General features: G+C 37.8%; 1 protein-coding gene and 1 pseudogene across 5 annotated transcripts; both read right to left on the bottom strand.

Annotated features, from left to right (window-relative positions):
• Positions 1-23,435: 23,435 nt before the first annotated feature.
• Positions 23,436-68,101, bottom strand: ADGRF1 (adhesion G protein-coupled receptor F1). 5 transcript variants are annotated; one of them, XM_016158950.2, is made up of 16 exons: positions 67,782-68,101; positions 59,126-59,204; positions 57,593-57,690; positions 56,220-56,277; positions 53,964-54,110; positions 53,171-53,344; positions 51,429-51,529; positions 50,539-50,597; positions 47,338-47,489; positions 46,042-46,205; positions 44,226-44,414; positions 40,177-41,550; positions 38,471-38,512; positions 37,415-37,474; positions 33,917-33,983; positions 31,938-32,157 (listed from the first exon to the last, which is right to left on the bottom strand). In XM_016158950.2, the coding sequence occupies exons 3-16, from the start codon at positions 57,659-57,661 to the stop codon at positions 32,084-32,086; spliced, it is 2,730 nt and encodes a 909-aa protein (XP_016014436.2). In that variant the 5' UTR covers positions 57,662-57,690; positions 59,126-59,204; positions 67,782-68,101; the 3' UTR covers positions 31,938-32,083. The 5 variants fall into 5 exon arrangements, with proteins under 5 accessions (XP_036074460.1, XP_016014436.2, XP_016014435.2 ...); XM_016158949.2 differs by having other exon boundaries at positions 57,593-57,749; XM_036218557.1 differs by lacking the exon at positions 67,782-68,101 and adding an exon at positions 59,381-59,568.
• Positions 34,063-34,171, bottom strand: LOC118605172 (annotated as a pseudogene).
• Positions 68,102-144,179: the final 76,078 nt, after the last annotated feature.

Consider the following 144,179-nt stretch of genomic DNA (forward strand, 5'->3'; position numbering starts at 1 on the left):
GGGAGATAAAAAAGTCTATAGAAGTGAAATTTGGAAAAAATGTATTCTATAAATATTCAGCATCTTAGGAAATGATGTGAGATATTCTCCCCCAACTCTTTTTTTTTTTTTTTTTTCTGGAAGGAGAAATGTAGAAAAAATGAGCTCCTATCAAAGTTTCCCTGGACCAAACCCTCACACCACAGTGTGGGCAGCTCTTGGCTGAAACTACTTCCTCTGGTTTAACATCTTTGAAATGGCCCTAAAGATAGTATTTCAGTGTATTCCCAGGGAATGATTTCCATTCTCTCTGCTTCAATAAGCTGTCATTTCTTCTCACAGAAATAGTCATATTCCCAGATATTAATTATTCAAATCAACCAGAATTTATAAAAACATGTTCTTTATTTTTCTCTAACAATCATAAAGTATCTTCTTAATTTAACATGCTTTATTCTTAATCATCCCCAGCTACCTTAGGGAGAAAATCTGTCATCATCACCAAAGATTTGACAGTCCTATTCCAGTCTCTGTGTCAGGCTTTGTTCCCAGCACTAGGGACCCAAGCATCTCAAGATCTGAGCACTTAAATAATTTCATAACTATTTAAGTTTAGAAACACTTAACTTCAGAATGTTAACCTCATTGAGTTTGAATATAACCCTAATGTAATTTGGAAAGAATTACTATCGACTATTATCTCAGCTGTCCTCCTCATAAGTCCATATCTGATAGAAATAAGATAGACATGAAGATAATAAGGTAGTTTAGAAGTCACAAAAAGGGTCTGGGACCCAAGCATCTCAAGGTCTGAGCACTTAAATAATTTCATATCTATTTAACTTTAGAAACACTTAACTTCAGAATGTTAACCTCATTGAGAGTTTGAATACAACCCTAATGTAATTTGGAAAGAATTACTATCGACTATTATCTCAGCTGTCCTCCCCATAAGTCCATATCTGATAGAAATAAGATAAACATGAGGATAAGGTAGTTTAGAAGTCACAAAAAGGCTCTATTCCAAAACATAGTCATTTATTTGGAAATGCAGAATATTCTTTAAGAAAAAAAATTCTTAAACAACAAAACTTTCTATCATTTACTGAGTACTTACCACATACGAGATACTATGCTCAGTACTGATAACAACTCCGAAAGGTGGATATGAGGACTTCCATCTTTGATAGGAAACTAAAGTTCAGAGAGGTCATGTAATTTAGTCATGATCACTTAGCAATGCTTTAAAAACATAGAGTTATGTTTTGGCTCTAATAATAAATACTGAATAAATGAATGAGGGAAAAAATAACTAAATATATGAACCAGTGACTTCCTGAACAATCCACACTGCCTATGTAACTATCCATATATATATATAAAAAAATTACAATCTTAGATAAAATTATGTATAAGATCAATAGTTTTGGATAAAAAAATGTTTTTATACTGAAGTCTGATGTTTGAGAGAAACCAGTTTAAATAGAGGGGAGATGTGAATATTTCTGGGAAACAGTCACTTTGGAATTTTACTTGAAAATTTGGCTTCACTTTTTCTTGATACTAGTATTTCTCTTCACTATTTTTATTTTACCATCATGTTAAATTTCTTTTCAGCTGTCATATGGAACAAAATGAAGCATCCCTAATTACAGATAACAGAAATTCAGCGACAGTGACTCTTCACACTTTATATCTTACGATCCTTTGTCATTATTAGAGGATCTGATAGGAATAAAAATCCTAGCCATCCTCCTTCACCTACCCTCTATATCCACTAAAGACATTGGTATGTTCATAGATATTGATCTTAATTGATCTTTCATTTTAAGGGTACAAAAATTTCAGTAACATTATAGTTGATAAACATCATTGCAATGACTCAAAAAAATAAACTTAGAAAAATAAATTTATTAGTCGAAATAATAATTCTATTTTTAAAGTATAGTAGTATTATTTGGAAGAAAGCACACTATTTTGACTGAAACACAAGCAAAATTTCCTTTAAGTTATCAAAAAAATTTGGACTGATGATATTTTAAGAATACATGGAGTTTGAGGAAATATTAATTTATTAATGTTACTGACTAGGTTTTATCTGACCCAGATTCTGCAATCCTTTCACCACGCAGTTCTCAGGGAGCACATGAAAAATCAAGACTTGGAAGCTGGAGGCACAGTGTGGTTGGGGCAGAAACAGGTAAAGATAGGAATCATAAGAACATAGATATGAAAAGCAGGTCCAAGATCTATCAAGCATTCAGAAAGTGATGAGGTGGATAGAGATAGGTGAGAGGTCAAAGATCTGGCAAAGACTCAATTCTAGAAGAGTCGCCTGAACTAAAGGAGCATGAGGGGCAAAACGAGGAGAACAGGCACCCAGCACTAATCCCAGAGCCCTGCACTCCTGGGGCCCTTTAAGCTTTAGCAACGTTACTTGCTTTGCCCACTTCCATATGCAAATGGCCTAAGGGGGCTCAGAGGAAGGCTGCTAACACCTAAGAAAGGAGAAAAACCCATTCTTCTCGGGTAATTGGAAAAGAATTGCTGGAGAGGAAGGCAAAATAGCATTAGAAGGTGAATGGTTATGGGTGAAAAAGAGGAGCTTAAAAAGTACCTAATTCATAAGCAGGGGATAAAAATATATTAGCTTATGAGCTGGCTTGTTGTGCACACATCTTTTATCTCTGAGGCGCATTTGTCCGGGACCACCAGGGTCTAATCTCGTGGGAGTCCTGGGTAAAGCTAGAGAATGGTAAGAGTTCAAAGAAGAGCTTGAGGTATATTAATTTCCAGTGGAATGATCAAAATTCTACTAGTGGGCGAAAAATAATAAATACAGAAAAGAGAAGGTAAGGAAAGAAAGAGAAAAGGTACACATTTCAGATCAAATCTGGGGAGGACATTTTGGGAAGAAGTGCCATGCCTGCAGGCCTGTCCTTATATCTGAAGACCTGAGCAAGAGTACATGTGGAAAGTCATGAACTCTATGTCACAATATCTGAAAATAATAAATTAAGTTAACTATATCAGTTAGAGTTTTACCAGAGAACCAAAACCAGTAAGAGATATGTATTAAGAGATTTATTGCAAAGAATTGGTTTATGTGATTGTGGGAGCTGGCCAGGCAAGTCTGAGACCTTTAGAGCAGGCAATCAGGAAGAACCGGATGAACTCTCAGACACAACTCGAAGCTTCAGTCCACAGGCGGAATTTCTTCTTCCTCAGGAAATCCCAGTTCTGCTCCAAAGGCCTTTTAATTTATAGAATCAGTCTCATCCAGATTATCTAGGATAATCTCTCCTACTTAAAGTCAACTGGTTATAGATGTAAATCACATCTACAAGATACATTCAGGACAACACCTAAATTAGTATTTGATTGAATAACTGTGGACTATAATCTAGCCAAGTTGATGTACAAACTGATATCACACTGACAAAATGTTAAGCAAAATTAAAATATGTAACAGCTATCTACCCTGACAAATATACCATTGTGATGATAGTATTTTTAAATATGTATTAAGCAGTGGTTTCTAAACAACTGACAAATCAGCAAATATCAAAAATAACTTAAAGTAATTATTATTGTGCATTTCTGGGTGTTCTCTTAACCAATCGATAAAGTTTAGATGATTAAACAAATAATTTTAAAATTCTGTATATCTTTATTTTATTTTATTGGAATGTCACTTTGCTGTACAGGTCACATGCAGTTGCTTTTGATTTATAAAAACGCTTTTCCTCTTTTTAACTTTAAAGAATTTAAATACAAAAAAAAAAAAAACCTTTTTAAAAAAATTGTTGGAAACATTTGTAACCCTTTGATAAATGAAATGGCCAAACTCTGATCTTTACCTTTCATAAGATTTAATAAGCCTAACTGTTTGTACCAGATAAACAAAGTTCATTCCAAATCACTTGGGCAGCTCATGTTCAAAGTTAATTTAATTCTCTGCTGAAGAGCACAGTTGCTGTTTATTTGAAGTTCTTTTGTTGTTTTATTTCACTCGGCGATACCCCTAACATCTTGTCTAAATTAAATCTTAATGCTTTAAACAGTACTCAGTCATCATTGACATGACATGCCTAAAGGTGGTCACATGACCACATTTGTTATTGGTTTCTCCAATTTTTCATCTTTCCTTAGATACAGATGATAGCATACATAGTCTTTAAATTGTTAAGCATAAAATGCCATTGTTATCCACAAGTTGATGCCTTGTCTCCTGGTACCAAATCCAACCTATGTTGAATATTCTGGTTTATGTGTCTGTTTGTTTGTGTGTTTGCTCATCTGAGCACAATTCTCAACAAACTTTGAAATCAATGTCTAAAGTTGAAAGTTATTTTTTCAGCTTTTCATATAAATCAAAACTCTTACTTTTTACAAAAGATGTAGAAACCAACTAACTATTTGTAAATTTTGACATTATTTCTTCATACAGCGGTTTTTAATAATTTGTATAAGTGTAGATATACAAGGAGATGTATAACTAGTATAATCGAATTAATTATAATTAACATGAAATTTTTATATATTAATTATTTTTATTTTATTACTCATGATCAAAAATCTCTTTAAAAAGTTTTCATTCTAGATGGTGTTCATTTGTTTCATTATTTTTTATCTGTGTTTTTTATCTACTTGGACATTTTAGCATCGAATTTCAAAATCCTAGAAATTTTTCATTATTTTCTATAAATAGTGTTCTATTATTGCCATAAACAGCATAATTATGCCTAGGTAGATATTGGACACAATATTATTCTTTCAAAAATGCCTATTGGTCTATTTCAGTGATTAAATACTATTAAGTGTTTTCTGTTTAGTCAGCCTTTATTTTTTATGTAGTTCTAACAATTGTTATTTTTCTGGTTCATCATTTATGTTCTTTTTGTTGAGAGCCTGAGAGTTTCCAATCACAAATATCTTTATTAGTCAAAGTTGAGCTTGCATATGGATTGTAAAACATGTACCAGTAGTATCAAAATACTTTATCTTTGAGCTTAGAATATAAAAACTCATTAGTTAGAAGGCAGAGGTTTTATCTGTTTTTTTTTTTTTCAAATATCCAGAAACTTTCATGCATAGTTGGCATAAATAAAAATTTAAAGGACATCTCTAATCTGGTACATTAGGATCCAGCCCAATGTTTGTATCTGTAAATAAATATATTCGTAAGGCAAAAGCCATTCAAATTACCAAGAAGGACTAAGACAAAAGTTATAAGTTTTTGCAGTGATAGTTCTATTTATTTGCAAAAACCTAATGTCCTCCTTTATATTTTTTGCCCTGCTATGCTAGAATTTCAGCCTATTCCAAATGTGTTAATGAATCCACCTCCTCCTGGTTTTGCCCTCCTAAGATCATGGCCATTCCTTCAGTCTGTTGGCTGGACACAGTGCAGTCTTTGACTCATTCCTCTCCTTCACCTCATGATGGTTGTCAGCTGCCAAACCCTAACAGTTTTACTTCTGCAAAGTCTCTCTTATTTGTCTTCTACTTTTTGGCTTCACTAACACTGCCCTAGTTTTTGTCATCATTATTTCATGCCTAAACTTTTAAACGATCTTCCAAATTAGGCACCTTTCTCCCAGGCTCTCTCCTGCTCAAGTTAAACCATCCACACTCATTCTTCAAAATTTCAGTCTGGTTTTCATTTGTGGATAGCCTAAACATTTTTCAAAGTCAAGCTCTGTTGCTTCCTCTTCCATGAACATTTACCTGACCCTCTCAATCAGAAGATACCTTCCTCTTTGAATCTCCTAGTCTCCTGAGAGAAGAACATTCTTCTTGCTTTGTTCTGTGATTCTTTCTCTCATTCCCCTTACTAAACTGCGAGTTACTTGTGAGCATAGTTTTGGTCTCTCTAGTCTTTATCTTTCCCATTTCGCTAACATAGTATCATATAAACAGACAGTGTCACTAATATTTTGCTGAATTAAATTAAATGAGGAATTTTTGGAAGCCTTCCCTTTTAGATAAGTCAATTTTAACTTTTATTCAGATTGACTTTTCATTAAAACTTTTTTCTTTGTCTTGAATAATCAGAAACTTATGGCTCTAATAGATCTTCCTCTGAGGGATTACTTTATAGCTCCCCATTGTATGAGTAATAGTTCAAACTCCGGATCTATAGACAAACTCTTTTTACCCTAATGTATTCTGGTAGTTGTAAGGATCAAGAAGCAGAAATAACTTGGAGTTGCTTTTCCTTCGGCATTACAATAAGATAAAATAAGTTAAAATAAAACATTACTGATTTATTCTAATAAGGCTTTTCAGTATTCCAAATTTGAGGACATTATTAAGGTGACAGTAATACCTTATAATTCTATCTCATTTAACAGCTCCCAAAGTATTTCCATAGACATAATGTTCAGAACATCTGCAAGTTAATTAAGTAAAGTACTATTAAGCTCATTTTCGAAGAGCAAAATAGATTAGAAAATGGAAAGGTAAGAATTCCACCCACCCATTCATTGAACTAGATTTTTTTGATTGCCTATACTTTGTGTACTATTTCTTAAAGAATACAATAAAAGTTTCATAGAATGCACTAAAAATTTTCCAAAACTTTATTCTGTTTAAAAAAAAATAAAGATTCTAGATAATAAAGGCCCTTAGATAATATCTAGCCTTGAAGAAATAAATGGGTTACATACTAACTCTACCCAGCTACTCAATTGGTAGCAGCTGCCTGTAGCATTTAATTGGGAGAGATTGTAATACTAATTCAGGGCTAAGTAGAAAAGAGATCAGTGGTGGATTAGCTGTATCTTCCAAGGATATGGAATAAGGAACATGTGTGCCCTAATCCAGTTCAATTCTCTTACTCTATAGGTGAAAAAACTGGACCTCAGAAAGTGGGAATGACTGGTTTTAAGACATGTTGCTCATTGAGTTCAGACACTGGACAGGAGTCCAGAATTTTGGATGTACAGAGAAGTTCCATGTCTACTTTGGGAGCTTATATTGATAAACACAGTTATGCCTGATGTCACTGACAATTAGAATCTTGAGTTTCTAGATTCTAATCTAGAAACTCCTAAAGAGAACGCACAAGGGTACAATCTAATTGCTGATTCAGGAAAAGATCTTTCAGTTTTCATGGGAGTGAAAAACACCTGTAGAAAAAAGAATGACTACTGATTTTCAGGGGTGGGAGATTGTGAAATACATTTGTTTTCAAAACTTTTGTTTGAAAAATCTCAACCGGAACCGTAACATCAAACAAGAGAAACTCTCTCTAAACATGTTTGTTCCTGTTTGTTTAAATGAGGGTATTCTAAGATATTTTGGCTACCTGGTCTGCTTGTTTCCATGCTGACGGACACTCTGTCCTCTGGAAGGAGAAAGGAAAGGACAACACTTGAGCCTGGGAAAAGTAGAAGTATCTCTTTCCCTAAAGCTAATCTTGCAAAGCTGTAAATATGACACCTTGTTAATAAAAGATAATGAATTTATTCCTCATAATTTCATTCTTATTTCATCAATGTGGATATTTTTCTCCAATGTTCTTATTCGCCCCAAAAGTACAGACATCTCCTGATAAGATGTGGATCACTTGACGAAACTGAGAAGTCCCCGCCTCAAGAAAGCAAACATTTTGAGATTTACTAGAGCAAGTCACATTGGACGTAAACGATACATTTATTTCAACACTTTGCTCCTATCCCTCTGAAACATTAAGGCAAATATTTGCTCAAGCCATCAGGAAATAAGGCTGTGATCAACACAAAATTTATTTTTCATGTATGTATCACTCAGAAAGGTAAATTATAAAAGAGTAAATTATGCGTACATTGGGGGCTTTGTAAAAATTTTGAAAGGAAAGTTATTTTTTCTTATACAACATTCTTAGTTTGAGAAAAGAGGACTTTCAAACAGCATGGTACACAACTTTACTCTAAAGCGAAAGATCTTAAATGTCTTTACTCAATTACAATCTTGCATGATTTACGCATGACTTCATCAACACAGTTCTGACATAATAGAAAATATTTGCAGAAACAACAGTATAACACACCTGTAAAAGGCAATGAGACAAAACAAGAGCATTGTGACCTTCAGTTGTTTTTCAATCCTTGACCATCTCAGGGACTACCAGTCACCACTAGACCTTGCTTTGAGAACCCTGGGCTGAAACTATGCCAGGCTTATACATTCATCTCCAGTGTTCTTCTCCAAACTAGAGAAAAGGAGGATGGAGCAGATGTGGGAAATATTACCAGGCCAAAAGAATTTGCTAGTGGATTGGTTGGGAGAAAGCACAGTGAGAAGAAGAAGGAGTTGAAGACAATAGCCCAGCAATCTAAAGGGACCAAGTGGGCTGATGAGGAGGATGTTTCCCGAGACAGGGAATATAATAGAAGGATCGGGTTTGGTGTTTAAGATCAGAAAAGAATCAAAGATGCCTGCATTACTACTAAGGGCTTCCTTCTCAGGGTATGAGGATGGAAGACAATAGCACAGAATCTGGAAGTAAGGAGAGATCTCACTCCTCCCAGTCAGGTCGTGGAAGGTTCCCTATACCTCAGGCTCCACCAGCACCACTTCTTGTGCCTTCAGCCTAGCCAGATGGGTATTCGCAACATATTTAACTGCTAAAGTTAAGCTAAGTCAACTATATACCATCAGCAGAAGAGTAAAAGAGAGAGAGAGATAATTTAAATAGTCGAGGGATTCTGCCTGCCACCCCACTCAATCAACACAGGCTTCCTACCAAGTCAGAGATGAGTGGGACACCCAGATCTGAGCAGGAGGCACCTTCTTCAACCTCACACATTACATGTGTCCATACCTGGCTGCCTCTTGCATTACAAGGGATCTCATGAACAGGGGTAGAACATCCCTATGAGTAGGGTCCTCGCATCTAAACTCTACCCACATGGCCTATAAACAACCACCTTTGGGTCACCCTTTGGGGATAGAGATGTGCATGCAACCAAAGGTTCAGTCTATTCCAAAGAAAAAGTCCACATGGGCTCAGAAAACTAAACTAGGATCTTTAGCAGGGAGTTTCTAGATAAAGTCTAGAAGTTGGGAGACATGGGCTCTGAATGGGCTTCTCCCTTCAGTCCTATGAGGAGAGATATAGCTAGAGGGTGACCCTTCTTGACAATGCCACATCCTAGCACTAAACTTCAAGGAATCTGAAAATTTTCCAATTTGAAACTATCTTTTTAGGCTGTCATGAAAGTCTGTTGGTCAAGGAAGGAGGATGAAATATACTTTAACAGTTTATTTGATTTATAACTTCAAAATATATAGACAATGTGAGCCTCAACTTGTATTCTTATCCCAATTTCCACAAATTTTAAAGGTTGGGTCAGTCTGGAGAAGGGAGATTGGAGTCAGTCATTTCCTCAGATGACTTCAGTGCCCATGTTCCTCTGACTCACGCCCCACTGTGTTTTTAGGATTGAGGTTTACATTACTCATTTCACATAGCCTGTAAATGCAAGTCAGCGACTTCATCTGATACCAACTAGGATATAACCACCATTTCTAACCCCAAGAAATCACTGGCCATGTTGGACTTACCAAGTGATGAAATAGGATGTCTGTCTCCAGTCTAACCTGTCGATGTGGGTATTTACATAGCTGTCTATATCTTATGAAGGGATTTTTTCAGGTTAATTTTGCCTATATTTTATTTCCACTCCATTCACATGCTGATCAAAATGACTACCAAGGGTTCTTGTGAAGGCAGTCCTTATGCTAATCTTACAGTGTGAAGGGAAAATATGCGAGATGATTTGGGTATGATTTCAACACCAAAAAACAAAAAACAAACCATGAGCTAATTTAGGCATTTTATCCTTTTGCCAGCCCAAAGACAAATAGGATGGTAACACACTCTCTTGAGAATGACGAAGGCATCCAATATCAACCCTCTCATTTACCTAATTCAAAATTGATTGATCAGAGCAGATAAGCAAGTGCTTGGCGCATAGAATAAATAATTCCATTTATAAAGGGGGGAAGAAAATACAACAAAAGGTTAAGTTCTAAAACCCCATTGTAAAAACTAGATTAAAAAGTCACAAAAGAACCTTCGTACCCAGTCTTAATCCCAGCAATACAGCCCCTGAGCCTTGAATAGAAGGCATCAGTAGAAGGCCATGTCACTTTCTGATGAAACTGGTTTATTCTGATGCTTTGTAGTCAGTCTCCTGGGAGCTAGCTGTTGGAGAGAAAGATGGAGTAACCGAACCTAGAAGGGCTAATTTTAAAGGACAAGGAAAAGCCAAGTTGCATTAAGAAGGAGGACACTGCCAGAAATTGAGATTTTTTTTGCAGGATATTTGAAAAAAAAAAAAATAGAGCAGCAAACACTCAAAGAGAACTAGGTCTTCCTTTTAAAACTAGTCATATGCACTTTAAAACATAAAGGCAGACTTTTTTTGTTTGAAGGATGGATTCTGATGTTTTATTTCTGAAGACATGTCAACTATTATTTGGGTGCTGTTGACTGTCTAGTTCGACAGATGTAGAAAAGCCAAAATCAACAGGAAATGAGACCATAAAAAAAATCATTTAAAAAGAGAAATGTGCTTTATGATGGTGAGTAAACGTCAGGGGTGAAATAAATTAGTATCATAATAGAATGAGGTTGAGGAAATATATGGACAAAATATTGGTGAAAAGTTTAAAGATATCAAACTGAGGCTTGATAATCACTTATTTGGAGCTACTCAATACATTTATTTGAAAATGGCCCATTTCTCTCTTGAACTAAAATCTGAATATAGCATCAAGATAAAGTTAATTATTCAAAAACAAATATTGTCTACTGTAACATAGATGTAAGGCACAGGTCCTGACTTTAGAAAGTTTTTTTTCTACCTGGGAAGAATGCAAAACCAAGACTGTAGACTGAATTGTGTAAACAGAAGGAAAGAGGGCTACCTATCAGGTGAACCTCGCCTCTGCTATTTATTGTACATGTGACATTGGACAAGTTTCTCAACCTCTCGGTGTCTCAGTTTCTTCATCTATAAGAAGGGGATAAGCATTGTATATTTCCGTTGTGAAGGTATTGTACAGATTAAATAAGTTAACATATATAAAGTTCTTAGATTAGTTTCTAGCACATAACAGGCACTTCATATTTTTAGCTATTGTTATCGCAGTTCTCATTTACTTTTTAAATAGACTTAGAGATGTAAATACTTAGTTTTTGTGGAACATACTGAGAATAGGTTTCCTGCAGTGTGGAATAGCATATTTATGGACACAAATTGAAAAATCATGCTCCATTTATTCTTTTGATATTAATCATTACAATTATAATGGTTATAATACATTGTGTACCGGGCACTGTGATAAGAACTTCACATACACTATATTTTCTTATTTCATGCTCATAACAACTTTTTAAGGTGAACACGAATACATATATTTTAATTAGGGCTTAAAGAAGTTAACTACCTGCTCAAAGACAGTCAGGTTAGTTAATGATGAAGCTGATATTTGAACCATGCTGTCACTCCTGTTTTATAAGATTATATCAAAAGAATTTTGGTAATCTCACTTCTCAAATCCTTTGAAACATAGTCAAGCGAAAGAGCTCAGCCTGAAAACAAGAGAGAAGACATAGCCTCTGTTGAAACTGAGATTTTGGTTATGGGATTCACATGCTTGGGAAAAGAATGTATTTCTCCCTGGTTATGTAAGACTTGACCTGGGTTCCAAATATGGTTCTTCCACTATCTTTTCCTGGATCTCAGGGTTGCAACTCCCAGGAAGAGTGCAGTCTGATGATATTTTTATTCTCTGTCTCACAAGTGAGGGAGTGTTTAGTAAGTTATTCTTCAGGAAAACTCAATTAAATGAGCTTTTCTTTCCTCCATAATGCTTAATAGTGGGGGAGGGGGGGAAGTCTATCTATCCAAATAAAACAATGTGATAAAATACATTTTTTTCCTAGTAAGTTTTGCTTAAAACATTTTGTTTGTTGAAACTAACATTTCTCAAACTTATTCATTTTAGGAACTCCTTACATTAAATTAAAGCTTTTGTTTAGGTTTATGTTATATTGTACTGTTGATATTTATTAAGCTAACCACATTAGGAGTTAAATAAAAAATTATTTAAATATTTATAAATTTAGTAATTACACATAACAAAAATAACTTTTCATGTGTGAAAAAATAATCATGCCTTCCAAAATAAAACAAATTGAATGATGAGAGTGGCATTGTTTCATATTCTTGCAAACCTCTTTAATGTCTTTAATACAAGATAACTGGATCTCTTATTTGCTTCTGAATTCAATCTCTGCTGATACCACAAGTCATGTAGCTTTAGGAAAAAGTCATTGTACACACCTGAGAAAGTGAGAATATAAAGGGAAAATTATATTTTAATATTATTTTGAAAATACTTCTCAAGGATTCTAATTACTGATCTGTGCTTTGAGTATCTCTGGCTTACGCTTACATTCTTTGTGCATCTGTCTCTGGAGTCCTTCTCTGAACTGGTTCTAGTCTAGCCATTGTTGCTGAATTCTAAGATGGCCACCATGATCGCCACTCCCTGGTGTTTCTCCTGTGCCTAGGTCATTTTACATGGAGAAAAAGATTTTGGCCTTCAGATAGGAAGGTTTTCTAATGTGCCTAACCTAGTGGCAGAAGTCCCTTAACACAGGGAGTTTTCTTCAACTGCGAACAAAAGAGGCAATCAGAGAGATATGAAATGTGAGATAAAAGGGACCCCCAAGAAAGGAACTGAAATAGCTTCTAGTAGTCCCCAGACAATAGTCAGCAGGAAAATGCCAACTATTTCTTAGAAAAGGATAAGAACACATCTAGTTCACACCTTGATTTTAGCCTGAGCAGAGAACCCAGCCATGACAAGCCAGACTTCTCACAAATATTGGTTTAAGCTGCTAAATTTGTGGTAATGTGTTATGCAGCAATATAACACTGATACTTATCTCTAATAACTTATTCTCTAAGTATCTTGTTTTTATAAAGAGATAAGATATATACCAATATAAAAAAGAAACAATATACATGTATTTCTTCTAAGAAATATACTCCTCTTGAAAAATCTGTATTTGGAGACCTAAAATGAAATATCTTTTTCAATAATTATGAAATTGTTTAGCTTCACTTAGAATGTTTATTGTTATTTCTATTTTTTTGTTTTGTTTTGTTTTGTTCGTGTTTGTGTGTGTGTGTGTGTGTGTGTGTGTGTGTGTTTTTTAGTTTAGGTCCTAAATTTAAAGAGCAAAAAATTTCATTGAGTACCATATGATAAAAAATACGTAATTGAAGTTTTTGTGGAATCATAGAAATATAGAATACTTACTTACCTATTTAAAAAATAAAATGAGAAACAGCAATATTTCTTTTAATAAATTTAGTTTTTAATATCATTTTCTTCCCTATAGTGAAGGCAAGAGTGAATTCTGAAAACAGAAAAGACCTCTGAAAAAGGAAAAGACAGAAAGATCTAAGAAGGAAGGAAAGAGAAGGCAAACCTAGGTAAGCACAGAGTAGAACTCATCCAGATATTAAGAGACAGGGTAGGAAAGAGACTGAAAAAAAAAATCTCTAGTAGGTTTTGAAGTATTAATGTAAGTAAAGAAAACTGCTTTTTAAGACCCTATTTCTTCAGATGGTTACATCAGCTTTGACATACTTGTTAACAGTTTAGCCGCTGTTGACAGCTTTTCAGTTGCTCTTATCAGCAAAGCCTTTGGAGGATCACCTCTCGCTAAGAACCAGAACCTAGTGCATAATTTGCAGAGCCCAGTGCAAAATGAAAATGTGGGCTTCTTGCTCAAAGAATTTGAAGAACATTAAACTAAGCATGGGTTCTTCTGATTGTAGGACTTTGTTCAACTCACAGCTCATGTACCTGTGAAGCTGGCCCTGAAAAGAACACTCAGAGAGAATTGTTTCCTGGGCTGCACTGGCAGTAAACAGGGCTGTATCATCCTTAAGGATGAACCGAATTGCTGGAAAGTCACACATCTTTTTCCTGTTCCTTTCTAGGCCCATCGAGCACTTCCTTTCAAATATTTTTGTAATTTCCATCAATCTTCCCAAGTTATCTAGAAAAGAATTTTGGTAATCTCACAATGTTTGAACACTTGGCTTTTGGAAGGTGATTATTTCCTCCCTGATACTAGGCCTATAATTTGGGTAATAGTTTCCATCCATCCATCCATCCACCCATCCATCCATTTATTATTTAATATAGCATTTATCAAGTAATCACTATGTGCAAAAGCCTATCCTGGAAGCTAAGGAGCTAGCTGGCAGCTTCCATTAAAGGTGTCAATGAGTCTCGCAATTTTAGAATCATTTCTTTACTATTATTTCTCAGAAGAAAGCCTGGCATTGTTTCAAAATTTGTATAAAAACTATAAAATTTTTGAGATCTTACTAAGTCTCCTTACATTAAGAAGCTTCTGAGTATAGACTCTGCCCATATGACATATGATCTGCTTGCCACCTGTTTCCTCTGGATGCTCTAAAATTACCAACTTTTAAATTTAAACTTCTATAGGAGTTTCAGCTCTCTCAAATCCATTGTGGAATGAAGGTTAATAGCAGTTAGCCTCATAGAGGACCTGAGAGTTTCAATACCTCCTACCCTGAAGGCCTCTAAGCCTCTTAGAGGATTTCACTGTTGTAATGGGATTTACCTTCTTAATCCTTTTCCTTAAATACTCATCTGTTCAAGATTTCACTTCATTCAGGCCAGATTATTCTCTCATTCACCTGCCAAAAATTTTATTTTCTCCTGCCTCCATACATTTACCTCTTTTCTTTGGCCTACCTGGAAGGCTGTTCCCTCCCTTCCCTTATCTCGTAGTACACATCCAAATGCTTCACATTCTTAAGCTTGGTGTGCAGGGCTTTTAATCAATTAATCCTACTTTCATGAATCTAATGAAAGGAAATGATCAAAGATACAGATAGATATGCATACTATATAATTTACATTATAAAAATTGAAACAATTTGCCTTTTTTTAACTCTAAGAGCCATAATTTAACACATTTAACCTTTATAATGCATATTACAAATGATTTAAACTTTATGTGATTTTCGTCTATTATATAAAATGCTATTTTAAACCCATATTTTATTTAAAAATCATTGACAACTTAGAATAAAGAGAAATATCAGTGTTCCTGTGATGTTAAGGAGTACGGTCCACAAAAACATTTACTTCTAAAGCCAATTGCAGAGTTTGGGGGTTTTCAAGGCCACCCTCAGTCTTGAGAATTCACTGGAAGTGTTCACAGAACTCAGTGAAAATTGTTATACTTTTGGTTATGGTTAATTAAGTGAAAGAATACAGGTTAAAATCAGCCAAGGGAAAATATGCATAGGTCAGAGTCCCAGAAAATTCCAAATTTGGAGCTTCCATTTGTCTTTCCCCAGTAGAATCAGAGACAGTGTGAAGTCCCCTGGCAACAATTTGTGACGATATGCATAGAATATGTTTAACTGGAGAAGGCCACCTGATTCTAGGGTATCTAGAGTTTCTATTGAGGTTCAATCACATAGGCATAATTGACTGCCAGTATGATTGTGTGGCATATCCTACTTAGTTTACAGCCTCTTCTGTGGTAAAGCAGATTCTGCATGGCATTGTTCCACTGTCCAGTGTGGCACAGGACTCTATGGTAAATAAAGACACTCTTATCAGGCAGGACATTCCAAAAGCCAAAAGAAAACTTCCCTCAATAGCCAAAGTCAAAGGCCAAACCTCTCTTTGGGTAAGGTTATTTACTACAGAGGCACCCCAAACAAGAGATCGATTAAATTAAATATGGAATAACAGCATGACGGAAGAGCACATAGCTCATTAAATTATGTTTGGATACTTACAACATGGAGAAATTAATAGAACATAGACTTATGTATATCTTTTAATGTGTGTGTGTGTGTGTGTGTGTGTGTAATGTCTTTCAGGTAACCAATGATGTATTCACGTTCTTTTGCTTTAATTATTTTTTCCTATTTTCTACATTTAGTTTCCATGAAGTGTATTTTTTTTATTCCGTCACTCAGGTTCTGCATTTTCTTACAGAACAGCAGAGGTTCCTCTTCCCATCCTATTACCTTTGTCCTTGAAGTTATTATGTTAAAATTGAAGAAAATTCATCTTGGAAAATCAGTTGTAGAGAGAAGAGAGTTTGTCAGTAAAAGATTCTTTCCATTTCTCTGCCTATTAAATTTATTCCTTCATTCTTTCACTCAATGAGCAAACCTGAAAGAATTTGTGCTAAGAATGGGGCTCTGCAGATGAATGAGGCATGTGGTCTTATATTCAAAGTACTAGGAATCTGGTGACAGAAAGAAACAGGTAAAGGATAAACAACCATATATGACAAAGGTGTTCTCTCACCCCATGAAAACCCAAAGAGTTCCAGCACCTGTCCTTGTCTAGAAACCTAATTAATCAGTGGAGAGTTTACTTTAGCTGGAGCCTTACGTGTAGGGCATTTACCATAGAATTTTCCTTTGTCCATAGGTCCTATACCTTTCAGGCCACTGATATGGGAAATGTAAAGAAATCTAAGATGGCTACCCTGTCCCGGAGGAATTTTCCTAAACTTCTCTCCCTGAAACACTACCTTTCCACGTGCAAAACAGAAGTATGCAGAAGTAACCAATGTGTAAATCTACCTGCTTGCCTTTGTTTGGGGCTCAGACTCTGGAGAGTGACTCCTCTGAGCCCCCCAGTATAAATAAACCTCCTTTGATTCTCAGTTCACTGAGTGCCGCTTGGTTCTTCCGGGTACACAGGCCAAAATCTGCAACACCACAAATAGATCCCAGGATGTGGTACTAGGATGGGAACTCAAGCATTTGCCAACTTATGGACTTAGAATCCCAATTATCTTTTTGTTTCCTCCTATTTACTTTGGAATTTGACCACTTGTTCCCCTTTCGACTCCCATACTCGAAAGGAACAGTACATTGCTATCCAAGACTTTAGAATCACAGGACTGACACCTAAAGAAGATGCCTTGAGCAATTCGTAGGTTTCCACACTTAATCTTTAGTGATTTCACAGTAATCTACCTAGAATCACTTTTGGCTTTGCCATTTGTTGTCGAGCAAAACAAAACAAAATAAGGACAAACGAGAATAGAAAACACAAGTTTATTTTCCATTAAAATAAATGATTGATTGAATGAAAGAATAAATTGTAAACATTTTTTATTATATGCAGGTATATGCACATACACACAAAATGGACACTACCATCACATTGGAAAAAAGACCATAGAAATACAGAAATAAAATCTGTATATTCCACTTAAGGAAACTAGATGTCACTCTCCATCTCCTCAAACCTTAAATCTGCCTCAACCCCCGATATTATTTGGTCTTTGGCTCTATTTCTAATGATAGTCACAGTTGCAATGTATAATATCTATGCCAGCTGTTTTTGATGCAACCTTAGGTATTTCCTCAAGGGCTCCATAAGTCAGCATTGTGTTTCTAAGTTAAAAAACTAAGCTCCACCTTTTTGGTTCATTCAAATCCCAGGAGTTTAGGGAAAACCTGTATATACCTTAAATGCAGACAGTGCACACACAAGCACACACATATAGGTCCACAAACAAATAAGCACCAAGAAGGAAATGCATTTCATTTGGCTTGTCCAGAACAGCTCAGCAAACAATGCAGAGGATTGAGATGAGGAAATACCATAAAGCTGCTTGAAGTGCTCAGTAGTGTGTTAAAAGAAAAACAAGGAAATGTGAGTGGTTCTGAATTATGGTATGTCAAGATAAGTATACAGAATCATATTAAATAAATGGGCCTTACTTTATTAATTTCCTCTAACCATTTTCTCTCTACCACATCCAAAGCCATTTTTTTCTTACATCAGATTTACAAATAAATAATATAGAAGGCAAAATTGTTTTGAGCAGAGTGTTGTCCATTTTTCAAATTCCACAAAGAAGAAAATGTCTATGAAAAACTGATTACTTAGAACTAATTCACAAATTAATTGGTAACCACTGAGAAAATACAGATCAATCTTCTGGTAGTTTATTCCCTACATTTTCAACATCTGAATGATCAACCGAATCTTTTTTAGCTTTTATCCAATCTTCTAGCTCTCCTTCAGACAATGTTAGCATAATATGAAAGTTCTCTAAAATAAACAATGCCGACCCTTCCTCTTATAAACTAAATGTAATACACACCACACACACTCATGAATGAACTCATACACAAACATATACACAATTTATGATAACGGAAGCCAAGAATTACAACATAGTGTTATTTTTTATTTCAAAATTGTTGAATCATTTCTCAGCTTTTCTTGGTTCACTTAGGAGAATACCAATCCCTCGAGGGTGTATATTTTGTTTTCAATTTCCTTTCTATCCCCCACAGTACCACATTGTTTTGGACATAATAGAAACTCAGAATATGTTCAATGAATGGATATATATGTGAATGACTCAGAACATCAGACAATTATTAAAAGCTTTTAAATTAGCATTGGAAAGGGTATATTTCAAATGTATACAATTCACATTCAAGTCTAATACCAATGATCTAGTTACTGTCAAAGAGTAAAGCACAATCCTGCTGTCAAGGAATGCATACTCTAGCAGGTTAAACAAGATTAATGGAGATAAGAAACAGCAAACAATAGAAAAAGTATTCAGTGAATACCCCTCTGCAACATCTTGGTGACTACTTAAGTACTCCAAAGTTCAGAGGAAAGGGGAATTGATGGAGGCAGGAGCAAGCAGGAATGTCTTTATGAAGGACATGGGATGCCACCTGAACCTTGAAGAGCCAGGAAGATTTGCAAAGGTGAAGGAGAGAGTGAGTGCGCTTTCTATGTGAGTGATGTTTTTTCTGTCTGTCTGTCTGTCTTTCATTAACAGGACCTAAGTATTCCAAAGCAATAAAAATTCCACCTTACAAGGTAGCATAGGTTAGGAGAGAGTAAGAAGAGACTAACCAGGAAAGCTAAAAGTTGTAGCCCTGTGATGATTTTGTAACCAAGTGAGAATGCAGGATGGATGAGATACACATAGGTTCCGAATGGGCAGAAACCTCATCTGCCTGTTTCATCTTTTTCACCACTGTATTCCCAATACCTAGACCAGTGCCTGGCCCATTAGCAGGCATCCAATAGATTCTTGTCGAGTAGATGAATGAATCTGAAAAGGCTCCAACTGAGACCCAGGCTTATATACTTCCCAATAAAACCATTTCGGAGACCGGCAGAGCTAATATTATGTTTGTTTTCCTGAATGAGTTGGTCTCCAGTGGTGTTTGCTAAAAATACAAGCCCATTTCCTCATCAGAGTAAAGGTGAAAGAACTCAAGGAATGTTCTCTTCCCTTCAGAAGTGTGTGAGGGTAAATGTTTTTTTCTAAGCTGATCTGCTACTTGCCCAGGCCTAGAAAAATGAAGTGGGATTGCTCATTCCAAAGTTTGCATGACTACCAACATTTGAAAAGGCCACAGAAGTGTTCAGCCTTTTACAAACAAGCCAGATATTTATTTTGCCTGTCTCATCTGTGCACTCTGAAGATTGAGTATGTGTGGTAGAGTGTATTGTGCGTAATGGCTTAAAATCTAGTCAAATCCCTTGATTTAGCTTCAACTAAATACAAAGAAAGGATCTGTCCCAGGATTTATAGTACATATTCAAGAGGAGGAAATGTTCTAAGAAAATATGGAATGAGTTAAGGATGTCATTTTATATGATGAAAATAAAAAGAAAAGTATGTTTTATTCCTTTTTCTATAACTAAGAGTAACAGTGATATTCACTTGTTTTTTGAAAATGGCACTTTCAAGCTTTCTACTTCTTCCACCTTGACCTTTTACTTCAGATAAATAGAAGAAATTAGAGAGATTCTCCCCAGTACACATGTCCTTTTTCTTATGTGGTCTCTCTAGCTCTTCAGGAGAAAAGGAAGGTCAATGTCTTCCATGCAGTAATCCTTAGTGTCTGTACTTTTTTTTCATTCTAGGAATATAAAATCCTTTTTAATTTCTTTATGAAATGTTCTCAGTAGCACTAGGAATATAAATGATTTCTTTTTCTCTCCTTTTTTCTTTATTTCTCCCCCTCATGTCTTTATGCTTTCCAAAAGCCAATAAATGTTTTTACTTATTTGTTTGGGGTGTGTGTGTGTGTGTGTGTGTGTGTGTGTGTGTGTGTGTGTGTTTGCTAGACAGGTCTCCCTTTCCCCATTTTCCCTGGAGATGGGTTGAGAATGAAAGTGAAGAAATTCCTAGGAGATTCTCCTGCGACCTGCATTTTGACTTCTCCATTGTGGGAGAAAGGACAACAGTTACCTTACCATTCAAAACATTCATCCTGGAAGCCTGGCTTCCTGAAAATTGTCCTCTCCCTCCTAGGAGGTTATTTAGCCTCTTTGACATTCTTGTCTGTCCATAGATGTGGGAGTTAAGGTTGAGGAAGCAGGAATTGTAGCCTCTGGCATCTGAAATAGCTGCATAGCCTTCAAAGAATGTAACCATTAACCATAAGCTCTGTGGCCAGTATTTTAGTAACTAAACAGTGACATTTCTTGCTAGGACTAAATTAATAGGCTGATAAGAAGACATTAACCAAAGTAGAATGTAGATACCAGAAAGCATCTTGGTAATCTCTCCCTCAGCAGCCTTTCAGTGATTGATTCTTGGGTCTTGAGTAGCTGTTGTAGCAGAAATAACATGGGCTTTAGAGTGGAGAGTCCTGGGCTTAAATCTCATTTTTGTCACTTTCTAGGTGATTTGACCTCTGTTCCTTAACCTATAGAACTGAGGGGGTAATTAGAAGGACTAGGTGATATTCTCTGTGTAAAAATCTAGTACCGAGATATGTAACTAGGGCACAGAAGATTTGTAATAGAAGGTTTGTTGAGTAAAGCATTGATTTGTAATAAGATGTGCCTTGAGTGGACTCTTTCTAGACAAGGAGAGATGATAAATGTGAACATTCAGTCAGTGGTAGCACAAGGAATATGTACCTGTACCTGTGCAAATGTTCAACCAGGAGCCAGCGCTATAGTTTACAGTGATATGTATGAACTCTACCTCTGGGAATCCTTGCTACCACTCCTCCACTTGGGACCATTATAAGAACCATATGTTATAATGTACTTTCATTTACAAGAAAGAAGCCTTTGCAAAAGAAAAGCTGGAATTCACGTTTCTTGTCTCTGACGAGGGACAGACAATGTCAGATCTTGAACCAAATTGCTCATTGTCCATGTCTGTGTCTTCTGTGTATTTTTGCACATGAAGCTGGGTTTATTGACTGCACTAGAAGGAGAATCTCAGAGTTAACACTTTGACTTCAGACTTTAAAGCACTACTGAGTTGGCAGAGAGATTGGAGGAGAGACAAGGAGGACTATGTGTGTGTGTGGAGTTAACACTTCTCTTGGGGTCACCTTCAAGGCCAACATCAGAATCTTCTAAATATCCGCTATAATGACAATATCAGCAGCTTCAAGAAGTGTGTAAATTTTTTGAGAAAATAAAATGCATACAGACCCCCCCTTTTTTCTTTTTTGTCTAGAAGTAGCCACATAGAACAAGGCAGTTTTTATTTTGAAAATTAGGTATTACTCCAAAGCTCTAAAGTTATGAGATCTTTTCCCTCTGCGTTTCATACCTGGTTCAGTCTCATGGAAGATTTGCAAATTTCTTTTGTGAAGTTTTTGAAATAAACATCAAATATAAGCTTACAAGGGAGAATACATATATATAAAGTGGGTCCCATTTGTGTGGCAGGATAAAGTCTTGAAAGGTATGTTTCGAGCGTTCAATGATTTTTTCTCAGTGGGGGTAGGCATAAGTGTAATAAAGGAAAAAATTCATTTTCTCTTATATATTTTTATATTCATAATAAAACAAAAGTAAAAAGTATTAATAGCTAACATATATTGAGCACATACTATGTTCCAGGAAATTTGCTCCATAACCTACTTCATTTAATTCTTGTAACAACTCTGTGGGCAGGTGCTATCACTGTCTCATTACTGCTGAGAAAATTGAGGCCTTGGAGGGACTCGATCACTTGCTGGAGGACATATGGCTCAGTTAGAACTCTAAGGCAGAAGTGGATTTTGGATTCTCTACTTCTGGCCACCATACTAAACTTCCTCAAATGCATAAATAAACATAAGCTAAAATTCCTTTTGGGAAATCTCACTAGCTCATCGTCACACCTCCTATACATCTAATGCTTATACTTGGAACTTAAACTTCGATTCATTTAAACACTCAATCAATTGCATATTATTGTACTTACATAACTTCTCCCAGCACCTACAAGTCCAGGAAGAGGAAATGGATACACACAAGTGGCGGGGCAGGGAAAAGGAAGAGAGGCCGGAAAAAGACATCTCAGGCTGGTGGGTGGTCTTCCGTAAGGTAAAAAAAGCAAAAGGCAGAGGAAGGGAGAGGTCGGAAAAGGATTGTAATTTACAAACCTGAGACTGCTGTGCATCTGGAAATGTCCAAAGTAGAAGTTATAGTAATGTTTTTTGATATGCTTCAAAGTTCATTTTATACTAACAAGGAAAAAATTATTAGAAATTTCTTTTGGTTGGTAACTGTTCAGTACTCTTTCTTTATTTATTTGTTTCTTTGTTTGTTTAAATTGGTATTCTTTTTAAAACACTTTTTTTGTCTGGGCTATTTTTCTTTCTACTTGTCTAAAGTCGTTAAACTTTTCTATAGGATAATGAACAAGAAAGAGAAACCGGAAATCAGGGGCCCCTCTCTCCTCCACAGCCACCTATAGTCCTTACCCTTCCCTTTACATGGGTATTTTCTAAGCCATCCAGATAAAATGTTCCAATACAAATTTGGTAATATAACCAACCTAAAACATTTAGTAAATGTTAGAGCTAGGCTTCAAACTCTTTCTTTCTTAACAGTTATGTATATTACTGCCATCCAGCTTTAAACATTTCTCTGCTCACTATTATATAGACTTTCTTGATTCCTAAGGCTCACAGAAGTGCTGGCAATAGAAAGTGAAACTGAAGAAAGTCCTCACTCCCACCCTTCTCCACCCTCCTGCATAAGGGGGGAGGGCGGGGGGGGGGGGGGCAGAGCCTGCTCTCCTGAATCTTCACCCTCAGTCTGGAACATTCCCTCTCTGAGTTTATCTAAGTCAGTGGTTCTCAAATTTGAGCATGTGTCAGAGTCACCTAGAGGACCTATGAAAATGGGAAGTCCTAGGGCCCCACTCCTGCATTTCTCATTTAGGAGGTCTGAGCTGGGACCCAAGAATTGGCCTATCAACAAGTTGCAGGTCAGGCTGATGCTTACAGTTGGGGAACAGATACACTTGGAGAATTGCTGCTCTAATCGAAAAGAAAGCAAGGCATGAGCACTTCATGTTGTGCAGACTTTAATGTGTAAACAATTATCAACATAAATTTTGGAAGCAACTCCATTAATGTGATTTCTTTTTTATTCCTTTTAAAATTGATGGAGAGGGAGGCTGTATAACATTTCCCACAATCAGGTGAAATAGAGGACAGGTGGGGCAGGCTCCCCTACCCAGCCTACTTTAGCCAAACAAAGTCACATTATCACCAGAGCCAGACGAAGCTCTCATACCTCAAAGAGTTGTCCTTGGCAATGACCATCTGTGTGTTGTCATAAAATTTACAGCTGCCTTGCCCATACCCTGTTGGGGGACATGGCTGAGATCTAAGAACCAGGAAACCTTATCCACAAAAGCAATGTGTCCCTTGGCAGCACATCACACTGGGGCATTCCTCTGCTCTGGTTTCACGCATCAGGTCAGAATTCCAAAAGGGTGTTGCCTCCCAGTTGGTTGGCATTAATGTAGCTGTTGGCAATGTTTTATCTATGATTCCTACCCAGCAAGATAAGGTCTTGCCAAATTCACTTGGGCTGGTACTCTTTGGTGATAAATTTCTCTTCTCTCAGGGTGTTACCTATGAAGAGACACAGAATCAGAGAAATTCAGAACTGGAAGGGATCTCTGAGTTTATCCAATGAATGCAGATCTGTGGTTTTACTGATGGGAAACTGAAATGCAAAGACAAGACTGAGGCAAGCCGGAGGCCAGGCCTCCCAAGAACTCCATCCTAGAAAGAACTCTCTACACCAGCCCCGTAGGAAGCTATCTGGGCCCACCAGGCCAGGATCAAGCCAAGTAAAATGCAGACCAATTCTGGGGGAATTTGTAGTAATCAATGAGCTCTGGGACTCTTCTCCTATCACTTATCATTTTTATTCTTTTCTCAAGTTCCAGCCCTTCCCCCCACCTTCCCAGGTTATCAGGAGAATCTGGAGTAAAATAACATGTTAGGAATGGCATCCCTTTAAAAGGCAGCATAGGGTCTAATATTTATCCCAAAGGGATAGATCTCTATTCATGGGGAGTGAGGCTGCAGCCTTTTTAGAACAAGGAAAATGAGGCAGAGTGGAGCACTTGGGAGCAGATGTTCCTCCCTCTTGTTCATTCTCACAATAGGCAGGTCACCCAAACTCTCTGAGCCCCGACTTCCTTATCTATAGATGGGGCAAATAATATGCAACTTGCTGTGTTGTTTCAAGGATCAAAGGGGGCAATCGACACTGAATCTCACACAGAAACTGCAACATTGAAGGAATCAATAATCTGTTTCCTCTCCTACTCTTCTCTTCAAAACACGCTGTGTGCTAAGGCAAGCCCTGGGCCACAGGGTGAGAGAGCTAAGGAGCAAAGTGCAAGCAGCCCTGATCTTTCCTGATGACCTTTGAGAGCATAGTAAGTCGTTGCTCTAAATGTAGTCACCATGTTATGTTTGTTTGTTTGTAGTTTGTTTGTTTTGTTTTGTTCCCTCTACCCTTAAGACCTTGGGTACAAAATGAAATCTGTAAAGAGTTTGGGTAACTCAGTCATTGAAATGTGGCTTGTGGATGATAAAACTGTGAAAAAATTTACCAAACTATTTCCTCCCAAAGTAAGAGATGAATCCAAAAAACCCAGAATGCTCCCAATCTATTTTGCACCATGTACTTGAATTAACCAAAGTACCCAAAGTATAGCCCGTTAATGCCACTGAAATGTAAATAGAACACTTTTTCTAGCAGGCAGAAATCCCACGGCTAATGCCCGCATTGCTTAGAAACAACCTTCACTGTTCACTAGCACCCCTGGGCAAAAACCCAGGAAACAGAGTTATTGTTTGCTGTCCCGAAACAGAGCCATTATGTTCTTCACTCTCTAATCTATTTTTTTCTTCTTCTTCACTATCCAAAACACAGCTGGAATTAGAATAGTTAGATTAAAACACGTTGCAAAACCCCAAATTTCAGAGTGGATCTCAGGTGTGTTTAAGCTTTGAGAAATATGTCCAAGATTGGTTTCTTGGTCAGAGTACGCCCCCTGAAGTTTGATAAAAGTAAGTACAACACAGTCCTGCTACCTTCTAACAAAAGATAAATTATCCTTCCATTTAAGAATTGGAAGGAAATAGATTTGGGGCTTTTACTGAAATCTGCATCAGTCTGAAAAACAATCTAGATGCTGTAGATTGATTATTAGCCTCTTTATTTGTTCTGGAAGCATGAGAAAAACTTGAAATTAATCTTTCTAAAATACTTAGTTACAGATCTGAAAGAGCTTATTGATACAAGGCCAGGCAAAGTCTAAACATGATTCCATTCTATTGTGAAACTTTCCAACAGCGAGATTTCTTGCTGAGTGCCTATTATATTCATACACCTATGATCTTCACGTTTCAAACTGAGATAGCAAGTTGAGAACTTTATCTTCCTTGGCTCTCAGCAGTATTCAACCCAGTTGCTATCCTTGAAATCCTTCTTAAAATGCTCTTCTTAGCTTCTGGGACACCACATTCTCTTGGTTTCCCACTTACTTCACAGGCTGCTCCTTTTCATTCTCCTTTACTGGATCCTCTTCTCTCCCTACCTCTAGATGATGGGGTTCCCTGGCTCAGTGCTTGGACCGCCTTACTTCCTCTTGGATTCAGTAGGTGATATCTGGTCCCATGGCTTTAAGTAGCACCTCTTTAATCTGGAAGCTGGACTGGGAAAGAATCCACTTCCAACTCATTTAGGTCGTTGGCAGAGTTCATTTCCTTGCAGTTGTGGGAATGAGAAACTTGGATTTGTGATGACTATTGGCTGGAGGCTACCTGAAATTCTAAGGCCACCTACACTTTCCTGTCACATGGGATTCTCCAACATGGCTACCTATATTATTAAGCCTGCAAGAAGAGTCTCTTATTCCAGTCTGCCTTTAAGACAGAGACGTATATAATACAAGGTAATCGGAGCAGGGACAGCCCATAACTTTTGTCATATTCTGTTGTTAAAAGCATAATGACCCTAAGAGTGTATCTCTAGACCAGGTCTTCTCTTGACCAATAATAGATTGTATACCCAGTTGCCAACTTAACATCTCAAATTGGAGGTCTCATAGGCATCTCAAAGACCTGAAGCAGCTGAAGGAAGCCATATATGCTTAGAGAGCAACGTGGTCTGCAATTTCAAGCAAATGAAATCAATGGGAGTTCCAACTTAAAAATACTCCATGTTCTCTCCAATCTACACACATATACATTTATTTATATTTAACCATAGTTACATAGATGTAGTTTCAAGAGCTGAGCAATAATAATTCCCTGTTTCTCAGAGACAATCTCTTTTAACTGATTTATTCTTTTGATAATTATTTCATATTTCTAAACATGATTATACTATTTCTTGACTTCTCAGTGTTACTAATTTCCAAAAACAAAGACTGAAAATTTAAATTTCTTTTGCCATCCTTCAAATTATACCTCCTATTCTCCACCTTCCCAATATACTTATATTGTTGTTATTTTCATTATGTCAAAATTATCTTATATTATTGTTATGCTGTATATGCTATTTATAGGTGAGCTATGTAGTATGTTAATTGTTTTTAATTTTCTACATAATATTTTGTTTCTATTCGATGTTAACACTTTTTTAACTTGGATTTCTGTATTCTTATCAAAAATGCATATCCAACCACCCCCAAGTATGTAAATGTCTTCAAGTAATACTTGAATACATTAGACAACCTATCGTTTTCATTTTCTTGAGCAAGCTCCCTGAGTATCCGTTTAGGACCTGCCCCACGGCTGTTGTCTGACTAGCAACTCCTTTACCTCCACTCTGGAGGTTCCCTCAGCTCTCTCTTCTAGTGTAGCTTTTGTTTTGGGGGTCCCAAGCCTCCTTCTTTCTGGGTTTATTACCATATTTGGTGAAGTTCATTTCCCAATGGCTTTTAGGAAAGAAAGCATTGCAAGAAAATTTACTTATAATATTTGTGTCTGAAAATATTTTTATTCTTCCTCATACTTAATTGCTTCTTGGATGTAATCATCTCTTCTCAACATTTTGAAGGCTTTCTCTACTGTTATCTAGCTTGCAATGTTGTTATAAAGAGTTCTGATAATATTCTGACTTCGGCCTTTATGTAAAACTTATTTTTTCTTCTCTGAAGGTTTTTGGATCTTCTTTTTTAATCTGTGACCTGAAATTTCACATTGATATTGTCTTAGTCTATCCAGGCCATTATAACAAAATACCATAGAATAGGTGTGTTATAAAAACAAACTGATTTTTCACAGTTCTGGAGGCTGCAAGTCTAAGATCAAGGTGCCAGCACCGTTAAGTTCTGGTAAAGGCTCTCTTCCAGGTGGCAGACTGCCAAATTCTCTTTGTGTCTCCGTGTGGTTGAAGGGACTAGGGAGCTCTGTGGGGCCTCTCTTATAAGAACACTAATCCCATTCACGAAGGCTCCACCCTCATGACCTAAGTACTTCCCATAGACCTTACCTCCTATTACTACCACCTTGGGGGGTAGATATTAACTAATGAATTTGGGGGAGACAGAAATATTCAGATCATAATTGAGAGTGTATTTTCATTTATAATATCTTTGAGTGTGACTGGGACCTGTGACTGACTTTTCGCAGTAGAATATGACAAATGTTACAAGATGTCTCTCCCCCAATTACCTTGTATTATATGTCTCTGTCTTAAAAGCAGACCAGAGTAAGAGACGCTTCTTGCAGACTTAATGACATAAGTGGCCATGTTGGAGAGTCCCATGTGACAGAAAAGTATAGGTGGTCTCAAGGGTCTCAGGTAGCCTCTAGCCAATAGTCATCACAAATCCAAGTTTCTCATTCCCACAACTGCAAGGAAATGAACTCTGCTAACAACCTAAATGAGTTGGAAGTGGATTCTTTCCCAGTCGAGTTCCAGATAAAAATGCATTCCAACTAACACATTGGTTACACTCTTGTGAGACCCTGAGCAAAGGACCCAGCTAGCTGTACCTGGGCTCCTGACCCGTGTAAACTGTGCAATCACAAATGTGTGTTGTTTTAAGCCACTAAGTTTGTGGCATCTTTTTTATGCAGCAATAGAAACTATTGCAACTTCTCTCAATATCTTTCTCTCTCTCTCTCTCTCTCTCTCTCTCTCATTATTTTCTTATTTTCTAGCAGCACTTTGGTAGGAAGTCAAGGTGAATATGTGTATAATCAGGTAAACATGGCATATGGTATGTGATCAAGCACATTTTTTTTTTTGTCTCTCATCATCCTTAAAATTTATTCAGTGTGAAAAGCTTTTCCTTCTCACCAGATCTATTCCAGCTATTACCCCAATATGTTCAGGTAATAGCAGCATTTTGGTCACTTTAAATAGCTAACGTGCTCTTAGTTTGGTAATTAGGATGTCCAGTCTCATATAATGATAAAAACTACAAGTAACGTAGCCTTAAATTTCTCTTCTTCCCCAACTGAGTCCTGCTTTGCCTTGGTTGCTCATAATAGTAGATCTTCCTTTGTTGGTTGATATTTTTGCTCAAATTTTTTCACTTTCCTTCTACCCCGGATTGGGTACTGAGGTTTCTGATTGCCCTTTCCCCAAGTCCAAGCAAGGGAGTTTTGTCTTTTGAGATGAGGTCTCTTTCATATGATGTTGGGCTCTCTGAGTAATACCTAGTTAATAAAAGAGAGTGCATTCAAAAATTCTTCAAAAATTCCCATATCTCTGACCTCTCCCACCTACAATTTCTTCACCCATGCACATTCTTTTGCATTCTAGGTGGCCACTTGTAACTCCTTCATTCCCTAATCTTGTTTCACCTAGAGCTTCTTGCTAAGATCTTCCATCACTTTGGACGGCCCAATTAGACAGTACCCAACACAGCTCCTTATTGTCTCTTTAGACTCTCTCTTGCTTGTCTCATCATGATCTATGGAAAACACACATATATGCTTCCCCTGATAAACTCTGAGCATGCAGACTTTTCTCAACACTGAGCCCATTTAGCGTTCCAGAGCTGTGGCCTTAGTTTCAGGCAAGCATCATGTACAGTCAGCCATGTACTTTAATTGTTGTGATCTGATGCAAGGCTAAGAAAATTTTACTCATTAGGTTTGAGGTCATGGTAAAAACATCCTTCCTTCTCTCACCTTTGGTGGTAGATGGAGTGAGAAGACGCATAGGGCAGTTTTCTCCAAGGAATTTCTCATAAAATTCTATTTTGACTTGTATATCTTTATGGAGTATGGAACCAACTTGTCCATAGTCATTTCTTTTGAACATTTCATTTTGGCATTTTATGTGTCCTGCTTCTTGGTGCCTTATGGAACCTTACATTTTAATTTGCTGTTTGCATGCTGCTTTAATCTGCCACCATTAAGTAGAAGTTCCCTCTCCTCTCTTTATTTGCATATTATGGAGGCTGTTCATGCCCAGAGGCTAACAGATACTTTTAAGACTCTGTAACTCTCAAAAAGCCTATTCAGAAATATGTTTTATATCCTACTTGAATATGTCTGCTGAACGTTCAGTGTTTCCATGGGACTGAATACAGTGCACTGCCTTGAGTAGGACATACTGCAGCAGAGAATGTGGCTTGATCACCACATGGTTGGCACAAAATCCACATGCTCTACTGCCTTCCTCTATCGGTGACTCCTATAAGGGCATCATGGAAATGCATTCATATCTTGTCTCTCTTGTCAGTAGAAGATTGATGAAAGTATGTGAGGCAAGGACACTCCAAACTCTCTGCGCTTACTCTTCACTAAGTGCTGGCACTCACATCTAGCCTGACAGACAGAACAGTTGACTATGGGTTTACCCAGATGAAATGAAGCAGAGACCAGAGGAAAGCTACTCAGAACCACTCCGATGCTATGAGGACCAGAAGTTTTAAAAACATCTGGAATCATAACTCATGGCACAGGCATTGACATTTCTATGATGGATAGGCACAGGAGTGAGGATTCACCAAAGTGATTTTGTAAGCAGCAATCATGGACATGTGAGAGCCAGATCAAGAGAAGGAGGCCAAGGTGGGTGGACCCAGTCGAGGTTGCCACAAATGACTGCAGATTACAGCCTAAGACACTTTAAGTGGCACTATTTAGGACATCAAGGCTTCATGTAAAATAATGAAGATGATGCCTGAGATCCCCTACAGACCAGACGGTCTAGGATTCTAATTACAATTAAATAAATAATGTCATTTTCTTCTAGTTTGACTTACATAACCCTTTTCTTAAAGTAATTAACATCCATAACTACTATCCCAGCATGGCCATTTGCCATCCACATGCCCTGTTCACATCATTTAACCCCTCTTGCCTTAGTTTCCGCAGCTGCAACACAGGGATAATAATATTCCCCACCTCCCAAGCTTATTGTGGAGATGCAATGAGTTAATATGTACAAAACACCTAGATTAATACATGGCACATAGTGAGAACTCTATAAATGTTGGTTCTTTTTCTTTGACTTCTTTCCATCATCATCACCATCACCATCACCACCACCTCCATCATCATCATCATCATCATCGTCATTGTCATCACAATTATCGTTGAAAGAAACTCTTGCATTAAAAACTGCCAATGCAAATTCCTAGGCGACTCTGGCAATAAGGAGGAACCAAAGGGCTTTGATTTCTGGGCACCGCAGTCTGGGCTGAAAATCAGGTGAGCCAAAAAGAGGGTGGAAATATGGAAGTAAAATGTTGCTTCACTTGCTCTTCTGTATCTCATCCAAGAGTAGCACCAGTTATACATGTAAATAACTTCCAGAAAGGTCTATAATATTATTACTTAAAAAGAGAATATTTTAGGGTATCTCCTTGGAAGTTGACAATCAAATTCTCTCTCAATTTGCTGCTTACGTAGAGAGAATTCTGAAAGTAATGAACCTCGTGTCTAATTTCAGAAAGCTTTCTTGTGGTTGCAGGTAATTTTCATCGCTGTTATGGGGCTCTAGAAAATTACTAGGAATCAAAAGTCTTAAAAATCCCCAATATTCCATAGATGGCTTCACAATCATTGGCAAGTCACTGCACCTCCCTAAGCCTTATTTCTTCCTTTCTATACTAGGTCTGCCTACACACCTCCCATCTCTAGATTGGAGACAAAAGTGCCTTGTAAACTGAAAAATACTATATTAGATATGAAATTACATCATTGTACTTTCTGACTAATGGCTACCAAGCTATCTGAAATGGAAGTTTTCATTTCATTTCTGATTGATTTTCAAAGTTATATAACTGAATCTAAAAAGCAAAAATAAGCATAAGATATATCTGGAAAATTTGGGAGGAAAATGACTTTTCTCTAGGAAATTTACACCAACGACTTTTTGATAAGAAGTAATCATGGTCCATCAATTTATCTGAGGCAATTTTATGAAATTGTCTTACTCCAATTCCAGATGATTGGAAATGCAACGTGAATAATGCTATTTTATGAAAAATGAAATCAGAGTTTGTAGCAGTGAGAGGCTGTTATAACTGACATAATTTTCAACAAAACCTAGTCTCCTACATTTATGTAGCTATTCCTTTGAATCAAACCACATGGAAATAAATACATTTAGTTGAAGATAAAGAGGGCAATAAGGAAGCCACTGACACTCCATTCTTTTATTCTAAGACTTTTAAATCAGAAAATTCCATCTACTATTGAGTTGATTTCTTTACTGGTATTTAGCTCTAAAATGTCGAGTTGCTCCAATTTTTTTTCCCTTGATTTTATGGTTCACAGCCTTATTCATTTGATAAAAACTGAGTTAGCATGATGTCATTTGAGGACTCTCCAGTATGAGAAAATGCGTAAGTGCCTAAGAGAAGAAAAAGAGGATAAGAGTTATTGCTACTGAGTTAGAATCAAGCATAAGACCAAAATAAAAATAAGCCTGTACAAGTCTACGTAACTCAGGTTAATTTTAGAAAGATAGTAGGGAAAGATCTAGAATGTAGTCTACAGAAACGGCATTTCATTAGTGCCATAGAAACTTGCATTTGTCAGACATTTCTTATTTGAGAAGAGAAGCACCATATTTTTCATATATTGCTGGGAAATGAAATAAAGTAGATTTGAGATCACGGAATGTTATTGCTGGATGGAAACCTTAGTGATCTCTTAGTTTTTAATTTTACTGATGAGGAACAAAATTCAGAAAGGTAAACGGGTTTATAAAAAGCGGTCAGGCTGGTTTGTGGAGATGATAACAGGACCCAGGGCTTCTGGATCAGCACGTTAAACATTTAGGGAGGGACATGTCTTTTCAAGTTTATGCACATGAACTTTATCTGGAATTCAAATAATTTTGATTGGAATCTAAAGTGAGTTGCCCATTTCTTTCCCTAAATAGGAATAAACGTAATTTAATCTAAAATGGGATGCAGGCACTTAAGTAGGACTTCAGCTTAACTTGTAATACAATATCACTTCCTCAACCTAGATGCTGCGTGCACCTTTCTCCTCCGGGAATATTTAAACTATTTACAGTACTTAAATATCAGTCTTCTAGGAGCTGAATATCACTGACTTTAGCAACAGCCAGCTTACAGCAAAGGAACAATGGATGTCATAGGCAGAGAGGGCAGTGCTCTCTCACCAGTAGCAGATGGTGGCTCCTCCATTTCCAAAAACCCTTTAGGGAGGAGGATATGTCCAACATTAGGTCACAAGCACCTGGCGCATGCCCACTGCTCAGAAGCTGGCACAAGAGGAGCCAATTTTTTTAAAAGGACACAATTGATATTAGTCTAATTGTTAGGCAGCTAGTCAGACATAAGCAATGGGGAACAAAGGACTAAAGGTCCAGCTCTGTAACCACAGAAATTTCCCTTGAATACTTTCCTTAAGGACCTCCCAGAAATACCTCCCTTTTAGGGTTATAAATTACCCCAAAACCTAGAGCACAAAGGCCATAAAAGCTGTTGGCCTAAACCAGCTACAAACGCATGTGCAGAAAGTACTGCCCGTAACTTCAGCCTCATTGTACCATCATTATAATATCATGACTATGTCTGGAAGTTCATGAATCTAATTATAACAGACTGAGTTCTGGGTACACACATGAGCACTAGGCAAAGTTATTGTCTAGTGTCAATCAGATGTCAGTCAAAATGACCTCACTTGCCAGTCACCTAAGAATGCCTTTGGAAACACTGATCACGGCCCAGATGTAAGGAAGATATTCGCACTTCTGGGCCTTTTTTTGCCCTTCTGGTCTCTCCCCTCCCTTTTTGCCCTTTTGTAGCCATTTTGGCCCCTTTGTCTTGGTTATAATGCTGGGACCATGTGCCTCCTTGGGACATGTTTTGTCTTTCTCCATGGGCCTCCTTGGGGCATTCTTTGTCTTTCCAAAATACACTTTTACTAAAACTATTAAATCTTAATGACCAGTGATTCTTCACTGCTGTCATTTGAGGAAGAATCAAGGAAAATGCTAACTACAGATCCACGACATCGTTACCCCTCTCCCTACCCACTACCATTGGGGCAACACCGAACTCCGATCAGCCCCAGTAGTGACGACAATGTGACATATTCATATTCTTTCTTCCTACCTTTGGTTTATTGTAACTCACCTTTGCATTGCAATGGATTGAAAGATTTTGGGAATTTGTATTTGGTAGATAAATCTGATGAATTTTGCTGCACAAAAGAAAACAAGTCATTTGGACATTAATAGTATCCTTCTGGTGATGGGCAACATTTCTTCTTCTTTTTTTACTGCCTATAGCACCTGGTATTCTTAAGTGGTCTCCCATCCAAGTACTAACCAGGCCCAACCCTGCTTAGCTTCCGAGATCAGACACGTTAAAGGTGGTATGGCCAAAAACTGCAGACTTCCTGATGTCATTAACAATCCTTTATTCCATCTATATAGTGCACTATTCTCCTTTCAATAAATTAAAGTACTCATTTTTTTATTCTTTCTTCTGTTTTAATCTATTTAAAAATGCCTAAGAACTCATTTCTAAGTGAATATTGTATTCCTGTATATTCCTACAACTTCTAACAACAAACTAGAAAATAGCTGTAAAGGAGATATTACCCTTTATTTCCATGCTTGTATTTCTTGGTTCACACATTTATCACTAGTAGAGGATAAATTGTTTTTCCCATGGAGGAAAGTCAATACTTCTAGTAAATATGGTTTCCAATAAAGCTTTGCTTTATTGTCACTCCTCGTAGTACTCAAATCTTTGTGAATAATCCTTTTGTCATTGGTACAGATGCTAAACAGAGTTAAAATTTAAAAAACTAATTGTCAAACCAAAGTAAAATATTTAAAGTAAAGAGTGTGCATTTACTGGGAAAGGTAAAAATGTTAAGATACATTATGTACTTTTCCCAATCATTAGTTGATTTATTTGTTAATTTAATGTCTACTGTTCAGTGTTGTTATATACCAGACACTATTTTAGGCACAAGAAATATTGAAAGGCATAAGCTTCATTTCTGGCTACAGCTCATGTCATGAAGAAGCTAAATCAAGATAGGAGAAATAGGTTCTGACTATATGTAGTAGACAGCCCAGTGATAATCTCCCAATTTTCACTGAAATATATAATGCCTACCCACATTGGGCTCAGGGGGATAAAAAGTGTCATAGACACAAGAATGAGAAATATCTGAAAGTTCTAGAGAAAAAGAATTGATTTTCCAGGATTCAGGGCTCAGTAGACATATTCTACTATAACCCTAAAGAAAAGTCCTAAGGTCATGATCATTGTGATTTAAACTACATCCTGTTCATTTGGAAGAAACAGATTTCGACACTCTCTAGGATTCTGCATGGTCTTGGAAAGAGCAGGATCTCTGGCATGCATGGTTATATGGGCTTGCACTGTTGCTTAAATAGCAGAACCTGAGTCATTGGAACTAAAAATAAGTAAGCCCCTTCTCTGTGGAGGGGGAGTCTGTAGAGGTCACCAGAACCTGCCTCCTGGTGATGTGTTACAGACAATGTGTCTAGAGACAATAGAAGAGCCAAGAAAGGGCCCTGAACCCTCTTCAAGGAGAAGATTTTGAAAGAGACCTCATTGTGGGTCCCCACAGTGTTATGGTGGTTTGAGGGGTGGTCCTTGCTGAGAACATTGTTGGCTTCAGTTTTCATTTCCTTCAGCAAACTATCCAAACTTCTACTGCTCTCTTCAAGATCTCTACTTCACCACTCCTTTGCCCATCTTTCAGTAAATCAATCACCTTGTCTCCTGCTTAAAAGGAAAAGTATCCACGTCTGAATTGTCACACATCATTCCCTAGTCTGTCCATGTTGCTTTATCTGTACGAGCCTGAAAGTTCCTGTGTCCAGGGAAGAAGCTAATTCCTCCATCTGCAGTCCAGCCTCTCAATATGACTTCTTGGGAATACTCTTCAGTCAATTATCTTCCCTTTCTCATTTGTTTTCAAACTTTCTCTTTGCTGGTTCATCCCTCTCAACATATGAACTTCTTCACATTTTGGCAACTCAGCTCCACCCTGTAACTCCTGTGTCTGCATCTGGTTACTATTCTTGCTCTTTCTATCACAAGAGAAAATCTTGGCAAAAGTATTCATCTCAAGTGCTATCTCTTCCTTTTTTTCTCATCCTTCCTCAACCACTATAATCTAGGTTTTTGCTTGTCCATTCAAACTCCCTCAGAAAATTACAAACACTCATCTTTTCTTCTGCCAAATGTACATTTGTTTTAAAGCAAATAAGCCATCTAACTAGAAAACAAAATCCCTTTTTGATCACTTGGTTTGAAAATGCAAATGGAGAAAAGGTTCAAATCCAAAAGGTGAAAAGCCCTCACTGACCACTGCCTTCTGAAAAGTGTCAACAGTTTGCATTAGAAACAGGGAGATAAAACACTGTTAAAATCTTTTTTTTTTTTTTTTTTTTTACTTTTAGGTGTTTTCCTCTCTCTGGTTTTCACATGAGAAAAATTCTGACTTCTTACATAATGTGACTTCATTTTTTTTTTAATGCAGTCACATATACTATAGCTCCTCCCTTTTCTTAAGAGTGGTGAATGATTTGGTAGTTTCACATTTTCTGATTCAAAAGATAGAAATTCAAAATCACAGAATATTAGTTCTGCTCTGGTCTGACACTTACTTCTAACAGTTAAGAAAATTGAAACCAAAAGGTACTAAGTGATTTCCCTACAATTGGTTACCTAATCAGAAATAAGGACAGGTCTGCAGACATATAAGCCACTGCTCCCCCAATTCATAGCAGAGTCCTCTACTGGGAAATGCAGACTCAGGATAATTTTTTAATGTCAGTGTTTAATTTCCTCACTGTTTTTCATTTCAGAAAGTAATATTGTCTCTTGTAAAAAATCTCTTAACATCCATGTTGGTTTTCATGCACTTAAGTCGGTCGACTTTTATCAAACACAGAAATCTCTGCTTTAGAATACTTTCTGAAAAGCCCTCAGTGTTTTGTTAAAAGACAAAAGTCTAAAGTAGCATCAAAGATACAAAATATGGATGCAAGTACTTTTGTTTCTAATTATACTCTCTTTATACGGATTGCACTTTTGTGGCAAAGAATGAAAAAGGAATCCTCTGTTTCCAGACAAACTTGTCAGCTAATAGACTTAAAAGTTAAAACTGCAGTTATAACAGCTTAAGAGAGAAAATTCGGAGAGCATTTTGTATATTAGAAGTTAGTCAAGATCTCAATTTTTACTTTTCTGGTGATGGAAAAATGGTCTACAGGAGATCCAAAAAGACAGACAGAGAAAGAGACATTACTGACTCTAGATATTGGGAGACGAGTCAGACTAAAACAAACAATATTATTCAAAGGTCTTCACTCACAAGAGCACCCACAGCCCTGGATGCTTGAGCATCCTTGAAGCTTCCCATGCCTTCTCATTCATTAATTCATTCATTAACTCCCTCACTCAACAGTTCTTTAATAAATATTGATCATGTACTGGGCACCACACGAGATACTAGAAATGGAATGGTGACAGAAACTCAAGGGGTTTACCCAAAAGTGATCTTTCTGTGAGGCTGTATAGAAAGAAAAAGGGAAAACTGGAACTCCATGCATTGGATCCATGGCAAAAGGAAATAATTACCTTTGATTGTTGCTTCAAAGAGCTTAAAGGAGACAACTTGTTGAACAGCAGTTGTCGCAGCTATAAGGGCAACCAAAAAAATATTGAGATACACATATACAATCACACATAAGCAAATCAAGAACAAAACTGCATACTGAAACTTATTTAACAGTAGTATTTCCTGGGAGCACTTAATAGACTATATCCATGGGCCTCTAATGAAAAGATTTATTTTGTTTTATTTGTTTTGTTTTCTTTACTGATAAGTAACTCTAGAATTAGAAAAAAACAAGGGTATCAAAAGCCATAATAATTCAGATACTAGACATTAGTAATTGGCAATAATTGCTAAATTGAAGTTATCTTTGAAGTGAAGAATTTCCTAACCATGTGAATTGTACAAATGAGAGAATTATTTAGGCCAATCGAGAGCAGCAAATTGCTTCTTTGCAATCAGGAGTTTTGTGCATGTGCAATAATTGTGCTAATTATAAAATATTCTTATGTTCTTATTAAAACAAACTCTACATCTATTAGCTTACTGGCTTTACTTCTCTCAACAGAATTGCTCAACGCTTGGGAAAAATAATAAAATGAGTTTATTTAAAATTTTTGTCTATTATCTTTTACTTAATTGGTCATCCATTTTAGGAATTTAATTTAATGTTAGAGGCTATATAACATTTACTATATAAAACTCTAGAAATATAGAAGTAGATATGTCTTTTAGCATATTCAAGTAAATAAATAAATTAAAAGAGCAAAAAGGAATTCACCCCTAAGAAAACTACTTTTGCTCTTGAATTATTGTCAAATCATAATTTAAGGTAGAAAAAGTAAAAACAATTTTCCTATTTTTCTGTAATGTCGTGATTAGTTCTATATAGCTTATTATAGGCAGTCAGAGTTTAGTTTCTTGGTCTCCTCACTGAGCCCGCCTTTTGTAAAATTATAGAATTTTATTATAAAAGTACCCATAATCTAACCTCTTATATATGAATAAGGGTCCCAGAACTGATGGGGAAGGGTTAGATTCCTGGGTTAGGAGGTAAAGAAAGAAATTAATACACATACCTTAGTATCCAAGAACATTCCAAAACATAGGATGAAAAAACCCTTTAAAAAAGGAATAGATCACATGTGTTATCTTTTCCAGAAAGGAAAGCATTTATATATAATATTATTCTATTCTACCACCCAACATTGAATTTGTTTTTTCGTGGTCTCCCTACTAGACTGTGGGCTCCTTGAAGGCAAGGATACCATGTGACCTCCACAATGCCTGGTGTAACACATAGTATTCAAAATTTTTTTCATCAAATGTATGAATAAATTATTGAGTGAATAAACTCATGCGGAGCTTCGTTTTCCCCTTTGTGTCATCCTAAACTCAAAACAAATAAATTCCATTTGCTTCTATATCTTAGCTTTTCTGTAGAATAGGCATTAAACAAGCATTTACTAAGGATCTGTAATGGCATCAGGCACTGAAGTCCAGCCCTAAAGCCAAGCAGAGGGATTTGTCCTATATCAACATCCTTACCATTAGGTCCAGACCTTGGGGAACTGTTGGCAAATGTTTCCTTGGACCTTGAAATTCTCCTCCCAGTCAGAACACCCTGTCAGTGCCTGTTCAGGCAGCATATCACCACCAGCCTATTCTCGACAGAGACTCCCTAAATCTGTCCCCATCATGTGCATGCTGTCCATGATTGCCATCTATACTACTACCTAAATGTTCCCTGGTATGCTGAAGTGGGTGGAGAACCAGCTGCTTTTAGAAGACACCTACTGAGCATTTATTACATGCCAGGCACTGTGCTAAGTGCTAAATTATCTCATTTAATCCTCATACTTACTCTATGATATAGGTAATAATATCCCCATCTAACAGATGAGAGAATTGAGGGACAGAGATTAAGTAATTTGTTAGAGATAAGTTGATAGCATAACATATTTGAACTATTTAATTCCTGAGCTCAAAGGTTTAACCACTGCTTCCTTAACTCATTGTTCATAGGTGACCCAGCAAATTGTCACTGAACCAGGATTTAAGGCTCTCCTTCAGATTCATCAAAACCTAAGGATTACTTTGTCCATCTAGTCTCTGAACGCTCCCTGACTGTGGCATGTAAAACCCATTCTTTGCAGCAGGAGTCAGCAAACTTTTTCTGTAAATGGCCAGATAGTAAATATTTTAGGTTTTGAGGGCCATATCATTTCTATTGCAACTGCTCAACTCTGCTGGTGTAAAATAAAAGCAGTCACAGACCATATGTAAATGAATAGGTGTGGCTCTGTCCTAATAAAACTTTATTTACAAAAACAGTGCTGGCCACAGTTTGCCAGCTTCTACTCTATTGCATTCTAGGGACTTTTTTTGCACTATTCAGAGTCAACAACTATTGTTGATGTATTTCCCTTTCCCTGTGTGCTTTCACAGAGGTCTACACAAGAGAAGGAGGACTGAGTCAGTAGCAAGAGGAATTAATGTTAGCTACGTGAACTCTAACAGATTTAAAATTCTGGGATGGATTACTGAAAAAGTCTAATATCTTGCTTCACTATAAGAATAACTGTTGGGAAAATATGTGTGTGTGTGTGTGTGTGTGTGTGTGTGTGTGTGTGTGTGTGCTCTCATTGTTGCCAGGAAGTTTTGGTTACAGTCCACCTTGAAGGCAGGGAGATGAGATAGCCGCTAGAGTAGTCATGCCAACATTAGTTCTCTATAATTATTCCAATTACCTGACAATATAATAGTTTATTCTTATTGTTCTCACCTGGAGTGCATTGAGCAATGCAAAAATAACATGCCATGCCAGATTCTGGCTGTCCACCATTGTTCCTATGCCAAAGCCCCAGGTGAGCCCCAGCAGAGGGGTCAGAATGAGGAGGCTCTTCCCCATGCGGACGACAGTAGCTTTGTTGTCCTGACTTAGGCTTTCTCCAACAGTGGGCCTCCAGAGCTTTGTGAGAACTAAGAGCACCACAACCATATTCACAGCCACAACAGTCAGTGCAGGAACAGCGAAGGCCAAGAGGGGTTTGCTCCCCTTGGACCAGTTAAGCCAACACACATCTTTCCTTTTGTAGTCGTTGCTAGGCTGTGTGGTCGCAATGGTGATGACAGATATTATGAGAGGACACCCATAGCCCAGGCAGAACCCGACGGCCATCATCAAAGGCATGGCCGTGTGATGAAACACGAGGACGATCCGATAAGCCAGCAGGATGCCAAGCGTGAGCATCCAAAAGAACAAGGAAAGGTAGAAAAAGTGTGTGAAGAACACTGCAGCTATGCAGACTCCAGAAGGGTTTACTGTGGTGTCCACAGTAGCAGCAACGATGAACCAAACATCAGCAATCAAGAGGCACAGAGCTATGTTCACCATACAAATATGACGTGTATGTGAGATTTGACTTTTCTTAACCTGCTTCCAAAACAAAGCCTCAATGATCAGGCATAAGATGAGACTTCCAATAGAGATGCCCAGTCCCACAAAGGTGATCCATTTCACAACAGGAATGATGGCAGGGGGGACAAAGGGTGACATCAGCATAGAGAAGGAGGTCAGGTGAGTACACCGGCACATCACCATGTCTGGAGTCTCATTCACTAGATGGCAGCCTGCATCGTTCCATTGCAAATGACTAAAATCCCAAAACACACAATGAGGTTGACTCAGGTTTAACTCTATCTTGGAAAAAATCAGAAAAATTTCATTTACAGAATTGTTCTGAATAACCATAGATATCACAGGCCCATTGACCTGAGCATTTCCATCCGAGGTAATAGGTAGAACATTCCCCAGGGTCAATGAGACCATGCTGATAATGGTTTCCGGAAGGGTCCCGTGGAATTGGTCTGACCCAATTAACACATGGCCTCTGATGGGAGTGACAATATTTGGGAGGAATGTTTCAGTCTGATAGCTATAACCTGTCTTATGTTGGCTATTGGACACTTGAATCCCTTTCCAGTTAATGAATTCCCGAGAAAAATTCAGAGGCAGATCTGTTGGAGATACCAGAGCACTGATGTTTTCCAGTGTCTTCAGTAACTGTGAGCCGGCATGCTTTTCTTCCTGTAGTAATAGTGTCCAACTGGTTACTGATGATGAATTAAGGATATGGTCAGCTATATCGATGACATCCTGAAATACAAGGATGAGAATCAGTTTGCATTTTAAGTAAGCTGGTAAGAGGAATAACAGTGGATCGTCATTGGTGCTAAGTATAGGAAAATTGCCCTGAGAACTGGCTCAATTGAGGATCACATTAAAACTGGTCAGCGAAATTCAGCTCAGTTGCTCTGCACAGTGGAAGCTTTGAATTAAGAACTCAGGTCAGCAGAATCATGGAAGATCCAGGGTGATTGCCTGAGAGCATCCATGTGTCCTCCAAGGTTTCAGCGTGGATGAGAAAGAATCCTGCAATTGGCCTGCAGCAGTGTGCATTTCCTTTCTCCTGAGATGGCAAACATGACTGCATTACTACTCAGTCGGCAGCTCAAAGAGCGTGACATTATTTTTGACTGCTTTCTCATGCTATGTTGGTTTTGCTAGCAACAGAAGTTCTAAATTGATGTCATGGACGTTCAACTTTTAATTTACGCATATTTATGGCTTTTGTTTACTAGAAGAGAATATAATTAAATCCATAAAAATTGGCCCCATGCAACAAGGAAATATTGAATTATTGTGGGTTTTAAGGGTCAGTCTTAATTTAAGAGATTCTTTTTCCAAATAAGTCCTTGAAAACTGTCACTTTCTCCCTCCTGAGGCTCTCTCTTGCTTAAGGCTCTGGTTCCCAGGCATTCTACTGCAAGTGGCTGTCACTCTGGCTGAGTCTTTCCCTACCAGCCCTCTGTAGCTTCTGGCCCAGGATCCCACAGCTCATTTCTTCTACTGCCTCCAGGAACCTCTGCCTTCTCTTGGTCTGTGTTTGCTCCATTATTGCTCTTTAATTTTCAGACTTTTTATGTCATTTTGTTTTAATCGTCTCTTGCAAACAACATGTGGTCAAACTTTAAAAAAAAATCTGAGCATCTTTTCTTTGATTCAGGGAATTTAACTTATTCATACTTAATGTCATTTCTGGCATAATGGTTACCTTATGTAGTTAGGTATAATTGTGCGATTATGTAACATTATATATTATATAATCTTATTTTGCAAAGTATTATATAATGTAATATAAAATGCATACATCTAAAATGTTCGAAAGATATTTAACACATACTTATTGAACACCTGCTACATGTGTCACATCTCATTTTTTCAGGCGCTGAGGTAATACCTAAAATATAAGCAGTGGCTATTCTAGGGTGACCAGATGACAAATTATTTATTTTTCTTTTTGCTTATTTGCATTTCTTTTAGTGACCTAGTCTTATTTGTGCAATTTTTAAATATCTAAATCAAAGCATAAATTTCCTAGCCACAAAAAGTGAATCCTTAAAATATACACTACCTAAGTCAGAGTTTATGGTCACAGGAAAGAACAACTGCAGATGGCAAACAGATATTAAAAAGCTGGCGCCTTTGCTATACAGTATCATCTGGTGCAGAGGCTCATGCCTGCCTCTCAGCCAGGTGCTACTGAGCCAGCCTGCCCAGAGGCCGCTTCCTGTTGTTTTGAACTCACATAATTGATCCCATGAGTCCCTTGTATACTGCAGAGGAAGCAATAAAGCTCACACACATCGTTACATAGCTCTTTGGTCTTTTTCAATAGTTCTCCATCAACTCAGCTTTTTGTCATTCTTCCTATGAGACAGAGCATTTAAAACCCTTGGGCAGTCTTGGTAGGATTATAAATTGGTGTAGCTGCTATAGAAAACAGTATGGAGGGTCCTCAAAAATTAAAAATAAAACTACTATATGACCCAGCAATCCCACATGTGGTGGGTATTTATCCAAAGAAATCCAAAATCTAATTTGAAAAGATATATACACCCCTATGTTTATTGCAGCATTATTTACAATAGCCAAGGTATGGAAACAACTAAAGTGTTCATTGACAATCAATTGGATAAAGAAGTTGTGAGATACATACATACATACATATACACACACACACACACACACACACACACACACACACACATACACACACATACACAATGGAATATGTCTTGGCCATAAAAAATGAAATCTTACTATTTACAACATGGATAAAACTCAAGGGTACTATGTTAAGTGAAAATAAGTCCCACAGAAAAAGAAAAATACCATATGATTTCACTTATATGTGGAATTTAAAAAACAAAATAAAACAGAAACAAACTCATAAATACAGAAAACAAACTGATGGTTGCTAGATGGGAGGGGGGTTGGGAAGCTAGGTGAAAAAGGTGAAGGGATTAAGAAGTACAAATTGATAGGGGTGCCAGGCCTGAGGGGTGCCAGGCCCCAGGTGCACCAGGCCCTGGGTGCACTGCACGAGCATGTAGGAAGAGATGCCCCACCTTCAGAGATCCAGTTCTTAAGAGGAAAACAACGACATCCATAGGTCAGGGGTGGAAGTGGGGTGGGTGGAGCGGAATTAAAGTGGGAAAAAAAAAAAAGAAGCGTAAATTGACAGTTATATTCATGGGGATGTAAAGTACAGCATAGAACATATAGAGAATATTATAATAATTATGTATGGTGCCAGGTGGGTACTAGACTTATCGGGAGGTCACTTCATAAATTATATCAATGTCTATCCACTATGCTGTATGCCTGAAACTAATATAACATTTAAGGTCAACTGTAATTGAAAATTGTTTTAAATAACAAAAAATAATAATAATAAAGTGGGCCCTTCCAGCACAGGTGGATCTTACCTCCATCATCGAATTGGATACCCTGAAATGGCTTGCCAGTGACAGGGATGAGGCATTGCCCAGAATTGACACCACTGAAGCCAGATTTCCAGCTGTAATTAATGGGTTTTGTTGAACGATGACTGAAAGATTTTGCACCAAAGAGGACACGGCTGCCTCGGTGGCATTGCCTGCGATCGCATTGAAATTCTAGGAATAAAAATGGTTTAGTTCTTCAAAAACAATGAAATGCTTGTGTTTCATCACATTTAAATCACATTTCTTGGCCACAAATCACTCGCATTTGTATGGTGCTTTATAATAGAGGATATTATATAATAATGATAACAACAGTGGCTGTTATTCAGTGCTTTCTGTATTCTAGAGCTGTTACTCTGTGCTAAATGCTTTACCAGGGATTCGTTGGTTTAATCTTTACGCTACCCTTTGAAGGAGGTGCCATATTATTTTTATTTTGTAACTAAGGAAATTGATACTTGGTGAGATTTATTAAAAGGCATTTTCATTTAAATTATCCTAATTATATAGAAACTGATGTTCAATGAGGTTCAGTGACTTTCCAAACAGTACCCAACTAGGAAGTGGTAAAGTAGAGTCTACTGGCACTAAACCTTGTTATATCCACTATACTATGCTGAAAAATTCTTGTAGGTAGAGGGACAGACCTGAAGATCTGGCTGTACTTTGACACTGAATTTAGAGTTTTACTTCTTTCTTGAAACTCCCATCTGCTTCCACTACTCTGGGCTAGCCTGAAAGGCGGCCAAGAAAAAATACTCCTTTCTGGTGAAAACAAGTCAACCCAGGAACCTGGATCTCAAGCGTTTTCCTTTTTGCTATTCTCAGCTAACAGTGGTGTTCCCTGCCTGGGGCACCTGGGATCTGCCTGCCCTCACCCTCATGCCTTCACATGGACATAGTCCATGTCCATAACCAAGGCAAAGAAGACAAAAGCAAGGATAAATCCCAGAAGCCATCTGGTCCAATCCTCTTCCCAGTTTACAGATGAGGAAATGGAAGTCCAGAGAAGGAGAACTGAACATTCCATTCTGAGTTTCCCTATTGTAATAGCAGAGTCTCTGGCTGGAACAGAAATTCTATTCAGTATGAAGATCTATTTGCAGAACAATGTCTGTGAACTAGTCTTAGAATCCTTTCCTGTGACTTGAGTTCTAATTCCTCACAATTTCCTTCCATCTATCTGCCTTGTCTTAAGTAATTGAATCTTGCAAAGAGAGCATTATGTGAAGGGAATTAAATGACCATATTTTTTGTTCAACATTATTGCTACCAGTGGGACCTACTATTAGTCCCTTAGTCTTTCATGTTCTAAACTATAAAAAGAGTTTGGTAAACCAGATGACACTTAAGATCCATTGCAGTTATGTCATTCTATATGGTTTACCTCTAACTGACCCATCCTTGCCCTAGTTTCTGACATATGTACATTCTCCTTTTACTAAGTCTATCACTTCTAATTAATACCTTCACCTGGAACTTTGAGTCTCAGGCTTTTTGGACTTCTGAGGCCAGCATAGTTGCCGTTTTACCATCTATCATAGCACTGATTCACTCTTCTGCAGCAGCTCTCCCATCAAAACCATCAAGTTTGACATTTTCTGACCTTCTCAGCTGTCACCTAGACTCTGCTGCTCATGCCCATACTCCCTGGGTTTACCAGGGTCTCATGTCACCCTCAGGTACTTACCAATAAGACAAATTGTTATATTTTACCCTCCACTTAGCCATGCTCACTGGGAAGTGCCCACTGTGAAACTCAAAACCAGGGCAAGTCTGCAAGGTAGAAATGCTTTACCTTCTTCAGTTCTTCCAGCTGAGAGAGCACACATGTTTCCCTGATGACTTGCCACCCAGAGGGCTGGCACCTGACTGTGATGTTTCCGATGTAGCCGCTGCTACAGGGAAGAGTATACTCATCATTCTTAAATCCAAATCCAAAAACAACATTGTTACACTGGACTGGAAAAGACAGGAAAAAGAGAGGGAAAATGTCTCTGAATATCCTGTCATTCTGTATAAATCATAGAGTAATGCTTAGAAATCATATTTTCAGAGACAATACCCAGGCAAAATTCAAGAGTAGGAGAAGTTTGTCTTTGATGCTCAACTTCATCTTATCAGCATCTTTTTCTCCTTCCTGATGCCCTGCCCATCCCCCGCCCCCCACCCCCTGAGAGTGGCCCTTTTCCCTGCAGGTGTCTGATCTGTGCCAAAAATTTTGTTTTTAGTGGGCTATCAACTAGTAAATATGAGGTGAAATATTTTCACTTTTTAAGGGAATGCTAGAAAACCAGAAAATCTTTAAGCCACTATGGAACAAAGCAGTAGTAATATGGTTAAAAGATGGGCAGTTGCCATTTGAGGATGACATAGCCTACTCTGTACCCTTTTGAAAGCTTCTTGTTTTGCGATCAGCTGCTAGTTGGCCCTTTATAATATAGTCTTACCATGACTGGGCCTTGAGAAAGAGCCTCGAATCAAAGATCCACAGAGCTGTGTTTTTTGTTTGTTTTCCTCATTGCTGTGTCCTAAGTACAGAGACACTTTAAAAACTTCATAAATATTCATTGATAAGTGTTGTTGAAAGTAGCACAAATCTTTATAGGAGAGGTTTAGGACTGAATGTAAAGAAGTAAAAGGGAAAAAATTACCTGAAGAAAAAAAGTGGTGTGTGTGCGTGTGTGTGTGTTTGTGTCTGTGTGTTATTTGTGTATCTGTGTGAGTATTAAAGACTTGCATATATACCTTCTTTTCTTGGTTCCTTGGATTATGACTTAGAAATATTATCAGCCCTAGAGATATTTCAACACATATACCAATAAATTATTGCTGAATCATTTCAATCACGGACTAAGTGAAATCGGTCTTCCATGATGTTTATAGTGGAGATCAGGTCACCGATTAGTAAAGATCTGAACTAGCCAGCTGAAATTGAGTTGCATCATAAACAGGTGCCTATTTCTGCTGAAAGTCAATCTTAGAATAATTCTGATGCAGAAACAGCTTCAATCTACCTCCTGGAGACACAAATGAGCTACTACTAATTAAAGGATTCATTTAACCTAAGCAGAGGATGGGAATCCAGTATTACCTTTCCTGAATACTTTGAAAGAGTTGTCTTCTAGCAGAAACAGCTTGTGAAGGCCTGCTTTAGCCTTCTCAGCCACCTGTTCAATGGCTGATAGCAGCTCAGATGTGCTGCTGGAGCCAACAACTTCATACCCAGCAGTGATGCTTCCATCTCTATGATGATCATGTGGGGAAAAAAAATGAGATTCATTTATTTAATCACTCAGGGACAACTCCATGTGTGCATGGCATTAGGTTCATAGGAATAAATCAAACAGATTGAGTCCTTGCTTTCACAGAGCTTACATACTAGTGGAGAAAGCATCACAAATAAATATCACATATAAGAATTTTATAATTATATAACATATATGTGTATATATATTTATATAGTTAAGTGTCACAAGAGACAGATACAGAGATAAGAATAGCAGAGAGGTATGGAGCCCACTTTAAATAAGACTGGTCAGGGAAGGCTTCTTTGTGCAGAGGGTCTCGGCAGCTGAGGTCTGAATAATAAGAAAAAAAAGACAGTGATGCAAAGACCATTGGTCATTGGTGTAGCATCCCAGCACATGTGAAGGGCCTGAGGCAGAAAAATGTCTATGAGCTTGACAAATTTAACAACTAGATGTCAGGTCAAGAATTGGGGTTGCTTCTCAATTCCTAAAGGTTTCAATGTGGGTTTTAAGTATCCCAGGTGAAAATAAAATCTATTTAAGTATAAAGACTGGCACTACTAAAGTTAAATGAACAAGAGGGAGATGGGTAGCAGATGATATTAGAGAAGCAGCCAGGAACCAGATCACAGAGGACCTTAGAGTATGAATTTTATTGTTTATTAAAAGGTTTTGTTCTTTCTTAAAAGTCAGTGGAGTGATCAGTTTCATTGTTTAAGATGATCACTCTGGCTCTGTGTAGAAAATAGACTGAAGGTAGGCAAACAGGGAAGGAGAAAAACTAGTTAGAAAAGAGATGGTGGTGGCTTGAATGAGTCGGGTAGTAGTGCATGTGGGAAAAGTGGTCAGATTCAGGTTGTATTTGAAGACTTAGCCATAGGAATTGTTAATGGAGCAGGTTTCAGGTATGGGAGAAAGAAACCAGTTAAGAATAATAGCAAGGAATTGGAAAACAAGTTGTAGTATATTCATACAAGGGACTTACACTGGGCAATAAAAAGAACCACTGATACTCAGAAAAACAAGAGTGAATCTCAAAGACATTATGCTGAGGGAAAGAAGCCAGACACACAAAAAGCTACACGTTTGATGATTCCATTTACATGGAGTTCTAGAATAGTCAAAACTAACCTATGGTGATAGGAATAAGATCAGTGTTTATGTCTGGTATGGGGGTAAAGGTAGGCATGGAGATTGGCTGTCTGAAAAGGGGCACAAGGGAATTTTGGGGGTGATGGAAATGTTCTGTCTTGATAGAAAATGGCTTGTATAAGCATTTGTCAGAGTTTTTAAAACTGTACACTTAAACTTTGAGCATAGCACTATGTGTAAATTATACCTCAATAAAGAGTTAAAAGATGACTTTAAGGTTTGGGTCTGTGCAGCTAAAAAAAAAAATGATACTGCTGTAAATGAGATGGGAAAGTAGATTTAAGGTTATAAGGAGGAGAGCTGGAAGACCCCCATTTTGGGCACATTACGTTGACATGCTTATGAGATAATCAAGTGGAGACATTAATATAGGCACTTAGATATTTGAGTCTGAAGTTTAGGAGAGAGGCCAATCTCAAGTAATACATTTAGAAACCATAAGCAAACAGATGGTGTCTGAAGACATGAAAGTGAGTAAAATTACATGTGTTATTAACTTAATTCTGCACTAAATCCATGAAATAAATACCGTACTATTCCCATTTTGTAGATAAGGGAGCTGAGTCCCCAAAAAAACGTTGGGTCAGAAAATTATTGTTTTTTAACTGATAAATTAGAATAATCTCTGATGCTCCAAAACTCAAATTCTTAATCACTACATTGAATTACCACTCATAATGTATAAATAAGTCCAAATACCCTTTTATGTCTTTGTGTCGATATGGCCCTTTTGCATTCTTTACAAAGTATCCTATCTATTATTTAATTTGGTTTAATGAGGCCAAATCAGGTTCCACAAGTATTAACTGTACTGGTCGACAGATAAGTAAATTGAGAAAGTGAGAGAGTAAGATTTACTATAAATCATATATAGAAAGAGTAAAACCTACATAGTTATATTTTATTTGTGATTTTATCTGCAAATTATTGGAGACAGCTTATAAGATATACACAATGGAATATATTTTAGAAATATAAATAGAAAATCAGGACCACGGAAAAGAAAAATATGAATATTGAATACAAAAATTATTGTGGCTGAGTTTCAATTTTGTCTCTGAATTCAATGATAGCAAAGTCAAAAAAGAAAATGATTAATTATATAGACCTTGATATAAGAAAAAAAAAGGTGATTTTTTAAAGAAAATTATACATGTGGGCCTTGATTATGAGATGACTAGAGGATAATGTCCAGGACAAAATATTTGTAGCAAATGCTGTTGAAAATTTTGTATAGCTGTTGTTCACATTAACTATGAAAAAATTATGTAAATCAAGTTCTCTGACCTCTAAGCCACTTCCCCTCTATTAAGCTAACTATAAATAGTTGGTAATCAATGCACACGTGGCTAACTCACTAAATAACTTTTGGAATTAAAGTATAAACAGAAGGATAATTTACTAAATATCTCCTTATTTGCTGTAGACAATGACTATGGGATTTTTAATTATGACACATACATGGTATCTACACAAAATATAATATTTTACCCTCCCTTCTGGCTCCCGATTAAGCAAAGTCATACCCCACTGTGATTATAAAAGAAGAAAACCCCCACCCTCGCTCCCCACCCTTTACCCCTCCCTGTATAGGACCTCCTGCTTCCTTCCAAGTTCTGCCCTACTACTGGGCATTTCCAATCCTAGCCTCTCTAGGGTTTTGGGAATGACATTCAATATTTAAGTTCCTAAACTCGTTTAAATGAGAATAAAGGCTTTCCTCTATAGACTTGAAAGCATCACAGATTTCTGTCCAGTTTTAGCAAGAATTCTACTACAAAGACCAGTTCTGACCTATTTTCTCTCAAAGGTACTTGGCAACAGCACTAGGCATTCTGCAAGACTGGTGTGCAAATCTGGAGATGCTCTTCTAAGGGCATTGTGTCACTTACCGAAATTGGGTGACATGAACTGACTCAAAACCTTGAATTCTTCTGTATGCTTCTTTAAGCTTACAGAAAAACAAAAACAAAAAACCACAGGGTAATATGTTGATCTTTGCTCTTGCGCCAAGATACATTTGAACAAAAACTGGATGCAGACAATAAATAAACAGAAACACTGAACAAAGGAAAAAGACACAGCATGAGGTAGTTGCACATTATAGAAATACAGTTGAAATGACAATTGATAATGTACACACACAACTTATTTTCGAGGTTGCTAATAAAGAATGAATAATCTACTGCTTGGAATAGAGCATAAATTCAGTGCCAGATAATATAATAAATTCACCCAAAGTCTATTTTCTCTTTTCCAAAAATAAGCCATTATTTTTTATAGAAATTTGAACTGAATCTGTCTGTAAAATATTTGTGCATGTCTTCAGTTAGAACCACACCTGAACCATCATCCTAGGCGGTAGCATACTGATCGAGTTTTATGTAACTTCATTACGAAGTCCAGAATTTTGCTCAGTGACACTCGTTAGCCTCTAACAAGAGAGGTTTCTTTATGAAACCAATTCTAGATGCTGACAATTGAGCTTAGATCATGAAAATTTCTTTTGGCAAATAAAAAACAGATTATAATCAAGAAGCTTTAGCATAACATTACCCAAATAAATGAGCAAAACTGAATACAAAAGAAATGAGGATTCAACTGCTAAACTCTCCTAGGAAGTAAATGTTCAAAGTACATCAGTTGTGGGCAGAGTGATTAACTATTATGTAATAACCACTGAAAATGAATAATTAAGAATATTTGTTAAATAACCATGTTGAATTAAAAACAACTTATGTTTAGCCAACAATTTCTTATATAATAAGGAAAAGTTGCTTACCTGAATTTCAATTCCAGTGGTATATTTGGAGTATACAGCAGAAGATGAATTCAAAAGGTCTTTTGTAAATCTTTCATTAATTTTGAAAGTGCCCCAAACTTCTATGGAAAATAAAATAAAAAAAAACACTTATAAATACAAAAATTACTCACTTGGCTTTATTATAGCATAAAATTACGCAAGTACAATTTGGAGCTCACCCATTCAATAGCAGTATTTCAACTTATCTTTATAATGAATGTTCATCTAAAGTAATATAAAAAGAATACAACCAGAATTTTCAATTGTGGTTTTCAAACACAAGGGAAAGTGCTGGTAATTAAGACATCCATATAAGTGGGTAAATGCCTGGCCACTCATATGTAGTTTTAAAAGGTAGTCACTTAATACTGAAATATGTCCCCATCTAGGCATTGATCTTAAACATCGTCCCCACTAAATTTTTTTCAAAACAAAAAAATTACTACTTGCTAACTCCAACATAACTTTCTGCTTACCTATCGCTGATGTTTTTCTGCGCTGCGACGGTTGGTTCCCAATCTCCATATAGTCAAATCCTATTTATCCATCATTTAGGGCCTAATCAAATGAGCTTCCTCTCCAAGGCCTTCTCTGATCCCCACATACAGAATAGAGTAATTGCCTCCTCTAAATTCCTGCAGAACTTTATCCAATTTTCCCTCAAAGCCTCTTGTACCTAAACATCTATTTGTGAACACATTATGTATGTATGTCTTTACTTTTGGAAGCCTCTTATGAATGTAATCCTTGTTAGATCCATCCCTGTATCTCTGAAGGATGATCAGACATGGACAGCCTTTCCAAAGGTAGGCTTTTATCAACACTGTTAAAGAAATTACATTGTCCTCTTTCCTGTATTAACATCCTTACCTCCCCACATAGCCTACTAATTCATTGATAGCAAAAGAAATGCTTCATTGTAACCGCCCAGAATTTGTCCCAGATCTGGGTGTAAAGATGGCGCTTAATAAATAAATGCATGTTGCCTTACCCCAAATTGTTGTAGTCCTGGAAAGGCAAGCCAAAGATATTCAAGAAAGCTTGGCTATTTCAGGTCCTCCCTCATTCTTTGCTCAGCTCTACCAAAATCCAGAGGTTGAGGCCCTGGAACCCATATCATTTCTCTCACATCATCATTTACTGAACATAAACCTAAGTCAACAGTAGTCCACTCAGCTTCCACCAGTTTCCTAACCCAGGCTTTCAGATTTTGTTCTGTTTTGGTATTGCATCAATACACATATTTATTGGCAACTTATGGCATTACTTTTCATATAATCACTATGCATTCCTCCTTGCTTTAATACCTCTAGACTTCTCTTTTGTGGAAATCGATGTTGGCAAAAGAGGTGAAAAGAAGATAGGAAGGAAAGTTGTATTTATTCAAGCAGTTATCCTTCTTGAGATATCAGTGAATCTTCCCTAACTGCAAAAGAAGTATAGGATTGCTGAGCTGAGCTGGATGCACCTCGAGGTTGAAGCGGTGGCCAAACATCAACTTGTACCTCTGAATTTTCTGTATTTGCAAAGCTCTCATTGTGTTTAGCAGAGTATACAGGAGTTTGTCATTACTGTCCTTCGATCTCCCTACAAACACTACCCCTGCCCAGGGAGGCATAAAGAAATACCTGGGCAAAGAGCTAGAGTCCTCTCTCTGTCACATGCTGGGGTGGGAGGGGCCCCAACTTAGAGCTCTCATCCTCGAATCCTTGTGTGCTTACTTGTTCTCTCACAGAAATTGACACTCTGGGTGAGGTTGTTGAGATAACAGTCACAGCTCTGGAGTGATCCAGTTGTGCGCAGGTAGCATTTCCGGGGATCAAGGCATGAGGGAGGAAACCAGGTATAGCCATCTTCACAGGCACACCGTAGAACACCATTCTCATTGTCACAGTCTGTATGAAAAGCAGAATTTGATCTTATGGGGTCTGGTTAATAAACCAACTACTGCTGAGTTCTAAGTTCTGATCCTTAGCTCTGACCTAGAATCTGAAGCAAGTATTTCTTACCGAAAACTAAAAAGATAAAAAACCCTGATGCTGCTGCTACTGCTGAACCGGGCACCACACTTTGAAAACCCTTGCTTTAGACGAATCATTTTTCTTTGAACCCTGCCATTGTGGTCATTGATGCTGTTGGCCAAATATTTCTTGCTCTCTTCCAGGATTGCATATCCTGGCCCCCCGAGGTTGAGTGGGGTCATGAAACCAGGTCTAATCAATAAGTGATGAGCAGAATTAGTGTGTGTTACCTCCGAGTTACATAATTCACCTACACATATCGAACCCTCCAGTGCTCTATTTTTTTGGGGGGGTGGGGAGAGTGGTGCTCAGAATGGGTACATTTATTAGACAGTGTCTGCTCCTCAGCTTTGGATTCCAAATGACCACCACAAACTCAGCCCCTCTGCAACCTGCAATGGATATGTAGCATGAAGAAGAAATAAAACATTTATTCTTTTAAATACGCCCACCTCTCCCATTTTCACTCCCAGTCTTCAGAGGGCTGACTTACATGTGGTCGCCTTTGCTCTGATAATCTTTGTTGGCCCGTGTAACCATGATGATAGAGGCTTCAAAAGCTTGAGAGATTTCAAGTCTCTTTTCTCCTTGGAATCCCTATAGGCCACCTGAAGCAGCAGCTCATATTCCTGCACTGGGCCTAAAGAGAGGAAGGCGGTCAGAGACTCCTTTCTCAGTGCTGGAGAGAACTACTGCCAAAGAAGTGGCTGGCAAGCAATTATCAGAGTCAGCCTGGGGGTCATGACCTTCATGACATGGCTTGTCATTGACTTTTGCTCATCCAGACATTGACTAAAAATGAGCGTCCAGGGCAAACACATGCGGACAGTCCCACATTGCCTGGTATATATCCATCCTGTAGCTTTTGTCAGGCCAGTGCTCCCCCCACACTTGCATCACCCTCCTGATTTTACACACTTCCTCACGACACATCCAGAGTCAAGTTTCAGGTGTCAAGGCTAGAGGGAGAAGAGGAGAGCAAATCTTAGTCACTTTTCCTTTCTCCTCCCCCTGCTTTGGTCTCCTCGAAGTACCTTCTATATAAAATCCTCAGTCTCACACTTTCTTTTCTAAAGAGTCCTTTCTTCTCCTGTAAAAATGTGGCATTAAGTAACTGTTTGAGTATTTACATCAAATGCAAAAGCAAAACAAATGAAACCTGCATGAGCCCTCACACAATTTCAACTCTGCCTTATCATTTCTTTTTTTTTTTTGGGGGGGGGGGTCTTTTTATTTAAAAAAAAATGTTTATTATAGCTGACATTTAATATTATATTAGTTTCATGTGTACAGCACAATAGTTCAACATTTCTATAACTTACATAGTGATCACCCCAAAAAGTCTTACATCCACCTGATGCCGTATATAGTTATTACAATATTATTGACTATATTCCCTAAGCTGTACTTTACATTCCCATGACCATTTTGTAACTGCCAGTTTGTACTTCTTAATTCCTTCCCTTTTTTCACTCTCCCCCGAGTCCCACTTCTAACTGGCAACCATTAATTTTTTCGCTGTATCTATGAGTTTGTTTTTGTTTTGTTGTTCATTTATTTTGTTTTTTAGATTCCCCATATAAGTGAAATCATATGGTATTTGTATTTCTCTGTCTGATTTATTTCACTTAGCATGATACCCTCTAGGACCACCTTATCATTTCTGAGCAGCACCTTTTGTTTCCATCAAGTGTTTTTGGCTGGAAGAAAAGATACATCTTATGAGTCTTTTCCCATCCAGAATTCACTTAGGCACATTCACATGAGACTTAGTATGAAATTCCATGGGATTTCAATATCCTCCAAAGCTCATCTGTGAACTCCAGATTAAGAATGTGAAGGATCTTAGAGAAAAAAAGGGCAAAAGGTGAACATCCTTTTTTCCTGAGTCTCATTTTGTTGTCATTGGCAGTGAAATCCCTTAGAAATCTCATATATTTCTCAGAACACCACTGAGCTTTCTGCAGGGAGAGATGACATGGAAAGCTTCTATGAGACTGGTTGCATAGGGGGCTTGCAGGGCTAGGTATAGGGGAGACTTATAGAAAAGAAAAGCATCTGGATAAATCCCTAGGCTTCGCAGAAGGCAATCAGGAGGATAACAGGAAGCTGGCAGAGGCTAAGACATGTCTCGTGACATTTACAAGAGAATCCTGTCTGCCATAGCTCCCACCATCTCACGCCGCAGAACCCATCCCTATCACTTACTCTTTCCATCTTCTTGCAGACTGGAGCCCCTGCCCCAGGATTTGGGAGTCACTCCAAGTGGTGGGAGCTAATGGGATTCCACTCCCACTGCCCAAACAGATAAGAAGTGGAAAATGGAAAAAGATTGACCCTGGCCACACTGTCAGGGGATGTTGTTACTGGTTCTGAAGCCAAACTGACTGGGTTTAAATCATGCTTCCTGTCCCCTAACTCTGTACCTTAATTTTGCTACCTATGAAACAAAGATGACCATTGTACCTAACTCAGGGGGTCAATGTGAGGATTTTAATTTATCTAATACACTTAAAATAGTACCAGGCACATAGTAAGAGCTCAATAAATATTAGCTTTATCTTTATATTATGTTATTTAACCCTCACGAATGTTTTGCTAGCAAGAATTACTATTAGTCTTAGTTTACAGATTTGGGATGTTTAACAATGTGCCAAAGATCATGTAACCAATCAGAAATACTGTTGGGGTTTGAACCCCATTCTGTTGGCACCAGTATTCGCTGTATCACACTATCTAACGGTCTTACCTGAATGCTTTTTCTTATCCACAATGAGTTCTCTTTTTGTTTTGAAGCCATTATTTCTCTGTTAAAAAGAGGGAAAAAAAGAATAATTCAGGCAAAGTTTTGTAGTGTTGTACTTCATAAGGCCTTTTTGAGTTTCTCAGACAAATTGAAATCATATATCTAAAATCCAAGCCAGGGATAGTGAGAAAGTAGCAAGAGAAGGCCTCATTGAGGCAACTTTTGCACACAGACCTGAAGGAGATGGGAAAGTGAAGGTCCCTGGAGAAAGAACTTTCCAGGCAGAGAGAACAGCACATGCAGAGTTCTTGGAATCAGAATATATCTAGCATATGAAGGCAGAGAGAGGAGGCCAGAGTAGCTAAATGGAGTGGGTGAATAAGAGGGGCAGGAAGTGTAGTCGGAAAGCATCTCAGGGAGGCAGGTTGCGTAGAGCTTTATAAGCTATAGCAAGGGTTTAGCTTTTACTTGAGTGAGATTGGAACCCACTGGAGAGTTCTGAACAGAGGAATGACGTGCTCCACTTTATTTTTTTAGAAGGCTCAGTGCCGCAGCTGTATAGGGAATTGATCAGCACAGAAGCAATGAGAACACTTTAGGAGTTATTGAAATTATACCAGTGAGAGATAACAAAAGTTTGGAACAAAGTAGTAGCCATGGAGGTGGTGAGAAGTGTTTGAGTTCTGGATATATTTTAAAGATAAAGTCAAAACAAACAAAAATAAAGAACCAATGGCTTAGATATGGATTTTGAGAAGAATCAAACATAAAAATAAGTTTAATGCCTATGCAGCTGGAGAGATAGTGATACCACTTGTTGAGACAGGAAAGGAGGAACAGCTGTGGTGAGGAAAAACAACTGAGTTTAATTTGGGACATATTAAATCGAGGGGCTTATTGGGCAAGTAGGTAGTAGATATGTGAATGTGGAGTCAAGGGAGTGGTCTGAGAGAGATATAAGTTTGAGAGTTTGGGGAGTCATCAGAGGGTAAAGAACATTAAAGCCATGATTCCAGATAGAAGTATCAAGAGGGCATTTATAGGGAAGAGGGAGTTCAAGGATTACTAAAGCCAATCCATATGCTTTTTCTCCATGAAAGGGGCCATAGGAGTGAACGTATTGAATTCGAAGAGATCTCTAAGACAGTTTAGTCCAAGATCCTTATTTTGCAATTAGGTCATCTAAATTCCAAGAGAGAAGTGACCCATCCAAGGCCACAGAGCTAATGATGGTAATGTTGAGACAAGAACCCAAAATTTCTGATTCTAAGTCTACTACATTAGTTTCAGTTACCTAGAGAGTGATGGGTTCTAAAAATGCCAGAAGGAGAAAGAAGAAGTGGTAGAGAGGAAAAACAGGACACACGCCAACTCACCCCCAGGAAGCCACCATGGCCCTCCGTGATCATGAAGAAAGAGATGAGCCAAAACACTGAAACTCTCATTTTCAGCTGGTCCCTCTTCTTTCCCTGGACTGAACATAAGCAGCTGGGTTCATATTCTGTGATTAGGCAAGTCATGTACCATATGAGGCTGAGACACAAAAACAAGTAATTTAAGCCTAAATTTTTTAATGCACAGAATGGTAGGGCTCAACTGAGCTGATCTGAAGCCCTGAGCATTTAGTTGTTTTTCTACTTCATGTTCCTAGCCTGAGACACTTTACTTCTATTCCTATTGCAAAAGTAATAAATTTCTGTCTACAAACTTACTGGAAAATTCCCTGAGAACTCTCTTCTGGGTGTTCATATTTGACTAAACACAGGCTATTTAAAAATCATGACTTGATTAACTTTGCAACTGAGTGCAATTTAACATCCAGCCTTTTATATTTCACTAAGGTTTCCTTTTCATCTCAATTAAAAACCAAGCATTAAAATAACCAAGGACCAAAAATAAATAAATAGCCAAGGCCCCTTAGAACCATTAACGTAAAGATAGAATCTGTTTAAGCATAAAAATAATAACCAATCCAGCAAATTTCCTTCTTTATAGTTGGTGTAATTAGCAACAAACTGTCCTCAAGATTATGGTTATCTCAGGATTATTCAAGCAAAACTTGGCACACAGTCATGATCAAAGAATTAATCACTTATACCCAGGTTATATCATCTCAATAAAAAAATTCAAGGTAAGTTAGAATGGCTATCTCCAATATAGCAGGCACTAGGCACATATGGCAATCTAAATTTTAATTTTAATAAAGTAAAATGAAAAATTCAATTTTTAAGTCACGCCAGCCACATTTCAAGTGCTCAATAGCCACATGTGGCTAGTGGGTACCAAATTAGGTGGCATAGACACAAAACTCTTCCATCATTGCCAAAAGTTTTATTAGGCATGGAAGATTATTGAGCCTTAAAAAAAAAAAAAAATCTTGTTATAAGCTTCTACACAGATCAGCCTCAAGGACATTATGTTAAATAAAATAAGCCAATCACAAAAGGAAAAAGACTGTATAATTCCACTTGTATGGAATATCTAAAGAAGTCAAACGCATAGAAGCAGAAAATAGAATGTTGGTTGCCAGGGGCCTGGGGGAGGGGTAATGGGGAGTTGTTATTCGATGAGTGTGAGTTTCGGTTTTGCCAGATGAAAAAGTTCAAGAAATCTATTGCACAACAACGTGAATATACTTAACACTACTGAACTCGAACACTTAAAAAATGGGTAAGATGGTACATTTTATGTTATGTGGTTGCTTTTTACCACAATTAAAAAATGATAGTTTTATTGGTCGGTGTTGACATGAAGAAATACTTCTCTATGGCCTCTCAATATTTCTTTCATATTACCACAAGAAAAGATGGAAAACTGTGATACTAAACTCAATGACCCAGCATTAGAACAGGTGCCCTTGATTAGTGGTACAGAAAACACAGCGTTGGACTTTCCCTTCCAGCACTTACCTTGTTTCCTGGGTGTGCTTTAAACTTCATACAAACCCTGCCATCCCCAACAGCACTGCCCAACACCTTGCTCTCTTATCTACCAGAAAAGAAAAAAAGACATTAGAGACAGGGTAATGACTACCAAAGACATGGCTTACATGTTAGCGAACATTTCCGGGACTTTCTAGGGAAGTATGGTAAATAGGAAATGGGACACGTACTGCTTTTGTGTTTACCTTCTCCCTTAAGTGAATGGTCCTCTCATGCCCTCACCTTCCTTCTTGCCGAGACTCCTCCTACATCTATTGCTTTAACACTCTTTGGGTGGCAGCCTGCGCTCCGGATCTCATTCTTCTAGACATTGCAACGCCAAACTTATCTGCTCTGAGTCCTATTCCTTCTGGCCTGTGCTTTCTGCTTTCCAAAAATGATGAATACTTGTCTCTAGAGCAGAAGTATTTTTCAATATTTTTGACCAGGTGCCATTGAAAGAAATATATATGCATAGGTATATATGTATGTATGTATATATACACACATAATAAAACATGTATACATGTATATTTACACACAAATAAAATACATATATAAAATAATTGAACAGCTCATTAAACAGAATTTAATTCTTTCTCTGAGACATGCCCTTGTATATTTTCTATTTCTTTCATTCGTTCTTTCTTTCTTTCTTTCTTTCTTTCTTTCTTTCTTTCTTTCTTTCTTTTTTCTTCCTTTTTTTTTTTTTTTGTAAATTATCACATCCAACTAAATTGATTTCCTGATACCTTCTTGGAGTACAGTCACATTACAGAGCAAACCTGAACTCTTTCCAGACCCTTTCCCACTTTTTCTCCTCTTCCAGGGTAATTTTGTTAATATGAATTCCCGGGTACTGTTTGGGTCATGGTCTGTAGTGCTGGAGCTTTCAAAGAGGATGACAGTCTCAGTGCATGTAGGTATTATCTGTCCTCTCTTATGCCAGGGCTTGTTTCCAAATTGGAGGCCTGTCTCTCATGTAGCTCTTGGTGTCAGTCTTCCCCCCCCCCCACCCCCCACCCCCAACCCCTACCCCACGTGGAGTCTTTCTTCCTTGTGGAGTCAGGCCTGGGGCTGCAAATCCAATTCAAAAAGGCTTGCGTGACAGCTCTGGGCATTGTGAGAAAACTCTCTCTCATACTCTGAGCTTCTTACCCCCTCTTCCTCCTCTGCTGGAGGGTATATTCTGGGCTTTCTCTTCGGACTGGCTAGAAATGGTAAACTTTAACTACAATCAGGGTTTCAGATCAGCAATTCCCAGTCACTGCCTATCATGAATATCTGGACTGTAAAAACTGAGAGAGGACAGAATGAGGAGGAGGAGGGAAAAGGGGGAGAAGAAGAAAAGAAGATATTTAGGAGCTCATTAGAAAATGTAGGTGCCCCCATCCCACACTGAACTTACTAAATCTTAGGCCAGGCTCAGCCATGTGCATTATTAAAGCTACCCAAGTGATGCTGGTTTCCAGGTAGCTTTGAAAGTTGTTATTCTAGACTGGTTCTAGGATAGGAAAAAAAAAAAAAAAAAAAGAGTTCTGCATCTAAGTTAATCTTGTGATTTGAATTCTCCTTTGGGGTTTGGGACCCAAGTTCGAACTAAGCAAAACTTTTTCTTTGCTTCCTTAATGTGAAGGGATACAGGTACTTCAGGGATAGGGTCAGAAGACTGATTTTCACATAAAATATTTTTTTAGTGCGACACTATTTATCATCCAGAAGTATTTGTCATTTTTCTGAAATTCATATAAAGTACCCGGAACAACACCTGAAAGATGGTAAGCCTCAATCATTGTTAGCTAGTAATATTAGCATTACTAACATTTTAATCTCTCCACCAGTTTTTATAGTTACTTGTTGGATTGTATCAGAATTTGACTTCAACTCTGAGTCAAATTAACTTATCAAATAACTTATCAAATTTTCAGCACTTCCCTTTCAAGCTGAAAGGGTCTTGATTATTAAAAAAATTCTCAAAATCTGTGTGTCCTTGTCACAGGTAAGGAGCCATCATTGTCACCAGAGTATGCATTTTTACGTCACATCTCACTCTAAGTCACGTGGGGGTCAGCGATGCCTGATATACAGCTGTGTTGGCACCCGGCTTCCATGGGAAAGCTTGACCATGGTAGGACCCCCCCCCCTCACTTCCTTGAATTCATTCAAATGATTCATTCCTGATAATCCCTGCCCTTCGATTTACAGAGAACAATCATTAGAATTTGCTACTAAGCCTCTGGAGACAGCTGTCCATTGTCTCCTCATTCTTCCAGTTATGTATTTATGGACTCCAAACATCACTTATTTATGTCAACAGCAATCTCCTTATCAACAGTGGTGCTTGCTTGGAACTGCTCATACCTATACTTTCCAGCATTTTTAACAACAATCTAATCTTAGGCACAGTTGAATTCTTGGGTGGATTCCCTGGCATCAATATTTATGGGATTATGTTTCCTCTTCTATAAATAGAATAAGTTCCAATACAGTTGTCTCTCTCCTCTCTGTCCTGGACTCACTTGTGCACACATACATAACACACACACACAGACACACACGCACACGCACACGCACACGCACTAATGGAAAGAGCAGATCTCTTTCTAGAATCTGAAAGAAATCATGACTCAAATGAAACTGTTTTACAGGCAGAGGACCTATAAAACCTTGGTTTTATTTTATCTCTTATTTTATAAGTTTTTGATAACATTTGCATCGGGATCTGTGTTTGTATAGAAATCCTTGGGCCGTTTGCCTTTAAGAGTTTCTTTATGTTCCTTTAAGTGAGCAGATATGGCAGAGAAAGCAGGTGGCAAGACAGGTGAATAGAAAAGATAACCAATTTTATATCTGAAAAAAATTTTGGAAGTTTGGTAAATTTTATGAGCTAGACAAACTTCTTCTGGAAGGACTATAATTTAAACTATTTAAAATCTCAGTGAGTGCATAAATAACTGTGCCTACAAAAATTTTAAATACATATTTTATATTTTAGCATGTTTTTAGTATGTTTATAGTACATAAACATAGTAGAGAGAGAGGAAAATTAATTAATAGACCCTAACTCTAAGTTTGTTCCTTATGTGCTAGAACTTGTAATAGTAAACAACAACAAAAAAAACCTCACTGGACTCAGTTTCCTTCCCTATAAAAAAGGTGAACTCAGATCAATTCACATTCAGATTCTATTATTATGTGCCCATCTCAGTTTTACTCAGCTTTACTACTGTTTTCTCCTCAAATTGGTTTTTATAATTCTCGAACATCTTTTTAGATAAGCTGAAACCCTACTAAGAATTAAGTTCTTGGGTTGAGAATAGAGGTATGACTTTTAAAAACTCTAGAATTATAAGGCTAGACGAGATCAAAGGAGTTACTTAGCTCAGTCACACCTTCCCTAGGACACTTTACCAATTTGCTAAACTTCAATTTGTTCAACCACTGTATGTTGACAGCTTTCAATTTCCAAGGCAGTATGGGGGCCACTGGCTGTTCATAACACAGTCATGAGGGGTGTCCATGCATCGTAGCTCCACCCATTAAGGGAAACCCCAAAAGCAGTGATCCAGATCTACTTTTGAAAACAACTGCTGGGTTGGTGGAGTCTCTGTTGTGTCCCTATTTAAACTCTCTGATGTTCGATTGAATGGATCGCCCTTCAGCATCCGGTTTGTGACCCTACCTCCTCGTCTGATACTTTCAGACCCAAAAATTGAGATACATTTTTTTTACAAGTCTGTGTGTCCTTTGCTACTCATTGGAACTTCAGCTCAAAAGCGTTTCTTCTGTTGCTGGTGCTGGCGGCCTAGCATAGATGTGTGTTTACTCCTAACAAGGATTTGGGTTTTTTAATCTATTTAGCCTGTGCTTTATATCTTAGAAGAGACACGGGGTGATTTTTTTTTTTTGTTCTTAGCTCATCTATCTATCAGTACTTTTTCTGGTGTCCTAGTAGAGTTAGTTTCCCACAGACAACAAGTCTAGCTCAATTCCTTTGTAAAAAGCCTGACTGCCAGCCTCACAGGTTGACTCTACTCCAATCCCTTGTAACTGAATATCTTCTCTTGTCACTCATGGCTCAGTAGAGAAGTTACCATCCAGCTCTAAAGGATGATGAATGGCATTGCAGCCAAGCCTTTAGTTTAGCAACGGAGACCCAGCCTTCCTGCAGTTCCCAGGTCAAGCTTATTTCTCATCTTTCCCACTCTACTTTCCTTACTTAGAGCAGGTAAAGCCCAGAGAATTCGAGCTTCCTCTTCAATTGCTTGCTTGAAAAAGTACCCAAACAGAAACTTAAGAGAGGCGATAGTTATATAATAAGAAAAAAGAATAATTCTTTCTAATTTACAAAATACTTTTACATGTATTGATTCTATTATTTTGGCAATCTTATAAATTAAGTGGGAATTATTTCTTTCTCATACTTGCAGAAAATGAGAAGGATAAACTGCAATTCTACTTTCCCAAATTTCTTTCCCAAAAGAATCTAATATTTCTCTTGGGCTATAGGCCAGTTCATTTGTTGCTTGGGAGATGATTTTAATAAAGTCATGATTGTTAATTTGATTTCCATCTAAGTTTCTTAAAATAAGCTCTCTGTTAAGGGAAAGGAAGAATGTATATTTATTTCAAAGCTATCCTAACAAATTTGAATTTTGTTACTCAGTTGTCTTAGGATAAAAACTACTGCAAAAAAACCTACAGAACAGGCTGTGTAGGGTCTTTTTATGTGAATGGTCAGCCTGAAGATGTTACAGACTATTCTTGGGTGATCTATTTTCAGTAAGAATAAAACAACTACCTGACTTTCATTCAATGTTTATACTGATAAACCATAATTGTTTCAAATCTACTCTCTCCCAAAAAACATTCTTTAAGTTTCCGTATGCATGTTAATGTATTTTCATCATAATTTCCTAATCAGTAAAAGCAAGTTCTTCAGTCATAGTTTCCAAATGATTCTTCTATGAAATGAACCCAATTACCTGGTGTTCCACTTATCCTGCAAATGTCATGTCAATCCATATTTAAAATCCTTCCAGGCTCCATACTATGTACAAATGAAGAGCAAATGAGTTATGATGGCAAATTTGTCTTTTGGACTCCTACAATCTTATCTCACATGTTTCTTCTTTCAAGCTTCTTATGTACCCTTAATTCTAGGCAAACTGGGATTTTTCTAAACTAGGCTGAAAGTCCTACTCTAAAAGATTTATAGGTTTTGAGATTTGATAGGCATGACCAAATTGCTCTCCTAACTTGTACCTGTTTACACTCCCTCGTAAGGTATAGAAATGCCTGTTTTAACACATTGTCCCCAATATCTTTTTAATGTTTATCAAACTAATAGGCAAATTTTTTTCTAATTGTTTTAATTTTAACATCTGATTATTAGTAAGATTAAGCATTTTTCAGACGTTTCATGGCCATTTATGTTTTTTTCCGGCTTGACTATATAAGTCATTGTTTTAAATTTTTCTATTAGAATGTTCATTTTTTTCTTAAGAACTGCTTCTTAAGAGCTCTTCATATAGCATGGATAGTAGCTCTTTGTCTGTCACTCATGTTATAAATATTTCCTCATCATTTGTCTTTAGTCTTTTAAGTTTTTATGTTGTCTTGTTCTGCATTAAAGTTTAAATTATTCATGAAATCACATGTTAATTTTTTTATATGATCTTAAACTTAGGGTCATGCTAAGAATTTTTATTTCATAAAAAGATTGTAAAACTATTTTCTTATATTTTCTTCTAACATTTATTTAAGGTTTTTAAAAATACATTTAATTTTTAATTCTTCTGGAGTTATTTCAGATTTTGAAAAAAGGATTAACTTTCATTTTCCCCCAAATGAATAACCAATTATCACAACTACCTTTCCTGACTAAATCATTCATTATCAAGATCACCACGATAACTTTTTATGTTAGAGACCACTTTGTAATAAAATAAAATTCCAACTTTAATATTTTTTAAAATTCTACTGCTATCTGTGTCATTTCTTTTACCAGTTACTTGTCTAACTTGTATCTTCGTCAACAACATAGAAGAGTGTTTTATGTCTAAGAATTATATTATTAATTTTCTTGCTAGAAATAATTAGCCTAATTCGCTAAGAGATTAAGTATTGGGAAGTCTTCAAGCAAAATTTGGCTTAAGTATAAACACAAGCATGAAAAGTTTTCCTGGAAAATATAATCTGTTTAATATAAAATCCCTTTATCCAAAACTTTGCAGGTGTGTATCTGTTCTGCTGTGACAAGCTGTCCTAATATCACAGATTTACAGTAAATGCTTACTTATCCCTAAACAATACAGGAACTCAGACTGTTAAAATTTTATCTCATGAGAAAGAAGCAAATAATAAAATTATCTTATAATTTTTAAAATCTTTATTTTAAAAGGCTTTATTTAAAACACCCCTCTACCCTCCGCCAAAAAAAAAAAAAAAAAAAAAACTTAGAGTTTGTGGGCCTCTGGAAATTAAAAACTGACATTTGTACCGAGGACCCAGAGACCCATAAAGACCCAATAACCCTCCTCAACAAGATTTGACTATTTTTTGCACAATTTTAGGACTACATACCTCATTTCTGTTTACTATTTCATATTTTATTTATTCAGCTGACTGTACCCAGGGAATTTAATATACTCTATGAAATGCTGGGGCACTTTTACACTTAATAATTCTTAAGGATTTTCATTCGTGGCATGACAGCACCCAAGTTTCCATCTGCCATTGAGCAGGAGTCTCTATAACCTGTGGTTTGCTTGTAGACACAGCTACTTAGTAGACATAGCTACTATCTATCCAGTCTAGAACTGTGAAGACCTTGATATCCCATGAGCGTTTTTCTGTTCAAACACAATCCAGGAGAAAGCCACAATCTGTTTGGGAACAGGGTTTTCCCTTCTCTGAGAATTTTGTGCCAAAGAACTTTAGAAACAGAACAAGGCAAGATGTTTTGAAGTTTCAAATACATATGTTTAGATTAGGTAGAACATTGTTTTATAAGGAGTGGACTTAAGTCAAACTGGGAATTCAGTGACATTTATCCAGGAGATACCACTCCGCTAATTTCAGAGTAATTCACCCCTGTAACACATACCCCAACAACTGCTAATGCCCTTCTATACCTAGTACCCTCTTATTTTTTTCCATTTACATCTGATCCAATCAAAGAGCTAAAGTCAGTCACTTATACATGTGTTTGAATGAATGTGTCCATTTATTTTTTTCTAGGAGGGTATTTGCATTTATTTAGTTGTGTAATGGATGACATCGGCGGGCATATGGGTGCAAAAGTACGGTTCTCCCCTTACACTTAGCACAGCAAGAGATAAACGCAGTGGTGGGGACCTTGTCCCCGTGTTTAAAAATATTAAAGAAATTTACCATCTTTTTAGAAAGCAAGACATAAATTCTTGTGAGCTGTATCCGCAACAATTCATATCAATGTGTGATTGTGCATGTAAAAAGTGTTTTCAAGTCAAGCTTTTAAGACTCAACATACGTACACTCTCATTTTGAATTTTAATGTTTGTTGCTATCATTTTTGCAAATAAATTAACTGGATCAAGAAAAGGAAAATAATTTTCTCAAAGTTATACTATTTATGAATGGTTGAATAAAGTATTATGCAGCTACTATTGTATAATTGGTTTTAATTTTTATTATGGTTATGAATAATTAGTAGTGTTTTTATTACAGAAAAATATAACAAAAGGCTTATATTAATATTCTGATAAATTATAGGATGTATATTTATCTATTTTTGTTATTTCTCTCATATCTATGGTCTCCAACCTATGTACATTATCATCAGGGTTAGTTTAATGAATTTCACCATGGAAAAGCCAAAGTCATCTTGACCTTCTTTCTATCCCTCCTTTGGTAACTTTCCATCATTTAGTCTCTAGCATGGGTGGATTACATAGATACCAGGCTTATATAAATGGATTTTTCATGATAAGGAATAAAAGGGAAAATAAAAATTATGAATTTTCAAATCCTGTCAGTCAGAAAATATAGTGTGTCACTTTATATTTATTTGTGGAGAGTAGCAGGGGAAATGGTTATAAGGATCAATTTGGGGGGTTTTAGAGTCCAGAAAAAGAAGTTGAGAAGTACTTCCCAGATGTATACAAGTTCAGCCAAATCTTAAACAAATTCATTTTAAAGTAAAAATAAACTTAATTCTCTCAAGCGTTGTTTTAGGAGATTGCTAAGGCTAACGTATTTCTAATTCGTGGAAGCCTTAAGATTGATATTTTTAACATTTATCCTTGGTGGAGCTTTCTTTATTCCAATCAATCTACCTCCCAGGAACCCTCGCCCCCACCAAAGAATAGGAGGTGACAGAGAATAGGAACTGACAGAGAGAAGGGTATGCTTCGAGTCAGGAAACCTAGAGTTCGAGACTTAGCAAATCACTTCAATTGTATAGCTGGCAAGAGACTGAACTCTGTTGTCTCTGCTTTTTGCTTTTCCCACTCTCTGTTCCTTTATTTACCCTTCCGCAGGAAAAGGGATGTTGAAATCAGAGTCTTCCCCAAGGTGAGGGAAAAATAATCTCAGATTAACAGTGAGTACTGGTGATAGCAATACGCATTCCAAGGAATCAAATCACAGTTATTGGGCTTACCTGGTGATTCCTCTCTTCACATCACAGCCCGAGGGAGCCTTTCCTCCAGGGTACTTGTGGCTCAATTACTTATTATGCAGTTTGGAAAGACAATCTTAATATCTAAACCACAGCTCTCTCTGGCATGCATACAGGTCCACTGATTCATGAACAACTCCTGATGCACAGTGCTGCCCTTGCAGGCCCAACAAGCCCAGGACACACCTCCTTGAAGAAGGAAAAGTAAAATACTTTTCTGCTGACTCGCCCTCTGTCTTCCAATCAGTATCAGCCTGGTTAGAGGAAGCTGCTCAGGCCCCACGACCTGGTGATTCTCCCAGCTGACATTGATGGATTTCTGAAACCACGAAAGGAAAATGCTCTAGGGGGATGTGGACCACTTCTGTCCCAGATCAGTTTTCTATAAAATGCCACTCTGTTGAGCTTTCTTGTCCAGTCTCCAGACACCTGGGGTCATACCCCATAAAGTAGAAGGAATGTAGCCCTTAACCTATAATTGCAATGAGGAGAGGTGAGTAATTCCAGTGGGATCAGGGTACAGGTAGATATTATTTTTCATTTTCTGACTTTCTCACTCAAAGCTGAAGAATCGACTTGCTACTCCCCCCCCTCACCCTCCCCCCAAAAAATGGAACCTTGAACTTCCTGATGGGATAATATGGAATGGAGGCTGGCAAAAGAACAAGGTTTCTTTCATTTCTAAGAAGTCATCCAATTTGAAAATTAACACCTCATGTTTGCAAATGACTTGAGGAGGCTTATATCTAAAGCCACTCCATATTTTACGAATGAATGACTTGAGGTAGCTTACAACACTGCTGCAAAAAATAAAATTATATTAGAATAGAAATAAAGAAACACAAACCATAAAAGTTCTATATAAACTATGGAAACTGTAAAAAGAGAAACTATGAAAGTAGAGATACCAACAGTGCTAACAAGATTGGAGTCCAAAATTTTGGGGCCAAGCAGCCTTAAACATAATGTGACCCTTTTGTTTCTAGCAACAGCTGGGCCACTTGGTCTATATCATAACTTCTCACCATCAGCCTTGGATCCGGCCCAGTGGGAAACTTATCAGGAGAACAAAGCCTGCTTGACGACCCCTAATTGTGTCAACTATATTGCACCTTTGTCCTCTACCAGCTTGGACAGAATAGAGTTGGTCTCATAATTTAGTCAAGTTAATTCCACTCTCCTCATGTGCCTTTTTTGCTGGATCTTGCTTGTTTTTAGGATCCGTCAACTATAAGTGGAGACCAAATTTTCATTCAGTAGAAAAGGTCAAGGGTTTCTAGAAATATATACTCTTATTTGGTCGATCAAATGTCTGAAGGGCTGGGATTAGATGCTGTGTTTTCAGTTCGGTGCTGCCCTTTTCCTATCAGCTCTATTAAAATGCAAGTTTATGTAGAAGCACAGAAGTTACAGACACCTTAATGGGAAGGTGTTTATAAAATGGGACTGATAATCTACTAATTACTTAGGGAGAAAAGTGGCTGTGGAATGGGATGGGAGCAAAAGAGAGGAATAAGGCCATAGTGGAAGGGCAGACAAAATGGCCAGTCAGTATGGAGCTTAACGTGGTCAGGACTTGAAGCTCAGATGGGAGCTCTGTTCCTCAGCCCCAGCTCCCTGTGTTGTGAGGCCCAGCAATGTCCCAGGGACCGGCATAGGGCCCTCAGAACCAAAAGAATCACTATAGTTTCTTATTGGACCAAATACATTTTAGCAGATACTAGAAAATTAGACAACCAGTAAACACAAATGTCTTCCTGAGCACATTGGTTGGGGGGATAATCCAAATCCAAACAAATGAATGCATTTTAATAGTTTGTTAATTCCATATTTAATAGAAGGGGATCATAATGTGCCCAATATTTATGTTATTTCACAAACAGGGTGTGCTTTTAAATTACTGGTGACTCACCAATAAGCCACTTACTCACCCCTCCTAGTTTCCTCGTAGGAATTTTTTAATACATGCGATGCTGAATTTCTTAATACTTCCTGGTGAGGTTATGGGGCTCCCCAGTTCCTGCAGAGGACAAAGAGCAAAGGGAATCAGCATGGGTTTGAGCACTGTGACAATATTGTGTGACATGCCACAGTTGTGAGCCCAAGAAGAGCAATTCTCTCTGAAGGCAGAGCTGTGGGAGCATTGCTCCTCTAGTGTGATTGTAATGCTCTTTCTGCCACAAAATCACATACACTAAGCTGTGAAGCAGGAATACGGTGTTTACCTGAGCATACGAAGGCAGCTAAACAAATGTCTTTTGGTCTTTTCCTTTACATCTCATTCTCTAGTAGTCTTGACCACAGAGCTTCCTTGGCAAGGCTCCTACAAAAGCCACAGAAGAACAAGAAGAAAGACCTAGGGCTGAGGGAGAGCTCTAAACCTTTCAACTTTATGTATATTGGGTTCCTCAACAGTCTGATCATTATTGATTTCCCAGCAAAAGAGCAGAGTCACAGGAATAAATAGTAACAAACCTGAGGCCCGGGAGAAAGGAAAAGGCAAATATAAATATGTTATTGGAATTGATTATCTAAATCTTATCATGTCAACCAACTTTCCCTGAGAGAATGCTGGGTCGTGAGGTGATATTGGAATTAGATCAGCAGGTAAACCTGGGGAGGAAATGCACCCACCCAGAGCAGATGGACCCTGGAGGACAGTGACTATCCATCAGAAGTACTAGACATTCTTTGAGCTTGGTCCAAGAGAGGTTCCATTCCAGGGGCTGCAAAAATTTATGGCCACCTTGAATTAGATGGCGATTCGAGAGTGTGATAGGCCCTGAACTATCTCTAGTGTCTTTATTCCATAACTGTGAAATGGTTAAATTCAATAAAAAATATATGAGGTATAATTTTTGGTAATCTGAAAGGAGAAGTGAGAGAGTTGAGGGGAAGAGGGAAAGAGTTAAATGTAAATATAAATTATAGTGAGATTTTTCTAACTAATAAAAGACTTAATCAAAGCCGATGTAGTCTCTTAACACTCAAAACTAGGACTTAAAGAGGGGTGGGTGGGGAATTATTAGACTATTTGAGGGCAAACTTCATCAATGTGACATAAGAAGCTCTTTTTGGGGGGTGCAGGGTAGCAATGGCATTGCGTAAGAATTATATCGCTATTTAGCATTAAAATAAAGGACATCCAAATAAAGGGGGAATTCACAAAACTGGAGGAAATCTTTTTCTATCCATATCAGATGCAAGTGTAACAATCTATAAACATGGGCCTGGACAGAAAATTGGAGGAAGAAATGAACTATCAAGCACTTAGTGTTGGCTCACATTTACTGAGCACATATTATGTTCCAAGTACTGTTCTGAGGAGTTTTTATATTCCCACGCGCTTTATAGAATGTGCTAATAGTGTAATGTACTAGAGCTACCTACTCTGTCCTGACCCGTCCAATGGGTCTCTCTCCAAAGCTAACTACACAGTAACATGAATAAACAGCCAGCTTAACTTAAGATAATTTACTTTTCCCATTATGAGACTGGGACTAGCAATAAAATTCTCTACTACACATTAGGACCAGGGTCTGGTGCAGAAAGTGCCTCTTCCCGGGAATCAAGGGCACAGCCAAAAAGGGAGCAGACCCCTTACCCATCACACAAAGCACATTTGTGGGGAACCTAAGGCTAGACCATTAGTAGACAACCCGCCTCTATCAGGGTTTCCTAAGAGCAGAGCGGCTCCCTCCCTAAGAGCTACTGAAAGTCAGCCCTCAAGGCCAATAGACAGGGCCTTAACAAGTTTTGTTAAGTTCCCCAACTGCTGTCAAATTACAAAGAATCAACAGCTAGGTATGTTTATCTCAAATTAAACCAGTTTCTTACGAGTCCTCACAGGTTCCTCCAGAAAATGAAACAAAGTGCGACCTATTCCTGTGAACCCGTAGAAAATCTTAAACTCTTGTTCCTAAAACTGGATAAGCCCACACATCCCAGGGAATCGGGGAACTTTTCTGAATATTCTTTTAGCCTGGTGTCTATGCCACTACTCCCTTCAAAATGATTCCATTTCCTTTAACTAGATATCTTCACGTTAAATTAACTGCCATGAAAAAGTAACTTCATTCTCAATTACCTCTACTATTAATTTTGACTTGCGTCTTTTCAATCTTTTTGCTAAATTTATATATTCCAGGCTGCAAGGCTTCCTACCACTTCTATGTGCTGGAACGATCTCATGGTCCCTGCTTCTGCTTCCAGAGCCCTCAGGATAGGCTTCCAGAGATTTTTATTCCCAGTAGGCAGGACTCCAGCCCTATCTCAGCTTGGAAGTTATAGAAGACAGACCTTCATTCCTCAACATCCTCTTAAGAATAAGGGGTGGGGTGGGGGGGAGGAAGATCTGAGGGGAAATAATGTAGGGAGGAAGCAAGAGAATTACAAATGTTAATGAAACTACATTCAGAGACTGAAATGCGCTGATCAGCCCTTCTGGCCAGGCCAGAGGGACACCTGCAGAACAAAGGAAGATTTCTACTGGGATTGCTTACAACTTATTTCTCACACCTGTGGAAGGGGAAACAGGAACAATAGAGTCTTTAAGTGGCTGCCTTACACAAAATCGTTCATTCCCTGTAGCTAAAACCATGAGAAATCTATGGATTAAAGGCTGGGAACTGCCAGCAGGCCTTTCACACTAAGTATTCTTACCTTTTCATGCCACACACTATTCCCTTTTCTCACTGTATGTCCCTTTCAAAGGAAATAGGAACTAAAGAAGGACATATATATAAACTGAATTCCCTGAAAACGCAGGGTCCCTCTCAGTGCTTTTACTCTGCCTCTCTCACTGTCTCTCTCACTCCTCTGCCTCCGATAGGAGACCACACTCTGTCTGTGGAGTGTTACCCCTTTTCTAACAATCCTTCCTTTTGACTCTTAACTCTGGTGAGTGTATTGAATTATTTATACGCTCTCTGCCATAGGACCCTCTTCTCTCCATACAGGGCTTCGTCTCCCCACCACTCAGGGAAATTACCTCGTTCTGCATCACTTTTATACTCCCAGAAACCTGTAAGACAGTTACTGCTAGTATCCCCATTTTATAGGTGAGAAATTAGAGGTATAAAGCAGCAAAGTAAATGATGTTGGGCCAGGGCGCCAACACAGCCTGACTTCAAAGTCCGGTTTCTTAACCTAAATTCTACTGCTTCTCAGACAGATGAGAAATACAAAGAGAAGTATCCAGTCCTTGCAAAGAAACCAAAGAAAAGGCAAAGACAATGCCACGTCTCAGGTACTAACAAGTCATAGCAATCTTATCTTCTGAACCTTGGAAAATAAATTCTGGAGAGCCATGGAAACCCTACAGAACCCACATTTCCATTTTTTGCAAAAAGTAAATTTCAAATATCAAGGCTCTGGGTAAATTTAACAGAGACAGGCAGGATTCCATCCATTGCCTTTAAACAATTCAGAACAAAAAGTAGGTAAATGTCAGTGATAACACCAACTGCTTCCCCCCTCCCTACCCTCACCCTGCCTATCTTTAAAATGAGAAGTATATAGCACCACATAGCCCACCTCTCCAAGCTCAGCAGACTCTCCTGGTGTGACATGAAAGTCACAACCACAGGCAGTGGAACACATCCCTCTTCTTTATATGATGCATAGAAATTCACACAGTGCCAGGGCAGCCTCAGTGGAGAAGTTCAGTCTGATATACCTTACAAGAATCTTGCTTTTACTACACAGGTTCCAGAGTCCCCCACCCTTAACAGTGAGATGCATTTCTCCACCGCAGGCCTAAAGCAGCAGAGAAAAGCAACACAAACAAGGATTCTGGAGAACAGTCATGGGCCTGCTGGTTTAGAGGCTAAAACCCAAGAGACTGTCACTCAGTGCACCAAGGGTGCATTCCTGTGGATGAGATGCACTCCCAGAACACAGTAAATCTGACTGTCCCTGGGCACCTTTCCTTTGACATTGTGGTTGTACTCCTAAAGACAAACATCTCAAGATGTGGCCTGAGATTAAGACATTCTTGTTATTTAAGTACTATTTCTTTTTAGCAAACCGCAAGTTAACCCCAAGGCTTCGAATGTCTTTCAAGCAAAGAGAGACATCTAGTGGCCAAAATTCACAAGTGGAAGAGGCTAAGTGTTTAGAAAACACTGTGGAGGACAGTGGTTTAGAACTAGGTGGCGTAAGGATACACTGGGGGACCGGCAGGGAGGAAGGAAAAAGGGGGAGTGGCCTTAACCAGGTAACCTCTGACCTTGAGCAACGTTGTTCGTATGTTTAGCAGAGATTCAACTTCAAATGAAGTTCATTCATTCATTCATTTACTCTTTCAGCATATGTTTATATTAAATGTCTGCTAGATGCAAGACATTGTGCTAGGCCCTGGGGAACCTCAAAATCTATAAATACTGCCTTCAAGGATCTTATAGCTTAATAAAAAGACTAGGCCACCAAAAATCAGCTAAAATGCACTGTGAGAAGGGCTGACCACACTATGGTATAGCAGGCTTGTAAATGAATCTTTGAGGGTGAGAAGAAGAAATCCCTAAACCACAGGTCTCAAACTAGTACCCTATGAGTCCCATCTGGCCTGCAGACGTGTTTTTCTTGGCCCATGCAGTGTTTTTAAAACTCTGAATTAGTTCCTAGCATTTATACATCAGGAGAGTTCACATAAAAATCCAAATTTCAGCTTCTTTTGGAAAATGGGAAGATTTGACAACACAGTTTCCATATTCCTGCAGGGTGATATTTAACAGGAGCTGAGTAGAGGCTATCTGCCTTCTTTTTTTCATAGCAGAAAACTTTGCTTCTTTCAATGAATTTTTGGTAGATTTCACATGAACAGGGTCCAATACTTAAAATTACAAAAATTTATTCATTGAAAAATTAGTCTCCTACTACTCTCGTTTTGAACTGATAAATCATTGTCTGAAAAAGCACCTGTTATTACCACTTAGAAATTGTATAAATATGTGTACCTCCCTCATAACTTACGGCAATATTAATTTCATCCGAATAAAAATTTTAAACAAATTATGTAACTATAGAGATACTAGAGGAAAACAAGGGCTTTGTTACTGTTGCATTAATAGAAAATAATTTGTTGATTTAATAACCAGAGCCTTTCTAAAGTAACACCATAACCCAGACATCGCAGAAAGAAAAATTGGTATTTGACTACATAAAAGGCGAGGGGAGATGATTCTTAAATAAATAATACTTCTTACAAATGAATAAGAAAAGGAGACAACTATTGAAATAACTTTCTAGGCTTAAGATGGAGCTGTTCCTGCCTGGGGTGCCATGTCAGCAAGCCAAAACTTTTTACATAATTTTAACAGCCCTGTAAATGTTCCACTTGACCAGAAAGGCAGTCTGTCCTGTCAGCCAATCCCCAAACACCAAGCCAACTCTGAGCTCTGCACTTATTTCCTTGTTCCTTCTCACCTCAAACGAGGTTGGCTATGTGGCCCCAATCATATCAGATAGTTCATATTTTTCTCTTCCTTGTTCTATATTTCTTATCTTGTAAAAGCTTCCTGCCCTCCACCTCATTTTGCAGGTCTCTGAATGTGGACTGTCCACTTCCTGATATATTAAATAAAGTCTGTTTGTATCACCTACATTGTCTTCTTTAATCATTTTTTTATAATAACCGAAGAGACAAATATATATAAACAAAAAAAGGATTAAAAAATCGTTTTGAAATCTATGAAAAACAAGGAAACATCTAGTATAACTTGAAGAATGAAGAATCAAACACTGATGAAATATTATTTTTCACCTCTCAGAAGGGCAAGGATCAAAAAAGTTGATAATGTTGTTACAGGTGGGAAGAAACAGGCAGTCTCATATATAGCTAGTGGGGGTATAAGGTAGTAGGTCTCTATAAAATTTTAAAATGTACATACCCTTTGACCTAGCAATTCTATTTTCTAAAAATATAACCTACATATATACTTGTTCACATGCAATATGATGTCTATACAAATATATCCAATGCAGAATTATTTGTAATATGTCAAGATTGGAAGCCATATAAAAGTTCATCGACAAATGTGGTAGATTTCATCTGTTTCAAATTGCAATTTTTTTTATATGTGCAGAAAAAAACATCTGTTTTAATTGAAGTTCTGAAATTGTTACTACCATGTAATTTAGTTTAAACCGACTAATACAGAAATAGGTACCAAGAAAGGGGCAAAAGCTCCCAGATAAGAAATCTGAAAATATGTAGCATTTGCTTCTGGTCTGTCCAATGGGCAGCAAGAAGTCTATTACAGGAGACTGGAAGGGAAGCAATCTATGTAATGTAGTGAAACATTTCTGAAAACTTGGATCACACATAATGTGTTAAACAAGCTTGTGGCTTTAGGCAAAGTTAGAATTCCTTTTAGTACAACTAGTGGCTTTCTTGACAGTACAACTGTCTTAAAAACATACTTGACTTTTTGTTTATTTTATTCTGGTTATCAATATGGGCCAATAGCTATGCCCCTAATTCTTTTCCAAGCAGGTACCTTGAGTGTATCAGGCTTTGACGGGAGAACCATGCCTCTGGTCTCTTTTCTCTGAGCAATTTTGTCAAACTTGACATGAGGCTTAGTTGAAATTGGCTTTAATCACTCAAAGGCCATCTCAATTTGTATTTTACTAGTTAGAGACAAGAATTAGTTACATCTTCTGTCTGGCAAGTCCTGAGATTTTTGTTCTTATTTTTTCCTTATGCTTGAGAACCAGCCACCTTTTTCTTGCAATACATAGTCTAAATCAGCCAATAGCAACAAAAGCATGCTAGTAATTGCTTTTTCAATTATCTACTCATCTGTTCCAACACCATTGATTGAATAAATATGTCTTTTTCTGATAGATTTGAGATGTCCTCTTTATTAAATATTAAATTACCATGTTTCTTTGGATCTGTTTACAGACTTTGTATTTTTTTTTTCATTTATCTGTGTCTACTCAAGAATGAGCTCAACACTATTTGCTATAGCTTTGTAATATATTTTCATTTCCAATTAAATAATTCTCTCTCATCATTCCTCCTTTTAAAAACATTTTTCTATTGTTGTTTAATTTTTTGTGTAAACTTTAAGATCAGCTTGTCTGGTTCTCCCTCATACCACACACACCAAAAATGTGTCGATATATTTTTTGAGATCGTGTTAAATGTATAGATAAATTTGGGGATGATTAATGTCTTTCAAATGTTGAGTTCCTCTAAGAATATGGAGTGATTTTCTACTTTTTATGAAAATAAAATAAAATATTACAGAATAATCTTAACAAATATACAAGATCAGTATGAAAAAAAAATCTTTCTAAATCTACTGAATAACACAAAAGAGAATTCCACAGTTATATTTAAAGGTTTGTGAGGCATGATTGCTTGCTCACACATATCATTGAAATATAACATAAAATTGAACCTGACATTGAGAAATATTTTTACTCACGATGATGTTCCATTGTAAGTTTACCATGAAATTGCAAAAAGGAGTTTCTGGACAAATGGTCAAAGGATATACTTTTAAAGAGGAATAAATTTTTTTCATAAAAAAAAAAAAGAGAGAGAGAGCAGATTGGGTGAAGGGAAGATAGGGAAATGAATAAAATAAACCATTTGTGCACTAATATTTCTGTTTTGACTACTATCTTTTTTTTCTGCCACTTCTGTTTGGCCTTGGGGTATGATATATATCTAGAGGCAAATTCCATTTTCCTGCACAGAGATGAAATTTAAACAGGGTCAGATTGTGCTCAATTATCAATCTATTTTTGTTACCCCCTTTCTTTTCCTCTCTTTTCTACCTCTTCCTCACCTTGGCAGTCCCTCTGCCTTGTAAGGACATAGTGAGGGGAAAGTACTGAAAAAGATGAGAAATAAGATCCTTTCCTTTGAAATATGTGTTCAGTGTCTGAGTAAGCACTGTTGCTGATTATTGATAAAGGAGGACAAACAACGACATGAGTAAAACTAAAAATATTTTTTTGAAGCAACACCCAAACTAGCATATGTGAATATAAACTTACAGTCTAACTTTTGTAAGGTATAATATTATTCATGTGTTATTAACACATATATATGGTGTTCTGATCAAGTAAAACTTTTAAAGACATACATGTATATATACACACTTAGTTTATAGATTTTTGATCATGTGGCACAGTCTTCTGCTTTTGTAGCCCAGAACTTCCAAACCAACAATATGGAATTCTGACGTGGATGCTGAGCAATTAGAACATGTATACATTGTTGGTAGAGATGGAAAATGGTATAATCACTTTAGAAAGCAGTTTGGCAATTTCTTAAAAAATGAATTGCCATGTGACCCAGCAACTACACGTCTAGATATTTTCTCAGAGGACATGAAATTAATACATCCACACTTAGAGGTGTATGCGATGTTCATAGCAGCTTTAGTCAGAGTGGCCAAAATCTGTAAATCCAAATATCCGTCAAAAGGGACAAGCAAATTGAAACCATATAGCCATACAATGGGTGACTACTCAGGGAGATACATAGCATTTTTAACAAGATACTTGGGCCTGTAAGTTATAAGGACATTGTGCTCTGTGGAAAGAATAATGCTGTACAAATAAAAGATATGACATTCCTTGCTTTTAATCTATACTCTTCCTCAGGTTCTCCATTGCTCATTGTCAACTTTGGATTTTTGTGCCTTAGTGCTGTTTTAGCAGATGATAACCTCAATTTTATCCAACAAGTATATACTAGCACTATGTTAAGTACTGTCAGAGACACAATAAGAAATACACCAGGAGTCAGGATGTAAAGAGCTGACAATTTTTTCATGGGAAACAGCAACGATACATAAAAAATCAAGAACGATATTAAATATCGCAATAAACATTTTCAATTCATGTTACCTAATTACATTCAATTATAGCAATAAGGAGAAAAATCACAATAACATAAGAATTTAACTAAAACCTTAAGTTATGCCGCACTTGCTGGTCCTCTCTCATGTTCATAACTGGCACAAAGGGACATGTAGCCAATTTGCCCTATGACATTAAATTCCAGAGATTGGGGCTCTACGCTTGGCTTTCCTGCTTATCTTAATAAACCATCATGATGCTATCATATATTAAATATTTCACCCTTTGCTGAATATATTTTGTCTTCAGCACATAGCAGCATTTCATGTAAGTTATCCTAACTTCTTAAAAGACTTCCGTTAATTTGTCTTGACTTTAATTTTCAGATTTCAGACAGACTCTTGTGTTCGATATTACAAAGTTTAGTGCTTCTTTCAAATATACACATTCCATAAGCCTCTACTCATAAATTTAATCAAACACATTCTCACACTTATATTTTGCAAACTGGGACCTCATTTGCAATTTGTCATACACAAACTTTTCAATGAAAACTTTTAAACAAAAATCCATGTAAATGTAGTGAATTTTAGGTGAGGTATACATTCATCATTATAAATTCATATTTTCTTTTCTGGTTTCCTCACACAACAGCTTACAGTTAGGCAACAGGCCAGGCTTGAGGATGCAGATACTTAAATGTTGGAAGGCAAATTAAATGGCCCAACAAATGCCTAAGCATACTAGTAAGGCCAGACAAAAGTATGTTTAATTTACCAAGCGGATTAGTCGGGGATCCCCAGAGAAACAGGGCCAATAAGATATATGTCTATATTTACATGGTTAGAAAGAGGTTTGTTATAAGGAATTGGCTCAAGTGACAAGCATCATTACTGTGTTTACCCAATATTCCATGAGGTCTCTAGGGGCAACATCTATTCAGCATGAACATTCAGGGATGGGGAACACACTGAGAGTTACTGATATCAGTTCGTCTGGTCATTGGAGAGTTTTGAAGTACTGGCTTGCATACTGGATACAAGAAATAAAATCCAAGGAAAAGAAAAGAAGATTTCACTAGTTGTAGATTATTTTGGATAGTCTTTGGGGAGGAGGTGTAATAATTCACAGAACAATTTTCTATTAAGACACAAGAACTGCCCTTCAGAGAATATCTGAGCATCCACATTTCTGTATGAGGAAAGGGGGGCAGTGAATTTTCTTCAGGCATAACAATACCTGTGCAATTCGACTGACTCACCGCACCTGTTGAAGCAGCTTTTCCATGCCGTTGTCTCACAACAAACACACCACAACTCTTCCTCCACCCACTCATCCCCTTTGCTATCTGCGACTTCCCAGGAGATACAAATAGCCTTTGAATGAAAAGAACTGAAACGGTTCCACTAATTTATTTCACCTCCTAATTTCACATTTATGGAACACATTGTAGTACCGGGAACTTCACATGTATTTTCTCAATTAAATTTTGCAACAGTGAACTATGGTGGGTTCTATTTTCCAGATGATGCAACCAAGGCTTTGAAAGGTTAGACAGCTCACCCAAGGTAACCCATTTAGTGAAAGAGCTGACTCTGGCAATCAGGTCTGCTCACCTTGGGTTCCTGAGCTTTTCACCATTTATCTTTAAATCATGCCTTAGTGCCTCTCTGTCCACATTTAGAAATCACAAGACCTTAAGCATATGGTTCAAAGAAAACCTTACAAGAAGTCTTGAAACACTTTAAAGGATGAAGTTCCCCCTGCTCTCCATATGCCCAATGCATAAAGTTTCTGAACCCGTTGATTAAAAGAAATGTCACTTTGAGGAGTTTACTTGAGTGTCAGAATATAAATTTAAATTGTTGCTTTAGAATTTTAAAAGTTTAGTCATTTGAGAAGGAGGCAATGGAGGCCTGGAGTCTAGCTTCTTTGTAATTCTATTCAAAATCATATGGCTGAAAATAAATTTTTCATTTTTTATTTTTCCAGCTTTATTGAGATATTATTGACATATAACATTGTGTGTTTAAAGTATACAGTGTGATGATTTGCTACACATTTTTATTGTGAAGTTATTACCACAAAATAATTTGATTTAATTAACTGAACTGAGAGCCAATGGAAAGAAGTGAGTTGGGGAGAATTTGTTTCTTCAATTGCTAAGGGACCTAATGGAGCTAATTACTAGCAATTTCCATCCTCAGGGGGTGTGCAGATTAAATAATAGCAAAACCACCTCACCTAGAATAACAGGAATATGGGTCTAATAAGACAGGTGATAAGCAAATTCATTCAGGTCATTTCATTAGTCTCTCAGTGACCTGACCCTGCATCATATAAAACTGAATTTCGGGGATCTCATTTACAGTATTATAGCAAAATTGTTCCCTAACATTGATATAATGATTAATTGTTAGATCAGCAGATGCCTAATTTCACCTCCTGATTTCACATTTATGAAACACCTAATCTATGTCTGACCACAGGAGATGTATACAAAATGCACCCACTCTGCCAAGCAAACTCCACCCTTCATTTCTTCTCAGAACACTCTCTTGGTCTCCTATTCTACCATGACAAGCAGTATGAAGAATAAGGACTGAAAGAACTAGTTAGGTTTGGATATAATCCCACTAAATCAGCTGATGATACCAAACAAGGTATTTCGCCCCCCAAGCCTCATCTCTAAACCTAGAATAATTCATACCTCTCATAGGGTTGCTATGAAATAAAATGGGAAATTGTATGTAGGGTGATTTGCTAATGACTAGTATGTAATAAATGCTTTAAATAACCCTATTATCCAAGACTTAAGTGTGTATTGTCGATTACTTAAGGGAAGTAATTCCCATAAGAGCTGGAATAGTCAGGGAGAAAGTAATCATGGGCAGCGAACTTGATTCCAGCTTTAAAGTCTTCCTAAGATTTGATGAGATAGAGCAGAAGGAAATTAATAGTAAAATGTCAATCAATAGTGAAATTGATCCCATTTTTCCTAGTTGAAGTCAGAGTGCTGAACCATACCCTAATGTAAGAACTCTTCCACCTCCAGCTCTGAGATTCTCTTGGCACATGTGGCCCTGGCAGTGGGAAGGTCCATTATCCTGAGGCCAGGTGACCTGTACATCTGAGCACTCTAGAAGCTTTCACATCCTCTGAGTGAACAGGACATGTTGTTCTTACTTCCCTCCAGTCCTTCTAAAATCTGGAATTTCTCTGCAATCAGGCCATGAGCCAACAGCTACTAGCACCCATGTTGCCAGCAGGGCAGTGCCCAGGGCTCTTTGATGTCAACACTGATGAGGAATGACTGAAGTTTGGCTCTGCCTGTCCCTTTCTGTGCTATCTTCAGCCAAAGGCCTGAAGGCTTTCATCTGCAAGTGGGCAGTGTTAAACAACAACAGTATTCTTTCTTCCTGTCTGGACTCTCCCCCTTCCCTCTGGCTGTTATCTCAAAGGAATTAACCAGCAAGGTCTGATAGCCCCTGCCATCTAGACTTCTTGTAAATGGGGAAGGTGCCAGCTTCTCTGCTTTTTTAATACTGACCTAGTAACTAATCTCAAGGAAAAATGAGAAACAGACAGAAGAGGGGACTGGAGACTGGTTTTGGCTGGAAAAGAGGTAGAGATTTTTGTTCAGAGTCCTGACTCCATCTTTAACCAAGCAAAGCCTGTCTTCCTCCGGGTCTCCCCTAGACATTAGAAGAAAAGATCTTTGGTGAGTGACCAGCAGCCCAAGGGCAACACTGCATTTATCTAACATACAGTGCAAAGGCAGCTGTCCATGAAGCCCATTATCAGGGTGCTACATGTAGCTCTGCAGATTGTGCCTTTCCAAGGACACCTGGCCCAGTCAGAGCTGATACCTAGCCTCTCCACTTCCCAGACCATTTGCAACATCTGCCCAGATTTTCAAAAAGTCTCCATAGAGCTTTGCATAGGTCCTGTGTGCAATCACGTGTCTGTGCCTCCTGGCAGCCATGCTAGGTAGTTTTGTAAACAGAAGATGAGTAGCACCCTTACAGCCAACTGCCCTCCCACATTCTTACCTTCTAGTGCCATAACTTAGTTCTCTTTCTTTCTCTATTCTTCCTTTTCATCCCCCTTCCTCAGATATTCTACATTTTCTCTTCCCTTTTCCCATCTTTTCCTTTTTATCCTTTCCTTTTCCTCCTTGCTCCCAATCTATTGTCACATGATGGATGGCGAGATTCTCTCTAAAGCCTCAGAAACACTCTGGAAGGAGGGGGACAGGTAAGAGGGGAAGAAATCCAGAGAGAGTAAAGTCTTGTATTCAGAATACAGCCTTTTTTTAATTTTTAACTTGTGGCATTGGGTTAATGGCAGGTCATTTTGCGAGATGGCGGAAAACATCAGAGGGGTGGATTTAAGAAACTTTGAGCAGGAAGAACTTGAAGAAGTTATTAAGCTCTGCCCACAGAAATTGATAGACACAAATGCTGAGAGCTAGAACACCTGAGTTCTATTTTCCTTTCTAGTAGACTGCTATGGCAGACAGAATAATGCCCCCTCCCATTGAGGAGAAATCCATGCCCTAATCTCCAGAACCTGTGAATATATTACCTTCCACATGGCCAAAGAAACTTTGCAAATGTAATTAAAATTAAGGCCAGCTTTGAATTTGATCTTAAAATAGAAAAATTATGCTGAATTATCTCAGTGGGCTCAATCTAAACACTTAAAACCTTAAAAGCATAGAACTTTCTCCAGCCAGAAGCAGCAGAGATATGTTACAGAAGAATCAAGAGAGGTGCAGCAAAAGGAGAAGTAAGAGAGATTTGAAGTGTGAGAGGGACTGACACGCCAGTAACTGGGTGATAGCCAGAAAGGAAATGTAAACCCCACTTCTACAACCACAACAACCTGAGTCCTGCCAACAGCCTGAATATGTTTGGAAGCAGATTCTTCCCCAGAGCCTCTATTAAGGACCACCGCTCTGTCAACACCTCAAATTTAACCTAATGAGACCTGTATCACACTTCTAACTTACAGAATTGTGAGATGATAAATGTGTGCTGTTTTAAGTCACTAGGTTTGCAGTAATTTATGATAGCAGCAATGGAAAACAACTGTCAAAGACCTTTAAGGAAGTCAAATAATAATAATAAGCTCTCTTATTTCAATTTCTTCTATAAAATAGTGTTCTGGCTACTATTGCAGTTCATTCAATTACCCCAAAACTTAGAGGCATAAAAAAAAATACAGTGATTTTACTCATGATTTTGTAAATGAGGATTTCAGAAATGATGCAGCTGAGTCGTTCTTGGGAGGCGGGGGCGGGGGCGAGGGCAGCGGCGTGGGGCGGAGTGGGGGGGGTCGGGAGTCTCTTTTTCACTTGTAATTAGATAGGTATCAGCTAGGGCTACAGGCATTGGAAGGCTGCCTAGGCTGGGCAGCCAAGAAAGCTAACTCACTTCCATGACTAGCATTTTTCATACTAAGAACTAAGAAGAAACAATCAGTAGATGTCAACATTGAGATGACAAAGATATTAGAATTGTCTAATAAATATTTCAAAGCAGGTATAATGAAAATATTTCAATGAGATGTTATAAACATGGCTCAAAACTGATTTTAAAAAAGTAAATTCTCAACAACAACAACAAACAACAGAAAGTCTCAGCAAAGAAATAGAAAATGTAAGGAAGAAGCAATTGGAAATCGTAGAATAAAAAAATAAAATGACCAAAATAAAAAATTCGGTGAATTAGTTCAACAATAAAATAGAAGGCACAGAGGAAAGAATCAATGAATGTAAAGATAAAATAAAAAATAAGATAATAGAAATTATTTAATCAGAACAACAGAGAAAAATTAGACAGGAAAAAAAATGAACAGAGCCTCAGGGACCTGTGGGACCACAACGAAAAATATAATATTCATTGGAGTCATTGTAGTCTCTGAAGGAGTGAAGAGGGAAGATAGTACCAAAAAGTACTCAAAATAATAATGACAGAAAACTTCCCAAATTTGACAATTTAACTTACATGTTAAAGAAGCTAAACAAAACTTAAACAAACTAAATCCAGAAAAATCTGCACCAAGACACATCAAAACTTCTGAAAACTAAGGACAAAAAAAAAAATCTTTAAAGCAGTGAGAGAAAAATTACATTATACCTATAGGAAGAAACAATGAAATGACAGTGGATTTTTCATTAGAAACTGATGAAGGACAAAAGGAAACCTTTTTCAAATGCTGAAAGAAAAAAAATCCTATATCCAACAAAAATATTCTTCAGGAATTAAGGGCAAATCAAGACAGTATAGGTAAAAAAGAAAAAGAGAGAGAGAGAGCTAGAGGGAGAATTTATTACTAGCAAATCCTAATAGAGTAGCTAAAATTAATTCTCTAAATAGAAAGAAAACAATAAAATAATGAACTTTAAAGTATCAAAACAGAAGAGCCTAGGAAGCAAAAGGATGAGTAAATGCAATTGATTTTTCGTCTATTGAGTTTTCTAAATTATATTTGAAGGTTGAAGCAAAAATTATACATTTTTTGCTGTGTTTCTAAATATAAATAGAAGAACTATTTAAGACAATTGTATTATAAATGGTGGAGAATAAAGAGACATAAAAAAAGGTAAAGTTTTCAGATTTCACACCAACTGATGAAATGACACCAGAATAGACTATGTTGAGTTGGGTATATGTAATACCTGACACAGCAACTGAAAAAGTTCTACAAATAGATACGCTCAAAAGCACTATAGATAACTCAAAATAGAACTACAAAAACAATTCAAATAACCTCTAAGAAGGCAGAAATAAAACAGAAACAAAAAAGCAAAGAGAGTAAACAGAAAAACAAAAATAAAATGGTAGATTTAAGCCCTACCATATTGATAATTACCTTAAATGTAATGATCTAAATACAGTAAATAAAAGACAGTTTGGCAGAATGTAGTGAAAATAATAATAAAATAAAATAACCCAACTATGTGCTATCTATGAAAAATTTATTTCAAAATACAGCATGAGCAGGTTGAAAGTTTAAAAATGAATATTATAGAAACATTAAGCAAAAAAGTAGGAGTGCCTAAACTAATATCAGATAAAGTAGAATTCATAACAAAAAAAATTATCGAGGACAGTGAAAGGCATTACGAGATGATAAAAAGTCAGTCTACCTAGAAGGTATAGAAATCGTAAATGTATACGAGCCAAAAAACAACTACAAATTGGTGCGAAGCAAGAGCTGAAAGAAAAAATGAACAAATCCACAAATATAGGTGGAAACTTCAACACCCTTCACTCAACAATTAATAAAAGTAGACAGAAAGTCAGCAGGATAAAGAAGATCTCAACACTATCAACCAACAGGATCTAATAAAAATTTATAGACTATTCCACAACAGTAGGATATACATTTTCAAGTATCCACAGAACATACACCAAGATAATCTAACTCCAGGACAATAAAGCAAATCTCAGAAAATTCAGAATAATTAAAATTATACAGAAAACATTCTCCAACTGCAATGTAGTCAAACTAGAAATCAATAACAGGAAACAAGAAAATCTCCAAATTTTTGGCAATCTAACTTTTTTTTTTTTTTGGCTTAAAACAAAAGAAATTTATTCTTTCACAGTTTTGAAGGTCAGAAATTGAAAAAAGGTGTCAGCAGGGCTGCACTCCCTCTGGAGGCTCTAGGAAGAACACTTCCTTGCCTCTTCCAGCTTCTGGTAGTTCCCAAAGTGTTGGTGGCATTGCTTCAATGTCTTTACATGCCTTTCCTCCCATGCATCAGTGTCTTCTTTTCAGTCTCTCATAAGGACTTTTGTCATTGGGTTTAGGATCCACCCAGGATAATCTCTTTTAAGACTCTTAATTTAATTATATCTGCAAGGAAATATAATTCAGAAGAATTCGAAAAAGATTACATTTGCAGGTTCTGGACATTAGGAAGTGGACATATATTTTTGAGGGCCACCACTCAACCTAGTATAATGTCTTAATTCCCAGAACATATGGTTTCTAGCAATACATCTTGAAATAATTCATGTTTCAAAGAGAAATTTATCAAGGGAATAAAAGAATACCTTAAACTAAGTGAAAGTAAAAATTAATATATCAGAACTTGTGGGATACACCCCAAGCAGTGTAGAGAGGAAATTTTATGACACTAAAGGCATATATTAGAAAAGTGGAAAACTCTCAAGCCAATCTAAGAAAATATTATTGTTTTCTATATGATTATTATCTACATAGAAGATCCCACAGAAGCTAACACCCACTCACGCACTCACACACACACACATATGCAACCCTCAGAAATCTCAGAAAAGAAGAGCAAAGTAAACCAAAGTAATCAGAAGGAAGAAAATAATAAAAACAGGAGCAGAAAATCAATGAAACTGAAAACAGAAAAATAATAGAGAATATCAATAAAACATCTGATAAGATCAATAAAATTGACAAACCTCTAACAAGACAATTTTCAAAAATAAGACACAAATTACAAGTTCAGTAATGAAACAGGGAATATCACTATAAACCCTGGAGACATCAAAAGAATAATAAAGCAATACTACAAACAATACTATACACATAAAGTGACAACTTAGATGAAATAAGCCAGTTCCCAAAAAACACAAAAGCTCCCAATATGAAATAGTTAATTTGAATAATCTTATAACTATTAAGGAAATTGAATTGAAGTTTTAAAATGCTCAAAAAAAAAAAAAACAGCTATAGATTCAGATGATTTCACTGGAGAATTCTACCAAACATTTAAAGAAGAATTAACATAAATTCTACACAGTCTCTTCCAGAATATGTAAGAGGAGTAAACACTTTCCAATTTATTTAACAAAGCTAGTATTATAGTGATATCAAAACTAGATAAATACAGTATATAAAAAAAACTACAGATCACAATTCCTCATGAATATAGACAAAAATGCTTAGCAAAATATTAGCAAATAGAATTCTGCAATATATAAAAAGAATTATACACCATGACCAAGTAGAGTTTATTCCAGAAACATGAGACTGGTTCAATACCGAAAAAAATCAATCAATGTAACCTGCTGTATTAACAAGCCAAAGAAAAAAAATCACACGATCATATCAATTGATGCAGAAAAAATCAAAATTCAACATCCTCAACATGATAAGGAACATCTACAAAATCCTACACTAATATTATGCTTAGCAGTGAAAACTGAATACTTCCTCTGAAGATCAGAAACAAGACAAGGATATTCATTCTTATTACTCTTATTCAACATTATGCTGAAACTTCTAGCCAATGCAAAAAGGCAAGAAAGGACATAAAAGGTATACAGATCAGAAATTAAGGAATAAATCAGTCCCTATTTCAGATTATTATTTTCTATGATTATCTATATAGAAAATCCCAAAGAAGCTAACACATGCACGATACACTTTCTTAAATAATAAGTGAGTTTAGCAAGGTTACAGGATCACCATGCAAAATCGATTGTATTTCTATGTATTGGCAGTTGCATTCCTGGGCACTTGTGTAAACATACATTTAGATAAAAAGCAGTACATGAATATGCACAGTAATTGTAGTCATAATAGCCAAAAAAAAAATGAAAACGACTCAGATGTTCTTCAACAGGTGAATAGTTACACAAATTGTTGTACATCTTTACCATGGAATACTACTCAGCAATAAAAAGGAACAAATTATTGATACATGCAACAACCTCTGGATGAATCTCTAGAGAATTATGCTACGTGAAATAAGCCAATTCTAAAAGACTGTATACTCTACTTATATAACATCCTTAAAATGGCACAGTTATAGAAATAGAGAACAGAGTAGTGGTTTCCAGGATTTAAGGAGGGTGTGTAGATGAGAAGAATGTAGATAAGAAGAAAGTAGATGTAACTATAAAAGAGCAACATTAGTGATCCATATAGTAATAGAAATGTTCTGTATTTTGACCATAAACATCAGTATCCTGGTGGTGATATTGAACTATAGTTTTGCAAGATGCTATCATTAGGAATAACGGTATATTGGCTCTTTCTGTAGTATTTCATACTACTGTGTGTGGTCCTACAATTATCTCAAAATAAAAAGATTAATTTAAGAAATTTAAATATATAAAATGTACAGAAATGCAAGGTAATGTAATATCCATTAAGTTTAAAAAATAAATAAATAAATAAATGTAATGCAAACTCACTTCACCTAGTTCCAAGTAAGTCATGATATTATTCCACTTTCAAGGAGAGTCATAAGAAGTTCACATTATAGAAAAGTATGTGAAATGGGAGATGTTGTGGCCATTTTGGGAAAATACAACCTGCCACAAAGAAAGTGTTATTAATCATCCTCTTTTTTTCTTCCAGGAAAGGGCCTGATAATAAATAAATGAGCCCATTTTCCTCATTTATTCTATATTTTTTCTCATATCTCTTCTCTTTCAGAACTAACTCTCCATCTCTCTTTATTATGACTGTTTTTCAAAGACTTCTTAATGCTGAGACAATTGACTGGAGTCTTCTGAAAGCTAATTCTAGGCTGTAGAGATACAAATAGGTGCTGTTAGTATGTGTAAGTCTACTCAAGGGCTGTGTTTTTTAAAAAGTAAATTATATTTTGTAAATCAGTTTATCTCCTAAAGTCCTTTAGGAGACTTTATCATTGAAAAGACTTTACTATCAGCTTTAATAAATACTTTCACACATCTTTCCCTAACTTACATGTTAAATAGTCCTGAATGCATTAATTTTGCAAAAAGCAAACGACATCTTCTACTTATTTGGCAATAGTTTGCCAACTACTTCCTGTAGGATAAGAGTCCACGTCCTTGCTGTTTCCAACTCTAAGGGTCCCTCCGTCTTTGTGTTCATCCTCATAATGTAAATTGTTTTTCCAGAGCAATAAAAAATTTGGACAAATTCATCCAAAGCTCTTGGTTGAGCTCCCACTGGTGGGCCTACTATAGCCTTGGGGTAGTGACCCTTTTACAATCTGTCAGCTACTGAATAAATAGATTTAAAAGGTCTAGATGAAGTGAAGAAAGAAGGTGTATTCTGCCCACTTAATTTGTCCCATTTGTTCAATCTATAAGACAAACCGAAGACCTAAACATGAGCTTTTACTTAAAATAAAGTATAGCTGAATTTCTACCAATGATTTCATGGATGAGAAAGTGTCCTGCCTTTCTGATACCTATAGGTATAATTATATCTATATTATATCTATAATTAGAGACGAGATAAGGTTTTAATCACAATTCTTCTTTGGAGAGAAATTCACTAACTTGAATTCACATTAATAAATGACTACTCGCTCTTTATTCTCTGAAAGGTTTTAGTGAAATGGGCTCTGTGCATGTGGATGGCATAGGGAGAGATTAAATGGTAGACCAGATAAATGGCTATAATGACCCCAAAAAGAAAAGTAGGGGGTTAAGAACAATAGCAAGGGATGCTGCATACATACACAGAAGCATCACAATTTTCCCTTTTAATTGGTTCTAAGTCCTATAACATTTAGATAGGAACACATGACTTATCAATTTACTTGCCTATTTCTTTCTTTGAAGTTTTTCACTTCTATTTTTTTTACAGAGTCTTTCTATTGACAATTTAATACTTGGAGCCACAAACATTTGAGCCAAAAAACACTAAAGAAAAAATTGTGTTCTACCTCCTCGGACTCTGGAAATCTTCCCCTTCATATAGAGAGCAGTTAAAAATGTTAGGAAAGTTTAGTCTGAACAGCAAACTAAGGGGTTACAAGGGTCTTCTTAAAGTTGTTGAAAGGTTCTCTTGTGAAATAAGTATTGTTTTCTCTAAACTTGGGGAGTCAGTGCCTAAAAACTCGCTAAAGATCAGAGCATCCCCACATTGGAAAGCAGTGTTTTCTGTTTCTAGGTGTGCTCACCTATAGGCAGAACAGCCACTTAGCCTGGTGCTCTCTAGGGGTTTCAGGCCCTCAAAGAGTTGTAGGATTTAATGATTTTGGGGTTTTCTTTCTACCCTAGGATTCCAGAGCTGCACTGTCCAATCGGGTAGGCAGTAACTATTGAGCATCTGAACTAGTTAGTCCAGTATGTAAAATACATACCAGATTTCAAAGACTTAGTACTGAGAAAAGGTAAAATGTCTCATAAATACTTTTTATATTGATTACATGTTAAAACAATAATATTTGGAATTGATGAGGCTAATTAAAGTATGTTATTAAAATTAAGGTTGCTCTTTTTTTTCTTTTTTTTTTTTACTGTTCTGCAATGTGGCACCTAGAAAATTTTTAATTATATATGTGACTATGTGGTCAACATTATATTTCTATTAGAGAACACTGTTCTAGCTCATTTGAGGCCTTTTCCCAACTCAAAGCTTCACACTTTCCTTAAAATAGCATATCTTTTGGCCAACTGTGACATGACCCTTTCGAACTTTATGCCTTGAAATTTACCCTAAGACTCATCCTTTGGGTAAACAACACTGGCAGTCTATGACATAGTTTTAAGGAAGCATTTAATATGAGTTTTTTACATGAACAGGAAAGAGAGAGGTTCTCTAACCTTCTCTCACTACACTTTAACATAGATTAGCTTATAGATCGAGAGATTAGTTTATCTGATTTTGAAAAGAATGTCTGGCTCAAGTTGAATTTTACAGGTATTGAATTTCAGAAAATGAAACGAAATGGCACAAAGATAGTCAGGGAGCATGGAAACTAGTTACGTAAGAAGCAGGGTAGAGTGGCACAACCAGGTCTTTACACTAGGTGGTTATAGAAGGATGAAGACCCAGGATGATTGGCGGGTACTAGAGGCCAGCAATTTGCAACAATTTACAGACAAGCATCTTTTCCTCCTTACCACACTCTCTCCAAAGACATTACCGAACGCAAAGCAAATTCTTAATGAAAGCCCTCAGTCAGATAGGAATCCTACTGAATGGCATGTGTAGAGCCTCAGTTCCCAGGGCTGTTATAAGGAGTAAATGAAATAGTATGTTTAAAATGCCTGGTACAGAGAAAATGTCCAGTAAATAGCAGCAGGTTTCCTCTGTCACCTTTAGGCAAGTATTCTACATATGTGGACCTGAGAATGTGGTCTTCAGAGCTACCAAGGAGTGAGCTCATGCATGTAAAAAAGTAAAATAGAAGACCACACAGTCAAATTAGTTGTATTGCTAGCACATGAAAGTCAAATACAAATCCAATTGCAAAACTTATAAATTCAAATTACTAAAGTATTCTCTAACCCAAAACTGTAATTTTATTTTCAACATATTAAAAAGCATTCAAAGCAATTACTCTGACAGGGAATGTTTTTGTGCTACCTAGCACTCAATAAATACTCCACAATGCTAAATAAGAGAAACTGTGTTCTCGATGGTTAAAGAGATTGGATAATTCCAACAATTTTATCTCCTTTCTCGTAGCAGACTTACCCTCTGGGGCAAAAAAAACTACCCTTGTCTGACTGGAAATTATGAGACTCCATTCATTTATTCATTCATTCAGTCAGTCAGAGAAACATTTTTTAGTCTGGCACTGTGAAAAGTGCTAAAACAAAAATGAGCAATATTGCTAATAAAGGACTATACATTTTATGTTTGGAGAATGTAGAGTGTCACAGGACTCAGTAGAAGGAACAAGGAACAGCTATACTCGGAGGTGAGGGATGAGATATTACTTGGGAAAAGCTTTCTAGTAGTTAGAGGTGAAATAACCCTGGAATTACATCTGAAAACAGATATGTAGGTAATGTGGCATAGAAGAAGTTTGAAGGTATAAGGAAATAAACCAATAATAAGCAAGGAAAGTCACAAAAGGAAAAGAATCATTCTGGGCAAGGTGAAAAAAGAGTGTATGTTTAACATGTGTCTGTATGGTGAGTGACATGCAAGAGGTTTAGGTCAGAGATAAAACTGGAGAACTGAGGGGTAGGCTGGGGCTATATGAGGTCAGGCTTTATTGGTCCCATTAAAGAACATGGACCTCATTCTAAAAGCAGTAGGAAGCCACTGAACTCCAGCTACTTTGTGAGAGAGAGACTGTAAACAAAATAACTGGAGGCAAGAAGGACATTTTCGTAATCCAGGAAAAAGTCAGGAGCAGGGGAAAAGGAGAGCAGTGGTCGGATACATACCAGAGATGCTAAGGAGGTTGTCTACAAGACTTGGTAACTGCTTGGCTTAGGAGGTGAGGGAAAAGGAGAAAGCTAGGAGGATCCCTCCACATCCAGGTTTCTGACTTAAGTGAGTAGATGGATGGTGGTTTCATTTCCTAGACTGAGATACAGAAGAGAAAAACGGTTTTTACAGGAAAGATAAGTACAATATTCAGTATTTCGAGTTTGAGTTGATCGTGTGACATCCAAGCAAAGAGATCTTGAAGGAAGCAGTTGGAACTCAAGGGAAAAGTCTTAGGTAGAGATATAAATATAGGGGTCATCAGTATTCAAGTAGAAGGTAGAACCGTGGACTTGAAAAAATTACCAGAAGAAAGTAAAGCAAGACCCAAAGACCCCAAGGAATATCGGCATTTGAATGTGGGGGTAGAGAGGACTCATCAGAGGAGAAAGAGAGTTATGTGGTAGTGTCATGAAAATCAAGAGTAGAATGTCAAGAAGGAAAGAGTTATCGATGGAGACAAGTGCTATATAAAGTCAAACAAGGTGAAGCTAAAATGAGTTATTTGCCTCTGGCAATTAGAAGATATTTAGGGTGCTATTCCAGACCATTTTATTAGAATTGTGGGTTGAGAGTGGGAAAGCTGTACTGGGATTTGAAGAGGAAACCACAGTCATGAAAAGTGTAGTGTGCAGGGTGTGAGTTGAAGTAGACATGTCAAATACATAATATCTTTTGAAAAATCTTATCTGGAAAGGAAAGGGAAGAGAAAGAGAAGTATTGGGGAAGAAAATCACAGGTTAAGGAAGAGTTTTTATAAAAGATTAGAGAGACCTGAGCATTTTTATAGAACATAGCAATTAGGCCAGTTGATAAAGGAAAGGACAATATAATACAGAGCAGAAATAAACTGGAACTCCTGAAGGAGTTATTTGAAAGAAGAACACAAAAGGAGAGACCAGCAGTAAATTGGAGAAAGGCTGCTTTTGTCTGAAACTAGAGGAAAAGAGAAAAGTGTGGGGTAGACAATAGCCTCAACCTTCTTTCACAGGTTGGAGTGCAGTAGGTCTGCTGGCAGAGAAAGACTCGAGGGGAGGGAAGAAGATTCAGGAGGGAAGATATGGAAGAAACGATACAACTGTTGGAATGATGATTGGAATTAAACTCTTTAAATGACTAAGAATATCCTGTTAGAAATAGAAAAAAATTTGTTTAAGCTGTAGCTCCTGGGGGTGATTTTCCTCTGAAGAGACAACCAACTTACTTGAAACTTCGTTTGCCCTTTATTTTTTCGCACTTTTGTGTTCATTTTAATTAAATTGGCCTTTATTTTTATAAATAAGCAAGGTATATGCTGGGATGAAGCATGCCACAACATGCCAAAAAGCTACACTCATTTCTCCCTGTGGATCAAATTAGCAGCCACCAAGGGCACATCACCACTCTGCCCATTCAAGTGACACAACTGCCCTTATGGTGGAGAATTGCAGTAACTCTGGTTTGGCAATCCGTAGAGGTCCTTAAGGATCCTTGTAAAGGGGACAAGTTTCCTGGTACTGAGGGGACAGGTCTGCTCTGTGTGACACTATTGTGGCAGAAAAGCTCTTACAAAAAGAGCACAGTGTCTCCCTTGGAGACCAGATCATGGGGCCCAGCAAGATGCTATCTGGACTTGTCAGCCTCAGGGAAAAAAGATGGTCTCAGAGACAATTTGGGCAGGAAGACAATAGTATTCTTTATTTCTTGGCACAGGAATGAATGAATCTTTATCCCAAATGCAAAGCAGACATTAAATCCAAGGACAATAAATGGTGAGACCAATATTCCAGGAACAATCACAGGCTTTCTTTGTGTGCTCACAGTGAAAACAGTCCCTCAGGACTTCAAAGAGACGTGTGGACTTCTTTTTCTCTTCTTAAGTAAACAAAATTAAGAAACAACAAGCACTTCCTACAACTTGACTTCCAAAATTTCTTCCTACCCTATCCCAATCCTGACCCTGACCCAGGAATCCTTTCTGACTCAAAGCAGCGTGTGCACATAACCACCTCAAGGTTGAACTTGAAGTTATCTGGGAATCCACTTTGATTGCAAATATTAAAATAAATATTAAAATACTCTTCAAAGCATAATGAACTTTCCTAAACCCTGGTGCCTCATTGCATTTTTCCTACTCTTTGATGATAAATATGTATTTCTTTGAACAAACCCCAATATTGATCATGTATGTTTACAAAATAGATAAATTTAGGAGAGGGGAGGTCAGGTAGTTCACACTGGAAAAGTGTGCATTTGGATACTTTGAATCGCAAGCTCCTTGATACATTTTAAACACTGGTTTTTATTTACAGAAATAAATGAATTTGGTGTTTCAGTGCAAAGGGGTATACCAGCATTCTTTTAGCTCTGCTTTCAACTCCTGAAGGAGAGGCTTCATGCTAAAAACTAGCCTGAAAAAAAGCTGAGGCTGGTCGGAATGGGGCCTGGAGTCCGCTGCCCCTTTGTTTTCCACTTCTCATCAGGCTGGCAGAGTGCCATCTCCATAAAAAGTTTTGTCTTTGTAGAAGCCGGCAAGGCTTTTGGGGGAGTCACCTCTTGCCATTTCCCAAAAATCACTCCTGAGTCAGGGAATTGCAAATAAAGTTTACTCCACATCACATGATCCCCTCCTCCCACACACATCCCTCCTTGAGTCTCGTGGTTTACATATTCCCACAAGGTCAAGTCAAGGACATTTGGTCACATGGAGAGTTATGGAAACAGCACACATAGAACCAACCACGCAACAAACTCAGAGGTTAAAATTTTCTCTAGCTTCATGGAGGATTTCTCATGAGACTGCTTCCTTTTGACGGAGAGCTGTCCTTTTCCCAGAGCAGGACCAAAGTATGGCCAATGACTTAGGGCAGACAATTCCAGTTTAGTTTCATGAACACTTCTGCCCTGGATCTTCCATTTGCTAAACATGAGGATCACAAAAGAAATTGAAAACCGGGTATGGGCCTCAAGGACTTTATAATCCAGACAGAAGACAGAAAACACACACATCCATGAAACAGTTTGTTGGTTCATTCATCCCATCAACATTTTTTTAAATATCCACTTTGAGCCAGGTATTATACAAGATCCTGAAAAAAAAAAAAAAAAAAGACATATAAATAAGGCTTGGATCTGTCTGTAAAGAGCTTGAAGTCTAGAAGATGTTTATCCATCAGTAAACATAAGGGAACATGTCAGGGCCAGTTCAGTTGTGGCAAGGAATTTAGGGGCAGAAATAATTTGGACATCCAATAAATGGTGTAGGAGTTCATTGCAAAAGAGATGAGCATGTGCAGCTGAGACCAGGAAAAACAACACAGAGAGATACCTTTGGTGTGACTCTTAAACAATGGTTAGAATTTGGATAATTAGAAGAAGAGGTGAAGCCATTCCAGGAAGATAGACCCATTCAAAATTATGAGCAGGACACTTCGTAGGATAGGGAAGAGACAGTCATACCCGGAGTGATTACTATGCATATTTACATTTCTTTAAAATGCAGCATACCAAAACATACCAAACAATTGGCCTCAAAGAGGTAATCAGTGAAATGACGATTAAACTTTAATGCAGACATATACATAACTCTTCCAGCTCTGTTGCTTATTTTCTCTGTGGAAAAAGGAAAAAATCCTCCCTTCAAAGATAAAAAGGAAAAATGAAGTATATGTGACATTCTGAGCTAAGGATGAAACAAAGCAGCCAGAGGGTTTTAGAAGGTCATTCCAGGACGATAAGATCAGATGTTCAGTAATTAGCCATTAGTAGTTTGCCCTGCCATTATAGAAAAGTCAAAAAGTTTATCTCTGATCATCTCTTTCTATGTACGAGGCCCCTAATTCAAAATTTTCTAGGTAGTTAAGCAGGGTTTCAGTAGCTTTTAACTCAAAATAATCTGCATACTACAGAGGTACATCTTGAGGTAACTAGTTCTAAACCCCTACAACTCTATATCCTGAGAATTGTTATTTAACCTCTCTGAACCTCAGTTGCCTCATTTGTAAATGATAGTGCCCACTAGACAGGATTGTTGTAAGGACTAAGTGCATTACACATGAAATATGTTAAAACAGTTCTAACACATAGTATGTGCTCAATAAATAGGTATGAATGCTAAATATAGAAAAAGTACTAGGACATAAGATAATAATGGCAAACATTTATGGAGCACTAACTATTTGCCAGGGAATATACTAAATGTTCTACAAATATTAGATAATTTCATGTACGCCAAAATATTTACAAAGGTATCTCTGGGCAGTGGAGGCACCAACAGATGACTTGGAAAGATTTCTCCCTACACTACCTAAAACTTTCATTAGTACCTGTTTCAGGTTAGCTGCCTAGATGCAGGACTTTAGATAGGGATTCCAGCACAGGGAGCTCTCGAGGGTGGGAGGTGGGGTGGGGGAGAGAGAAGGGAATGGAGCCAGGAAAGAGCTAGACAAGGATGTGATCTCACAGAGAATATAGCTAAGCCTACTGGACTGTGAATTGTACCAGAGTTGATTTTGCCTCAAAGAAAAGGAACCATTTTTTGGATCAATCAGTCACTGGTTGCAGGCTGCCCCTGGATCATGGATGGTGAACATAACCACTGTTGTGACTCCAGCCAACCCAAGGCAGTCCCCTGGAGAAGGGAGCAGCTATCAGCTGTTAGCGGCCCATACTCACAGCTACTAGAAGATAAATACACCGACTTGGTAAAAAGAATCTGGGCTCTGTCTAACAAGCCACCCCAAACCTAGAGACTAAAAATAATGACATTTATATTCCTCTAGAATCTACAATTTGAGCAATGTTTGTCTGGAACAGTTTACGTGTTATATGGTATGAGCTGGAGTAGCTTAAAAACTAGAGGAGCCTTAACTGGGGAACTGAAACTGTCTGAGAACGCGCAGCTGGCTGTCTACTGAAACATCTACACATGGCTTCTCCATGGTGTGGCCGGGCTTCCTTGTGGCTCTGGATTCCAAGACTGAGCATTTCAGGAAAAAAAAGAAGAAAGGTTTGGCATTTTTTATGACCTAGGCTCGGAAGTCACATAGTGTCACTTCTACCATACTGTATTCACTGAGTTGCTCATGAAGGTCCACCCAAATTTAAAGCAAGGTGTTATGGGCTGAATGTTTGTGTCCCACCAAAATTCATATATCGAATCTCTAATCCCCAATGTGATGGTGTTTGGAGGTAGGGGCTTTGGAAGGTAATTGGGTTCAGATGAGGACAAGAGGGTGAAGACTCATGATGGGATTTGTGCCCTCAAATAAGGTTACATTCAGAGGTACTGGGTGTGAGGATTTTAATATATGAATTGACAGGGGAGGTATGGGTCCTGCAATTCAACCCATAACAGGCAGGAGGGAATACAGAAACCGTCACTCAATGGGAGGAGGAACAATGTCATGTTGGAGGAGGGTCATGTGGGATGGGATATATTTTGTAAGCCATCTTTGGAAAACACTGTCTGCCTTAGGCACAGATATGCGTTAGTGCCCTACCCCCCTTGATCTTTAATAAGCACAAATCTCAATTTAAATAAAAAATTTGGCAAATGAAACTTTAACACAAGTCTTTCTGGTTATCACCTTTCAACTAGTTTGCCATCCTTAAGCTCTTCCTACACAAAAATTCTGAATCTACCACCATATCTGGTGATGGAATTATGGATGTTCTTTGATTTAAATACCAATATGTAATTTTACAGATAGATTATGTTATATGAAGTACATAGATGTATAAAAAGCATATTCTAAAAATATACACTGATGGAATGTGGCATTGATTAAGTACTACGTAAACTCTCAAGCAGAATCTGAATTGCAACAAATCAAAAAATTGCTCTATGCAGTGTTTCAGGAATAAAGTTCCTCCATGTTGGAAGAGGGCTATCTTGAAAAATATTTTTTTATTGTTCTTTATCTAATTAGAAATTAATTTATGCTATGACAGTAACTATGGCCTATACAAATTTCTCTATTTTTTCTTTTCAGACATACTTTCTCTTTTTTATTAAAAGTGTTTTAAAATTGGACTACATTTAAAAAATAAACAAAGTATAAAAATATATACAGTGAAAATCTTCTTTCCACCCCTGTCATCTGCCCAGTTCCTACTACTTTTCTGACCATATCTTCCCAGAATTTGTTGCATATCAAGCAAATATGAATATAGGTTTTCCTTTAGTCTTCCTTCTACAAAGAAAAAGGAAGCTTGTTTTCTATACTCTTCTACTCACCATGCCTTTATTACTTTATATCTTAGAGATCTTTCATATAAGTACATAGATATGGATATATCTGTGATACATGTAAACACATTAGATTGCTCTTCGTAGAATCTTGCCAACAGAATGTTTTAAATGTTAGAATTTTTGCAAATTTAATTGCTAAAAAATGGTATCTTTATGTAATTTAAATTTATATTTATCTTACTTGGAATGAAGAGCATTATTTTACATGTTTAAGAGTCATTTGCATTTCCTATTTTCTGACTGTCTATCATTTTCCTTTACTCATAGTTCTGTTGGAATGTTGGTCTTTTTATTAATTTCTAGGAGCCCTGTATATGTTAGGGAAATTGGTCCTTTGTTGAGGATATGAGTCCCATTCTGTTTCTAAACCCCAATTTTGTTCAGATATTATATTACTTCAAACATCCTATGTTTACTATAGAAAACTTGGAACAAAGAAAAAATAATAATGTAATCCCACACGAAAGAGCTCAATGTTGACTTAAGCAGAACACTTTTCTTGACCTATGTCTTTAAGGAAATGAGAGTTGCAGAAACAAGTAAGGAAGGAGACACTTACTAAGGGCCTCCCATTTGTAGTTCATTCACTTAGTCACATTTATAATTCTCACAACAGCTCTATCAGGCAATTTCCATTATACAGTTAAGAAACTTGAAGCCCAGACAAGTTTAAAAAGCAGACCAAGATCACATAGCTAGTAAGAGGTAGAACTGGGGTTCCAACTTGTATCTGTCAGACCCTGAAGTCCCTTCCCTTTTTATAGCTCCTATTGCTTCCCTGGCACCTGTGTTTTAAGAGTAGGCTATTGTATCCTTGAAGATCCATAACAGCCATCATAACTGAGAGGCTAATAATCCTAATAATCCATAGTAAAGATGAGGAAGGCCTTGTTTGGACTACCACTAGATTCATTCACTCCAGTCCTGGAATATTCGCATGTCCGGAATCATCACATTCATCAGGAAGTAAGGCTCATCTGGCTGCTACTGGCTTCTGGCCATGTACAGACAACCCCTGGTCATTTGTCAATGTTTCCCAGGGGTGCCTGCTTCATGTTAAAATCCTAGCAGTGTGCTTTATTCCATTGTGTAATCGCACTGGCCATAGCAAGGCTGACTAAGTCTTCTTGGTGTTTCTGCTAATTCCATGGGCCCTGCAGGCTAGAAGGGCCCAGAAACAGAACAGGGAACACCCAAAAGTGCAATCCAACGGCTGGAGTCTCCTCTGGTTTTTTGACATGCATAAACACTTCATTGTCAAATTGTCAACATGAAAATACAGGCAGGGTTTTCTTCTGGGTTAGAATAGAATGCCAGAAATAAAATAGACATCAGTGACTCCCTAATAGTTTTCAAACTGTATTCTGAGGAACCCTGTCATGGTGGAGGAGATTTCCGCAGGGATCCCTGACGAGGATCAGGAAAAGCTGAACAGATGAGGGTCTTGGTTTCACAATTCTAACCAATTCAACCGTACTTATGTCTATGGCTTTTACTTCAGATTTATTGCAAGAAAGGGCTTCCAGCTAAAACAAGTCCGAGAACAGCTTCATTTTACTGGGGTGAAACCTGAGGCTCAGAAAGTGTTTGATATAACTGAATCACATGGGAAGTTAGTGACAGGACTAGGATTGCTAGCCAACTCCTCAGCCAAATTTCTCTCCACTATCTGGGCTCCGTTATCACAGAGTCTTCCTGTTTTCTTTGTTCCAGGCATTTATTATTATGAATTACCAGTGAGCTATTCCCCAGACGTTCAGCTGTGAATCGGCTTATCCTGAATTCTCCAAAGCCCCTCTGTGAAGCAACTTTTCAATAAAAGTGTTCTTGGCTTTACTGTGCCCATTCATAGCACATCCTGTTCAGTTGATCGGAAGGCTGTCTTATTGGGGCCTGAGGCAAAGGAAAAATGTGTGCATCTATGTACTCATATCAAAATATCCTCTCAGATTTTGAACCAAAAGAAAACATTGATGAAAGCTCTATAGTTAAAAAAAAAAAAGAAAAAAAAAAAAAACCCCTCTATATAAAGCCCGGTGATGTCCATTTTGTTTGCTCACCATTATCAACCCTCATCCATTCACTCAAGTGGTCTGCAGTACAGACCCAAGAACCAAGGACTGATTGAAAATCAGCTGTCCCTTGGCACAATAACACAGGGTCAATAAGGCAGACAGAAATATCTTGCTTTTATGAAAAATTTTTGATATTTTGCTCATCATGAGTTTTTTACATGGATTTTGATTAAGCATTGCATTAAATGTTTATTTTTTGTTTAAAAAAATTTTTGATTGCTTGATTCTTGATTACTGAATTTTTTTGGCATTTCCTTAAATTTCATGCCTCACTCACCTGACCCTATTCTCAGGGCTGCTGCTCATTTGCATAGTCTGGCAGCTTCTCCTGCCACAGGGCTTCCCAGACCCTTGTCTAGTCATTTATAAAACCCAAGGATACAATAGCCCATATAGCCAGCCAGTGTTCTACATCTTGTGTCATCCTTAAAAATACTGAAGACCTATATTGTTATTTTATTATTTATCTCAGCCCTTTCCCTGTATCCAGCTACAAATTAGTTCTCCCTCAAATCATAATTCCTTTTGGAAAGGGATATGTTCTTATTCCTTCTAGCAGTTTCTCTTTCTGTGTGTGCTGAATCAGAATTGGGTTGGTTATCGTTAAGACCGAGGCAGATATGCAGTTTCCAGAAAACTACATGAAGAAGTTTCCATTATGTTCATATATGGTTTGAAGTTCCCAATTTATTATCAGTCTTAGCAAGTCCTTGTTTACAAAGAAATAATGTGGAATTTAGGACCAACTTAGTCTGAACTTCTCAGGCACCTTCATTCCCCCACAGCTATTGATTTTGAAATAGCCAACACTGGCTCCCTAAGGGAGATGCAGTATATGAATAAATTGGGGATTGATGGCAACTAGATTATGCAACTTCCCCTGCTTTGTGACATAGCAATACAGGTGCAAAAACATCGGGTTGAAGAAGGACAAGCATGTTGTTTTGCTCTTTTCCTTCCGTCTACAATATCTTGGAAGTGTAGTTAGCAACATGCTTGTTTACCCAAATTAGTGCAAAGTGCTGGATGTGGTTGGTTGTGGCTGGCACTCTTCTCCCTCGGCCTTACAGCCTGCTCTCAGTATTGGGTCATCCACCTGCAGGAAAATAGCTTAAGACATAAACACCCTGAGTTTCTCCTCATTTCCCACCCTTCAACTCTTGTGACTCTACCCTTTTCTGTTTGCATGCCCGTAGTCTTGCTCACATCCCTAAATCGGGGATGTCCCTTCTGAATTCTATTTCTTTGCTTTTTGTTCTCATTAAGGCTAGAGGAGTCAGGTCACTGGGGAGCACTTTTTGTTGCTCACATCTGGATTTGCTACCCATTTGTTCTGTGGTTATAATCTGAGCCTGCTGTGAGTGGGCCTGAAGATCTGAAGTGGGATTTGTATCTGAATCAAATGAAGATAGTTTAGAATTCTATTTTAATGAATTTATTAACTTTTTAGTCATACCTATTGCATTATGTTTTTAGTGTTCCCTCTAGGAATTACAATATCGATTCTTAATTATTTCATAGTCAATGTAATACTGTACTATTCATATAAAATATAGAAACCCGCATCATTTATTCTATAGTTCTAATATTATTAAATCTATATACACTATAAAGTTCATATTATATTGGTATAATTTTTTATCTTCCTTATGTATAGACGATGTCCTTCTGTTTCTTCACACATCAATTAATTTTGGGTTATATCCCAGGCATTATGAAAAGTATGTTATAGAAACTTAGGATACCATTATATATTGATTTTTTTTTTAAAAAAATCAATTCCTTGTTCATGCATGATTCAGAAATAAGTCAGAGATTTACGCAGAGTTTAGAAAGAATTGGGGGCTTTCTCTGTCTGATTCTTTCCTTTTTAGGATTTTCTCTTCACTTTCCAGCAGCTTTGCTTGCCCTGAATTCTGTCTTTTGGTTCTTCAAGCCAGTAAGATATCATTTTCCCCTAGCTTTATTCACTCCCACTGGCCACAGATTGGTGCCTACTCTCAGGCTGAAGCTGTTTAAAGAAAAGGGGAGGGGGAGGGAGGAAAGTGGGAGGATATACCCCGAGCCGTCCGCTTTGTCCATGAATCCACTCTCTTCTGGTATCCTCATGCTTTTATTTACTCTCCAGTGCCTTCAATTAATTGTGGTTTTTGTTTTTGTTTTTGTTTTCAATAGGTTTGGTCCAAAGTTTAAAGTTTTGTCTTTATGAGGGTTGTCTCAATAGGGGCTACTTGACCCAAATCAGAAGCAGAACTCTTTCAAAAATCTTGGTTTGATATGTCTTTTAATGTCAACATGGGATGAGGTAATGGAGGATGGGATTTGAAGTTTTATTAACAACATGGTGATATGTTCAACTTCATAAATATTTTGGAGTTCCTTCTAAGTTCTAGATGCTGTGACAGTTACTGAGAATACAAAGAAAAATAAAGCCCACCAGCCCTGCCTTTGAAGCAGGTTACACTTTCATTCTAGTTAAGAGGGAAATATAATCCTTCCTTCTGGTCTGCAAAATGTGACCTCTTTAGTAGCTTCAGCTGGGAAAAGAAGGGGTTAAATTCATCACCACATCTGACAGGGATGGGTAAAAAACATAATTCTGTACCAGGTGTACCCTTGCCTGTGCTATTTCACTTTCCCTTCATACAACCCCTATGACATTACTGAGGCTCTGTTCTTCACCCTCCTCTTTCTCAGATGAGAAAAATGAGACTCTGAACAGTTGCATTGAACTGAAGTCACATTGCTAGTGAAGGGAGGGATTGGCTCTAAACTCTGGTTTCGTTTCACTTCCATTAGCCAAATTTGGAAACATCTGTTCTCTACTGTCTGGCTCTGAACATATCAGGAAACTTAACTTTCCTTGTTTGTAAAGATCAAAACCTAACCTTGCCCTTCCAAGATAGACCACATGATTTTAGGAGCCTTTAAACATTTCAAGTCTATACTACAAATACTAAGAGGATGAATCATCTCCAGGGTCTTTTATTTTACTCCAGGAATCTTTGAGTTTCAGGCAACCTGCAAACATTACGCTGGGTGTGTCCTTCTCTGAACTCTGATGGCTCCTCTTGCTCTATCTAACCTTTACTCAGCACATCCTAAAGACTGCTTTCTCGTGTGCATGTGACCTTGCTGTCTTTTCTCTGCGAGAATTGTAGCACCTTAGATGCAGCAGCGGTGTTTAATAATAACAAATATATAATAATAAAGAATAAGAACCATGCCTTATACCTAAAGCATGTCTTATTTTCCAAGCTCATTTCTTAGTGATTACTTAATTTTATCTTCACAACACTTTAGGGTCACCAACCATTTTCCTTTCTCCTTCTCCAATGAAATACTAATTACATTTTTTAAGTGTCTTTTTTTTTTTTAACTAGAACATTATTTCTATTTTAGGAAGGCAATTTTTATGTGCCAAAGAACACAAGGTCCCTAAGAGATTCTCAGTCCTTCAATGTCAGAGATTGTTTCTTATTTTCTTTGTATCCCAATCATCTAGTCCTGTATTTATGACATAATCAGCACTTGACAAAAATAATAATAATAAACCTACTACTTATTAAGTTTTAATACAGTATCTCATTTTATAAATGGTATATAAAGAAATGTTGAAAAATCCAGGCTCAAATTTCAACCCAGCCACTCACTAGTGTCATGACATGGGCCAAGTTGCTTAACCTATCTGGGCTTCGGTTTCTTATATGTAAATCCTGAGCAACAATCCAGAGCTGTGAGAAGTCAAGAAAAACCTAGTACAGTAGTTCCCCTTATCCACGATTTCACTTTCCACGGTTTCAGTTACCTATGGTCAACCCAAGTCCAAAAACATTAATTGGGAAATTTCAGAAATAAACAATTTATAAGTTTTAAATTGCATGCCGTTCTGAGTGACAAAATTTCGAGCTGCCCTGCTCCATCCCACTTTGTCCTGCCCTGGATACGAATCATCTTTTTGTCCAGCATATCTACACTATAGAGATAGTGCAATAAACCATTTTGAGAAATGGGGAGAGAGACTATATTCACATAACTTTTATGACATTATACCATTATGTGTTCTATTTTATTTTCGTTGTTGTTAATCTCAGTGTGTCTAATTTATAAATTAAACTTTATCATAGATACGTGTATAAGAAAAAAAAACATAGTATATACAGGGTTTGGTACCATCCATGGTTTTGGTTGTCCACTGGGGGTCTTGGAACATATCCTCTGCAGATAAGGAGTGGGGGTCTACTGTACAGTGCCCAGACCAGCATGCTCTTCCAAATATTAATTGTTTTTTTCAAGTGAGGAGAATGGCATTTTTGCCTATTTTTCTGTGATATAAAAACTAAAATCCAGTCAGATAGACTCGTCCAAGGAACACAAAAATTGGCAATGACAGGAATTCCTCGGCTTCATCCCTAGGGCCCTTCGATTAGGCTGTGGCTTTCCTCATCTTAAATCACACAGTAGATGCTTAACAAATTAATAATAATAATAATATTCACTGCCATATATGAAGACCCCGCTATCTGTTGGGCATCATCAGCTTCAATGATCACAGTATTCAAACATTAACAACTCTGCTGAATAGGTGTTATTTATCATACCTGATTTATAGCTGAAACAAACAAATGAAAAGGATATTTTGAAAGGTTAGCCAACTCACTCAAGGGCTCACAGTCAGTAAACAGCAAACCTAGGATTTGAACCCATATTCCAAGATTCATGTTCCTTCCCTTGATTTTTTTTTCTTTTTTTTCCCCCCTATCTTTCAAAGGAAAAACTAAGATGGAAATATGACAAATTATTGGAAAAATTTGTACATCACTGGATGCGATTTATTGAGGGGACCAAAAAAAAAAAAAAAAGAAAGAAGTCCTCATTTATTTTCTGCTTAATTGCTGCAGTTCTCAAGTAGTTTATCAGGCAAGCTGATTCTGTCTTCCCCTGAGGCATAGAGCAGAGGGAAGACTTTGAAAGCAGTTCATTCCAGCAGTGGTGGACAAGGTGGGTCCAGTGTAACAAATCTACCAAATGAGTGTCAAAGGTTCATGGGCTCCAACACTGTTTTCAAGAGGAACACACTGAACTGAGTTGTTCGGGTATAAACATGTGTTTTTTCTCAATAGAATCAGACTCCTCCAACAAGCTGTTTCAGAGATATAAGCTGGACCAGTCTGTTTGCTTGTGAGGGTCAACTCCCAGCTGATGTATTTTGGTTGTTCTTGGCTCTACAAGCAAATGGCCATAAGGGAGTGATTGCTGTGGTTTCCCTAACTTGGCAACCAAAGCTCCTGGGTGTTTACTGGGCATGTTCGATCCTGACAGCTACTCATAGCTCTCAGGAGAGACAAAAGCAGAGAGGCCAGGAAGGAAGCCAGGTGGTAGGCGAAGAGGAAACCTAGGTAAAGCCAAGGATGGATAAGACATTGTCAAATGACCCTGACAATATATAAAGAAGACAAATGAGGTCTATTCTGAACTTCCATGGGACTTAATCCCTATACCAATTCAGATATTTTGCTCGGAAGTTTAGTCATAATCTCTTCCCATGTAGAAATTTAGATATATACATCTGAGCAGCCATGTATAACTGCTTTCAGGCTATTTCCATATAGGCCCTGTTGATAATAGCGGTGGAATGAGAATAGAAGCAGAATGTAATAAAATTGAGTTATACCCAAAGTGCATTTACAGACCCGTGAAGCAAGAAGCCGATTGCCACAGTGGAAAAAGCAAGAGAACAGTTTCTAACCTAAGCATTAATTTCATATACTGGGGCAAAATCCTTAGCTTGTCCTTGGCAGCAAAAGCAAGACTGCATAACTAAGTATCAGAAGACATGGGTTCTAGTGTGAGCTCTTCCATTATCCGGCTTTCCAACTTTGTGGCCTCAAATTCTGAAAATCTGTGCTTTTTGGCTCTTGATTCAGAAAACAGAAAGGCAGCACAACATGTTGAAAATTGCATCAGATATGGACTCAAAAGGCCTCCAGGAAGCTATTTAACCTCTCATAGCTGTCTCAATGCAAAAGTTACTTTTCATCAATTATTTGTGGTACATGTACTAGACTCTGGGAATGTGGCAAAGAGCAAAACAGACCAAATCTCTCTTCTCTTGGACCTTACCTTTTAGATGAGCAAAAGGATGATAAGAAAATAAACAAAATTAAATGAATATGTAGATAGAAGACATGAAGTCCTGTATGAAAAAATAAATAAATAAAGCAGGCTAAGGAAAGAGGGAGGGTTTGCCATTTTAGTTAGAATGGCTAGTGGCAAATAATATTTACTTCAGAAAGTTATTTGAGAAAGCTAAAGGATAATGTATTTTAACATTACATCATGAGGCAAAGTACCATAGCACTGTGTTATGTATGTATGTATGTATGTATGTATGTATGTATGTATGTATCTTTGAATGACTAAAAGGACTACTTCTCGTGAGATAAGAGTGGAGTTTTCAGTCTACGTCTATGATAGCAAATAAAGCTCAGCATGCCAGCTGCCACCATTTCATTTTCCCTGATTTCTTTCAATACTTCTTCCTCAGGTTTTTGGTTTATTTGTTTTGGTTTGGTTTTTTATTTTGTTTTGTTTTGTTTTTCCATCCTGCAGTAGGAACTTGACCTGTAGTAACAAGAACTTAATGAATGTAAAAACTTCTTAGAGCGCTGGTGTTGATGCCACTGACGATGAGTACAATGGTCCATCTCTGCTCTCCAGCACTCCAGGTTTAGCATTGGGCTCAAGGCATGAGGCCTATTTGTTTTGGGGAGATCTGTCCACCAGGTGGTAGAGACTTCCCGTTCAGGAAATGAGCCCTGAAGCCATCAGGCTGGTGGACTCCCTCTGCCCGGAGCACGACAAAGAGCTCTACTGTGCAGCCCACAGCCCACATCCCGGCCCAGAAAACATCCAGAGGTGGCAACACCCAGACCATGTCCCAGTCAGACTCGGGCTGACAGTCCTGACTTACATCTTAGAGCATTTATGGATTTTAGGGTTTTAGAAGAAGGCCAGGGATCTGAGATGTGACTCTGTCTCATCGGAAGCAAAACTCTGTTTTGCTCAAGTGTGACTCAACATACACATTTCTGAGATGTTTCCTCTTTGACACAGGGGAAAGCTTTACTGTGGGTTGTAAAATATTTTAATGTTTCTGGTTGTCCAGCTAATAGGCACTTTCCAATGTATTTTGAATCGCTTGTTTCTCGCCTAACACCTTAAAGGGAATGAACCTTTTTCTAAAAACCCAAGATGGCTTTTAGTGATTCTCACTTTTTGTTATTCATGCACTTTTACAGTCCCCCTTCACACTGAATCAGTACTGATTTGTGTCAGGACTGATTTGTGTTATGAATAGAATATAGGAGAAATGTGGTTTCAGAGGCTAGGTCACCATGCCATGAGGACACTCAAGCAGCTCTGCAGAGGATCAAGAGGCTCATGTGATGAGCAGTTAAGGCATCTCACCTATAACCATGCATGTACGTAAGAAACCTTGGTAGTGAATCTTCAGTCCCATCAAGCCTTCAAATGACTGCAGCCCAGACCAACATTTGACTACAACCTAAAGACAGACACTGAGCTACCACCCGGAGAAGCCACCCTTGAATTCCTGACCCATACTAGCTATGAGAGAATGATTATTGTTTTAAGCCACCAAGTTTGGGACAATCTGTTGCACAACAAGAAATAACTAATACAAAGCTTATTCTGAGGTATCAGGATCAAATGGAAGAGGCCGCATTCTGCTAAACCCACTGGATTTAAATTTCTTCAGACTGAGCACTAGAGTCCAATGAGTGCTATACCATCTTGCAGAACATCACATCAGTGATTTTTAGAGAATTATTGCCTTCAATTGGCACTGGATTTTGGAGCTAATAAAAACCCAATCTTTGCCTTTAAAACATTGCGGGCAATCTAAAGGACCAAATCTCCTAAGCATTGCCTCTGAGCTTAATCTTATGAATGTACTGGGTTTCACATTGTCATTACTTCTGTGGATAATATGTTGGATTTCCTATTGGTTATTGGTTGAAGACTGCTAGAGAGGTGGCACTTCTGGCTTACCATGCACATGTCCAGAGTGGGTTCCTGCCTCCAGAGAAAGCCAGCAGGCAAGTAGGCATCAGTGTTAGTGGTTGCAAGCTGAACCAATGAATTCAGAAATTATACAGGTTGAGAGAATATGGGTGAGGACACCAATTGTTTGCTTCAGTTACCAAGTCAAGGCCTCTGCCATAGGAGGGAGGCACAGATCTAGTCATCAGAATTGTGACTACAAGACGATGATGGAGACTTAGGAACAAAATCAAAGTGCAGCTATTCCAACAGGCATTGAAGCCAAGGCCAAATAGGTAATAGTGGTTTCCTGGACTTGATGGTAAGCCCGAACTTAGAGACTGGCATCCCTCTTCTGCCTCTCAGCCCTAACCAAAGGCACAGGATTCACCAGGCTTACTCGGTAGGGGCTGTGCTACCAATTCATTTCCTTGCTGCTGCCTCTCATGAAGCAATTAATTCTTCCTACTATGGGCCACTTTTTTTAAGTGACAAGTCAGACATGTAGAAATAAACTCATCCAAGGGCTTAAAGAGAACCAAAAGATAGTATTCCTCTTCTTAAGGAGATCAGTGAGTTAAAGTAGGGCCCAGCACACAGTAGGTGTTCAACGGATGTTAAGCCATTTGTCCCCAAGTCCAGCCACCATTCACTAGGGCTGCCAGGCAGCTGAAGATCCATAATGCTAACCTAGATCTGCTCCCTGTGCTTTCTTGTATCTTAATAAAGAAAACACAGATGGTGACAGTGAATCTTCCATGTATAGTGGTACTGCCTTGTCACTGGGAGTCCCTCCCACTTGGTGAAGAGTTATTATTGCTTAGGCTCCATTAGCTTGAGACAGACAAACAGGATAGAACATTTGAGAATATCCACCACGGGGCAAGAGCCAGCTCCTTGGGCATTACTCTAAGGAACCACTTGACTTCCTTATCACCAGCCCAGTGGTTTCATGATATTTCACACTCAGAGTCACACTAGAAAAAAAAAATAATAAAAACAGGTCCTCTAAAATCCCCCAGCCTTGATTCCAATGTACTTTGAGACAGGGACTTAGGTAAGAAGAAACAGAAGCAGAAATGTGTCCCCTTTTTCACCTGCATTTGCTTCTCTGACATTAACCTCCAGAGGGCGCTAATTTTCAAAAGACTGGGGCCACTGAGGCACATTGCCAGCTGTTCGCCCTGCAGAGAGGGGCAGATCCTCAGCAGTTGTTCATTCTATGTAAATAATCGATACTGGTGAAATTGAACGAGAGACTTTATTCGCACTTATTAATGGGATATCTTCCCACAAATAATATAAGGAAATTCCAAAGCCATGGTTTCTGCTGCTCTTCAGGTCTTCCTTTTAAGGAGGTCGCCGCACCTCCCCACCAAAAGCTTCATGTGTCTAGTAAGGTTTCTCGGGAAATAATTCAGCATTTTCTGGTCATATTTAGTATCTGGGCAACATTAGAAATTGTGGCTCAGCAGCCAGCCAGAGATTTTCAGGGCCACCAGGAGGCAGCTGTGGTACTTTAAGACTACGAGTAAGCACACAAGGATAGAGGTTTTAGAATTCAATCAACCTGATTTCAGATCCCACTTCTGCCTCTTACTAACTCTATAACTTTGGATAAGTTAAGCAAACTACTTCTCAGCCTTAAATGGAAATGGAAATGATAATCCTGTAATATTTTAGCATGGATAAATTAATTTGGGCATGTAAAAAAACTAGCACTGTGCCTGGCACAAAATAAGCATTAGTTTCTTTTCCACCATCTTTTCCTCTACCTTTAATAATATCATACAAGTGAATAATTTCCTGCAAATGTTCGTAGAAAAGCCTCTCAGTCACTTACTTGAATCTTTTCCCCCTTAAAAAAATAAACATATTTCATTTGTTTGGTAGCCCCCAAACAACCAAGAGTGAAAGCCACATGAGAGTCAGAAAGCCAGCTAACCTAGAGTCATTGGGCTGTCTTCATGTTTGTACCCTGACTCTGTGGAGTTGGGGGAAGTTGGCAGAGTCCCCAGGACAGATCAATCTTTGGGGAATGAGAATGGAAACATACTTAACAGGAAATTCTCCAATAATGTGTTGCACCTTGCTCCCCCTCCCCACCTCAAGTGCCTTATATGTTTCAAGAATGATACCAGAGCCAAGTTTCATCATGAGCAGATAAAGTTCAGAAACAAATCTTGAATAAATGTACCTCCCCCTTGCATCTGGATGCTCCCCAACAAGTCACTGAGCTGTTGCCATGGAGCAGGCCCAGCTCTAAATCCTGAGATTGCTAGGCCCTTGTCCTTAATGGATCTTTCTGTCTACCAAGGGAGACAAGTAACAAACAAGCAATGACAGCATCGCGCAATAAGCTTTACATGTCTGGAGCCAAGTATCACATGTCTAGGACTGAAATTGCAATAGGCGGGGATCTGGGCTATATTGAGGATGAACCACATCCTTCATCACTTGCCATATGTGGTCATGAAGATGATTTGTCTGAGCTGAACCTTCTTTGAATTCCTTGTCCCTGTCCTATCGTGTGACTTCTGTGCCTCAGCTTATGTGTCTTAAGGAAGGGGCAGAAACTAGACTTAGGATCCTATAGAAATAGATCTGACCAGAACCTAAACAGAGAAAAAATGCGGGGGGGAATTAGACTTTTTAATTTTTTAAAAATGAGTTTTTAGAATTTATTCTGAGGTTCTCATTACAAAACTGAAGCTCCTATTTTTAAAAAACTTAACATTTACCAACCATCCTGGTTTGTCTGGGGCGTCCAGTTTTAGCACTGAACGTTCTAGATCTTAGGAAACTCCTCAGTCCAAGACTCACTGGAAAAGCTGGTCATCCTAGCTGGAGGAACACAAAAGTACCAGCAGAGATCAGAGAAATGTGCCAATCTAGGGCTTAAGCCCTGAACCATGAATGCAGAAAATCATAGTTAGTCAATCCACAAAGCCAAAGTTGCTGAGTATGAATGGGGCGAAGGGTAATATTTAACAAACACAAAGATCAATATGTAATGAATAAATAGGAGACCATCTTTCAGAATATTCACAGATACAAGAAATTGTGGTTTCTTGTTCATTACAAAGTTGCCTAGAGCATAGCCTTGCAAGTTCCTGGGAGTTACTGGGATCTCCATTTTCCTGGAGAGGCTTAACAAAACAGCATAAAATAGCATGGGAATCGATATAAGACAGATTTAACCTCAAACTACGGCCTTACGCTCACACACTCTGTGACCCAAGTAAGTTTCTTAATTTCCTTGTATATTAATTTTGTTTTCTGTAAAATAATTTCTACTCCGAAGTGCTGTTTTATAAATTAAAATTATTGTAGTACATGGAATATAATAGTATTACTGAATAAATATGAACAGTTATTAAACAAAAGCAAGCACTTTATTGTCTTGGGCGGTACCAAGTAGAATTAATAAGGGTCTAAGTTAGACAGCTCATGAAAACAATTTTGCCATGAAATATTAGGAATATAGCTGTGGATGAATTTTGGATACCATTATATTTTCACATGTTCCCACAACTGAAAAAGACTTTGAGCTGAATATTTTCATTTGCTCCTCTAGTCTCTCCCTCCACCTTTTTCTCCATCCTTCTTTGTGCCCTTGGTGTCTGGCCTATGTGGTCTAAATCAGTGGACTTTCTAGCACTCTGGACTTCAGTGGGATTTGGCATAAACCGGCTGGGAGCTTCTCTCAACTGAAAGTCATAGCTCCTGTCAAGAGACCCTCTCCGCCCAGGCCTGTTGGTCTCCAGGTTTGGGGGCCCCACCCCTCTTACCCCTTTAGTCTTAGCAATGTTAACGGTTGCACCCTTTGACCAGCTCAGGGTCCCACATCATTTGGGGGTTCCCAACAGCCTGGCTGCACATTTTTAAATCATCCTTTCGTAAACCCCCCTCAGGTGATTCAAGTGAATATTCCTTTTGTTTCCTGATAGAATGCTGACATACAAACATCAAGAGAACATCTAGCTCAGTGATTTACATATGTATGTTTAGAGAGAGTTCTGGACTGGCCACAGCAGAATTAGTTAGGGAGCTTTTTGAAAATGCAGATCCCCAGACCTCCCACCTGGAGTACTAATTCAGAGGAGTCTTGGGTGAGGCCTCAGGCTCTGTATTTCTTACAGCTAATTGTGCTGCACAGTCAGACCTGGGAAGAGGTCACTGCTGGGACCCCTGTTGCATCTGGACCTTGTTTCCTCATCAGTGTTTGTTGTTCTACTTTTACATTCCACTCTTTTCATTTCAAAAAATACAGCATATACAAAAACTGTATATATCCTTCATAAGGGTGATCTCTGTAAGGGTAGAGATGTTGGCCTCTTTTTTTCAGGTCTAGAGCATTACCTGGCACATAGTTGGCACGCAGTAAATTTCTAAGTGAATGTTGAATGAATAATTTATTAAGTACATTTGCAGAACTTCCCAGGGCTTAGATTAGTTCCAGCCTACGACCTCCAGGAGGATATGACCTAAGCTCCATATTTGATTAAGATCCAAACAAACAAAAAGTGATCCTGATAAGGAAAGATGAATTCGTCATCAAAGCTGAGTAAGTTACTGAACATAGGTAGAATTTCACACTAGTGGCTTTTCTGGAATTTGTCCCTACCTGCCTGACCTTCATACCCAGCACTAGATAGAGTGGCTTATGCTAAAAGTCAGAAAGCTACTGTAGACATCTATCAAGGCCTTCGGGAGGTATGAAACCCCAGTGTTAACTTTCCCCTACTCCATGGTATCATACACATTCCAAGGAGTCATGGTGCCATTTTTATCCCAGAGGTTGCCATACATTTCAATGAGTGTTGAAAATAAATTTCCATGCAATATAAAAGTCCACAGTCAGGCAGGTTCTTTCTACGTCCTACCTCCTCAGCAATTCCTGATTGCCTAAGGAGACCTCTTTTTCCCCTTTGTTTCCCTCTGCCCTTATTTTTTTGAGTAACAAACAGAAAAACCTCTTGGCTTACATTTTTCTGACAGTATATCAGTAAAAGTTTCTATCTAATTGACTTTTTTCCATGTCAAGTCTAAATTTACTTGAATAAATTTGGTTGAAAAGCATTCTAAGGTAAGAAACACACTTCTCCAATTCTTTAAACAGACTGTACTGTTCATACCCTTTGTAAATAGCATCTTTTCTCAATAACTCCTAGTCATCATTATCAAAATCAGTTATCGATTTTACGGTATTTTAAACCCAGAGACTGCCTTGGGGCCAAGAAGGTGTATAAAGCAATTAGCTCCTTTTATAATTGGCCCCAACCTGATGCATTTAGCTGGTCCTTTGGCTGCTCTTTATAGCTTTCCCATCGCCTCCACAGTTGCTTATGGCTTTCTGCTATCAGGATGCTTGCTCCTGAAGGTGAAGTTGCCAAAAAAAAAAAAAAAAAAAAAAAACCTCTCTGGGTAAGTCAGGGGTCATTCAGGGCTTTTACACAAATGTATATTTTTGCCCTGAGTTATACAGGAGCTGATCTAAGAGGAATCTTCACAATTTGAGGGATGTTGTGGAATGAGAGCATTCTAGGAATGAGCAATAAACTGATTTCTAAAAATATTTTTAACGATTTGAAGAAAAGATTAAGAAATGTGTGCTATTGAATTTAGAAATAAGTTTGATGAATGATGAGATCTTGCTTTTCAAATTTGTTACTTTCTAGAGAATATATAACTCTGATTAGAGAAAAAGAGACTTAGAATGGATAAAGGAAAAAATGACTATGAAAGTTACTTGAAAAGCCCTTTTGAGGAAGTTATGGAATCACTAGGCTTTGCAATCTCTATAATTAGTATGACTTACTAAATTTACATATACTCCTGCCTGAGGACAGAGGGATGGACATTATGGGTTCTCAAATTTCTATCAAACCTCAGGATTCGGAAATATTATTTCCTCCTACAATCTTATATGTGTTTAAGGTATGTTGTCCATAGGTTCACAGTTAGGTCTAACCTCTTTCATAGCTTGATTTGGTTTCTGTTGTAGTGTTACAAAGAAGTGAAACCATCTACTGTCTAGGAGAAATAGAGAAATAAAGTAAATGGAATACAAGATTTTAAAAATATAGTATTATTTCTCATCTTTAGAAATATTTGCACACTGAATCATTTGACTCAGTTATCCTCGTACCTGTCTCTTGAAATTCTCATTTGCGTTGTACAATGAGAAAGTATGAAATATTAGGAGAAAAACCATGCTTAAAACCAGGGTTTGGCAGAAGAATCACCAGTATTTCTACAAGATACCAAATGCATACATTCACATGTGAAATCTGGCATCTTGAGTTACATTTGGGACCCTGAGGTTCTAATCTTATTTCTTTTATCATGAACTCGAAGATGTTACTGGCACATTACTTTACCTCCCAATGTTGTATTTTCCTGTGTGAAAAATGGGTCCATTGTTCTCTGATATCTCAAGAATCAAAATTTAAGCAGTGGAACATGGAATGACTGTCCCTTGGCTGCCTAGAGTTGGTCAAGCAAGGAGAACCTCTTTGAGGTTCAAAAAAAAAATGTCTTCCCATAACTAGCAAGAGGCCTTGCTTGCCCTGTAATGCCTTCTCTTAACTAAGTCATCACTCCGCCCAATTCTAGAGGAGGAGTCATCAAACAAATGATTCAAAACATTTTCATTAAAAAATAATAATAAAACTGACAAGGCCTTCCTTTCATGCCATAACAGGAAACTCTCCAGTGCCAGAGAAAAGAACAGCTTGTTACCTGCACAAATTGGCAAATGGGGCCTGATCTGCCATTGGAGAAGTTGTCTGTGGTGCCACAGTGGCTGAGAAAGGGCAAATATATCCTTAGAGCAACTGTTTGGTTTAATTGCCAAGAATCAATCGAGCCAAAACTGCATGCATTTAGCAATTTTTGTTGATTATAGTTCTCTGAGTAAAGATTAGGTAACAGAAGACAGCAGGGGAGAACACCAGCTTTAGGGCCAAAAGAGACAAAAAAGCACAAAAAAAACCAACTTGTCCCTCCATGCTCACAGATATACTACTTTCAGACCAATCTACCAATTTCACATTCAGGCCTCATATATCCTTGGTCTAAGCTCCAATTAGGACATAAAAATCATGGAATTGTGGAGCCTCAAGGAGCTTTAGAGATCATACAGTCTACCTATTTCATTCTACAAATGAAGGGAAAAAAAACTTAGAGTCTGTGTCATCGCAATATCTGTAAAGTAACTTGCTGAATATCTCAGCAAGTGAGTCAGTATGAGAACTCAGGTATCCTAATGGCTAATCCGCACTCTTACCGCATGTCATTCAAGAGGGCCTTCCTGACCTAATATCTCAAATTATAGAGCACAGTTTTTAAGCTAGATCCACTTTAGGCAAGGAGGGGAACAGTGAAATGCCAGCTTTTTCAGGAACCTCCCAAGGAAACCCCATATTATTCCATACCCACGGGGACCCCAGTATCTCCAGAGGTCATATTTGTCCTCTCTTGGATACCCAGCAGAATATTGAAAATATGTATATTTGGGGGAAACTAAATGGCTATGCTTTTGATGGCAGCCCAAACTTCCAGTCCTCCAATGACAACACACCTACCAGCCCTGGTATACTGGTTTTCCGCACTCTCACACAGTCCACTGTAGCCTTGGAGACAACCAGTGCCTTGAGTAGTAGTCACAGCCATTCTCGCTGGCCTAGTAGGAGAAGACAAAACACTATTTCTCTTTGGCCTCCAGAACTAGCTCCTGTGCACTGACCAGGCAGAAGGAGATAAGTGTACAAGGAGAACAAAATGGAGTAGGCCGCTTTTGCTTCTCTTTGTCATCGTTGCTGTCATCTCGGGGTTGTGAACACCTCAACGTTTCGACCATGCTCCTTTGGTGGTTGGTTTCCTCTCTAGATGTCCAGTCCTAACCCCTCTCTAATTCTTCAGTTCTATCGGTCTAGTGGTCTGCTACTGTTTCCATTTGGATGTCCTCTACCCCTCCTACTCACCAACCCCGAAATTGAATTCATATTTCTTCCTGAAAAATGGACTTTTCCATTTCTATGAAAACACGCACACATCAACAACAACAAACTATTCATTCGATCCAGTCTCCCTTTCCCACTCCCACCTGGCATGTCAGTTGGTCCCCAAGTCTCATCAAGTCCTTCTTCGTAGAGTCTTTTTTTTTTTTTTTTTTTTTTTTTTTTTATTGCCCATGTCTTAGACCTGGAATGCAAGAAGGACAAATCATTACCTCTGGTCTTTTTCTCAACTTTCCCATGCTGCATTGCACATGAGACAATAAATTTCTGTTGTGTAAGTCACCCAGTTTGTGGTATTTTGTTACTATAGTCCTAACTACACACTGCCTGCCCCTCCCTGCATAGCTCCAGGGTATACCTGACATTTCATACCTCTATGCCTTGGCCTTGGCTGATGTCTTTGATGGAATGCACCCTACCTCACCTCCTTTGTCTGATTTAGTGATCTCCAATTCAACCTTTAAGATTTAGCTTAAGTGTCACTTCTTTTGTGACTCTTTCATGAAACATCCTCTCCCAATGTAAAATACATCCTTTATTCCTCTGCCATGACGAGCTGGGACTTACACATTCCTCTCATAGCACACGGCACCTGGAGTTGCAACTACCTGCCTGCTCTGCCTTTGCTTTTAGACTATTGTTCTCAATCTTTGTTGCACACTAGAGTCACCTCATTTGATGCTTAGACCCTACTACCCCTGAGATCCTGATCTGGGTGGGGCATCAGTGGTTTTCAATAGGCTCCCACGTGATTTACACATGGTGCTAAAAATGAGAACCACTATATTAGACAGTGGTCCTAAAGGATAGGGTTTCCACATTAGTCTGATCTACCATCAACCCAGAGAGGAGGTGGCCTCAAGTACATACTTACCAAATGTTTGTTGAACTGTTTGAAGACCCCAGGCCTTCTGTCTGTCTTCTGCTTTTCTCATTTCTTCTCATTTTACATCTCCACCTCTCCTCAAAAACAACAACAACAACAACAACAACAAAAAGAAACATGAAACAAACCCTCTATAAAATACCAATTTGAGATTTAGAGAATTAGACTATCTGAAATCAACATAGGTTAGAGAACGTAATAGTATGTTTAATAGTATTTTAAAATAAGGTAAAACAAAAATGCAGAAGTAGCTTATTTTAAATATCTATTTCTCCACCTAATACATAGAGCACTCTCTTCTCCTTCCAAACACAGAATGTGGGAAAGAGTTCCATCAGGCTGACACTTCTCTTAATCCCGCTCCATAATTTTTCCTATGAGGGATTTCAGAAATGCAATGCAATGCTGTATTTATGCTTTTCTAATGTTCCTAACCAAATTTACCTCAGTAAAAAATAGAGTATGGGAAGATTTGGACCCACAGGTTCCCCTTCTAGCACCCCTATTTAGCTCTTCTTAAATACTCAATATCCTCAAAAGTCTTTCTTCCTTTCTTCTCCCTCTATATAAACACTAAGATGAAAATAACTGATAAAAGGCTATTTGCTCTAATTTTATTCTGGGGATGAAATTTATACTTTCTTATAGAATGTTTAGAAAACACAAAAAAAAGGCTTAAAAAATTTTTTTAAATCTTTCGTAATCTCACTATGAAGAATAAACAACTATTGAGATTTCTGTATGTTTTATCACCCATTACATATCTATATAAGGAAAATTTGTCCAAAAATATTTATAATGTACATATGAGTAAGTGTGTATGAGAGGGAGGAAGAGAGAGAAAAAGAGAGAGAGAGAGAATAAAGCACATATTGACTGTTTCTTGGTAGCAATAGCTGTCTTCACACTGTGCTAACTTGCTTCCTACATACTCAAAGGATAAAAACTCAACCCCACATGCATTAGACGGGAGGTGTTCCTAAAGATTTTAAAGAGGAGAGAGAAAAGGGTCCTCACCCTGTTCACCCATGACTCTTGTTGTCATTATCCCCACCTCACTATGTCTCCTCTCCTCAGTCTCTCTCTCAACACTCTACCCAACTTCGTTTTCCTTGGCACCTGCTCCCCATGCCCAGATCTTTCTGCCAGCTTCTCCATGTTTCCTTTCTTAGGCAGAGCAGTTTAACTTACTCTTCATTCCTTCAATTCTCTAATTAGGTAGGGAAAGGACCATCTGGTTCTTAGTGTAGATTGTCTTAGAAAGTAGTAGGAGATTCTTAATATATTAACAAGAAAGATAGAATGAAAGAAAGAAAGAGAAGAGGAGATGGAGGGAGAGAGAATGGGAGGAAATGAAGGAGGGAGGGGGTAAGTCCTGGAACAAATATAAATACATGTAATTTTAGGAAACATTAGGTCACATTACCTATAACTTTGCACCCTTATTTTTAAGAGCAACACAATATTAGGATAACCATCCTCTTTTTAATTAGAAGTTAAAATGAAAGTTAAAGGCATGAAATCACAGAGAGTGAAAATGTAAACAGCAGCCCTTCTGGTATTGGTGGGCTTTTGAGGTGCAGAAGACTTTCTCTTAGTCCAAGGAAACTTCCTAGGTGAGAACACAGGCTTCATGGAACATAGACTTCAGCAATGACGTATGTAGGTGGGGTCATTTTTACTTTATTATTAGTAGAAGATGTTAGTTCCATTTGGTGAGAGCTATTCTAAAGTCCTGTTCTTGAGTAAGTGAGGGGCAATCCTGAAGGACACAATGTCTCACAGAGGTCCCTCTTTTGAAATCAAAGGGGTAGACCTACCAACATACACCTATAACATGATCTGCTGACAGGTGAATCTACAAGAGATCATGAGGATCTCTTGAACAAAGTTCAGAAACTTCATACTCTGAAGATTACTAGGCATTTTTTGCAGAACTGTTAGTAGGAGACTGTTTGAATGTTGGAGGATGAAGACACACAGCGAAGAGTATTTCAGGCAAATATAAAACTAAAAAAAAGAGTAAAATTATACTCTCTTTTCCTGAGTTGACCATTAGAGAGGAGTCAGTTTTAGGCTATTAAATGGGGCTTAGCAAACCACAGCCCACAGGCCAAATCCAGCCACCCACATTTAAGTATCTTCCATGTTATGCTCCCACTACAATGGCTAAAATGAATAGTTGTGACAAAGACCATATGATTTGCAAAGCTTAAAATATTTAGTACCTCATTCTTTGAAAAAAAAAAAAAATGGCTGATCTCTGACCTAGAGAAATGCATTCTTGTTTCAGGGACTCCTGAATTTAGAATTCATAGTATGTTACTATTGTTTTCTGGTGGGGAGACAACTTCATTCTTGGTGGAAGGAAGGAATGAAGAGAAATTCTACCATTCAGCGAGGTAGGCAGGTTTGCTTCAGAATCTAAGACTTTGGACCTGTCTGGACAGAGTCTGTATGTAGGAGGAAGAGGGTACAGGTTCCTTAGAATCAGCTCAGGAATCGATTTCTCCAATATCACCCCACCCTCCACACCCATAACCAAAGAAACACCCCTTATCGATCTGTAGGGATCGGAGGGAGTTGATTAACCTAGTGCTAACTGAGGAACATTTCAAAAGAGTGAGACAGCCAGTCTTATTAATTTCTCTCTCTACCTACCCCCATATCACATTGCTGATGACAGTTGCTAAAGGGAAGGATGCCAATGACTTATCGTCAAGTCGTTTAAGATTTTCTGTTCTATCTTGACTCATCACTCTCTAACTATATATACTCTTTCAATCTTTCTAAATTATGATTCCCTCTGTCACTGAAACGCAACCAATATCTGTTTTTCCCTATGTGACTTAATCAGAACTGTAAGATCAGAAGGGATTCCAAGACTCCAATGCAAACTTCAATTCCAAGACTCTGCCTGCATTCCAGAGCCACATTTGTGTTTTCAGCACATTCGGTGTCTCACAGTCCTGAGCCAGATGAGACCAGCTTGCAGAATTCCAGGTCCCGAGTCTCGCTTTCCTTTCTATTTCACACATGTTTTCTAATCTTAGTCCCTGCAACCTGTTGAGCTTTGCCCCCACTGGAATTTCTAAACAAGCTACACACACTCAGCCAGGTTAGGGAAGCTATTTGATTTCAAGTGAAATTTCAGATTTTTAAATTTTTACTTGAATCTATCCTTCAAACAGTATGCTTTTAGATTAATACTACAGAAGAAAAACAAAATATTAGTGGTGTACTGTTGACACCTTATCTTTCTTTCCTTTCTTTCCTTCTTTCCTTCCTTTTTCCTCTTTATCTTTCTACTAATTGGCTAAATTTCTTACATTTTCTTCAATGAATTATGAGTGAAGGATATAAAAAATTTCTTAAGAAAAAATTAAACTGTCTCTTAAAATTTTAAGGAGTTTACATATTCATTGTAGCTGGTGTGTTCCTATCTGAGTATCAAAGGTAAGATCATGAGGACAGGACAGTTGTAGAGAGGTAATTAAAGGGAAGATAACCTATGTCAGATCCTTCCTCCCTTTGTTATTTTGTAGCTGTGTGACTCTAGAAAGATGCCTTACCCTACCTAAGCCTCATCTTTTGTATCAGAAAAATGAGATTAATAATAGTATCACAGCATCATTGTAAAGGATTTTGTAAGATAATCATGACAAACACTTAGCACACTCACTGGGTCCCAGGCAAGAACACAATAAATAAGATCGATAATAACAATTAATAATAATAACAACATTATAATGACGATATTATTATAATTATTATTGCCATAAGACTCCTCTTTCAAAGCCAGGGTCCTTACATGAAGAAACTTCTGGAGGTGATAAAAACGTTTATGGTCTTGATTGTGGTGATAGTTTCACTGGAGCATGTTTAAACCCATCAAATTGTATACGTTGAATTTGAGCAGTTTTTTTTAAAGTATCTGTTACATCTCAATAAAACTGTCTGAAAAAAAAAGCTGAGCTGGCATGCATGGAAACTGTCCCCATTAGAAACTAAACAATGCTATTAATAAATATGTTTAAAAGAATTTCTGATTAAATAGTAAAAATGGTAAAAAACAAACAAACGAAAAAATCCCCTTAAAGCCAGAGCCTCTAGTTCTGGGTGCAAAGAGGACTGCAGTAGCATAGCAGAGGCAAACTTCGCTTTCAGCCTCACCAAGAATTTCCCACCAATGAACAGCCAGTCTTGTGATCAGAAGCTATGGGAAGAACCTCTAAAAAAAAAAAAAAAGGTATGATTTAGTGAATGTTCCACTGCGGATGGTCAAAATCTTCAGACAGGATTGGCCTGCTGCTCCAAAAAAACTCTGTCGAGCCAAGGGGTCATAGGATTTCACCTGCCCTTCCTGGCAGTTCCTGAAAAGCACACTGTCAGCAGTGGAGTGGGACTAAATGGAGAAGCATCCGTGAAGATTCCTCACATCAGCTGGGGAAAGGTTCCCACAACACAGTTATCAAGAACAGATAATTCGAAGCAGGATGAGGAGGACGGGGCTACAGCTCGTGTTTTGCAACATTACACAGATTTCCCCAGACTCCACAACTTTGACCCTATGTCCTAGAACTACTAGTTGGAAGCACATGAACTGGGAACAGGGATTTACACATGTCCTCAGAATTTCCTGCCAGGCTTCTTAGTGAGTGGGAACTTTTTGCTGGCCCTTAAAAAGGTGTCAAAACCCAACCCCAAGTTCACCAGGCCTATTGAAAAGATAACTTCCTGGCTGGGATGCTCAAAGTCGATCACCTATAAAGGACAGGGAGAAATTTTTGTATATTCCTGTGGCTCTCTGCTTTTGAAAGCCCTGGGCTGCACCTCAGCCCTCAGAGGGAGAAATGAAGCAAATGGTGACCTCTGGCTACTCTCTAACCCCAACAGACTAGTGTAGGAAAAGTTTTCACAATATAGATGTTAGAAACTGATTATCTAAGCCTCGATCTGAAGAAACAGAGCTGCAGACACATATCATAACATTCCCCCTGCATTTCCCAGTCTCCAACATTTGGCCCTAAGCCCTGGAGACTCAGGAGTCTGAGAACAACAAAACAAGACATTTTTGCTTCGTGCTGAATTCCCATCTCCTACAATTTCCTGTCACATCTGCAGCTGTTCTCTATGCCAGGGCTTCACAAGGCACACAGTCGCATCTCTCATACTAGAAAGGACTCTAGGGATTATCCAGGCCATTCCCCTGCCTCCTAAAAACTACATTCAAATCATGAGATACGCTTGCAGATTTCTGGATTTGACTTCTCTTATGCCTATTCCAGACCATTTCCAGAATGAAGCTTTCATAGATAACAGGGTTTGGACATTCTGATGCAGAGTTAGAAGCGAGGAGCTCCCTGTCAAATTTTCCCCAGCCTCTCTCCCGTGCGCAGCATCTCTGATGTGCTCATAACAGGAGCCTTTGCTAATACATAAACCATTGCCACATATTACGGAAACAACAAGTTTCTGGTCACTGTCCTGGGTTGGGCTAGGCCGCTGTGCAATGAAACAAAATCTGCTTCCATCTATGGACTTGGAGCTTTATGAGATCTAAAGAATGAGAGAGAAGATGAGTTAAAAGGTGACTGTGGTTTTGAGCCTGAATGACTGAGACCAGATCTCTGATAGAATAAGCAAGTCAACAAGTTGAAGAATGTTGAGGGTGTAGGAATGACAACAGAGCAGATTTGTGGGTTCCTTCAGCACAAAGTCATTTTAAAGGGTATTTAGACCTATATTCAGAATTCAAATAGGATGAATTTCATTAGATACATGGAACTATTTATGAAGATGAAGAAGGGGAGATAGTTCAGCTATAGAAGCTCTTCGTCACAGGAGGTAGCTAGAAGAACAGGAAGGAGATAATGTAAGATGACACTAAAAATTACTTGACATTTACACATAAAATAAAATAACTTTCTTTCATTTCCAAGATAATCTCCAAGGAAAAGGGAAATTGTAGGGGTGATAATAGAGAAACTAATGATGACCCCGCTCCCAAAGTCAACGCTGAGTTCTCAACTAATCTCAATATCTCAAGTCACCCAACGCCTTATATTGTTTAGCAGAACAGCCCCAGTTTCAGCACACATGATTGTTCCCAAAATTCTCAACTCTCGATTTCTTCAAATAAACTTTAATTTGTCAATGCGCCTCTGAAAATGTAGCATCTAGAATTTTAGAGAGGTTTCTGAATGCACTAGCGAAAAATATTAACAGATCTGTCACCCACCTTGTGCTGACCACATTTCCCCTTAATGCCACCTAATACCACGTTGGATTTTAAGCAGTAACAAGGTGGTCACCATTGACTTGTATTGTCTTTTCATCAGTTAATTTTAGTTTTTTTCTTTTCAAACAAATTGCTTTTTTATACTTATTTATTTGTTTGAGCTGCTTTGTTTTATTTTGCTTTTATCCAAAGGCAAAAATTTACCCTTATTAAATTCTACTATATAAATTTTAGATGTTTGTCCATATAACTTATTGAGACCACTTTGAATCTGGATTCTGACTTCTTGTTAACCATCCTTCCCAGATTTTTATCATTCCCAAATTAATAATTAGGCCACTTAAGATTTCTCTCAAATGTTTAATAAGAACATAAAATTGGAGGGGGAGGGGAACCAATATCACTATGGATTATGGCATCATTTTCCTTCTTATCAACCAGGTTCTTCAGGATCATATTGTTAATATATGTTTCATTTACTTAGAAAATAAGCCATTGTATTACATAAGTAATTGAAAATTCAATAAACTGCTATCATAATGCTTGTTTAAGGAACTTCATTGCATTGAAGAAGTGTATAAATAGCTGTTTCATCATAAGAAAAAATATCTATATTAGTAAATTGGAATACAAAATTAATAAAGTATTCAACTCGAGACTCTCATTTGGGTTCACTACATAATAATTTTATAGCCCTAGATCAAAGATTAAGGCTAAGGGGAAAGCTGAGAATCCATAAAATGGATGTTGACAATGGACTAGGAGAGGTCACTACTCAAACTTCAGCAGTGTGGTGACATCATAATTACTTAATGACATTCTTGAATATTTTATAGTTGCATAGGCATGTGAATCACTCTGGGACTTGACATAAATAGAGTAATAAAAAGAGGCCATTTAAAATGCCATTTTTCTCTTCAAATGATGTTTCCCCTTGCGAATAAGCTAGGAAACATGAGAAATTGAGTGGCATATTTTGAGATGATTATAAAGGAGGTAGAAAGAAAACTTTGTGAATATGTTGATATTCACCAAATAAAATTTTCGAGTAAATTAAATTGAGTTTCTTCCTGGATATGGATTCACAGTTCCTCTGTGAAACAATCTCCAGCCTAATGCACACCCTTATCTCCTCTAGTCTTCATAGAAAAAATGGACTTACTTGCAATCACAAGATTTGACTTCCTGAGACGGCTGTGTACGCCAGCCCTTCCCAGGCCCGTGGGTTTATAGCAACATCCTCTCACAGGGGCCACCTGCCCTCAGAAGATTGGTGAGAAAGTTGAAAACAAGCACAGAAAGAGGGCATAGGGCTGGGTGGGGAACTCAGTACAGGTCAAGGATTCTTCTCCTCCCTTCTGGGGTCCACCTGGACTGGGTGTGATAGGAATGTTTCAGATTCACGCACGGAAACCTCACATTAGGATGACTAATCATCCCAATTGGTCAGTGACTGGGAGGACTTTCAGCGACTGAAAGTCCCATAATGTGGGACTTTCCATACTAAAACTGGGGAAGTCCCAGGCAAATGAGTTTGAGCTGGTCACTCTAACTCATACACACACTGGACAGTAGGATTATAGGGACTCATCCAAGTCATCAAATCTCTTCTTTTATTTCACCTTGAAATCCCAACTATTATGGGGGGGAAAAAAGACCTGTTTGTCAAAGCACAAGGTGCTGAATTCAACCCCTTTTACTAGAGTCCTGAGGGTGTGCAGGGTTTGTTATTTATTATGGCCTATTATCCTAGGAGCCATATAACACAGTGGGTGGGAACATAGACTCTGACCGCAAACGGCCTAAGTCCAAATGCCACGTCTCCCGAAGAATTTTTCTTAATGTTTCTGTTGTTTACTGTTATTAATAAAATAGGAATGAGAGTAGCACCCGCCTCATATGTTTGTTGTGAGAATTAAGTGAGTCATAATAGAAAATATAGAGGACTGGCCATGTAGTATATAACATCTGCTACCATTTCTATTTTTGGCAATCCAACAGATCTTTGCTTGATCTCTGCTTGAAAGATACCCCATATAATCATTCTTTGTCATCTCTAAGTACTACGCTGGGTGCTAGGAATACACTGGCGAATAAGACTAAGTTCCAGCTCTGATACAATTTACTAGTAAACAAGATGAACAAACAAGTGATAGCACTACAGTGAAGTAAGAGAGATATTTTGGGAGTTGTCATAAATGTTATGGGATGCCTTAGGAGGTAACAGTTTCAACCGTGCAAATGCCTACAATATCCCAGGAGATGGAAGAACAGGAAGGGAGGAATGGATCTTGAAATGGCCAGGTGAAGAATGGACTCCTTGCACTATTGCTTCTGGAGTAGTTCAATTAAGTGAAAAAAAAAAATTTTTTTTCTCCTTTTTTTAAGCTACAACATTTATGGGTTTTTTTAATAGCAGTTTATCATATAACCTAACTGAGAAAAAGATAGAGGGAGAAGGGGCATACGCTGAAAGGGAGAAAGGGAGTGGAAAAATGGAAAAGAAGAAAGAAGATGTATGAAAGCTGTGGAAAAAGAATTGAACTGAGAAGAAAATGAAAAAAGCTGCTTAAGCTTTCTAGTGCTTATGTGACTGAGGGTAGAACGGTTTCCAAGTAACCAAATCTGACGATGAGGAAAAGGTGGTCAGAATCAGTCAAGGCCGTAGGCAAGGGAAAAAGAGGCATATTAGTGAGCTGGCTCCAGGGCTGATCTCTATGCTCTCTGGCAGAACTGCTTCTACTCCAATGCTGGGGAAAAACAAAAACAAAAACAAAAAACCAAACACATAATAATGAGCATAACTTCTGTGGACACTTAGTATATGCTGAGTTCCCCTGCACCCGCACCCCATGTAATCCTACAATGACCCTATGGGTAGGTACAATTATCATTCTCATTTTATTTGCTAATCCTCACTTTAGACTTTAGGAGTAAGAAGTTAAATAATGTATCCAAGGTTACACACGTAGCAAATAACCAAGATAGGATTTAAATCCAATCGACTGTCTCCATAGCTTATTCATTTCACCAAATACTAAGAATACATAAGAGTTTCCAACAAAAGTGCAAATTTAATCACAATGGGGTAAATTCACAGCCCCTTAAAAAAAAAAAAAAAAAACTTAAGAGAAAGACATTTTGCACCAAGTGACCTGCTCTACCACCCACAGACAATGGGCTCAGAAGGGGCACCTTGCCCAAGGGCAGCTGATCCGCCCTGTCGCCAGTGAATATGCCATGACTGGCATAAAAATATGACAAATTAGAGTCCTTCCCTTATAAATTTGAACTTGAAAACATCAAGAGAATCCATGGTTATCCGCAGGAGCTTAAGCTAACATTCTTAATAATGAGAAGTAGAAGAAGGCTAGAGAACGTATGATTGATTAAGTTTGAAGTTGAGGGAGGAGAAAGTATGAGAAAGGAGAGAAAAGAATAGAGATGGTAAGGTGTCATGGGATAGAGAATAAAAGTGAGCCAGGGAGAATTGCACAGATCGAATTCAGGCCATTTATCCATAAAATGAAGCTGCCTTTTCTGCGATAACCTGAACAAGGCTATGCAACCACAAGAGATGAAATCGAAAAAAGGGAGAGGCGGAGTGAGAGATTATTTACCCAAAACAATGGTTCTCAAAACGTGTTCTAGGGACCCCTAAGACCTTTTCAAGGTGTCTTTGAAGCCAAAACTATTTTAAGAATAATAGTAATAATAATAATAATAATAATGAGGCGGAGGAGGACAAGAACGGGAACAGGAACAAGACGTCGCTTTCCCTGTTCACTCTCATTCTCCCACGTTTGTACAGAGTATAAAAAAATCATTGACAGAGTTTAAAATTTCACATTACAACTAATCTTTAAGAATCAAATACCTGTCAAATTTTGGTATGTTATTAAAAAAGAATATCCACAATTTCCTGAAAGGCTCTTATTTCCTTTTCTTTTTTCCCCACTAATGCATCTGTGTCGAGTTAGATTTCAAACAAAAGGATACATCACAACAGATTAAATGAAAATGCAGATATAAAAATCCAGCAATTTACTAAAAAAACAAATATTAAAGAAATTTGCAAAGATATAAAACAATGATACTCTTCTCACTAATTTTTTTGTTTTGGAAAATACAGTTATTTTCATCAAAAATGATGTTATTTATGCTATCATGAAATAGGTTTTTGTCATCTTGAAGTGAAATAACAAATATTTTTAAATGTTCTCAGCTTTAATATCCAATAAGGTAAATATGACGTAAACAGAAGCTCTTTGAGGTCCTCGATAATTTTTGAAGAGTGCATAGGGCTCCTGAAGCTTAGAAGTTTGAAAATGATTGCTCCAATGCTTTTAATCCCCTTTCGCTATTTTGCTTTTTATGCAATCTGCTTCATACACTGGCCACAAACTCCTGAGTCACTGTTTTTCCACCATTTTAACCCACTGCGCTCTCAGGTCACATTAAAGAAGATGAGAAGAAAAAGCTAGTGTGCATGGCGCTCTGCCAGGCCTCTCTGAACCACCTAACCTGCTGGCACTGTTTTTAATTTCCCCTTCAATTATAGCCTTAAGTTATAGCTCTCCAGCTGATCTCATTTAGCAGTAGCTTGTAGACAAATTCAAATGAACTCACTTCATAATTAAGATTCATGAAGAATGCCTCATATTGAAATATCCTCCCTCCTGTTAAATTATTTTTTTTGCTCCAAAGGCATGCCAATTTTACTATGCACCCTTTTTGGGGATACAAATACTATATGTAGTCTTGATTGAGTCTTAAGTTTGGACAGGCATAACCATAAGGGTTTTATGTGCATGGTTTAATTTACTTACATGGATAACCCTCCTGGGGTTGTTGTGGAAATTAAATGCTTAGAAACAGAAAGTCTTTGCTAAGCAGGACATGCTCAAGAAACAATGATTGTTATCAAAGCCTCTCAACTGCCTTGTGACTTAACTAATTGTTCTCATACCCAATTTACAGAGGAGAAAACAGACTTTAAGCAGTAACTCCAAGGTCACCAGAGCAGCACAGCCAGATTTGAAACCTCTACACACTGCCTTTAGAGCCCATGTTCTTATCCACTATACTTAGGAGTTTTATTTGCTAGGAACTTATAAAAGTTTCAGGTAAGACAGATGTTTTCAAAATTTTATTTTAGATACTCAATGGTTTCTAAAATAGTAGAAATAATATTCCATTTAAATTCCTTTATATGGTTCTTCACAATTATAAATAAATTTGCAGTTACTTAATATTGCTCTTATTAATATTGTAAAAAAAAGAGAGAGAGAGAGAGAGTAATAAGCTGACCATTACCTAACATGGAATATATATGGGTAATTTGCCACCAAATCTCTTCTCACAAAAGGTGACATTTTTCTAAGGGTAAAAGTCTCTTTCTCTCTTTTTAAATCTTTTTGTTGTTATTTTTTATTTTTCTTTCTTTCTGTCTTTCTTTTTTATCCTGGTTATCCAAATCACTAATAACTCCCTTATTTTGCTTTCTGAATTGTGAATCCTACAGCTTTCAAAATAAGAGCGATTAATTTGGCTGGCTTCACACATATTAGTGGCAAGGCCAGGACTCGAGGTAAATTCTACAGGGCTCTTTCCACTTGAGCATGAATTTAGTTGACAGAAAAACTATGCTGCAAAATGTTACTACAAACAAAAGTTAGAAGAATGGCAGGGAAACATTATGTATATTCATGTTGATGATATTAATTTCTGTTCTTATTAATTGTAATAACTAAGTGATACTGTTATTTCACCAGGCCCTTTGTCCTGAGGATTATAACACGTTTTACATTTCACAGCTATCTTTACATACCCACAATTCTTATTTTCCTCACTGGGATACTAAAAGGATTAACTATAGAGCTACGGTCAAAAACAGCAAGTTGAGGAAACCAGAGGAACGTGTGGTATAAGAGTTGGAGCAATAACAAATAAACTGTTTCGTAAGTAAACATTGGAGTCGAATCAATTACACCTAGTTCAAAGTTTATCAGTGGACAAACTAAGGCAATGTGAAAGGGTACATGAGCTCTCAAACTCTTTAAAAACAGATATTAACTTTATTTTAGTATAAAGGAAATACGCCCTCAGTTAGAATGGTTGGGAAAGGGAACCAGCCCTTTGGTTTCTCTTAATGTGTACAATTAACGAGAAAAATAAAAACAAAAGGAACATCAAAAGAGAACTGAGGGAAGGAATTAAGAGTTTCATCACACATAAGAGAAGTTGGGGAAACGTGGCTTCTAGAGATTTGGCAACAATTGAACTTGTATGTGTTGGGGGCAGGGAGGGCAACTAAGGTATTACTAGAGGTTTAACGGACAACTAAGGGCCTAGCCCTGTCAGTCTAAGTCTAAAGATACACAGCTCTGAGTACTTCCAAGACGCTTGCCTCAGAACCAGTAACTGGAACGTCTTTTGAAAAAGGCACACAAATATAAATAGAAGTCATTTACAATCATAGAAGGAAATGTTTTGAGTCATCACAAACTGAGTTTCTACTGTAGGAGAATACAATGGAATGAGGCACAGTACCAGCGTCCCCACGAGACCTCAGTGGGGAACCCTCAGCCAAGAGACTAGATTATTGACGTTGACAGTGGCACCTGGGAGGGTTTAGTAAATTTGATGGAGACCAGACAACTCTTGACAAGGGCAGTTGGAACTGCTCCCCGAGTATGATGTGCCCCCATGCCCAAAGAATCTTGGGGTTGTTGGGAAGTGATGTTGAGGGCTTCATTCAAGGATACATTTGGTAGAGTAGGTAGAACACAGCAAAATCTGATGTGAAAATGCAGAAAACAGACACCTTACTTAGCCTAGAAGACAAAGACCTTCACTTTCTAGAATTGCCGTTGGGACAGACAGGTGAAAGGAAGTCCCTCTTAAGCAGTCATTTCTGTGTTCTTTCCAAGGCTCTGTAGTAGGAGTGCGCAGGTTTCTCTGCGTGGGGGGCAAATATTTAGAAGCACTCTGAAGATATTTTTATGCAGAATGTGGATAGCAGCCTGCCCTTTCCTGACACCCCCCACCCCTACCACCGAGGAACAGGATAAACAAAGGCTTCAGAACTCCTTGCACTCTAGAAAACATTCCTTCCTTTCACCATGATAATAATTCTGTGAGCCCGGCAGGAATGTTTGTGGAGGGAGGTCACAGGACAAAGCCTCAGCTGTCTCGTGATTGTCATCTCTGCTTCATCGGATCTGCAATGGCTAAAAAGAAAAAGAGCGAAAAGAAAAAGTAAGAAAGAAATTTCAAGGGAAGGAAATGTTGGCAACTCAATCCTCTTCCTTGGCTCAGAGGCTGGGGTGCATCACGCTTCATTCTTTTTTCTGTGTTAATGACACCAGGTATTAAGAAGCAACTGTAGAACCGTGGACATAAAGCCACCCAAATTGCTTGAGGCATTCATTCCTCTATAGCTTCTGGTGCCACCAGAGACAGGAAAGGTGTTCGGAGATGATATTTACGTCTCTTTATTTGTGTTTAATATATATGGGGCCACAGGGTACAAGCCACTCCCTGTAGTGCCCATCACTCGGCAGATGGTGAACGAAGCCAACACGAACAACCAAAGCCCTCTGCCTTGGGAATTGGGGGATGGGCCAGGGACAGGTCACCCAGTGAGCCCCATCAACATTTAAACACAGGTCAAAGGGGCATTAGAGATCATCTTTTTACAAATAAGGTATTAATTTTTGCTTTCCAAATATAAAAAGCAACAGTGTGATTTGCAAATGCCCAAACAGCATTGAAATGTATAGCTATCAAGTCAAAACTCTCCTCCCCTCTCTGCCCTCCCCTCTTTCCCTGCCCTCCAAGTAACTAACACTTTGGTGTGTATTCTACCTACCACGCTTCGGTATACAAAGCAAGTATAGACAGGCATATCATACTGAGATTTTTTAATTTTACTCCACATCCAACACATCGGGAAATCCTATTAGCAATAGTTTCATAATACTTCCAGAATCTGACTGCTCTCTCACTCCACGGTCCCCACCCAGGTCTGAGCAGTGTCATTTCTGGCCTGGATTATTATAATACCCTCCTAAGTGGTCTTTCTGGGCTCTTTGGGATTTTTTTTTTTAAATGAAAGATACCTAAATTCTCTAAACAGTCCCTTTTGCCTCAAAGACAAAAATCAAACCCTTACCCTACCCTGCAAGCCCTGTCCCATTGCCTCGTCTGAGCCCCCCACTTCCTACTTCTTTTCCAGTGCAGTCTATGCTCCAGCCTGAGCCCTGACCCCCCACCCATGATCCTCAAATGCACCAACCACACTGCCTCCAAGCAAGGGACTCGCTACAGCAGAGTTCAGAGTGCCCGTGCACAGATCTCGCAATGACTCTGTCCCTCATTTCTTTCAACACTTCGGTCAAATGTCACTTTCTCAGTACAGCCCACCCTGCAAACCCTATTTTATAATTAAAATGTTATCGTTCCTTTACTCCTACATTGTTTTGTTCACAGTAGTTGTCACCTCTGACATGATATATAACTTTCTTAATTGATAGTGTTTAGTAGTTATTATTTCTTCCCCCACTAGAATGTATGTAGAAGTCTTCATCTGTCGGTCCAGTCTTCTGAAAGCCTAGATCAGTGCTTGGAACACAGTTAACACAAAATAAATATTGAATGATTAAAAAAGTTATTTCTGCTCAATTGCTGAAAATTATTGCATGATACTTCATAGGGTTCTGTTCTATAATTTATTCACGCTTGCTTGGGAGCCAAAAAACAATAACAAAGGATCTTGACATGTGGCGTAGAATGAGGCAATTGTAGAAGGTGGGAGTAGATGCCTCAACTATATCATATGTTAAGACTGGACCTTTTGAGACACAATGACAGCACTCTGTAGTGTTGCCTGGTACCAGTGGTCTTGCTGGTACCACTGGAATACTGGAAAAAATAACAATAACAGAGTAAAAATGCAAAGTATCTCAAACTACTTTTGGTCAAACCTCACAATTTAGGAAAAGTCATTCTTCATTCTTTGCTCTTCTTTGAGTTATTTTTCTTAAAACCGGAAGTCATCAGTGCTCAATTCTGTCTGCCTAGTGCATATGTGAGAAGTAACACAGCCCAAGGTATTAGGGAAGATGAACATGAAAAATTTTTCAAAAGTCCATGTAAAATTAAGCCCCACCACCCTCTACTGTGCCAATTCTACCAGCCACACATCTTTGCTATAATTCGTTTCCTTTACTATTGCTCCTTTTATAGCTCTCCATCCCCATTGCCATGCTGTCAAGTTGCTAGGGAAACAATAAAGAGCAGAGGATATGGCGAGGATGAGAAAGGGATTAGAATACCCACACTGCTGGGTGAAGTTTATTTAGGTTATGGGAGGGGAGGATATACACTCCAGAAATTATTGTAATTGCTCTAACGTCCCTGATGGTCTATAAATATTCAAGATTCTTTACTTTCTAAAGTTCCAGAGCCTTAAAAGATAATTGAGTCTGGCTGGGATGGTTGGGGGTGAGGGGGAAGACTCTCACAGGCATTCAACTGAAATATATGAAATTCAACTCAGTTGTTAAACACCTAGCTGGTCTTTAAAACTTTTGCCATCCAAACATATTTCTCTTTTTCCTGGTTCTCCCTTCCCCTCAGAAAAATCAGAGTCCTTTGGGCTATACAAGAGCATTGCACCATTACCACATTATTGGTCCCACAAGCCAGTCATATTGGCAGCTAGATCCTCTCTTTCACCATCTGGCTAAATACTAGCCCCCTGGCTCATATATTTTCAGCTCCAGGCTCTGCCTCATTCCAAGAGCTGTGGCCCAGAGGTAAGGGTGGGAATGGAGCACAACAATGGCTGGGGATCCCATCAGGCCGTTGCCATGGCAATCGGCTATTGCATGAAATTCCAGTTTAGATGGCTGAGTGGCACCTATTTGTAGCAAATTTTACATTCATTTGTTTGCTCATTTGATTTATCCAATAAATACTTATCAAGCCTTATGGCATAGGTAACATTTAAATGACACTTAAAACATGAATTCATTTCTGAACAATAGAAAGGAAAGTGCTGGGAGAGAGAAAGAGAAGGGAGGATGACATTTGCTTTCAGATCTCTGAGAAAACTGCTAGAATCAAGGTCAGTTCACGGAAACCTGAAGACATGCATGAAGTTTGACCTCACTCTCACACGTAATCTCCACTTTAGTGTCGATTGCACGCTCCAGGTCCCACTCCGCCTCACACGCGTCCTCTGCTCTTCTGGAAGTGGCACGGCTGTGAAATCAGTCTCTTTCATCCCCACCCCCCATCTCTTCAGTGCGCTTTTACTCCCTCCCCTTTCCCCCTTCAAGGTCAGATAATCTGCTCTTGGGAAATGACTCATACTAAGGTATAAGTTACCAATACGGACACCACTAAAGAGATTGTGCACTTGAACAAGAGATAAGCAGACTTTATCCAAATAAATGACGTTGGGCCTCAGTCTGCAGGCTGCTTGGTGGAGTAGGCAATAAATGTTGCTAGAATGGCACCTGCCTCAGGTAGCTGTGTGCTCTATTCTCCCTTCTCTGTGTATTAATTTTGAGTTTCCCTCTAAAATGTAAGCTCTGTGAGGGCAGTGTTGTCCAGGTTGTTTACCTCTACATCTAGCACCTAGACCAGTGCCTGGCCTAGAGTGGCTGTGCAAATAATACACGTTAACTGAGGGTTTCATAAATGTTGCCCCACAAATGTCTTCTGAGGAAAAGAACAAGGCAGAAACCCTGGAATTTAAAAAAGAAATATAATTTTTTCCCCCATGTGAACTACATGTTCACTGTTGGAAAAACATCTAAAACAGATAAGCAAGAATAAGACAATTAAAAGCATTCATAATTCTCTCCCCAGTCAATTGTTGTTAACATAACGATGTAAACCCATAGAGATTTTTATCTAGGTCTATCTCTCTCATACATATAGATGTACTTTAACAAAAATAAATAAATTATACTGTTCTTAATATTTTATAACTTGCTTTTTAAATTCAAGAAATCACAAACATCTTACCATGTAATGACATATTTTATAATGTTTTAAATGATTCTGTAATAGTCTAGCACCTACATGTACCAGCAGGCCTTGTTTTACTGATTCCCAATTGCTAGACGATAGATTGTTCCAACTTTTTACAACTATTTATAAAAACACAGTTAAGGATATCTTTATCACTAAATCTTTGTGTTTGCTATTTCCTCAAACAAGTGAAAACATTATTATCATTAAACATCGGCAATATTTATAGAGTACGCTCTCTGTGCCAGGGTACTCCATTACTTTATTCCTCCCCAAATCCTACTATTTACAGGTGTAGAAACTGACTTTGGATACTGAATAACTAGCCTGGGATTCATATTAGTCATGTCTCTAATGTTTTGGATACATATTGCCACACTGTCTTCTGGAAAGACATTTTGAAATGCTTCTGGGAATAACTGGGAACCCACAGGTAAACCCTCCCTTATGGGGGAGATTACAGTCTCCCATATTTTATTGACCTGTCAGCATTTGTTTTCCCCTTATGTTTATCCAACTTTTGTGATCGTTTAATCACCTTGTACTACCGGCAGCAAGGTATCTTTTGATGCAGACTCAGATCCAGGCAGCACTCCAGACACACAGCATTGTTCTGAGCTCAGAGTCTTAAAACATAGTTTTGAAACTTGATTTCATCTCCTTTCCTGGAGGGGGTTTTTGAGGCACATCAATCAACTTACCCAAACCTTTGTTTCCATATAAGATGAAAAGAATAATACTAACCTAATTCATCTCCCAGGACTGTGAGGATACGATGAGAGAAAAAATTTAAAAAGCTTCGCGTGCTGAAAGAACAATGAGGATGCAGGTATCGTTATCATTGTCAACAGCATCGTCTTTATCACAACCCTTAAGTCAATTACCTTGCTCTTTATTCAGGCCTTTGGCTGAATAAAATATCACTGTTTTTAATAAGTAAAAGCAACCTGAGAAAAATAAAAGATAGGAGGAAAAGAAATATAGAAAGAAACAGAGGTCAAAAAGGAATGAACTGTGTTGTATTGGGAGACACTTAAGGGAACACCCTGTAAAGAGGAGCAATTGGTTTAAATTCAGAACAGGCAGAATGAAACCAGATCACACAGAGCAGAGTGCCTGTATTCAGAGAATGGCTCTGAATTAAAGAAGGTACTCACAGGGAAACCTAACCAGACCTCTATAAATCCATTGGATTCACCCATAATTAATTTTACATCTCATCTTCCTAATCTTTAAAATGAAGGAGTTTAATTATATATTTGGACCTTTCTAGTTCCGAATTTTATAATTATCAGAAGAATTCTATCAAATTCTTTTACACTCCCTCCTCGGCCTTTGAAAATCTCTTGTCCTCTTTCCAAGACCCTGGACTTCAAGAACTCTGAAATCTCACTCCTACAGGGAAAGAAGAGTAGATTTATAGCAGCCAGTATCCATTACTCAATATTGGTCCAAAACTCATTTTGTCTTTCTGGCCACCGCAACATAGGCCCAAGCGAAGGTTTTATAGGGGATCCCATTCATTTTGCCAGCAAGGTCTAGTGGGCTTGAGAAACTCCACTGTACGGAGAGATTTAATTTTTAAATTTCATTTCTGCTTACTAATAGGTCACTCTTAAATGAAATATATATATATATATATATATATATATATATATATATATATATATAGTTAGCTATCAGTCAGGAAGAATTCTGAAGATAACACAAAGAGAAAGGAAAATGGATAATTGTTATTAAGCACTACATATCAGAAAGAAACTTGAATGATTTCTAAATGGAATTATCTCTTCCCATAATTTCTTTTTTTACTATTTATTATTATTATTTGTGCCTAAAGCAGTTGGTCTTCCATCCAAGTACTAACCAGACCCGACCATGATTAGCTTCCAAAATCAGACATCAGGCTTATTCAGGGTGGCATGGCTATAGACCATGGACCATGGTTCCACTGAGGTGTGAACCCAGGACCTTCTGCATGTAAAGCAGACATGCAAACCGCTACACTATGGAACCATATCCCATAATTTCTTAAAGATGCACTTTTCCCCCCTAAAAATGGATACGAGACTAATGGCTTTCCTTCCCTTCTTATTTAAATAAAAGAGCTGAATGTCGTTTCACTGCAAATTATTCTAACATTATTATTTGGCTTTCAAAAGGCAAAAAAAGATGTTTCTATGAATGGTTTGAGACTAAAAATGCAAATAACTCTGCCTAATTTACAAAGCTGTTGGTGAAGGGAGGGGAGCTGAGCCTTGCATATCTGATCATGAAGTGCAATTTCTAATTTTTCTAGAATGTGGGAACCAAAAAAAAAAAAAAAAGCTGTTTGATGCAGGTATCTCAGATTCTTTGCATGAAAAACAGACCTATTTTGTTAAAGTCCGTCATGTTAGATTGAAAAGCTTTGTCTTAAATTGTTTAGACATAAAGTTGGGAAATGATTTTTGTGAGGAAATCCAATTCCTGGAAACAAATGAATAAAAAAATATTTAACTGATAGGCAGCTATGTGTCTCGTAAGTGGTATTTTGGAAAGATATTTATTGGAAATGATGGGAATGTAATAAAAGTTAATGAAGTGGAAATGATGGGAATGTAATAAAAGTTAATGAAGTGGATCGTCTCAGTTACAGAGGCTGGCCTGGGTTTTATGGAGTTACCCTGAAGATTTCTGTTTGGGGAAAATACCCAGGAATTGATTGAGACCAGCCAGTCATTACTGGGAGCACGTAGAGGAAAAGGCAAGATTGGCTGTGAATCTCCTCTTCAGGGAATACTCTGGGAAGGGGTAGTAAGTAATGGTGCTAAGATTAGGCCAGTCCTAATGGCCTCACTTTGCAGGGATAGAGAGAAACAAGGGTCGTAGGTAGGGAGAGCAGAGTGGTACCAAGCAACCAAGGGAAAGGGAGCAAAGGGGAGAAGTGAAGGAAGTGAGGTGGCATCCACTGTGTCAACCCTGCTATGTGACTGAGCACCGTGGTCCTCATCAGACTCCCCCACAAAGGGAGTATGCACACTTCTGGATAAAATACTTCCCCCTTCAGCCTGATCTGAAAGCACCACATTTTTCTCTCAAAGCAAAAACACAGACACTTGTGGAACAGCAAATAAGCCATTCTTGGGAATATTGGAATAAATTACACCTTGATTACTCATTCACGTCTTGGAAAAATTTTATTTACCAGAAGTTACTCCTTTTACAGGTATTCTAATGAAATAAGTAAGTTGTTTTCATTAACAGTGGAGAGTGAGAGATAGGGAAATGTGTGCAAAGGGTTTCATTTATGAATGTGTTTAATGTGTTGATTGAGCACCTAACTACTCTGTGCAAAGTCCTACACTTGAAGGCAATTTTCAAAGAGACTTAAGACAATATCCCTGCCCTCAAAGTCTTACAGCGTTATTTGTGACCTAAGTAAGACCTGAACTCTAAGAAAGGTAATTCTTAAGAGAAGGGAGGACATAAACGCCACATGAAAAGCAGAGTTAATTCTAAGTGCCACAAGAAGACAGCGGAGAGAGAAGATCTTTGAATAAGTTCAAAGCTACCCAAATAGAGGGGCCTGGGTGGGATGTTGCAAATGGCACAACAGTGCCAAAGGGAAAAGTGGGAGCAGAGCCAACAAAGGGCTCAGAAAGTGGCCAGCTAGAGGATAAGGATGCACAACAAAGGAAAACTAAACTCGGACAGGGAGGAGAGCTCCAAAAGAGGATTTATAGTTGCAAACCAGACCTGTACAAGACCAACCACCGTATCTCTAAGGCATACTGGTATAACAGAAAGAGCCCTCCAAACGATCATAAAACCCTTGTAAGCTCTATTTCCATGTAGTTATTTCCCTCAGAAAATCCATCAGTTCAATTTTTGTCCTAATGAAATCTCACCTGGAAATCTTGAAATCTTTTTTCCTCTTCCACTGAGAATTGTTTGTTCCACTGTAGTCTTGGGACTTTTCATTCTAACTCTATATTTCTGGTCCCTCATTTTCCTCTTTCTTTATTTAATCCTTTGTTTTTGAGATGTACATCCTGCAGTACCATTTGAGAAATAATTTATAAGGAATAAATTTTTGAGACATTGCCAGTCAAAAAATATATACTTATTCTACTCTTACCCCTGTATTGTTAGTTTGGCTGGGTATAGATTCCAGCTACCCCTCCACAAACATAACGATCATAATAAGAATAATTTCCTTAGAATTGTGAATATGTTTCTCCATTGTCTTTTTTGCTTCCTATTTTCATATTGAGAAGAAAAATACCAATTTGTTGTTGTTGTTGTTTTTCTTCTGGGAATGATTTATTTTTCCTCCTGGAATATTTTAGGATTTTTCTCTTTACTGCTAGTTTATGGGTGTTTCATGATGAAGCACAATGCTATGAGTCTTTTTTCCTTTCATTGTACTGGGTCCTTGGTGGATTCTTTCTATCAAAAAACTCAAATTCTTTTCTCATAAGATGTTTACTGTCATTACGTTAATACTTTATGCCCTCCTATCAGCTTTCTTGTTTGTTCGTTTTGGTTTCTATTTCTGGAATTCTTTTTATCTACTAGATTGATCCTCCAAGTTTTCTATTTTTAATCTCTTCTTTTCAGATTGTTTGTATATGTGCGTGCGTGTTTTGTTTCTTTTGTTTTATAGCCAAGAAGATTCTTCCAACTTTATCTTCCAAACTTCCTTTATTTTTCTCATCTCATATTTCAAACTTCCAAGAATTCTTTCTTGACTTTGACTGCTCTTTTCACTAGGATGTCGGTCTTATTCTATTGATGCGGTAAATTCTCTTGACTCTTTGAAGATTTTAATTACAGATTTTTAAAATTTTCTTCTATTCCCTGAATTATCTCTCTTTCTTAAAAATGATCTCCTCAACTCAGGTAGTCAGCAGAGCTCTGCCTGGTTTTTCTTCCTTCTACCACAGCGTGGATACTCTCTAGAGGCAGTAAGCTGGAGTAATTTTAAGATTCATAACATTTGTTTTCTTTCTCTCAGGAATCACTGCCCTTCGTTGCCAGATGTCCACTATTTCAAAAACTGTTGTTTCATATATTTCATCAGTTTTAATTGTTTCAGTCAGGACAACAAATTCAGTCCCTCTTATTCCATCTCGGGAAAAAAACAAGTTTTGTGCATGTGTTGGGGGTAGAGAGGGTGTCCTCATTACTTTTGTAAAAACAAATACATTTTTTGAGATCTCTTCTTGTTTTAATAGTTTTTTAAATTTATTTTCTTAGTTTTTTGATATAATTTTTATATCTCTTATTCATACCTTTATCTAACTATAATCAACTTTGAGCAACCAATGTCTCAAAATAGCGTTGATAATAGGAAATCTTTCCTTCTAAAGTTTTCATGTTTTCCCTCTAAGCCTATTGCTGACTTAGGGGTGAAAAATATCTTTTTTATTATTGTTTGGTGAGAAAAGTATTCATTTATTATAGTTTTCTTATGTGTTTGTGTGTTTGTCTGTGTTTTTAAATCAGAACTAAATATCAAACTTCACTAAATGTCTTTTGGCCATTGATTGAGATGAACATCTTTTCCTTTGATTTGTATTAGTATAGTGCATTAAATAATATATGTCAAGTATTGAGCTATCCTTAGTTTTCAAAAATGAATTCACCTGCTGTATTTTAATGTTTTGCTGAATTAAGTATTTTTAATATTTAATTTAGGATTGGTCATCCCTACTCTTAAATGAGATTGGGTGGTAGGTTTCTTTTTTAGTGCTGTCTTTGTAAGGTTTTGGCGCAATGTTGCTTTGGCTTTCTAAAAATAATTTAAAAGCTTTGTATATTTCTCAATGCTCTGGAATAGTTTAAATAGCAGTGGAATTATCTGTTACTAAAAGATTTGAAACAATTCACCCATGAAGCAATCTAGGCCTGACATTTTCAGCAGCAGATATAGGAATCAGGGAGGTGGGTGGATAGATCTTTAATAAGTTTTTCAATTTATTTTGTGGTTGTTGTTCTGTTTCATGTCTTTATATCTTCTGAGGTTAATTTTGTAACTCAGAAAATTATCCTCTCATTTAAGTTTCCAAGTATATGTGCATATTGTCTTGGAAGGTGCTGTTAAATAATGCTTTAAAAATCTTCAGAATGTGTGCCTATTTCTAACTTCTCATTTATAATTATATAAGTGATTAGTGATGATTTTTTCTGTCTTCCTGATTTATCTGGATAAGGATTAGTGTAGTTTTAAGATGGAACGGGGTCTGAGGTAAAAAATACCTGAATTCAAGTCCTATCTTGTCATTTGTCCTAAGTGTCTTCATCTATACATGAATGTATCCATTAGGACAGATTAGGTTATGCCATGAAAACAAAGCACTTCAACATTTCAATGACTTGCAGCTCTATCATGCTGCATGTTAATTGTAGGTCAGCTTCACCTTGGCTCTATGTCACATTCTCTCCAGAACAGTGACTAACAGAGGAACCTCTTTTTTTTGCTTGACTCTTAGCAGAGAGGGAAAAGGAAAGGACACAGAAGATCACATGCTGACTCTTAAAGCTTCTGTTCAGAAATGATACAGATCATTCTGCTCAGATTTCACTGGCCAACGCAAGACATGGCCAAAACTCTATCAATGAGACAGATAATTTTAACCCTCCCCAAGGAGGGACAGCAAATATCTTGAGGTATTATACGGTCCACCAGAGTAGGTGATACTAATAAGTTTGTGAGGATAAGTCCTCATACTTCTTATGTATAGTGCTTAAACAACAAAGATTTACTAAATTATTCAACAAACATTACAGAAGACCTGCTATATGCTCTAGACTATCCTAGGTGCCAGGGATATAATGCAATTATAAGGATTCTTAGTTACAAATCCATTCTAGCTTGTTTAATCAGAAGAATTGAGTAATTGTGTATTTTAGCTATCTTACAGAATCTGCTGGAGGACCAGAGAATCTTATTTGGAAGCTACTGCTCTGTGAACAATTCTCAGTCAAACCACAGGCCTACTCTCGGCAAAGCCCATTGCCCCATAATGGACATGAATACAACAGATCGTCTCAACAATGCTGGGCATCAGATGACAGAACCTTCACCACCACTGTCCTCTAAAAAAGCTTTATGCCTTTGCCAACATCCTGGCCAAAAACGGATTCCTCATGGTACCTGACTCTTCACATAGTCACTCCTCAATCAGTCCCATACAGGTTAGTGTGACTGGTAAAGCCTGAGCAACTTGCTTGAACTCTAGTTGCAAGAAGAAATATATGAGTAAGTTCTAGATTCTTTCTTGAAGATGCAGGACTCATAATGAAAAAGCTGGCTGAATTTAAAAAGGTGGTTCAAAAATGCTAGATGATCACAATGCCTAATAAACATCTACCACACAGGTATAAGAAAAAATGTGGACATGGACTTTATGCTCATGGAACTTTATAGTTCAGTAGAGCTCTGATATTCATCAAAATTTAAATATAAACATATAAAGAAGTGTACACAGTTCTGAGATAGCACATGATATTTAGGCCTAGTAAGATGGTCAAAGCTTTCCTGAAAAAAAAGTAATTGAGTTAAGATCTGAAGAAAAAGTAGGGTAGGATTCTATTAGATAAAAATCGAGCAAAGAGCCCAAGAGGCAGAGGGAATGTTTTGTACAAAGGTCTCTGTCAGGAAGGAGCTAGGAACCCCTTGAAGAGCCAAAAGAGAAGTCACTGAGTCAAGTAGGCAAGACAACAATGGAGAGGTAGGCAAGGCTGTACTTCGGAATCTCTGCAGAGCTCTGAGAATCTCTGCTTTCTTGTGCCTATCCCCACAGGTTGTGATTCAATTAGTGAAAAGTGAGTAGGAACATGGATCATTTTAAATTTTCCCCAGGAGCTCTAGTGGATAGTTGGAATTTGGAAGTATCACTGGCCTACCATTCCCCCTTAAAGTGGCCTTCCAAATGGTATTAGTGAGAGAAAAGGAGTGATTGATGAAAGATATCAATATTTTTCAAACATTTACCATTTGCCAAGCACTGTGCATGGGGGCTTTATGTAAATTACCTCATAGGTTGATGTATTGATATAAATGAAAAAAATAATTTTCAGCAAGGTTAAGTAACTTACTCAAGGTCATACAGGTAATAGGAATGGGAACAAGCTTTGAACTTTGAACTTATGCTCCTCTGGTTCCAAACCCCAGAGAACGGTCTTCCCACTGTACTTTGAGGCCAGCAGCATGTCAGGGGAACAACGCACCAGGCCAGCAGCATCAACTAGTTTAAGAAGAATTTGTTAAAAACACAAATTCTCAGACCCCCACCCACACCTATTGAATCAGAAACTCTGGGAATGAGAGGCCCAGCGAGTCATCTGTGTCTTAACAAGCCGTCCTAATGAGTCTGATGCACACCAAATTTTGGGAACCAGTGCTCAAGGCCAACTGAAGAAGGGCCTCTAACCCTACGTTTACCGTTTTCCTAGCCTCTCTTCTTCAAACGTGAAAAGCAGTCTTAGAAGTGCTACTTAGAAAGGACCTCATGTTGCTCCCAAGAATCTACTGTCAGCAGCAGCACAGCAGCTACTGGTATGTTCACAGATGTTATTGCTCTGATTTAAAAATAGTCCAACAGAAGCTTGCCCCAAGGGCCCATGAGTAACAGCATGTGCATTCTCATCTCCCCTGGAAAATAGAGAGCACAGGAGGAACATAAAGAGACTCTTCCTGTCCCTTTGTACTTAGAAGAATGTAGAAGAACAGGGGAGTGGCTTTAGAGCTCAAGAGAAGCTTCTCGCCATCCTTAATAAGGAAAATCCAGTAAGAGGGGCCCTGATAGAGCAGAATTAGTGCAGGGAAGCCGGAA

Source organism: Rousettus aegyptiacus, unplaced genomic scaffold (genome assembly GCF_014176215.1).
Source record: "Rousettus aegyptiacus isolate mRouAeg1 unplaced genomic scaffold, mRouAeg1.p scaffold_m13_p_1, whole genome shotgun sequence".
In the NCBI taxonomy this organism is placed as follows: domain Eukaryota; kingdom Metazoa; phylum Chordata; class Mammalia; order Chiroptera; family Pteropodidae; genus Rousettus; species Rousettus aegyptiacus.

Excerpts from the sequence above, each read along its gene's own strand:
- ADGRF1 (XM_016158949.2), bottom strand. The coding sequence starts at position 57,736 with ATGACTTGCCTAATCACAGAATATGAACCCAGCTGCTTATGTTCAGTC. Across the intron at positions 53,345-53,963 it reads CAGAGCAAAGGCGACCACAT|ACTGTGACAATGAGAATGGT; the intron begins GTAAGTCAGCCC and ends CTTTTCATACAG. Across the intron at positions 32,158-33,916 it reads CAATCCATTGCAATGCAAAG|GCACTTACGCATTTTCTCAT; the intron begins GTGAGTTACAAT and ends TTCTTCTCTTAG.